The sequence below is a fragment of the Mobula birostris genome, chromosome 3, assembly GCF_030028105.1.
Source record: "Mobula birostris isolate sMobBir1 chromosome 3, sMobBir1.hap1, whole genome shotgun sequence".
Taxonomy (NCBI): Eukaryota; Metazoa; Chordata; class Chondrichthyes; order Myliobatiformes; family Myliobatidae; genus Mobula; species Mobula birostris.
Window position 1 is genome coordinate 71305267 of NC_092372.1, and position 144179 is coordinate 71449445.

A 144179-nucleotide genomic window follows, 5' to 3' on the forward strand; every position below is an offset into this window, starting at 1 on the left:
GTCCATATGTTCAAATTTATGAATGTTTCCAGTGAGAAACACAAGACCATTTTCTAAAGCAGACAAGAGAATTAATTAAACGAGATGATCTGAAATGCACTACCCGAAAACGTGACCAAAACATAATAGTAACATTCAAGATGCAAATAGCAAAAAAAACTATAGTGAAAATATATAAGGCTACGGGAATGGGGTGGTAGATGAGACAGATTCAAAATCCCCACCAAAGAGATACTTCAGGCAATCTGAGCTGAATAGCAATATCTGCGGTTCACTTCTGGTGTCTCCACAGTTCTACTTGTTTCCCTTTTCGTTATTAATGGGCAACTTCCTCCCATTGGGGAATAAAAGGCTTCCACTCCCGCAGTATAGCCTAACTTCACTGGGGTGAAGCCCTGGCTTTCCTTCACCAACTCTGTACGTATTTGTCTTGAAGGCAACCACTGGACCGAGCTGACAAACGCCAATACCGACCCATTGCATTCTCCACACGAGTAATGCACTACCTCCATCACACATCTCCGCCTCCTCATTCCAGCCGCTTGTGGTGTCGTCGTCCTGGCGCTGACGTCACGGCAGGGCGGGCACTGATCGACGGCCGGCGGGCACAAACCGAGCGGTTGGCGAAGTGAGGCGAGGTCTGGCAGCCCGTGCCAGGAATGGAGGCGAACGTCACTCGCGGTGAGTTGGGGGCCAAGTGGGCGTCAGCCGACCCTGCTGGGCATCCGGGGGTCGGGTGTACCGCCGCCCGTTTCTGGACCGCGGGAATGATTTAGGATGACTCTTACTTCACTATCATTCGGTAAAGGAGCACCCGGCTATTAGGGCTACTGCCCGAAGACCCCTTCGCCCTGTGAAGTAGCTCTCCGCGGGGCTGCTCGCCCGTTGGTGTAGGGGAGGAGGGTGGCTGTGGATGCACATACCGGAATGGGATGCAGGCAGACAAACTTTCCTGTCAGTACACGTTCCTGGTTTAGTGGGAGTTGTACTAGTGGGACGACCCTTTCCGACTGTGATATCTTGATACATTGACGTGGTGGATCTGATTGATCGCACTTCGTAGATAGGCTGTTTTCTAGCGCCCTACCAGTAAAAGGTGGCTTTCCGAAGTGCCTTTTAAACAATGAAAGCATGGAAACGCCCGTCAGGTTATCGTTTTTTCTGCTGGTAATTAAAATTTACCTTTTTTTTGCTCTTGGCTCGCAGAACTGTTAAGATTGTTCAGTTTACGAACTAGCAATCTTAGCATTTATGCGATGGTATAACTGTAAGATTTATGAATGGAAATATGATTTGTTGCACGACAGTAAAACTGAACTAGAGATTTATGATTATATTTATTAGAATTTAGCAGGAGGTGTTTACCAGGTTGCCGCCTGGATTAGAGGGCAAGTGCTATAAAGACAGGTTGGATAAACTTGAGTTGTTTTCTCTGGAGCGGCGGAGGCTGGGGGGGGGGGGTGGGGGGAGATGTGATTGAGGTTTATAATATTATGAGAGGCGTAGATATACAGACAGTTATCTTTTTCCCAGGGTTGAAATGGCTATTATCCGGGGGCGTGCATTTATGGTGAGAGGGGCTAAATTCGGAAGAGATGTAACGGGCAAGTTTTGGAACGCCTGGGATAGTGATAGAAGCAGGTACATTGGGGACTTTTAAGAGACTTCTAAATAGGCATATGAATGTGAGGGAAATTGAAGGATATGGACAATGAAGGGACTAGTTTATTTGGCCATTTGATTTAGTTGTGGACCAAAGGGCTGCTCTTGTGTTGTATTGTTCTATGTTCTATCTGCTCTGATAATTAGATTTAACTATCAAAGCTCAGATCATGCTATAATGAGTTGAGGAATTTGTATTCAGTTAATTGAACCTTAATACAATTACTTAATCAAACCCATAGTAGTGGCAATGGAATGGATTGCATATTTTAAAAATATTTAGGCCTTTAGGGAAAGATCTGTGTCATTAACAGAACAAAATGCTGGAAATGCTCAGTGGGTCAGGCAGCATATGTAAAAATAAACAGAACCAATACTTCAGTTCTCAGAATCTATGCCAGAAGTGACAAAGTAAGAAGGCAAGTTTTCAGTTGTTAATGAGATGGTAAAGGGATAGATAGGATAAAGGGAAAATTAAGGCTAGTGTTGCTTAAAAGTTGTGAAAGATGACAGACAAATTTTGGAGCAGAAATGGCTTTTCTGAATTGACAGAGAAAGTGAGTTATTGGAAGTTGAAGAATCCATTAATGGATCTGGAAGGTGTAAATCATGCCCAGACATTTAAGCTACTGTTACTCAATCTTGTGTTGGACCTTGTTTAGGATAGGGGAGAAGTCCATGCATAGATGGGAATTGTGAATTAAACTGGTAGGCAACAGGATTCTTGGGGTTGTTGATGTAGAAGATAGTCACCCAATCTATATTTGGTTTCTCCATTGTAGAGGTGACCATATTCTGAAAATCAAATGTAATACATATTGGAGTGTGGCAGAAGTGCATGTGAATTACTGCTTTACTTGGAAAGAGAACAGTATTTGGGACTCTGGATTGTGGGAAGAGGTAAAAGGACAGAAGTTGCATGGTTGTTGTAGTGGACAGTGGTTAGTAGAGATGGAAGAGGGGAACAGGGAGTCCCAAAAAGTGGTCCCCTTCAGATTGCAAATGTGATTAAAATGTTGATTGATCTTGAGTCATCATGAAAATATTAGCAATTGCGTGGATGCTTTTCAGATCAAACTTAAATATCCAGTGTAGATCAATCAATAGAACAATAGCAATTGTGCTTGACAATGCATTAGTTTCCAAGTGTAAATTGTACATTGCAGAAGTGTGAAAAGATTTCACTTACTTCACAAAACTAAGCATACATTTTGATAAAGAAGGATAAACTAAGCAGATTATTTCAATTTAAACGTAGGAGAAAAATCATTAAGATTGCCAGGAAGCCACCTATTCTGAATGGTTAATTAGGCAGGTTTGAGGTTGACTCCCAAATTAGAATGTGTGATAAATTCATATTCGAGTCATAGAGACATACAGCACAGAAACAGGCCATTCGGCCTATCTAGTCCACGCCAAAACCATTTAAACTGCCTACTCCCGTCGACCTGCACCGGGACCATAGCCCTCCATATCCCTACTATCATGTACCTCTCCAAACTTCTCTAAAATGTTGAAATTGAGCTCGCATGGACCACTTATGCTGGTAGTTCATTCTACATTCTCATGACCCTCTGAGTGAAGAAGTTTCCCCTCATATTTCCTTAAACTTATCACCTTTCACCCTTAAGCCATGACCTCTGGTTGTAGTCCCACTCAGCTTCAGTAGAAAAAGCCTGCTTGCATTTACCCTATCTATACCCCTCATAATTTTGTATACATTGATCAAATCTCTTCTCAATCTTCTATGTTCCAAAGAATATGGTCCTAACCTATTCTCTGTATTCTTTCAACCTTATTTACATCTTTCGTGTAGGTAGGTGACCAAAACTGCCCACAATTCTCCAAATTAGGTCTCACCAACACCTTATACAACTTAGCAAACGTAGCAAGGCACCTTCTCTTTCTCTGTAATCTGTATAGTGTCATGAAGTTGATGCTGTTTTGCCTCACTTCTATAGACTATCCATCTCCAGAATAAATGCAGATGCAAAGAATGCATTTAAGATACTGTATCCCCTATCTGTTTTGGTTCCACACATAGATTACTATTCCGGTCTTCCAGAGGACTAATTTTGTCCCTTGCAATCCTTTTGCTCTTAACATACCTGTAGAATCCCTTAGGATTCTCCTTCATCTTGTCTGCTAGAGCAACTTCATACCTTCTTTTAGCCTTCCTGATTTCTTTCTTAAGTGTCCTCTTGCATTTCTTGTACCCCATAAGCACCTCATTTGTTCCTATTTGCTTATATCTGCTATCCACCTTTTATTTGCTCTTGACCAGGGCCTCAACATCTCATGAAAACCAAGGCTCCCTACACTTGTTAGCTTTACCTTTTACGGGCACATACAAACTTAGTAGTCTCAAAATTTTGTTTTTGATGGCCTCCCACTTTTCAAGTACACCTCTGCCAGAAAACAGCCTGTCCCAATACACACTTGCCCAATCATTTCTGATACCATCAAAATTAGCCTTTTTCCAGTTTAGAATCTCAACCCGCAGGCTAGATCTATCTTTCTGCATATTTACTTTTAAACTAATGTCATTGTGATCACTGGATGAAAAATGCTCTCCTATGCAAACTTCTGTCACCTGCCCTGTCTCATTACCCAGTAGCAGATCCAGTAGCACATACTCTGTCATTGGGACTTCTATGTACTGATGAGGGAAACTTTCCTGAACACGTTTGACAAACTCTGTCCCATCTAGTCCGTTCTACTAGTCCATCTAGTATGGGATTCCCAGTCAATATGTGTAAAGTTAAAATCACCTGCCTTAACAATCTTATGTTTCTTGCAACAGTGTGCAATCTCTTTATAAATTTGTTCCTGTAAAACCCTAGGACTGTTGGGTGGTCTATAATATAACCCCATTAACATGGTAATACCTTTCTTATTTCCCAGTTCCACCCATAACTCACTAGTCGAGTTCTTCAGACTGTCCTCATGGAGCACTGCCATGACATTTCCTCGACTTGTAACAGCACTACTATTCCTTTAATCCTCCACCCTCTGTCACATCTAAAAACAATGGAACCCTGGAATATTGAGCTGCCAGTACTGCCCCTCTTGCATCCAAGTCTCACTAATGGCTACAATGTCATAATTCCAGGTGTTGATCCATGCCCTGAGCTCGTCTGTCTTTTCTGCAATATTTCTTGCATTGAAATACACACAGCTCAGGACAATAGTCTCACCATGTTCAACCTTTTAATTCCTGACTTTGTGATCTTACCAACATCTGCCTCCACAGCTTCTCCACTAACTGTTCTGGCACTCTAGTTTGAACTCTACGTGCAGCATTAGCAAACCTTCCCACTAGGATATTAGTCCCCCTCTAGTTCAGGTGCAAACCATCCCTTCTGAACAGATCCCTCCTTCCCCGGAAGAGAGCCCAATGATCCAATAATCTTATGCTTGCCTTCTTACACCAACTCCTTAGCCACATATTAAACTGTATAATCTTCCTATTTCTGGCCTCACTAGCATGTGGCATGGGTAGCAATCCTGAGATCACAACCCTGGAGGGTCTTGCCCTTTAATTAAGCATCCAGCTTTCTATACAGAACATTGTCACTCGTCTTACCCTTGTCATTGGTACCTACATGGACCACGACCTCTGGCTGTTCACCCTCCCACTTAAAAATGCTGAGGACCTGATGTGAGATGTCCTGGCACCCATTAGGCAACATACCATCTGGGCAAGGTTCTTCTAATTTGTAATGACCAGCATGCACAAAAACCTTGAGTTATGTAATATTTTTACCCAGTGACAACAACATGTGTGCACTGAATCATTTCTTCAATAAAAGCAGTGTAAATAAGCCAGTTCTAAAATCTGCAGACAACTCATTGCAAACTCCACATCGTCAACACCATCCGCATAAGAAACCAGAAAAAGAAATGTGATTGTGTACGATAATGAAATATACTTAACATGCCAACGAGGTAGAGGGTGACAACCTTTTGTGTGCAATTTAAATCCTTTGTGTGCTAGTAGCAAAAGATGTGTATGTGTGGACGTGCACACTTTAGAGGGAACATTGCATCTGGGAATCTCATTCTCACCCACAGAACCTCTTGACTATTCCCCTAACGAACGAATCCCCTATCATCACAGTGTGCCTCTTATTCCCCACCCCCTTCCCTTCTGAGTCAGAGCTAGACTCCGTGCCAAAGATCTGACCACTGTCACTTTCCTCTATTATAAGTTCTCTAAAATTATAATTTAGCATATGTGCTTACTGGAGAGAATTTGAGACAAGGATGGGTTAGAGAAGAGAAATGTTTGACGGAAATATCACACTTTTTTTTTCATTGTTAAATGTACTGTATTTTGTCTGGTAATTCTTATCCAGACATATGATGTAACAGATATTTCTGTTTATGACATAAAACCAAGATGCTGAGAATCTGAATTAAAACGTACTAGAAGTATTTAACTTTGGCTTCATTTGTAGTTACATTGTTTAACCTATATTGGGTTGAGTAACTTTCAGAACTAACAAGATTATTTCTTGTTGACAAATGCTAATTTTGTTTCTGATTCATGTCGTTACTCTTTTTCCAATTTTGAACTTTTGTAAAACACTATCTTGTCAGGATCTTGTTGACAATCAACCAAATTTGTATAGTTTCAATCTGAAATGGTGCTGGACTAGTGAATTTTAAAAGCCTCAGTCTTTTTTTGCTATTTCCATTTAGTTTTGTACTTGTTAATGCATTGTACAACTTCCTGCTTTAATTTATGTAAAATTGTGGAATTTTTGACTTGAAATTTGTTTTCTAAAGTGTTAATTATTTTTTAATCATAGAACGGTATCAAATAGTAGTTAATTTCATAAACCAAGGAGAGGGGGATTGGTGGAGATGGAAACGTACAGCATATTACATTTCTAACTTTGAAATACTGATTGTAGAAATAATTGTAGAAATAAAAAAAAAGGAAGAATTGTACACCCAAAATGAGTTTTGTAGCTACACTGGCCATTCAGCCATTACAAAAAAAAAAGTAGAATAAAGTTTTGTGGAATACTTTTCAAGGCTAAATACGCTTTGGGTTTATTCATGGCCACTTACCCAAAAACTAAGCAGGTTTGCCTATTTCAGACTATGAATGATCATCTTTTAGGCAAAATTTATTACAACAGCTGCAGTGTTGCTTATTAGATTGATTCCTTTTTGATGCACACCTTTAGTTGGCTCCAATTTTACTATTAGCTGAAGTGCAATGAGTTTCAGCTAACTTGATGTTATAAAAAGTTCATAGTATAATCCATTTGACCACTTAATATTTGATCTCTCCATCAAGTGTTGTATGTCCGTTTGCCATATCCAACAGTGGGTGACTTGAATAGTTGGTACAAAGCTGGGTAAAGGGTTCACTTGAAGTATCCTAATAAGTAACATTTACACATGATATTTTGGGAATAAATTCTCAATACTGTACTTTTCAATATCCAGAATTAGATTTTTTGTGTACTGAATTTATCATTTAAAACTTTAACCCAAATTTAAACAATATTTGAGCCATGAAATGCCTCATCTTCATTGCTCATTGACCCCATTACCTTCAAGTTTCTTGGATGGTTTATCACATAATATTGGGAATATGCATCTTGAGATAATGAATCCAGTAACTCACAATTTAAAAAAAAGAGACCAAAGGAATGTTACTTTGCAATTTTATTCCTTTTTCTCATGAAAGTCTTGTTTCTGTCCATGTTTCAGCTTAATTGCCACAAATGCCTTTCTTGAAGCTGTTTCTGATCCCCAATTCTGTGATCAGTAAATAAATACCAGAAAGTAAACTTTCATTAAAGTTGTTGACAATATTCCCTAAATTCCATCCACCTCTCACCACTCTGTGCCTATTATCCATTGAGTGTTTTTGTTAATTGGATCAAGAAATTTTTGGTCTTTCTGCGTTCATGCATAGATATCAAGGTCCGAATCATGTTAGCTATTTGGTAACATAGTTCCCAAATTGGTATCTATCCAGTAATAGATTACATTGCCTGTCGGGTAAAACAAACATAGTCTTATCAAGGTCATTCTTTATCCGCTATCCCGTTATTAGCCTCATTCATCATATTCAAGTAGATCTGATTTTTCCATTTCAGCATTCTAGTCTTTAGACATAAAGTATACCTTTGACAAGATAACAAACATAATAATAACTATATGGGAAGCAGTTCTTACTCATGGGTAAATATGTACTCTACATCTGTATCTCAGTCAGAGCGATCACCCTGCTAATTGGTTTCTTTAATCATTACAAGATCTTGTCCAATTTTTCTGCCTTCTACCATTGGATCCTGTTTAATTGCTTCTTAATCATCCTCCTGTTCCAGAGTAATAACTTAATTTTGATGATTTTTATGGATACTTAATTTCTTCATAATGTCTTTTTTTTAACATTAATCACTTCCCATTTCTGAATATTGACCAACACAGTCTTTAACACTGTTGCTGGTGCTTATGGGTTGAAACAGAAGGTCTTCCATGCGATACGACATACCCAAGCACTATATTGCTTTTATTTTAATAAAGTAATGATGCAATACTCTCCTTCCCCTTACCAGTCTATTCTTGTAATAACACATAGCAGCATTGAAGATTCTAGCTTTCAGTGTACATGTCAGATTTATATCTGTTCTGAACCTACACTTGGCTTATCCATTGTATATGGGATATGGACAAATGATTATGCTGTTTGTATGAATCTACCTTCTCTTTGACACAGAGAAGAATATTCTCATGCTCCATCCATATTCCCTTTTTAATAAAACCTATGTTATTCACCTGAGAGATGCTTAACCCAATTTCATCCTTGGAAACAATCGGGAATGCTAATGTCACTCCCAAAGCATTACTAGTGGCTCCCGTGCAATCTCTCATGAACCAAATTTTGTTACAAAGCTAAGTCTGGTTTTGAAGTTGGCTTGTCAAATTACGTATCTGGGTATTGGGTTAGTTACGTTTTCTAGTTGCTTATTACTAAATCATGAAGAGATTCTCTCTTGGCTTGCTTGCTCAAAGTTCTCTGACAACTGATCTTCAACTGTTCTAGCATTCAATTTCCATAGAGGCCACATAGTGTTGATCCTCTTTGGAATTCCCTTTTATAATTTGGTGAATAGTACCAGCATGACTTTCCAAGAGCCTGTTTGCTGTTATGTCTGCTTCCCATGTAAATCACTTTCTATGTCCAGTCCATTATCTAATTCCTCTAATGTTTGCTTAACATGCCTAGTTAAGGTCCTGAGCTTGCTGTCCGGGTTCATCAGATCAAGGGCCCTGACAGTGCTCATTATTGTTCTGTAGGCCATTCCCAGGTTATTAATTACCTGTTTGTTTTACAAGTTTACCTCAGATTTCACCTTTTGATTGCTTCCTATCACCTGCTCAAGCAATATTTAAATGTGCAATTTTTTGATTTGTAGTGGACACCGTCCTGATAATTGTATGTGGTTATGTTTAAAATCACAGGCATTAGCTCAAGGTTGACATAATCATGCAGGATTTATCTGTTTCTTTTGAGACTAATCCATTCTATTGTTGTTGTAGACCAGGACAAAGTGTGGGAGAAGAATTGGATCAGTGTTATAGCTGTAGGCAGAGAGGGTTACTGATACACAGTACTGTGCAAAAGTCTTAGGCAGATAGCTAGGGTGCTTAAAATCTTTGTGCAGTATTTCCGTAAGTTTGTGTTGTACTATACTGCTGCCACAAAAATAAAACAAATTTAATGGCATATTAAGTGATAATAGATCTGATCTGATACTGGTCTCTATTGTGGACTGAAAGGGAACGGGGCAGGGAGAAGGGAATCATGGTTGGGAAAAGGAGGAGGGAGCAGGAAGCACCAGAGAGACATTCTGTAATGATCAATAAACCAATTGTTTGCAATCAAATTACCTTGTCTAGTGCCTCAGGTTGGTGTATCTGCACTCAACTACCCCCTGCCCCTGACACTCCTGTGCTACCTGTCCCACACCCCACCCATGATATTCCACATTCGCCAATGTCCTTTGTTCCAGCCAGATTTATAAACTCACTCACAGGACTGTGCAAAAGTCTTAGACACCCTAGCTATTGTGTATGTGTGGTCTGTATCGCAATTGAAATAAAAGTCAACAGAATATTTGCTATTGTAATTACTGTTGACCCTGATTGTTTCCTAGCACTAATCCTTGTGGCAATTGACTGGTTGCAGCTGCCCAACCCAAAGGTGAACAGTTTATTCCTGCTATTTTATGTCTGAAAGCTAGTTGTCAATATAGGTAATTTCCAATGAAATTTCAAAATTGAAAAGTCAGGGTGTAATGCATTATGGGCCCCATGTCCAAGAAAGGATGTGTTGGCATTGGAGAAGGTCCAGTGGAGGTTTACAAAAATGATCACAGGAATGAAAGGGTTAACATATGAGGAGTGTTTGATGGCTCTAGGCTTGTAGTCACTGGTGTTTAGTAGAATGCGGAAGGGTCTCATTGAAACATATTGAATATGGAAAGGCCTATATAGAGTAGATGTGGAAAGGATGTTTCCTATAGTGGGGGGAGCCTAGGACTACAGGGCACAGCCTCAGAATAGATGGACATCCTTTTAGAACATAGATACAGAGAAATTTCTTTCTCTAGAGGGTAGTGAATCTGTGAAACTAATTGCCACAGATGGCAATGGAGGCCAAGTCATTTGCTGTTTTAAGTGGAGGTTTATTGGCTCCTGATTAGTAAGAGCATCAAAGGTTGTGGGGAAAGGCAGGAGAATGGGACTGAGGGATAATAAATCAACCATGAATGAATGGTGAGCAGATTTGGACTGAATGGTCTAATACTGCTCCTGTGTCTTATGTTCTTGTACAGTATATTTGTACAAGAGTGGCACGGTCTTAATGGTGAGAAAGAGGTTCATAAATTAAAGACAAAATCTAATCATTTAATGGTGTTATGAAGTATCAAACAAAGATCCTTCATCAATGCTATATGAGAAAGATGAATTAGAAATGGTAAGGAATTATGGACCAGTTAGGCTAACATCTGTTGATAAATGGCTTGAATCAATCATTGTTGACATAGGACAAAAACAGAAAAACTAAACTAGGAACACACAATATATCAGAAACACAAGAAATTCTGCTGATGCTAGGAATCTTGAGTAACATGCACAAAGCGCTGGAAGAACTCAGCTAGTCATATAGCATCTATGGAGGGGAATAAACATTTAATGTTTCACATTGAGACCCGACATCAGGACTGAGAAGGAAGGAGGAAGAAGCCAGGAAACAAAGATGAGGAAGGAAAGGGGTACAACCTGAAAGGTGATAGTAAACCAGGTGAGGGGTGAGGTGGGTGGTGCAGGGGGAGACGATGAGGTAAGAGAAAGGGAAGTGATGGGCAAAAGAGATCAAAGGCTGAAGAAGATATCTGATATGAGGACAATGGACCATGGAAGAAAGGGAAGGAGGGTACTAGAGGGAGGTAATAGGTAGGTGAGGAGAAGTGAAGGAGTGAGAGGGGGACAAGATTGGGGAATGGAAAAAGAGAGGGGGGAAATTACCAGAGGTTATGATGAAACACCTTTTTACTGGGCTTCTATAGCAACTTGGTTCGTGAGCCACTTGCTAACAGCCACTGGACTCAGTGGTGAGAAAGCCACCTTTTTCAAGGGTCTAGGGTCGGTATGACTTGGGTCCAACCAAACCAGAAAATCAGGATGTTTCGGCCAGCCGAATCCCGATCTGACTGAATACTGCCACGTATAATTATCCGTCGGGAAGAAATAATAGGTCGTACACAGCATACAATTATAATGAAGGTTTATTTACAAATGTCAGCTTAATCAAACAGTTGTTAAAAGAGGAAAAAAGGGCCATTATAATTAAATCAGTCAAATGTGCACAAGGTTGAAGCTCATATGTTCCAAAATCTGGATGTGTCCCTTACTCGTGGTGTCTTGAACTTCCCATCTTGTACTGCATCGAATTGCCTATTTCAGTTTGATCAAATCCTAGAGTTCTCTCTATCATCTTCTCTCTCCATCTCCTAGCGAAAAGACTACGATCCCCATCAGTGTTAATTACAAAACCTCTCCGCCCAGCTTTCTCCCAATTTCACCATCCTGGTTGGCTGACACAACATTCCGAAGTTGAATATCACAACCCCTTATCTTTAACTGAAACCCAAACACTATCAGCAGAACACACTGCTTCTACAGAAAACTAGTCAATGAAATACCCTACAGCATTGCAATAAAAATCTTACCTAGGGAGTTGCATTGAAATCGATGTTTACGCTGTCAAGTTGGAGATTCCCTAGATGGAATATGAGGTGTTGATCCTCCAACCTTTGATTGGCTTCATTATGGCAGTAGAGGAGGCCATGGGAATGAGAAGCTGATTTGAAATGAGTGGGTAGTGGGAAATCCTGCCTATTGTGGTGGATGCAGCGAAGGCTTTCAAGGAAGCACTCCTAATTTACGTAGGGTCTTAGCGTTTATGGAAGAGGTTGCATTGAGAGCTCAGGATTCAGTAGATGATCCTGACAGATTTGCAAGTGAAGTGTTGCTTCACCTGGAAGATGAGGGAGGAGGTGTAGCACTTCTTCTACTTTAAGGATAAGTGCCAGATGGGAGATCAGTGGGGAAGTATGGGTGATAAGGAAGTCCTGTAGAGAGTGATCCCCATGGAGAGTGGTGGGGGAAGGAAAGATGTGCTTGATGGTAGGATCTGAATATAGATGGCAAAAGTTATGGAGAATGATATGCTGGACACGGAATGTTGAGGGATATTAGTAAAAGACCAGGGGAACCCTATCCCTATTATGTCCGTGGGAGAATGGGTTGAGGGCAGATGTGTGGAAAATGAATGGGACCCAATGTTTCCTCTAATTGGTTATGACCAGTATGTACAAAAATCTTGTGCTGTGCAATTTTTTGGCTCAGTGACAACATGTGCGCACTGAATAATTCCGTGTTAGAAAATGGGAAAGAAAATGTGATTGTGTACGATTGTGAAATATACTTAATATGCTAACGAGGTAGAGGGTGACAACCTTTTGTGCGCAATTTAAAATCCTTAGTGCGCTAGTAGTAAAAGATGTGTGCATGCGCACACCTCAGAGGGAATATTGATGGGACCCTGTTCTTTGACGAAGGAGGAAATCTCAGGTTCTGAAGTCTTGTATATTTCAGGATATCCTCTAGCTTTAATGGAAAGGCAAACAGTAAAGGTCTTGACTCTGGCCCTTTGTCATGCCTTTTATTGTGTACTGAACCACAATTACAGCTTCAAGTTCCATCTGGTCGTTCTTTAGTTTATTTTTATGTGTGGATTGTTATTCCCTCATAATTCAAAATGCTGCATTTTATTTTAGTGCTTTGTTTTCTTGGTGATTGAGAATTCTTAAATATTGATGGCTATTCAGCTAAATGACACTTCTTCAGCACCAGAAATTCTCTATGCTGGACACGATAGCAAATGACATTGGGGGAAAAATATGACCTTCAACACTTTTCTTCAGTATATTGATGCCAGTGCTAAAATTGGCTTTGTGGGACACACACTTTTCCTTGGATAAATTGAAGAACACAAATGTTGAAGAATTAAGGGCCAGTTGAGATTCTTTTTACATTTCAGCTAGAAGCAAGCAAAATCTCTTGTATCTTTTCTAGAATAGCAAGTAGATTTCAAAAGTACCACCACTGGTCTGCCAAGATTTCTATAATGCTACCTATGCTATCCCAGTTTGAGCAGTGTGCACATGCCTGCACTTGAAGAATTAATTGCAAATACTGTTTGTCTCAGATGTCATTTTATGACATTGTTAGGGTAGATTTAAACTACTTTGGCAGTGCATAGAATCCAAGTAGCAGGAAGGTAAATGGAAGACTGGAAAGTGTTGCAGAAGTCAGTGACAGCAGTTGAATAAACAGGAAATGCAGGAGAATGGTAGAGTGAGGAAAGCCTAGTGAATTAAATTCTAAGGGAAAGATACGCATGCATCTGGCAAGCAATCTGCGTTCAGTGGCGTTCAGGACTGGCAACCCAGAAAAGGACAAGAGGTCCAGGTATGACCTTCAGGTAGCCATCTTGTATACAAAGTGGCAATTCTGGACCAAACTCGAATCACAAAGGAGTGCTTGACAGCTGTAGCAGGGCTTGTATGCCATCATCTCATACAAAGCAAAACAAAGGAACATAAATGACAATAAAGTCTTGCTTCCAGATGAGCTCAATGCCTTTTCTGCTCACTTTGACAGAACATGGAGGTGCTTTCACAAGCTCATACAGCCCTCAACAGCCCTATGATTTCAGTCTCTGAGGCTGATGTGAGAGCATTCTCCAGTGGGTGGTGAACCCAGAGAAGGCATCTGGCCCGACAGTGTACCTGGCCAAGTACTGAAGACCTATGTTAATTAATTGGCTGGAGAGTTTACTGACATCTTCAACCTCTCCTTTGGCAGTCTGATGCACCTTGTACTCTGTCTCAGAGGCTGATGTCAGAACATCTTTTGAGAGGGTGAACCCTTGCAAGGCAACAGGTTCAGATGGTGTAGCTGGTAGGGCACTGAAAACCTGTGCCAACCAACTGGTGGAAGTGTTGAAGTTCATCTTCAATCTCTGACTGTTGCAGTCAGAGGTTCTTGTCTTCTTTGAAAGGGCGACAATCATACTAGTGCCCAGGAAGAACAAGGTGAGCTGTGTCAATCTCTATTGCCCAGTTGCACTCACATCTACTGTGAGGGGGAGGGCTTTAAGAGATTGGTCATGTCCAGAATTAAGTCCTGCCTAGGCAAGGACCTGGATCCACTTGTATTTGCCTTTTACTACAGTAGGTCTACAGCAGATACATTCTCCCTGGTTCTCTACTCAGCCTTGGATCACCGGGGCAAAAGCAATACCTATGTTAGGCTGCCTTTTGCTGATAATAGCTCAGCGTTCAACACCATCATGCCCTCAGTATTAATCAACAAGCTCCAAAACCTGGGCCTCTGTATCTCCAGCTGCAGTTGAATCCTTGACTTCCTCATTGGAAGCCCACAGTCAGTGCAGATTGGGTATAACATTTCCTCCTTGCTGACAATCAACACAGCACACCCCAAGGATGCATGCTAAGCCCACTGCTGTACTGTCTTAGCACCCACAACTGTGTGTCCAAGTGCAGCTGAGACACATTTATAAGTTTGCTAATGACACAACTATTGTTGGCAGAATTTCGGATGGTGATTTGGGGGCATATAGGAGTACAGTAAATCAGCTGCTTCAGTGGTGTTGTAACAGCAACCTTACATTCAAAGTCATTATAACCAAGGAAGGTTGGAAAACCAGGGAGATTTCCGTGATCATTTTGGTAGCAGTTTACATTCCACCACAGGCCAATGTCAATCAGGCTTTAGATGATCTGAGCAATGGGATCAACATGCACAAAACAGCACACCCTAATGCCTTCACCATCATTTTGGGGAATTTTAACCAGGCCAGTCTGAAAAAAATCACCAAACAATTACCATCAACAAATCACTTGCAATACCACAGGAAACAACACACTGGACCATTGCTACACCACCATCAAGAATGCCTACCGTGCTAATCCACGCCCTCACTTCACGAAGTCTGATCACCTGACTGTACTTCTACTCCCTGAGTATAGGCAGAGACTGAAGACTGCAGCACCAGTAGTGAGGACCAAGACGGTATGGACAAGAGAAGCACAGGAGCACTTATAGGACTGCTTTGAATCAGTGACCTGGACCATATTCAGGGATTCATTTTCGAATCTAGATGAGTATTCTGCAGTTGTTACCAACTTCATTAAAACCTGTGTGGATGAGTGTGTGCCTCCAGCGACTTGCTGTACAACCCCAAACCAAAATCCGTGGATGAACCAGGAGGTATATTGTCTGCTGAAAGCTAGATCGGTGGCATTCAAGTCTGATGACCCAGGTCTGTACCAGAAAACCAGGTATGACTTACGGAGGGCTATTTCAAGGGCAAAGAGACAATTTCGAATGGGGTTGTAGGTGACATTGGATGTACAAGAGCTCTGGCAGGGTTTGCAAAACATTAATTCCTACAAAGTGAAACTCAATAGCATGAATGGCAGTGATGTTTCACTACCAGATGGACTTAACGCCTTCAATGCCTGCTTTGAAAGGGAGAATATATAACTGCAGCTCTGAAGATGCCTGCTGCACCCGGTGACCCTGTGATCTCTGTCTCAGAGGCCGATGTTAGGCTGTCCTTAAAGAGGGTGAATCCTTGCAAGGCGGGAGGCCTCAACGGAGTGCCTGGTAAGGCTCTGAAAACTTGTGCCAATCAACTGGTGGGAGTATTCAAGGACATTTTCAACCTCTCACTGCTATGGGCGAAAATTCCCACTTGGTTCAAAAACACAACAATTATACCAGTGCCTGAGAAGAATAATGTGAGCTGCCTTAATGACTATCGGCCAGTAGCACTCACATTGACAGTGATGAAATGCTTTGAGAGGTTGGTCATGACGACTGAACTCCTGCCTCAGCAAGGACCTGGCCCACTGCAATTTGCCCATTGCCACAATAAGTCTACGGCAGATGCAATCCTGATTGATAAGTTACAGACCTGGGCCCCTGTACCTTCCTCTGCAATTGGATCCTCGACTTCCTAACCAGAAGGCCACAATCTATGTGGATTGGTGATAATATCTCCTCCTCGCTGGCTATCAGCACTGGTGCACCTCAGGTATGTGTGCTTAGCCCACTGCTCTACTCTCTCTACACCCATGACTGTGTGGCTAGGCATAGCTCAAATACCATCTATAAATTTGCTGATGATACAATCATTGTTAGTAGAATTTCAGAAGGAGACAAGAGGGCATACAGGAGTGAAGTATACCAACTAGCGGAGTGGTGTTGTTGCAACAACCTGGCACTCAACATCGGTAAGACGAAAGAGCTGACTGTGGACCTCAGGAAGGGTAAGTTGAAGGAATGCATACCAATCCTCAGAGATTAGATTAGATTCAACTTTATTGTCATTGTGCCGAGTACAGATATAAAGCCAATGAAATGCATTTAGCACCTGACCAGAAATGCAAAGAATAGTGTTATTTACAAAATAACTGCGAATAAAAATTAAGTACTACAGCACACAAATATAAAAGTACTGAGGCAGTTCAATACGGATGCAATACTGCTTAGCGCTGTGATGAGAGGTTCAGCAGTGTCACAGCCTCTCTCTTCCTGTGCCTGCTGGTGCGGGAGCGGAGGCTCCTGTAGTGCCTACCGGATGGGAGGAGAGTAAAAAGTCCATGGTTAGGGTGAGATGCATCCCTGATAATGGTTTTTGCCCTGCCCAGGCAGCGTCGATGGTAGATGTTCTCAATGGTGGGCAATTGGATGCTGATAATCCGCTGGGCAGTTTTCACCACACGCTGGAGTGCTTTGCAGTCCGATACGGGACAATTGCCATACCACATTGAGATGCAGTTATTGAGTATGCTCTCAATGGTACAGCGGTAAAAGTCAGTCAGTATCCTGGGACAGAGGTGAGCTTTCTTGATGCACTGCAGGAAATAAAGGCGCTTTTGCGCTTTTTTGATCAGGATGGAGGAGTTCAGGGACCAGGTAAGATCCTCGGAAATGTGGACACCAAGGAATTTGAAGCTTGATACATGTTCCACTACAGTTCCGTTGATGTAGATGGGGACGTGAGTGTGACTCCTGGCATGCCTGAAGTCCACAATGATCTCCTTGGTCTTCTGGGTGTTAAAGGCCAGATTGTTGTTGGCACACCACGCAGCCAGGTGCTGGACCTTGTCCCTGTAGGCCGTTTTGTCATCACCTCTGATCAGACCAACCACCGTGGTGTCATCTGCAAACTTGATTATGGAGTTAGAACCATGTACAGGAATGCAGTCATAGGTGAAAAGGGAGTACAGAAGAGGGCTCAGCACACAGCCTTGAGGCACGCCGGTGTTCAGGGTGAGAGTGGAGGGGGTGAGGTTGTCTAACTTAACTGATTGGGGTCTGTTAGTCAGAAAGTCCAAGGTCCAATTGCAGAGGGATGAGCTGATACCAAGCTGACAAAGTTTGGCGATCAGCTTGGAGGGGATCACAGTATTGAATGCCGAACTAAAGTCAATGAACAGCATTCTGATGTAAGAGTTGGGGCTGTCCATGTGGATCAGGGCAGAGTGAAGTGCCGTGGAGATGGCGTCCTCTGTTGACCTGTTGGTGCAATAGGCAAATTGATGGGGGTCCAGGGTAGTGAGCAGACAGGATTTCAGATGTGATAGAACCAGTCTCTCAAAGCACTTTGCAATGTTGGGGGTGAGTGCAACTGGACGGAAGTCATTCAGGCTCGTGGCAGTGGAATGCTTCGGCACTGGCACGATGGTGGTGATCTTGAAGCTTGTGGGGACAACTGCCTAGGCCAGGGACAGATTAAAAATGTCTGTGAAGACTCCGGCCAACTGCCCTGCACAGACTCTGAGCACACGGCCAGGTATTCCATCCGGACCAGCTGCCTTCCGTACATTCACCTTGCTCAGGGTAGCGTAAACATCGGAGGTGGAAAGTGAGAGAGGCAGTTCACCAGGTGGGAGATCTGCTGTGAGGGTGACCTCCCTGTTCCCTTGGTCAAAGCGAGCGTAGAAGTAATTGAGCTCATCAGGGAGGGAAGCAGAGCTGGAAAGGGGCACAGTACTAGGAGGTTTGAAGTCTGTAATGACCTGTCTAGAGGGATCGGAAGTGGAGAGAGTGAGCAGTTTCAAGTTCCTGGGTGACAAGATCTCTGAGGACCTAACCTGGTCCCAACATATTGATGCAGTTATAAAGAAGGCAAAAGGGCATCTGTACTTCATTAGGAGTTTGAAGAAATTTGGTATGTCAGTAAAAACATTCAAAAACTTCTACAGATGTACTGTTGAAAGCATTTTGACAGGCTGCATCATGTCAGGTGTGGGTGGGGGGGGTGGGTGGTGGGTGTTGTGGTGGTTACTGCACAGGACTGAAAGAAGCTGCAGAGGGTTGTAAATTTAGTCAGCACCATCTTGGGTACTAGCCTACTAAGTACCCAGGACATCTTCAAGGAACGGTGTCTCAGAAAGGCAGTGTCCATCATTACAGACCCCCAGCACCCAGGGCATGCCCTTTTCTCATTGTTACCATCAGGTAGGAGATACAGAAGCCTGAAGGCACACACTCAGCGATTTGGGAACAGCTTCTTCCCCTCTGCCTTCCATTTCCTAAGTGGACATTGAACCCGTGACCACTACCCCACTTTTTAATATAATTATTTTTGTTTTTTTGCACAATCTCGAATCTATTCAATATACATATACTGTAATTGATTTACTTTTTATTTTTTTCTTCTATATTGTGTATTGCATTGAACTGCTGCTGCTAAGTTAATGAATTACACAACACATGCTGGTGATAATAAACCTGATTCTGATTCTGAATTGATTGTGGGCTTCAGCAAGGGGGAATCGAGGGGACACACACCAGCCCTCGTCGATGGATCAGCAGTGGAACGGGTTTAAGTTCCTGGGTGTCAATATCTCTGAAGGTATCCGAGGTCCAACAGATTGATGCAATTACAAAGAAACCATGACTTCAGCTATAATTCATCAGGAGTTTGAGACTTAGTGTGACAACAAAGACTTACAAATTTCTAAAGGTGTGGTGTGGGGAGCTTTCTAACTGTTTGCATCACTATCTGGTATGGACAGGCGACTGCACAGGATCAGAAAAAGCTAAAGAAAGTTGCGAACTTGGCCACCTCTATCACGGGCACTAGCTTCCCTAGCATTGAGGACATCTTCAAAAGGCGATGCCTCAAAAAGGCGGCATCCATCATTAGGGATCTCTGTCACCTAAGTCACACCCTCTTCTCATTGCTACCATCAAGGAGGAATTACAGGAGCCTGAAGACACGCACATGCTTTGGGAATAGCTTCCACTCTGCCATCAGATTTCTGAATGGATAGATTGTCAACCCACATACTCTTTTTGCACTACTTATTTAATGCGTTTTAAAAATATTTTTATCGTAATTTAGTGTTTTTTTTAAATTATAGTAGCTTCCAGTTAATTAGGACAATGAGACCAGTACATTTTGGCCCCATTAAGCAGCTGCCCCAGTTAACTGAAGTTTCATGGAAATAGATAAAAAGGTTTTTTAAAAAAAATTGAACTATCACTTGAGTGTGTAACAAATTATGTATTTAAATGAAATACAGAACAAATTGGAAGACTACCAAAACTACAATTGTACTAGAAAATGGTGTATTGGTTCCTATGTTATTGATTGAGGAATTCATTCAGAGTATGCTGCCATGTTCTTTTGATTGACTGTAAATAAACAAAATTAGCACAGAGACTTAGTGCAGGTAATGGAATTGACTTTATTTCTTACGTCCTTCATATGCATGAGGAGTAAAAATCTTAGTTATGTCTCCCTCTGAATGTGCAATCATAGTAATTTATAATTATAATAAATTGAACAGTCAATGTAACATAGAAATACAGTCATATCAGCGTGAGTTAATCAGTCTGATGGCCTGGTGGAAGAAGCTGTCCCGGAGCTTGTTGGTCCTGTTATGCTGTGGTACTGTTTCATGGATGGTAGCAGCTGGAATAGATTGTGGTTGGGGTGACTCAGGCCCCCAATGATCCTTCGGGCCCTTTTCCCACACCTATCTTTGAAAATGTCCTGAATCATGGGATGTTCACAACTACAGATGCGCTGGCTGTCCGCACCACTCTCTGCAGAATCCTGCGATTAAGAGGGGTACAGTTTCCACAGTGATGCAGCCAGTCAGCATGCTCTGAATTGTGTCCCTGTAGAAAGTTCTTAGGATTGGAGGGCCCATACCAAACTTACTCAACTGTCTGAGGTGAAAGAGGTGCTGTTGTGCCTTTTTCACCATACAGCTGGTGTGTACAAACCACATGAGGTCCTCAGTGATGTGGATGACGAGGAACTTGAAGCTGTTTACCCTTTCAACCCTGGATCCATTGATGTCAATAGGGGTTAGCCTGTCTCCATTCCTCCAGTAATCTACAACCAGCTCCTTTGTTTTTGCAACATTGAGGGAGAGGTTGTTTTATTGACACAAGAGAGATGACTTCTTCCCTGTAGACCAGATCGTTATTGTTTGAGATTAGACCAATCAATGTAGTGTTGTCGGCAAATTTAATTAGCAGATTGGAGCTGTGGGTAGTGACGCAGTCATGGGTATACAGAGAGTAAATGAGAGGGCTTAGGACACAGCCCTGAGGGGCACCTGTGTTGAGAATCAGAGGGTTGGAGGTGAGGGAGCCCACTCTTACCACCTGCTGGTGATTTGCCAGGAAGTCCAGTATCCAGCTGCACAAGGCAGGGTGAAGGCCAAGGTCTCTGAGCTTCCTGTCGAGCCTGGATGGAATTATGGTGTTGAATGCTGAACCGTAGTCCAAGAACAGCATTCTCACATAAGCATCCTTCTTCTCCAGATGTGCAAGGACAGTATGTAGACCAGTGGCTATTGCGTCATCTGTCGACCAGTTGTTTCGGCAGGTGAATTGTAGGGGATCCAGTTTGAGTAGTAGCATGTTGCAGATGTGGTCCTTGACCAGCCTCTCAAAGCATTTGCCTTTCATGCAATGCTTTCAGTGATTGCATCCTCTAAATCTTAATTTTCATTGCAACATTCAAAATGATTGTTGATACCTTAAGTCTTCATAGTTCCTGACTTGTTGAAGTAGTGAAAACATTTCATTTTCACTCCCAGCTGTTTCTGGCATCTGTGAGCCTGAATGTTTGAAACTGCAGTGTCTTGCTTATTTCTGGACCACTATCAGTGACAAAAGTGGCTAATTTTTGAAGACAAACAGATGTAACTGACTTTATTTAAAAACTGTTCACTCGAAGCAGAATAAGCAGATGTAGTATGTAATGGCCACACAAGTAAACATGACTGACCCTAGTTGAAAACTGTTTGGCAACAGTCTCCTATCCGAATTAAGTGGTATAGCATCTAGTGGTCTAGTTGTTTTAGTTCTTTAAGAGTTGCCCTGAATAAGTGGCTGCCCCAATTAACTGATGACTCAGTTAACAAATTCATGGTATTATGTATTGCAATGTACTGATGCTGCAAAACAACAAACTTCACAGTGTATTCCAGTGATATTAATTCTGATTCTGCTTCAAGCAGACTTCAATCATGTCTGTTCCTGAGAAGTATGTGGTAATGTGTCTTAATGACTAGCGTTTAGTGGCATTTATGAACTCTGTGATGAAGTGCTTTGAGAGGTTGGCATATTAATTTCTGCTTGAGAGGTGACTTGGATCTGCTCCAATTTGCCTACAGTCACAACAGGTCAACAGATGCCATCTAGACAATGAGGATACATACATCAGGATGCTCTCCATTGACTACAGCTCAGCATTCAATCACTAGCCTTCAAGACCAAGGCCTTAATACCTCCTTGTGTAACTAGATCCTCTATTTCCTCACTTGCAGACCCAAGACAGTATGGAATCAGTAACATCTGACAGGAGATGGCAGCAAAATTTCTTCCACAATCACGATCATCACAGGCGCAACCCATGGCTGTGTGCGTAGCCCTCTGCTCTATTTGCTTACACCCATGACCTTGTGATCAAGATCAGCTCCAATGCCATATTTAAGTTTGCTGATGACACCACTGTCATTGGCTGTATCAAAGGTGATGATGAATTGGCATATTGGAGGGAGACTGAAAATCTGCTTGAGTGGTCCCACAACAACAACCTCTCATTCAACATCAGCAAAATCGAGGAACTGATTATTGACCATAGGAGGAAGAAACTGGAGATCCATGAGGCAGTCCTCATTAGTGAATCAGAGGTGGAGAGGGTCAGTAACTTCAGATTCCGTGATGTTATCGTTTCACAGGCTCTGTCCTGGGACCAACACGCAAGTACCATTGCAAAGAGGGCACAGCAGTCACGGTAGCAGAGCGAATACCACGAGGCATTGGAATTTGCAGTTTCAATACCAGCATCTTCTGAAAGGCAAATCTACATCCTCCCAGTGAAATGCATGGATTTTTCCGGGTCCTCTGGTTTCTTCCCACAGTCAGCAATGTACTGGGTAGGTTAATTGGTCATTATAAATTGTCCTGTGATTAGGATAGGGTTAAATTGGGGCATTTGGTGGGGTAGTTACTGGGTGGTGTGGCTCGAAGTGACGGAAGGGCCTATTCTGTAATGTATCTCCAAATAGATATTAATTGTTCCTACCATCTGTTGACTCAAATGCTTTTTTTTTGGGCAGACCTTGTCAGGTCTATGTGGTACAGGCTTGTTCCTCCACTTTCAAATTTGGTTGCCATAAGTTCCACAGAATGGAGTTAATGAACAGTTTTACAATTGCATGAATATTTTGCCTAGAGAATTTTGTTGGAAACTGCCAGATATTAGAAAAAGTAAACAGTTGTAAATACTGCAGTTGATTCAGAATTATTTGTATACAATTTTGAATTGGAAGTAGAACTTTTTCTGTATCTTAGTAAAATTTTTTTCATGCACATTCTATCCTTTCTGTAGCTCTTGAGATCTCACCTAGAGCACCCTGAACCCAAGAGTTCAGTAGTTTTAAATGTTGCCGATATAGGACTTAAAAATAAATTCAGATAAATTTATTAGTTATACTTATTCCTTTCTTTAGGTTCTGGTAGTTTTAATAAAGTAAAAATAAATAAACATACAACTTGCCTTTGGGGTGGTTTGTTTCATAAACTAGCTAATTGTGCCTGACACGAGGAAATCTGCAGATGCTGGAATTTCAACCAAAACACATAAGTTGCTGGTGAACACAGCAGGCCAGGTAGCATCTCTAGGAAGAGGTACAGTCGACTTTTCGGGCCGAGACCCTTTGTCCTGGCCTGCTGCGTTCACCAGCAACTTTTATGTGTGCTAATTGTGCCTGAACCTACATTCAATACATTAGTACTCTGAAGAGTTCACTGGCAGAGCTGGAAGTCTGATGTTGATCTCCCGATCACCTGACTTCTGGAACTGGATCCACACACAAGTATGATTTAGCCCAGTGCTTCAGCTGAGTCTTAGTTAGAAGTCATGCAACATGGATACAGGCAATTCAGTCCATCATGTCCATGCTAACCAGTGAGCACCCATCCTTATCCTATTTTCCAGCACTTGGCTGTAGCCTTTAATGCCTAATTCAGATGTTCATCTGGAAGCTCTTCAAGTGCTATTAGTAACTCTGCTTCTACAACCTCCCTGGTAATGGATTCCAGACATTTGCTGTTCTCTGGGTTAAAAGGATCCCACTTGGAATGCCCAACATCTCTTACCCCTATCCTAATATCGTAATTCTATGTCCGCCTGCTTTATTATTCTCTAATGAGAAATGATTCCTTCAATCCATCTAATCTACATCTCTCATCATGTTTTATTAAATTACAATATAACCTTCCTGTCCTTCTCTTCAGTGCACTGACTGGTGAAGGGCAGCATCAGATTTGCCTTTTTAATCATGTATCAACTTGCATTGTCAGCTTCAGGGATCTTCAGATTTGCATACCAAAGTACCTCTTCCTCAGGACTGCTTAAGACCTTTCCATTCATGCTATATATTCCAGCCTCATTAGCACTCCCAAAACACGTTGCCTCACTTTTATCTGGATTAAACTCTATCTTCTATTTCTCAGCCTAAACTGTGCTTCATAAAGATTTTGTCCTTTGTCTTTAAAACCTTATCATGAAATCCAATATCCAACATGTTTTTGAGCTGCATTTAAGAAGCCTACTGCTTGTAAAGGTTTTGGCACTGTATGTGTGTGTGTGTGTGTGTGTGTGTGTGTGTGTGTGTATATATATATATATATGTGTATATAGAAACATAGAAAATAGGTGCAAGAGTAGGCCATTCGGCCCTCCGAGCCTGCACCACCATTTATTATGATCATGGCTGATCATCCAACTCAGAACCCCGCCCCAGCCTTCCCTCCATACCCCCTGATCCCCGTAGCCACAAGGGCCATATCTAACTCCCTCTTAAATATAGCCAATGTACTGGCCTCAACTGCTTCCTGTGGCAGAGAATTCCACAGATTCACCACTCTCTGAGTGAAGAAGTTTTTCCTAATCTCGGTCCTAAAAGGCTTCCCCTTTATCCTCAAACTGTGACCCCTTGTTCTGGACTTCCCCAACATCGGGAACAATCTTCCTGCATCTAGCCTGTCCAATCCCTTTAGGATTTTATACGTTTCAATCAGATCCCCCCTCAATCTTCTAAATTCCAACGAGTACAAGCCCAGTTCATCCAGTTTTTCTTCATATGAAAGTCCTGCCATCCCAGGAATCAATCTGGTGAACCTTCTTTGTACTCCCTCTATGGCAAGGATGTCTTTCCTCAGATTAGGGGACCAAAACTGCACACAATACTCCAGGTGTGGTCTCACCAAGGCCTTGTACAACTGCAGTAGTACCTCCCTGCTCCTGTACTCAAATCCTCTTGCTATAAATGCCAGCATACCATTTGCCTTTTTCACCGCCTGCTGTACCTGCATGCCCACTTTCAATGACTGGTGTATAATGACACCCAGGTCTTGTTGCATCTCCCCTTTTCCTAATCGGCCACCATTCAGATAATAATCTGTTTTCCTATTTTTGCTACCAAAGTGGATAACTTCACATTTATCCACATTAAATTGCATCTGCCATGAATTTGCCCACTCACCCAACCTATCCAAGTCACCCTGCATCCTCTTAGCATCCTCCTCACAGCTAACACTACCACCCAGCTTCGTGTCATCCGCAAACTTGGAGATGCTGCATTTAATTCCCTCATCCAAGTCATTAATATATATTGTAAACAACTGGGGTCCCAGCACTGAGCCTTACGGTACCCCACTAGTCACCGCCTGCCATTCTGAAAAGGTCCCGTTTATTCCCACTCTTTGCTTCCTGTCTGCTAACCAATTCTCCATCCACATCAATACCTTACCCCCAATACCATGTGCTTTAAGTTTGCACACTAATCTCCTGTGTGGGACCTTGTCAAAAGCCTTTTGAAAATCCAAATATACCACATCCACTGTTCTCTCCTATCCACTCTACTAGTTACATCCTCAAAAAATTCAATGAGATTCGTCAGACATGATTTTCCCTTCACAAATACATGTTGGCTTTGTCCGATGATTTCACCGCTTTCCAAATGTGCTGTTATCACATCTTTGATAACTGACTCCAGCAGTTTCCCCACCACCGACGTTAGGCTAACCGGTCTATAATTCCCCGGTTTTTCTCTCCCTCCTTTTTTAAAAAGTGGGGTTACATTAGCCACCCTCCAATCCTCAGAAACTAGTCCAGAATCTAACAAGTTTTGAAAAATTATCACTAATGCATCCACTATTTCTTGGGCTACTTCCTTAAGCACTCTAGGATGCAGACCATCTGGCCCTGGGGATTTATCTGCCTTCAATCCCTTCAATTTACCTAACACCACTTCCCTACTAACAAGTATTTCCCTCAGTTCCTCCATCTCACTGGACCCTCTGTCCCCTACTATTTCTGGAAGATTATTTATGTCCTCCTTAGTGAAGACTGAACCAAAGTAATTATTCAATTGGTCTGCCATGTCCTTGCTCCCCATAATCAATTCACCTGTTTCTGTCTGTAGGGGACCTACATTTGCCTTTACCAGTCTTTTCCTTTTTACATACCTATAAAAGCTTTTACAGTCAGTTTTTATGTTCCCTGCCAGTTTTCTCTCATAATCTTTTTTCCCCTTCCTAATTAAGCCCTTTGTCCTCCTCTGCTGAACTCTGAATTTCTCCCAGTCCTCAGGTGAGCCACTTTCTCTGGCCAATTTGTATGCTGCTTCTTTGGAATTGATACTGTCCCTAATTTCTCCTGTCAGCCACGGGTGCACTACCTTCCTTGATTTATTCTTTTGCCAAACTGGGATGAACAATTGTTGTAGTTCATCCATGCAACCTTTAAATGCTTGCCATTGCATATCCACCGTCAATCCTTTAAGTGTCATTTGCCAGTCTATCTTAGCTAATTCACGTCTCATACCTTCAAAGTTACCCCTCTTTAAGTTCAGAACCTTTGTTTCTGAATTAACTATGTCACTCTCCATCTTAATGAAGAATTCCACCATATTATGGTCACTCTTACCCAAAGGGCCTCTCACAACAAGATTGCTAATTAACCCTTCCTCATTGCTCAAAACCCAGTCCAGAATAGCCTGCTCTCTAGTTGGTTCCTCGACAGGTTGGTTCAAAAAACCATCCTGCATACATTCCAAGAAATCCTCTTCCTCAGCACCTTTACCAATTTGGTTCACCCAATCTACATGTAGATTGAAGTCACCCATTATAACTGCTGTTCCTTTATTGCACACATTTCTAATTTCCTGCTTGATACCATCTCCGACCTCACTACTACTGTTAGATGGCCTGTACACAACTCCCACCAGCGTCTTCTGCCCCTTAGTGTTACGCAGCCCTACCCATATCGATTCCACATCTTCCCGGCTTATGTCCTTCCTTTCTATCGCGTTAGTCTCTTCTTTAACCAGCAACGCCACCCCACCTCCCCTCCCTTCATGTCTATTCCTCCTGAATATTGAATATCCCTGAACGTTGAGCTCCCATCCTTGGTCACCCTGGAGCCATGTCTCTGTGATCCCAACTATATCATAATCATTAATAACAATCTGCACTTTCAATTCATCCACCTTATTACGAATGCTCCTTGCATTGATACACAAAGCCTTCAGGCGCTCTTTTACAACTCTTAGTCCTTATACAATTATGTTGAAAAGTGGCCCTTTTTGATGCTTGCCCTGGATTTGTCGGCCTGCCACTTTTACTCTTCTTCTTAGTACTTTTTGCTTCTACCCTCACTTTACACCCCCCTGTCTCTCTGCACTGGTTCCCATCCCCCTGTTGTGAACTAACCTCCTCATGCCTAGCCTCTTTAATTTGATTTCCACCCCCCAACCATTCTAGTTTAAAGTCACCTCATATATGTATATGTATATATATGTGTGTATGTATATTATATATATATGTATGTATATGTATGTGTGTGTGTGTGTGTGTATATATATATATATATATATATATATATATATGTATGTATATATATGTATAATATTTGCCACTTGCCTTCTCATTTTTCCTAACCTGTTACTCTCTTGTAGTCTCTTCTTATCCTAATTCCCTATATATTAGTATCCAAGTCGTTACATCAGACTTTTAAAATGAAAACAGAAAATGCAAGAAGCAATCCTAGAATCATTCAGCGCAGAATTGGGCCATTTGGCCCATGCCTTGCCCTTTCTCGACCTACCTACGTTGATTTCTATTACCTATTTAGATCTGTAGCTTCTATGCCTTTGGTGATCTAAATATTTGTTTAGATGAAGTGTTGTAAAGGTGTCTGTCTCCAACAGATCAGCAAAATGTATGGGGATTGTGAATCCCATTCAAATCCTCTTTGAACCTTCCACTCTCATCTTAAACTTACACTGTCTTGTCCTTGATCAGGGAAAGAGATTTTTACTATTTACTCTATTGATTTTCCTTGTTCCCTTGCTCCCTTGCTCCCCTTCTCCCCTTCTCCAGTCTCTCATTTTAACTGTGATGCCCCACTTCAGGTAACATCCTGGTGGATCTCCTCTGCATCCTCTTCAGCACAACCTCATCCTTTTTCTAGTGCGGCTACCAGAACTGCATACAATATTCTAGGTATGGTATGACAATATTTTGTAAAGCTGTAACATGATGTACCACTCTTGACTTCACTGGCAACGGAGTCTTGTCATCTTCAGAAGTTTTCTGATGACTCTGCCATAGTTGGATGCATCAGCAAGGGAGATGAGGCTGAGTACAGGGCTACGGTAGGAAGCTTTGTCACATGGTGCGAGCAGAATTATCTGCAGCTTAATGTGAAAAAGACTAAGGAGCTGGTGGTAGACCTGAGGAGAGCTAAGGTACCGGTGATCCCTGTTTCCATCCAGGGGGTCAGTGTGGACATGGTGGAGGATTACAAATACCTGGGGATACGAATTGACAATAAACTGGACTGGTCAAAGAACACTGAGGCTGTCTACAAGAAGGGTCAGAGCCATCTCTATTTCCTGAGGAGACTGAGGTCCTTTAACATCTGCCGGACGATGCTGAGGATGTTCTCCGAGTCTGTGGTGGCCAGTGCGATCATGTTTGTTGTTGTGTGCTGGGGCAGCAGGCTGAGGGTAGCAGACACCAACAGAATCAACAAACTCATTCGTAAGGCCAGTGATGTTGTGGGGATGGAACCGGACTCTCTGATGGTGGTGTCTGAAAAGAGGATGCTGTCTAAGTTGCATGCCATCTTGGTCAATGTCTCCCATCCACTACATAATGTACTGGGTGGGCACAGGAGTACATTCAGCCAGAGACTCATTCCTCCGAGATGCAGCACAGAGCGTCATAGGAAGTCATTCCTGCCTGTGGCCATCAAACTTTACAACTCCTCCCTTGGAGGGGCAGACACCCTGAGCCAATAGGTGGGTCCTGGACTTATTTCCTGGCATAATTTACATATTACTATTTAACTATTTATGGTTTTATTACTATTTATTATTTATGGTGCAACTGTAACGAAAACCAATTTCCCCCGCAATCAATAAAGTACGACTATGACTGTGACTATGACTATAGAATATAAGCATGCTGAGTGCTTTATTCGCCATCTTTTCCATTGGTGCAGCCAGTTTCAAGGAATCTTTGGACTTGAATTCCAATGTCTGTCTGTTCATCAACACTCCCATTGCTCCACTATTTTTTACCATATACATACTATACTTATTTGCCTTCCCAAACACATCACCTTATACTTATCAGGATTAAATTGCATTGCCATTGATTTGCCCAGTTTTCCAGCTAATGCACATTATGCTGCAGCCTTAAATAATCTTTCTTGCTATCTATATCACTATCAATTTTGGGATCATCTGCAAATTGAAATATTAAGCCCTATACATTCACATGCAAGTTGCAACTGTATATTACAAACGTCAAAGGTGTCAGCAAACACAAGGAATTCTGCAGACGCTGGAAATTCAAGCAACACACATCAAAGTTGCTGGTGAACGCAGCAGGCCAGGCAGCATCTCTAGGAAGAGGTACAGTTGACGTTTCGGGCCGAGACCCTTCGTCAGGACTAACTGAAAGAAGAGCTAGTAAGAGATTTGAAAGTGGGAGGGGGAGATCCAAAATGATAGGAGAAGACAGGAGGGGGAGGGATGGAGCCAAGAGCTGGACAGTTGATTGGCAAAAGGGATATGAGAGGATCATGGGACAGGAGGCCCAGGGAGAAAGAAGGGGGGGGGGAAGCCCCTATCATTTTGGATCTCCTCTTCCCCCTCCCACTTTCAAATCTCTTACTAGCTCTTCTTTCAGTTAGTCCTCACGAAGGGTCTCGGCCCAAAACGTCGACTGTACCGCTTCCTAGAGATGCTGCCTGGCCTGCTGCGTTCACGGGCAACTTTGATGTGTGTTGCTTGAAATTCCAGCATGGTTCCCCTTGTCCTCACCTACCACCCCATCAGCCTCCGGGTCCAACGTATTATTCTCCGTAACTTCCGCCACCTCCAATGGGATCCCACCACTAAGCACATCTTGCCCTCCCCACCCGCCCCCGCTTTCCACAGGGATCGCTCCCTACATGACTCCCTTGTCCATTTGCCCCCCCCCCATCTCTCCCCACTGATCTCCCTCCTGGCACTTATCCTTGTAAGTGGAACAAGTGCTACACATGCCCTTACACTTCCTCCCTTACCACCATTCAGGGCCCCAGACAGTCTTTCCAGGTGAGGCGACACTTCACCTATGAGTCGGCTGGGGTGATATACTGCATCCCGATGTGGCTTTCTGTGTATTGGCGAGATCTGATGCAGACTGGGAGATCGTTTTGCTGAACACCTACGCTCTGTCCGCCAGAGAAAGCAGGATCTCCCAGTGGCCACACATTTTAATTCCAAGTCCCATTCCCATTCTGATATGTCTATCCACGACCTCCTCTACTGTAAAGATGAAGCCACACTCAGGTTGGAGGAACAACACCTTATATTCCGTCTGGGTAGCCTCCAGCCTGATGGCATGAACATTGACTGCTCAAACTTCCGCTAATGCCCCACCTCCCCTTGTACCCTATCCGTTATTAATTTATATACACACATTCTTTTTCTCTCTCTCCTTTTTCTCCCTCTGTCCCTCTCACTATACCCCTTGCCCATCCTCTGGGTTCCCCCCCCTTTTCTTTCTCCCTGGGCCTCCTGTCCCATGATCCTCTCATATCCCTTTTGCCAATCACCTGTCCAGCTCTTGGCTCCATCCCTCCCCCTCCTGTCTTCTATTGTTTTGGATCTCCCCCTCCCCCTCCCATTTTCAAATCTCTTACTAGCTCATCTTTCAGTTAGTCCTGACGAAGAGTCTCGGCCCGAAACGTCAACTGTACCTCTTCCTAGAGATGTTGCCTGGCTTGCTCCGTTCACCAGCAACTTTGAAGTGTGTTGATCAAAGGTGACAGTACTGATCCTTGTGATATACCACTGGCCATAGACTTTGAATCAGAGAATTGACTCTCCAGCATTACTGTTGTTTCCCAATGCCAAGTCAATTTTGGATCCAGCTTTGTAGCTGTCTGGAATCCAAGGCTCTAATCTGATATGTGGGATTGTGATAAAGGCCAAATTAAAGTCCATATCGACAACATCTACCACAATTTCCTCATCAATGTGCTTAGATACCATATTGGAAAAAAACTAATTTTTGATGCAGGATTTCCTATTTTTTAAAAATTAAGGTGACTATCCTGAATCAATTTAAACGCAAACAACAGGAATTCTGCAGATGCTGGAAATTCAAGCAACACACATCAAAGTTGCTGGTGAACGCAGCAGGCCAGGCAGCATCCGTAGGAAGAGGTGCAGTCGACGTTTCAGGCCGAGACCCTTCGTCAGGACCTGACGAAGGGTCTCGGTCTGAAACGTCGACTGCACCTCTTCCTACGGATGCTGTCTGGCCTGCTGCGTTCACCAGCAACTTTGATGTGTGTATCCTGAATCAATCCTGTGTTTTCAAGTAAATTCTATCCCTTTTTCTCCCCCAATAGCTTTCTTACTACTGATGTAAAACTCGCCAGTCTATAGTTATGAGGCTTCTCCCTGCTTTCCTCTCTGAATAAAGGAACACATTTTTGCTATCTGTCAGTAATCTGGTAGTTCACCAATGGCTAATGAAGATACACAATTGTTCAATAGAGCCTCAGTAGTCCCCCCACATGCCTCCCATAACCTGTAAACATCTCCTGAGATTTGTCCACTTTTATGCATTCCAAAACCTCTAGCATATTCTTTCTAATGGACTGTTTGTTCCACTCCCATCAGGGAGGAGGCTGTGTAGCATTCACACCAGGGTCACCAGACTCAGAAACAGTTTCTTTCTCCAAGCAGAAGGCTAATCAACATCTCCACCCACTAATTGCACCACTACTTTATTATCTCCTGTCAGTCACCTTATGCACAGCCTAGCATCACATTATGGACATAAAATCAATCAATGTGTATAAGCAATCATATGTATTTATATTTATTGTTTTTATTATCTTTGTGTTCTGTATCTTTTATGTTAATTTTGTGCTGCATCAGAACTGGAGTAACAATAATTCTGTTGTTCTGTATACTTGTGTGCAGGAAATAACATTAAACAATCTTGAATCTTATGTTGAAATGCCCCAGAACTTTGGTGTCCCTTTCCCTGAACATTTACTCCACTGTATTCTTGGTGAATGCAGATGAGAAATATTCTTCTATGACATTTCCCACATCCCTTGACTGCATACATGAAAATCTGGAATGCATTATCTAAGAAGTATAGAATTGAATACAATTAAGAGAACAATTTAAGAGACAGCCAGACAGACACTTAAATAAGCAAGGCAATATATTTCTAAACATGAGGAAATCTGTAGATGGCGATCCAAAGCAACCCACAAAATGCAGGAGGAACTCAGCAGCCAGGCAGCGTCCATGGAAAAGAGTAAACAGTCTACATTTTGGGCTGAGACCCTTCTTCAGGACCGGAAAGGAACGTGAGAAGTCAGAGTAAGAAGGTGGGGGGGAGGGGAGGAAGAAGTACAAGGCACTATATTTGAAATGTCAGGCTTCACTTTAAGCTTGTCTGCCAATGATAATTCATGGGTAAGTCAGGCAGCATCAACAGACGAAGAAGCAGCATTGATGTCTTGGGTTGAACCCTTTATTAGAACAGTAAGATAGAAAATAAATTAATTTTAAGCTGCAGAGAGGGTGCAGGAGAGATGGACAAGAAAGAAAATCTCTAATAGTGTGAGGTTAGGGTCATTGGTGATAAGCCATTGATTAAACCATCTGGTTAATAGATAACTAAGGGAGGCTAGAGAAAATATGCAAAAGAACATGTAAAAGCTGAAATGCTGATTAGGCAGTTTTAATGCCGAGATGAAGGAAGAGTTGATACTACAGATAACCTACAGTAGAACTGGACAATTCCAATACAAGTACAGAGAATGAGTGATGTGAAATTGTTGAATTCCATCGTGGTCTCAAGTCTACAACATGACCAGATGGAAGATGAGGTGCAGCGCCTCAAGCTTGCATCAAGATTTATTAATACAGTGCATGGGAGTATAGACACAGGGACACACACACTTCAAAATGTGAAATGTGTAGAAAACTGAAGTGCCAAGGAACTGGAAAGTCAGGACAAAGCAAAAATGCTCCACAAAGTAATCATTAATCTACATTTGGTTTCTTCAGTACAGAGAGACTGAAGGCATTATGCCAGTGAACTGCTGCTGCAACTGGAAGGACTGTTTGGATTCTAGAACGTTGAGGATGGATGAGTTTATTTTCAGAAGAGCGGGGATTCATCTTCTATGGTTGCATGGAAAGTGCAGAATGAGAAAACAAATTTTCAAGCAACACACATCAAAGTTGCTGGTGAACGCAGCAGGCCAGGCAGCATCTCTGGGAAGAGGTACAGTCGACGTTTCGGGCCGAGACCCTTCGTCAGGACTCATCAGAAGAGCTAGTAAGAGAATTGAGAGGGGGAGGGGGAGATCCAAAATGATAGGAGAAGACCGGAGGGGGAGGGATGGAGCCAAGAGCTGGACAGTTGATTGGCAAAAGGGATATGAGAGGATCATGGGACAGGAGGTCCAGGGAGAAAGAAAAGGGGGAGGGGGGGAACCCAGAGGATGGGCAAGGGGTATAGTGAGAGGGACAGAGGGAGAAAAAGGAGAGAAAGAAAAAGAACGTGTGTGTATATAAATAAGTAATGGATGGAGTACGAGGGAGAGGTGGGGCATTAGCGGAAGTTTGAGAAGTCAATGTTATTTTTTCAGTTGTAAATTAAACTTCTGACAACTTCAAATGCCTCTTACTACTTTATCCTGATCTTTATTCTCTCTGAAGCTTCCCCATTGCCCGGAACTTCTACATGTTGGATGTGCCTTTGCTTCTCAGATTCAACATGACTATCATATCTACCATTTTCCCAATCCTCTGATATTTATCCTATCTAGAAGGAAAAAGAACATTGAGTAAGCCCACTGCAATTTCTTCATCCACTTCTTCCCCAACTTAAGGTGTCCAGGGATGCACTGTTTTAGCAAACTCAGGCTTTCCAACATCCTTAAATTTTACCCCCATCCAATATTTCAACTTCCTATTTTATTGAAGGTTTGTAAAATGTGCAGGTGTGCTAGTGCATATAGATTACTTGTAAATCAGATGTTAGTTCAAAATTAGACAATCAAACAAATGATACCCATTTGTATAATTTCTTAATTTAAGTATTACAGATAAAACATATTTAGGAAGCCCTCAGGAACGCATCCCTATTTTCTCCATTTAAATAATTATTTAATTATGTGTCAACTTCGAGGAACGTATCCCTTGCATATAACGAGGATAGGGTGTATTGCTTTTTAGAGGAAGTCCTGCATCCACTGTTTCGGAACAAAAAATGCATAATACTTTACCACCCTTTTTAATCTTTCACTGCACCATTCTTGAAGATCTATGCTGTTTCTCCCATCATTTGAACATTTTTTTGTTTCTTTCCTGGAGTCTATTTGGTTTTCTGAACCAGCTGAAAAGGGTAAGCAGAATTTTAAAAATATATTGCTGATGAATGTAAATGCCTGAACACCTCCCTCTGCAACTGGATCCCATACTTCCTGATCGGGAGGCCTCAGTCAGTCCAGATCAGGAGCAGCATCTCCAATACCGTCACAATGAGCATGGGGCCCCCCCAGGGCTGTGTGCTCAGTCCACTGCTGTTCACTCTGCTGACTGACGATTGCAGCAACACACAGCTTGAATCACATCATCAAGTTTGCCAATGACACGACCATGGTGGGTCTCATCAGTAAGAACGACGAGTCAGCATACAGAGAGGAGGTGCACCGGCTAACAGACTGGTGCAGAGCAACAACCTGTCTCTGAATGTGAACAAAACAAAAGAGATGGTTGTTGACTTCAGGAGAGCATGGAGCGACCACTCTCCGCTGAACATTGATGGCTGCTCCGTTGAGATTGTTAAGAGCACCAAATTTCTTGGTGTTCACCTGGCAGAGAATCTCACCTGTCCCTCAACACCAGCTCCATAGCAAAGAAAGCCCAGCAGCGTCTCTACTTTCTGCGAAGGCTGAGAGAAGTGCATCTCCCACCCCCCATCCTCATCACATTCTGCAGATGATGTATCGAGAGCATCCTGAGCCACTGCATCACTGCCTGGTTTGGGAATTGCACCGTCTCGGATTGCAAGACCCTGCAGCGGATAGTGAGGTCAGCTGAGAAGATCATCGGAGTCTCTCTTCCTGCCATTACAGACATTTACACCACACACTGCATCCGCAAAGCAAACAGCATTATAAGGACCCCACGCACCCCTCACACAAACTCTTCTCCCTCCTGCCATCTGGCAAAAGGCACCGAAGCATTCGAGCTCTCACAACCAGACTGTGCAACAGTTTCTTTCCCCAAGCCATCAGACTCCTTAATACCCAGAGACTAGACTGACATCTACATCATTTATTATTATATTGTAATTTGTCCTCTACTGTGCCTGTTGTCTTGTTTATTAATTATTGTACTGCCCTGCACTGTTTTGTGTACTTTATGTAGTCCTGTGCAGGTCTATGGTCTGGTGTAATTTTTATGTTGTTTTATGTAATGTAGTATAGCCTTGTGCTGTCTCACATAGTCTAGTGTAGTTTTGTGTTGTTTCATGTAGCACCATGGTCCTGGAGGAATGTTGTTTCGTTTTTACTGTGTATTGTACCAGCAGCTTATGGTCGAAATGACAATAAACTTGACTTGACTTGAAATAATAGTTTTATTAATATAAATAAAATGTTTATTGCAAAAAATAAATTCATGGACATGCTAAACTATTGTGTTTACTGTTTTATCACTGAAAATCCAGTGTTCACTCACAAACAGAAGAAAAAATATAAACAGAGCAAACCCAACTGTTTACTCTCCAAATACTGGTGTGTACACCAGGTCAGAATGTAACATCTAGCAGCATGTGTTCTTGCAACCATCTAGCTGGTGGCAAGTTAGCATTCTCTGTGAAAGCACCTTTCTGTTTATGGGTTGCGAAAAATTGCTCACTGTTTCTTTTAACAGTAAAGATCATCAGTATGTGTCTTTTATATTATGGGTGGTGTTAGAATCAATGGGCAGCACTGCATGCAGCTGCCTGCAAGATTTTTGCATGTGCCATTTTGGGCATGTGTGCCATAGGTTTGCCTTCCCTGCTATTCGCATTCTTTGCATAATTTTCCACTTGCCCTTCTAGTTAGCTCTCTCCAGTCTTTTCTTGCTGATTTTTTAAAAAAATTGATATATCACATCCTTTATTTCATCAAATTCTTTCATTTGTTATACAGGGAGCTTTAGCTTTGATATCTTTTGACCCTTGAGAATGTACCTCTCTTGTATCTGAACTTGTTCAGAGCTGCACACATTAGAATTGCTGCATAATTCTTTGGAAGAATGTTTCTGATATATATGTTAACGTAGGATGTTGGGAAGAACATTTGATAAAACTTCTCATCTTTGAGTAGTTGAGTAATGGAATTTTTAATGCCTGTCTCAATGTAAAGATGAGGACTTGTCTGCAAATAAGATTTCAAACCAAAACCTGCTAGTTGATAACACTACCAAATAATGTATAGTAGTCTTAACTTTAGCTCAGTTTCAGCACTCTCAGCCTATCTGATTTGCAGAGTATAGAACTTCAGGATGGTGGTGAACTTTATATTTAATTTTCTTGTTGCTGTATTATCTTTGTTGTTATTCACAGTTCCTCCTCTTTATACTGTTAAGTAATTTGCTGGTAAATGTGCCATTTTAAACTTTGTCATGCAATAAATTTTGCTGATCTTGAATGGTATTGGAATAAATATTAGCATGAAAACATTTTCACATGCATATAATGGCTGACATGAAGTGGGAAGTAGTCTATAATTATACAACTGTGTCTGTCCATTTGTTCATATTGCACATCTGTAATCCAGAATTATTTTATAGTTGTGGGGAAGGGTTGTACTGACAAGTCCAGCATTTACTGCTCTACATTGAAACCAAGCATAAACAAATTGAAACAGCATGAACAAACATTTAATGTTCCATCATTGACTCTACTAATAATTTTGTAAGAAAACTAATATTACCTAAAAGATTCCTTCCCTTTAACAAATGCTGCAAGCATTAAATACATAAATTATATTGAACATGTATTATCTTGCCTGCTCTACTTATTAATGCTGTCTGTTACACCTTTGAAGCAAATTTCAGCCTGTTGCTATTAGTTGTTACCTTGAGGGGGTAGTGGGGTGCTTTCGTGAATCGTGCCTCTACAAAATCTGTTGTTAGGATAGTTCTTCAGTACTTGACCAACCTGGCCATTAGTTATGAGTACATTCTGTTCTTGTACTACTTCCATTCCAAACATACTCTCTCAGGTCAAACAATGATTCATCAGCTAAGGGAGGATAATTAAAGGCAGCCTCCAGGAAAATTTCTCGCTTGCCCTTGACCCAATGACAAGAGAATACATTGGGTTGAGACTCCATATTGAGAGCCCCTTTGTAATCCTATATGTATTTTAATGTTCAGCCATTTTCAGTTGGTCTGTCTTGATTCTTCTGCAACGGGACAGATTTCCTACTCGAGTAGAGTAGGACAAGGGTAGCCAAACTTGTAGGACCTCAGAGACACTGTGATTTTTACATACAAATTTGAAGAGATTTTCTGAGCAATACGCTAAAGATACCTGTGACATAGTACAGAATCAAGTTTCAACTAGAGTAGCAAAAGAGGAGGAATTAGAGCAAAAGAGGAAGGGTACCGGTCAAATTTAATTTGTGCTTTATTGAGAAATATAACATTTCCTTTTCTTCTCCCCCCCCCCCCCACCCCCGTAGATCCCTGGCCACTTCCTGATCCTCTAGCAAGTAATACTTTCACAGAAGAGAACAACCAAACCAAGATAAATACTGGGCATCCAGAGAACATCGCATTTGTTTTGGTACCTGTTTTCTTTCTTATGGGTCTGTTAGGGCTCTTAATTTGCCAAATTCTAGCTAAGAAAGGCTATCGATGCACAACGGATAGAGAATCGGTCTGTGAAGAGAATGTTCCTGAGGCAGAGATTGGTAAGCGCAATAATAATCAATATGTGACGACTGCACCTATTTGCACTTTGGAAAAAAAAGTTGCTGTGAATATTTAATGGACAATCATTTTGAGATGAGTTTTCTGTATCAAGCTGTCTTGTAAAAGTGTTCATGTAGTCATTATGCATTTTGAAGACTGAAACTTTGGATTTGAAGCTAGATTTGATGTGGAAATAGTCCTTTCTGTAGAACCTTCTGCTCTGGACCAACAGACATTGTGTGAAAATGCAAGTTGAGTGTAATTTTATGAAGTCCTCTGGAATTTTCAAGGTGTTATGTAAATCACTGTCAAAATAATGAAACTGATTTTGCTTTTAAGGGATGTGCATCAATTCCTAAGTAACAATAGATGAGAAAATCTGCAGCCAGGTTAGGAAAAAACTAGTAGGAATAACAAACAAGAGAAAATCCGCAGATGCTGGAAATCCAGGGAACGCACGCAAGTGCTGGAGGAACTCAGCAGGCCAGGCAGCATTTATGGGAAAAGAGTAAACAGTTGATGTTTCGGGCTGAATCCCTTTGTCAGGACTGGAGAGAAAAGATAAATCAGCAAGAGGGCGGGGGGGGGAGGGGAGGAAGAAGTACAAGGTCGTAGGTGATAAGTGAAACTGGGAGAGGGGGAGGTGTGAAGTAGCTGGGAAGTCGATTGGTGAAAGAGATAAAGGGCTGCAGAAGGGGGAATCTGATAGAGCACAGAAGGCTATGGAAGAAAGGGAAGGAGGAGGAGCACCAGAGGGACGTGATGGGCAGGTAAGGTGATGAGGTGAGAGAGGGAAGTGGGAATGGCGAAGGGGGAGAGGCAGTTACTGGAAGTTCGAGAAATCAATGTTCATGCCTTCAGGTTAGAGGCCACCCAGAGGGAATATAAGGTGTTACTTATTCCAAGTAGGATTAACATTTTATCTGCAGCTAGATTAGGAAAAAGACATAGGAATAACGTTTTTGATGTTTTTAAAGTATTGGTTTATTCATTTAAATAAATGGAGGAAAGAGATGAAATTTCTAAAATGATGTTTTTGTTCCACTTGCTTTATGTTAGTAACTCCAGATGGGTGGTGAGTATTTAAACGAATTACTTAGTTAAGCTAATAAGTAATACCTAGCTAACTGTGACCACAATGTCATATTAAGTGTCAATCCAGAAAGAAAAATACCACATTGGATTATAATAGATTTTAGGAGTATATGAGCTATCTTGAATGAACTGAGTAGAGAAAGTAGCATACAGAATGTGAAATAAGCAGGATGAATCTAGAAAAGAGCACAAAAATACAGAAGTCACCACTCTTGTCAGACCACCCATAATTGTAAGACATCATGCTAGCTTGTGGGGTATAATTGTAGGAGCAAATTCTTAGCTGAGATCCATCTGTATCTGCTGACAGATGAGTTCTGTAACTGGTCTGTGCCCAGATACAGGCTGCAATGCAACCTTCAGCTCTGCAAGAGTCCTAGCCCCAGCATATCTATACTGCATAAATGGACTCCTCATCGAATCTAGCTGGCACATGTTGAGAAGTTCCATTAGAATGAATAGAAGAGAGGTAAGCGGAGAACTTTATTTGATTAGTTGTGTGTGTTTTTTTTTAATTAAAAAAAATTTTAACTTAGTGATTTTAGAACATTCACAGACCTCAATAACTGACAATTTTGACATCTGGTAAGCCTGAAGTTGAGCCTTGCTGGCTTTTCTAGTTGACTGCTAAAAGATAGGAGAGGTCGCGTTATTCTGCAATGATGTGCTGGGTGCTGAGCTCCCAGCAGATGATTGTGCCTGGGTCAGGCTGAAAGGAAAAGCACGGTTCAGAGGCAGGCAACCAGTTGGCAGTATTGGGGCAATGGAAGATCTGCTCCATGATGAAGTGATATTATTATGTTACATTTGCAATGTAATGTTTTCTAGATTGACCAAATAGATTTGATTTTTTAAAAATTTTATTCTAGATTTGCATGATGCCAGTGAATGCAATGCTGATACTGTTGGACAAATGGTGCATTATATTATGAAAAATCCTGGTGAGTTATCAGTGTTAAAGTGCAACTAATTAATAGCTTGAAAAAAATGAGCCACATGTCTCACTAATCATTGTGACTATTTCAGATTAATAGCTTAGGTCAATAAAAATATTAAACTTGGGTTTGAAATTAACTGTTGACTTGCAGTTTTATTTTATGGAAACTTTCTAAACTCCTACCACTCTTATATGTAACAATCCTTTCCAATCTCAAGGAAATTGCGTTGTCAATCCTCTGTATTCCAAAGAATACAACACCAGTTTCTATAATTTGCCCCTTTTGTTTAACCTGTGGAGTTTGACTACCAGTCAATGCAGTCCTCCATAGAAGGATATTATGGTCTTTGTAAGATTTGGCATCAAGAGCATGAAATTACATGGTCCTGCTTTTCATCCACTTCCCAGTCTATGCAGGAACTCATCCCTCTTCCTGCTTATGCTCTGCTGATATTTGGTAAGATCCTTGGTATTGGTTTCAGAGAGGAAAGATTTTTATGTCTATAGCTACAGAAACCGTTGTCTGTCATAACTATCAAATCCCCTATCACCTATGGCTCTTTCAGACTTTTTTGTCCCTTCTTCCAGCAGTCCACACTTCAGGCTCTGACTGCATACTTTGAAGAACAATCACACCCAAAAACATCCCAAACGAAAATCTGCTTGAGGGTGAAGTTGTTTCAGAGAACCTTTGCACTCCCTTCCTGTTCCCCTTGAGTTTGTCTGATGATCTCCCATTCCATCTCCATGTATTCTCACAGATGGTGCAGCATGTCCATTTATGATATTCTTGAAGTTGTCTGTCCTGGTCTTGAACTTAATTTTCTTGTCATCTTTAACTCCGGAGATTTGCATTATGTCTCCCTAGTTACTGATCAGTGATTATTGGTGATGTGTATCTATTGTAGGTGCAGCTAGTACTTTCTTCCTCCATTATAATCTATATGTTTCTGACTCCATGCTGTGCTTTACATTTGTGTATTTCATTCAGTGTCAGCTTTAAAATGTATAGCCTTATAATTGGGCGAATACACAGTAGCAACTCAAGACCTGTATAATAGAAATCTACCCTACAATTTATTTACTTATTTTAAATATTGCTCATTTATTTTGTTTTCAGTATTCTATTATTATAGTGCTGCCTTCCCTATGCATCAATTATTTTTAACCTGCAGCATTGGTTTCCATTTGTTAGGAATTGTTTGAATTTGTAAGTCAACTTTGTAATGAAAATTACATCATGAATTAGATTGAGATACAATCAACAGCAAGTGGACTAAACACTAATTGTAATTAAAGGTTTGATTTATAATGGATTTTCAATTTCAAATATTATTCAATTTGGGACTAAATGTAACTTTTATTCTTTTACAGCCAATGCTGAGGCATTGCAAGCTATGTTGGACAGTAATGTAGAAAGGTAATATTACTTTCAAACCATTATTAAAAGTGTTTGTGTCAAAAATGAAATATAAGGTACCTCTAAAATGAGAGGTTACTTGATTATACTACAGTTTTGTTGGGAAAATGCTAATAGAGTGCTTGTTGTGATAAATTGAAATGTTGCGATTATCTGGAAAAGTAGTTACACACAGTGGCCACTTAATTAGGTACAGGACTGGAACCTGGTGTGGTGGTCTGCTGCAGTAGCTCATCTACTTCTAGGTTTGAAGTGTTGTGCATTCAGAGATGCTCTTCTGCACATCACCGTTGTAACATATTATCTGAGTTACTGTGGCATCCTTGTCAGCTTGAATCAGTCTGGCATTGCTGCCTGCTTCAACCATGCCAGATTTCTTAATTCTAAAGTGCATAGTTCCCCCAGGGCTTGGTCAATCCATACATTCACTTCCCATTCACTGGCTGTTCTCACTGACTTAGTACCTTAAAAACACCTTACTTAGTAGCACGATCCATTATTTTTACTTATCCTTTTCTTATCAATGTGTTGAGGCTTGAAGTTTCCATGGGCCTCTCAAAGATTGACTTGATTCTTGATAATACAGCCCTTTTGTCTCATTTCCTTTTGTACATTTGGCCCAATGTCTCAGAATGCCTCTTGATCATTTGCTATGTCCCATATTGAGGAACCATTCAGTGTCCACATGAATGTAATGGTAACTTTCCACAGCCTCTTGAGATGGAGGTCTGCCTGCTATGTGAAAATTTCAGTTTCTAGCGTCAGTTGTTTCATGTGGCTGCTCTATTAACAATGCTCAGTTGATTTCCAATGCCATGCTGTGTATATATTATTAAGAGACTGAATTTCTGTTTTATAGAACTAATGGAAGTAGATTGAAGGCTGGTTCTTGTCTATGAAACACATTATGATATTTTCCTATCGAGGGTGAAGGACCCTGGATTTAATTATAAAATGAATGTATGAAATTAAAGGAGAGTTGACAAATAGTAAAATTGTTCAACTTGCTGAAAGTATCCCTTCCCATCTCTATAATCTCCGGCTACAGCAGTCAAAGTACTCCATTCTTCAAAGAATTTTTTTCATCCCACTCACTTCTGCCACATCTTTAGTGGCCATATATTTATCTGCTTTAAGCTCTCAAGATCATTAGTCTGTTTTAGAGCATTTAGTGGCAATGTATTCAGCTGTGTTTAGGTTCTGCTGTTCCTTTCCTTATTTCTCCTGTACTATCTTAATTTCCTGTTCCTGTAGGGGATCTTGTCTAAAAGTGATCTGAGTTATGGGAGGCAGGAAAGTGGAGTAGCTGGGGAAAACCCATAATCAGAGAGAAGTTGCAACAACAACCCTCAGCCCTGAGATCAGGATCAAGCCTGGGTCACCACCTGTCAGACCACCGTGCCAGCTGAGGATCATGGTGTCCACTGGTGATCCAATCAGTAGTAATGAAGTAGTATAATGTTCAAAAAAGATAGTAGGGATAGTGTGGGTAATTATAGACCAGTGAGCCTTACGTCTGTGGTGGGAAAGCTGTTGGAAAAGATTCTTAGAGATAGGATCGATGGGCACTTAGAGAATCATGATCTGATCAGGGACAGTCAGCATGGCTTTGTGAAGGGCAGATCGTGTCTAACAAGCCTGATAGAGTTCTTTGAGGAGGTGACCAGGCATATAGATGAGGGTAGTGCAGTGGATATGATCTACATGGATTTTAGTAAGGCATTTGACAAGGTTCCACAGGGTAGGCTTATTCAGAAAGTTAGAAGGCATGGGATCCAAGGAAGTTTGGCCAGGTGGATGCAGAATTGGCTTGCCTGCAGAAGGCAGAGAGTGGTGGTGGAGGGAGTACATTCAGATTGGAGGATTGTGACTAGTGGTGTTCCACAAGGATCTGTTCTGGGACCGCTAGGGACCTCTACTTTTCGTGATTTTTATTAACGACCTGGATGTGGGGATAGAAAGGTGGCTTGGCAAGTTTGCAGACGACACAAAGATTGGTGGTGTTGTAGATAGTGTAGAGGATTGTCGAAGATTGCAGAGAGACATTAATAGGATGTAGAAGTGGGCTGAGGAGTGGCAGATGGAGTTCAACCCAGGGAAGTGTGAGGTGGTACACTTTGGAAGGACAAACTCCAAGGCAGAGTACAAAGTAAATGGCAGGATACTTGGTAGTGCGGAGGAGCAGAGGGATCTCGGGGTATATGTCCACAGATCCCTGAAAGTTGCCTCGCAGGTAGATAGGGTAGTTAAGAAAGCTTATGGGGTGTTAGCTTTCGTAAGTGGAGGGATAGAGTTTTAAGAGTCGTGAGGTAATGATGCAGCTCTATAAAACTCTGGTTAGGCCACACTTGGAGTACTGTGTCCAGTTCTGGTCGCCTCACTTTAGGAAGGATGTGGAAGCATTGGAAAGGGTACAGAGGAGATTTACCAGGATGCTGCCTGGTTAAGAGAATATGGATTATGATCAGAGATTAAGGGAGCTAGGGCTTTACTCTTTGGAGAGGAGGAGGATGAGAGGAGACATGATAGAGGTATACAAGATAATAAGAGGAATAGATAGAGTGGATAGCCAGCGCCTCTTCCCCAGGTCACCACTGCTCAATACAAGAGAATGTGGCTTTAAGGTAAGGGGTGGGAAGTTCAAGGATTTTTTTTATTCAGAGTAGTTGGTGCGTGGAATGCACTGCCTGAGTTAATGGTGGAGGCAGATACACTAGTGAAATTTAAGAGACTACTAGACAGGTATATGGAGGAATTTAAGGTGGGGGGTTATATGGGAGGCAGGGTTTAAGGGTCGGCACAACATTGTGGGCCGAACGGCCTGTACTGTGCTGTACTATTGTATGTTTTATAATCTTTTCTGATTAGGGCATGTTGTGTGGAGGTTGAGAATTCCCAAATATGTAGGCTCATATGTCTAAATTTTATTTAACTAACTGTAATAAACTAACTGCTTGTGTTTGTAAATTAATGCTTTGATGCCCTCCAGTGGCAGTTTATCTAAGTTGCAGAAGCACAATTTGAAGCTGTTGCTTGTCACAGCAATTCAGAATATGCAATCCTGTGAGGGTAAACCTATTCCAAGTATAGGCTAATGTTATTGTTACCGGGTTGCAGTAACTGGATAAGTTAACTATTAAGTGATGTGCAACTTTTGGCATTTGAATCCCATAGCTTCACCTTTGTGGAATGGATAAAGCCAGGCATTAATAAAGTAACCCTTTTGTTATGTTGCAGAGGGCAGCCCTGACTTCTGTTAGCACTGTGAATTAGAAGTTTAGCAACAGGTGAGAGGATAAGAGTTTCGATCACTGGCTGGTGAATTTCTGTTGAACAGTGAGTGGAGGGGGAGAAGCACCAGCTTGACACCATTGGGTAGGAGTATCCTTGGGTGTAGCAGCATTGCTTTGTAACCAAGAGGTCTCTGAAAGTACTGGCCCAAAATCTATTACCTTCTGGTTGGCAACTCTTCAAAAAATTGCCAGCAACATCCTCTTTCACTATTGGACTTGTCTCTGAATTTCATGCTCCCACATTGCAAAACTGAAGTCAGATCCTGAGTCCTAGACTAGAGCATGAATATACTGAACTAAGGAAGTTTTGATGCACTTTTATTCAGGGTGATTAGCTTTACCCGAGGGATTGCTTACATAAGAAATGCAGTCCCATTAATTTCAATTATATTGGAAAAAAGGATTGAAGAGAAGCAAGCCTGGACAAGCTTGAGTTCTGATGAAGAGTCTTGGCCCAATGCGTCGACTGTACTCTTCCATAGATGCTGCCTGGCCTGAGTTTTTCTAGCATTTTGTGTGTGAAGTTTGGACAATTGTATTTTTATTTTATCTTTATTTTTAATTTTCTGGTTGTTTAATAGATAATGTAAATCTTTCTTTTAGTAACTTAGATTTGAACTTGATGATTTTGTTTGTACTATCAAGGTGTTAGGGGTAGTCAGTAAGAATCTGTCACCTGAGGCATAGATTCATCTTAGTTGGGACTATAGATCCAAAACTGCTAAGGCTACAAAGCAGCAGCAAACATCAGTAAGTTCATCCATCATTTGTGAAACGAAAGAACCTTTCAATGTTTTGGGACAAAACCTTGCATCTGCACCTGTCCTAACACAGGAATTTGATCTAAAATGTTGACAATTCTGTTCCTCCCACTGATGCTATATAGCCTGCTGGGTCCCACCAGCACATTGTTGCTCCAGATAACAGCGTCTGTGGTCTCTTGTGTCTGCAGTCATCACAACAAGCCAGACTGAGGATAACCCAGACAAAGTAAATTGTGTATTATAAGTGTTTCTTTTGCACTTGTTGCTTTTGCTCTTTGTCCAATTTTCTTTTGTACACACTAAAATTTAAAACTGTTTCTCATAAGTTTGGATAATACTTCAAAGTTTTTGAGGATTGTACTTTATCCTCCAACATTTATCTTCTTTAGAATTTTGTTTTACTGTATTTATGCTTTTAGCTGTCTTAAATGTTATTGATTCAAAATGATAAATTATTATGATTGAGGACACGTAGTCCTCTTTTATTGTCATTTAGTAATGCATGCATTAAGAATGATAAAATGTTTTTCCAGAATGATATCATGAAAACACATGACAAACCGAGTTAAAAACTAAGAAAAACCACTTAATTGCAACATATAGTTACAACAGTGCAAAGCAATACCGTAATTTGATAAGAACAGACCATGGCACAGTAAAAGTCTCAAAGTCTCTTGAAAGTCCCATCATCTCACGCAGACGGTAAACCTCCAGTGTCGCCAACTTGCCGGTGAAGCATTCGACCACAGTCCAACTCAGAGTCCGTCTGAAAAACTCTGACCCTCTGACCACCTCCCGACACTGAACACCATCTCTGCCAAGCGCTTTGACCCTGGCTCCGGCAACAGGCGATACGCAAAGCCAAGGATTTGGGGCCTTTGTCTTCGGAGATTCTGGATCGCACAGTAGCAACGGCAGCAAAGCAGGCATTTCAGAAGTTACTCCAGATGTTCCTCTGCGCTTCTCTCGTCTGTCTCCATCAAATCCGGATTGTGCACGGCCCCTAGTTACACATTATCGATATTCATTCGGAACAGCCGCGCGCGCTGCGTTGCACCGCCATCTTCTCCTCCCTTCTTCAGTCTGGAGCAGTTTAAGTTGCAGAAGAAGAAGAATATATATGCTGGAAATCTGAAATAAAACTGTACAACTCGTAGAGCTGCTTCCATTGATCTCAGTCCTGTCTGTGTGGAGTTTGCACTTTCTGCCTGTGACCATATGGGTATTCTGGTATGTTCCAAGTCCCAAGGAGGTACTGGCTGGTATATTAATTGGCCACTGTAGGTTATTCCTAGTGTGTATGTGAGTGATAGATCTGGGGATTGTTGATAAGAATGCTGGAAGAATTTAGAAATAAATTAGAAGGGATTAAAGTAAAATTAGCATAATTGGATGGTTGGTTGTTGGTGCTGGCTCTGTCCTTTCTATGATTTAATAACTCAAATCTAAATACCGACACGTTTGAGTAACACCGTTTTATTTGGCTGTATTCATGGATTTTCATGCAGGGTTGAATGACAATTAAACTTGAATATTTGAGGAGCATCCATGAAGTAAGAAATATCACTGATCTTTGAAACAGTATCAAAATCAGGTTTGATATCACTGGCATATGTTGTGAAATCTGTTGGTTTGTGGCAGTAGTACATTGCAATATATAATAAAAAAACTATAAATAATTAAATAGTGCAAAAAGAGAGCAAAGAAAAAAAGTAAGGTAGTTTACATTGGTTCATTATCCATTCAGAAATCTGATGGCAGAAGGGAAGAAGCTATTCCTGAAACGTTGAGTGTGTGCCTTCAGGTACTTGTACCTTCTCCACTTGATGGTAGCAATGAGAAGAGGGCACATCCTGGGTGATGGGAGCCCTTAACCATGGGTGCTGCCTTTTTGAGGCATTGCCTTTTGAAGGTGTCCTTGACGCTGGGAGTGCTTGTACCCGTGATGGAGATGGCTGAGTTTACAAATTTATGCAGCTTTCTCCTGTGTGCAGTGGCTCCTCCATACCCGGTGTTGATGCAATCAATTAGAACGCTCTTTACGGTGCATCTATAGAAACTTGCAAGTCTTTGGTGACATACCAAGTCTCCTCAAACTCCTGATGAAATATAGCTACTGTCATGCCTTCTTTATAATTGCATCAGGATAGATCTTCAGAGATGTTGATACCCCTTGTAACAATGATCACTGAGGCACAGAGGGATCTGTATTTAATGACAAGTACCTTTATTGTAAAAACTAACAAATATATGAATTCATACACCAAATACCTTGTGTGCACACCTGCGAAGTATCCCAGACTCTCATGAATAGTCAAAGAATAGCAAAGGTATTACATGAGCAAACGAGTCTGCTCTGGCCAGGCGTTCCTTATAGTCCCAGTTTACTCTCCAGGTGATCCTTGCAGGGTTGCTCTGCTTGTATCTGCGATAGTTATTTTTTTGAAATTACCGCTGCTAGCACACACGAAGCATCCACTTTTATATCCATTTCTTATCAATTCAAATATTGCATTCCAGTGTCATTGGCCAGAGGTTATGTGTTTGACCTTTAACACCTTGTTATTGGCTTTGCTGCAAGATAGCATCCATTTATTGCTCTCTTCCCATCAAGTGACTGTCGGTAATTTATAGCTCTTTGTTCTCAATCAGCAACCAGTTCGAATCACTCCAGGCAGGCACCAACCCCAACATACACAAACCTGCATGCTATATCCAACCAAAGAACAGCTCACAAATAACTTACTTGGAAATTATCTCCAGTTCAGCAGATTAACTGGAGCATCATTGTGCCTTTAAAACATTGATCAAGCCAAGCACTTCAAGCTCACAAAATGGAGAGCAAAGTGGCCCCCTCCATCCCTAAGTACTCAGCAAGAACAAAGACAATTTGCCTGCCTGTCTGCTTCCACTGTCCTCAGTTCATTCAAATTCACTGATTTGTAGACTGTTCTTTCTGGCCAACAAGTGCAAGGTTGTTGTGACTCCACTCAATCACTTGATCTGTCTGACTCCTGTACGTCTCTTCATCACCATCTGAAATTCTGCGAACAATAGTTGTGTCATTGGCAAATTTAGCGATGGTATACGAGCAGGGCCTAGCTGCACAGTCATGGGCGCAGAGATGGTAGAGCAGTGATTTAAGCACACATCCTTGAAGTACGCCAGTGTTGTCAGCAAGGAGGAGATATTATTTCAAATCTGCACCGACTGTGGTGGTTTCCCGTTGATGAAGTCAAAGACAAGGATCCACTTGCAGAGGGAGGTATAGAGGCCCAGATTTGGAGCTTGTTGATTAGAACTGAGGGTGTGATTGTGTTGAATTCTGAGATGTAATCAACAAATAGGAGCCTGACATGGGTATTGCTATTGTCCAGGTGATCAAAGCCAAGTGGAGTGTTTATGAGATTGCATCTGCTGTAGATCTATTGTGGCGACGTCTGAAACTATAGAATCTGGATTCAATAAAGAGAAAATTTTCCTATAAGTCCAGCCAGTCCTTTGGTCAAAGCAAATGATACCTTTCTTGAAAATGTTATAAAACATAATTATATCTATTCCTGGTAATGTTGGGATACAAACTTTCCATTGGTTGCACTACTGCCATGTGGAAAAGCTGAAACAGATGCACTGCATTGGAATTCCTTTGTATACTTCTATAATTGGAAAAGTTGACTGAATGCAAACAAGACATATTGATAAGTACAGGTATTAGTTATTAATACACAAAAAAGAGAAAATCTGCAGATGCTGGAAATCTGAGCAATACATGCAAAATGCTGGAGGAACTCGGCAGGCCAGGCAGCATCTATGGAAAAAAGTACAGGCAGAAACATCAATTGGAACTTTTTTCCATAGATGCTGCCTGGCCTGCTGAGTTCCTCCAGCATTTTGCATGTGTTACTTAGTTATTAATACAACGGGCCTCAGTATAGATTTTGGTAGGAAAATTTTACTCACTTATGGAGTAAGGCAGATAACCTGGCATGTTTTGTGGTGCCAGACTAATAGATTTGCTGGACTATGAGATATTAATTCCCATTTATATTCAGCATATTTTTCATTTGTCATTTTTGATGTGATGCTGTATTACAATAAACTTAGTGAGTTCAGTAAATTTAAAGGGAGTATGGGAAATGACACTCTTCTCAGTTTAAGGAAAGCTTGGGAATGGACCCCAGCAAATCAGAAGTGAGTGCAGGAGCCTGATCACAGTGAATTGGAAGGAAGCTTAGCAAATTTTATCCAGTGATCCAGATGCCAAACCATTGGGACCTTCTCTCAATTCTTCCATCTCTGCCACATCTGACTCTTTTCTCAATTCCTCCGTCTCTGCCACATCTGCTCTCAGGATGAGGCTTTCCATTCTAGAACGAAGGAGATGTCCTCCTTTTTAAAAAGGGACTTCCCTTCCTCCACTATCAGCGCTGCCCTCAACTGCATTTCTTCCATTTCACGCAGTCCCATATTCCTGCTACCCTACCAGGGATAGGATCCCTCTTGTCATCACCTACCACCCCACCGGCCTCTGTATCCAAGTCTGTTGGGGTCATTTACTGTGGTTGATCCTCCCGGTGTGGCCTCCTGTACATTTGTGAGACCTGACTGTTGTAGATTGGGAGACCGTTTCGCCAAGCATCTACGCTACGTTTGCCAGAACGTGGGATCTCCCAGTGGGCACCCATTTTAATTCCACTTCTCATTCCCATTCCGATATGTCCATCCATGGCCTCCTCCACTGTCGTGATGAGGTCACACTTAGGTTGGAGGAAAAAAAAACCTTAAATTCCATTTGGGTAGCCTGCAACCTGATGGCATGAACATTGATTTCCCAAACTTTTGGGAATGACCCCCACCTCCCCTCCCTTCAATGTTTCTCATCCCCTTTTCCCTCTCTCACCTTATCACCTTGCCCACCCACCACCTCCCTCTGGTGCTCTTCCCACCCCCCCCACACACTTTTTCTTTGTTCCATGGCCTTCTGTCTCTTTCATCAATCAACCAATCAACTTCCCAGCTCTTTACTTCATTGCTCCCCCTCCGGGTTTCACCTAGCACCAGGTGTTTCTCTCATCCCTCCCCTCACCTTTTAAATCTATTCCTCAGCTTTTTTTCTCCAGTCCTGCCGAAGGGCTTTGCCCCAAAACATCGACTGTACTTTTTTCCATAGATGCTGCCTGACATCTTTGCCAGCATGAGTTCCTCCAGCATCTTGTGTGTATTGCTTGGTTTTCCAGCATGCAGATTTTCTCTTGTTTGTCGTTGGGACATCTGATGGATGGATAGCAGATTACTGTATTTCTTTCACTGACAATAACTTTAGGAAAATGCTGAACTATATGGGAAGCACAGTGGTACAGCTAGGAGAGCTCCAGCATCATAGCTCCAGTGATCTGGATGCAATCCAGACTTCTGGAGCTGTCCATGGAGAATTTGCTCTTTCTCCTTGTGAATGTGTAGTCTTTTCCCTGGGTGCTTTGGTTTCTGAGCACATCACAAAAGTGTGTTGAAGTTGCCCTAATGTATAACTGAGTAGTAGAATCTTGTGGGTGTGGTGGACTAAATGCTGGGAATGTACTAGATAAATTGAGTAATGGTAAGTTTAGTGTTTAAAAAAAAAAAAGGGTGCTCGATGGTTAGGACAGACTTGTTAGGCCAAAAGGTCTAATTCTGTACTATGTATCTTTACCACTGAGGTCAATTATAGCAGATTCAGTTGGAGATTTTAACTGCCTGTATGTCGTCCCAATAATTCAATCATTCCTTCATTTTATAATGGAAATGCCTTCTGTATCACGTCAAGAAGCAATGTTATTGTTGATCTGAGAGCAGTTCACTGCCACCAATGGGTCTTTGTAAAGCACTAGTTCAGCAGTTTCTGCTTTTACCTTGCAGCTCCAGGATTGTCACTAGTGGGTGTTGTGCATATAGAGGCTGAACATTTCTTCATGACCATCTGGGTTTCTTCCAAGTGTTCCAGAAATTTGCTGGTAGATTAATTGGTTACTGTAATTAATCATATGCGGAGAAGAATCGGATGAATTGATGGATGTGTGAGGGAGGGAAAGCTGAAGGGGTACAGGGAAAACAGACAAAGATAATGGAACCAGTGGATTTGCTCTCCTAGCAGTTGACATGGAACTGTTGCCCTAAATGGCCTTGTGTTATTGTAAGGATAAGACAGTATTTGTTTTATGGTGCTAAACTATTGAAAACTAGATTTAATTCATTGGATAAGACCAGAATAACATGTCTACTTAATTGTTTCCATTACTTCCCTGCGTAAGAACTTGTACTAAGCTTGCTGGTATACCTGACAGCATCTAATGGCACATAATGATACGTGGTTGGATTGTACACATCTTGGAGTTTGTGTGCAATGGAATAACAGGTAGCTGTCACAAGTAAAGGTTTAATCTGCTTTTTTTCCTATGCAATGTACAAACGGTTTGTAGATCGTAGCTTATATTTAACTGCATAAAAAAAGGCAAATGGCAATTATGATAGAAAACAGCCTGTAAAATTGTTACACTCCATAGATGCTTGTTTAGCAATGTTATTATTACAAACAATTTTACTGCACCTTAAAATTCAGTTTCTTTTCTCTCTGTTAGTCCTTCAAGTCCCAATGGTCCTCCTAGTCCAGTTACTCCTGAAAGTCCTGTATCACCGACTGGAAGCCCTGCAAAGAACAATTTTCAGTGGCATCATCTGCATACAATTAGTGGAGCAGCGGGGAAAAGCTCTTGTTCACGTTGCACCCAACGGAAGTCAAAGAGTAGTAGAGAATTCAGGAAGAGTCGTCCTGGAGAGGTCACAGTATTATCCGTGGGAAGGTGAGGAAAAATCAAGTTTCTGTACTTGTTCATGTTTTCACTTCATTTTCTGTATACTACAAGTATGACAAATATGGAAAAAGCTCTCTATTCTATTCTATTCTATTCTGTTCTATTCTCTCTATTCTATTCTGCTGAAGTGAGGTGATGAATCTCTCAAATAGTGACCAGAGTTTTTATCAAATTAGAAACTTGATAAGTAGGAGTAGGTGCTAAGTAATTTAAAGGGATAATAAAAATGCACAGTTTAAATGATTATCTATATACATAGAAGTATATAACATCTTATGAGTAAAAGGCAATTCTTGTGTTATGTTGGTAGAAAAATTAAAAAACTAAATGTGATGCATTTGGTGAAACCAGAATAAAATGCTGACTTGATTGTTTCTATTACTTTTGAGCATATGAGGTATAGCCACACTGAGTTTGCAAGTATGTCTAGTACCATTTACTGGCAGATAGAGATACATTGAAATGCTAATAAACGTATTTTCCCACAATGGAAAACATGTGCCTTGGGATTGAGTCCAGGCTTCAATGTTTGTGTCGTTATTGTAGGTGGGTCTAGAAGTAATGCAGTGATGAGAGCCTGGTGTGGTGGGAGGGAAACGGGGAAACGTTATTGAGAAAGGTGTGACTGAGATTGGAAATCCATATTGACCTTTGGGAAGCAGTTGCAGATAATGGTGGAAATCTGTGCCTCTGCCAGGGACCTTGGACATTATTGAGTCAGAATCTAGGCTTTAGTGGTTGGAGGCTTACGAGTGATCTCAGATCTCTGAGAGGTATGAGGGGAATCTGATCTATGGGTTGCAATTTTGGAATGTGTGAAAATTAACAGGGAAAGTTGTGGATCAAGACATCAGAGGGTCCTTGTTGGGAGGAAGGTCTGGGGGTTATGGGCTATGCTTCAGATATAAAATCAGTGGGGCTTTAGTGCTGGTGTGGCAGTGTGGAATGTTTTCAAAAAATCCGAAGGGTTCCAATCCTGTGGCACTAAAAATGATGTCCCAGAAGAAAAGAATGATACTCTCAGAAAGTGCACTTCTGATGTGAAATTTGTATCAGTTGCACAAGATTGATGTCCACTAAATAGTCTCTGGTCAAATTTAGGAGTGAAGCAAATAACAAGGAAGTTGCTGTTACATAAGTTTAAATTGCATTGCACACTTTTATAAGTGTTATGCAAATGAATTTCTTGACCAATGACTTCCATCACAGGCAAAGCCCTCCCTACCGTCGAGCACATTTTCAAGGAGCACTGTTGCAAAATAACCCCATCCATCATCAAAGACCTCCACCATCCAGGCTGTGCTCTCTTCTCACTGCTGCCATTAGGAAGGAAGTACAGGAGCCTCACATCAACACCACCAGGTTCAGGAACAATTATTACACCTCAGCCATGAGGCTCCTGAACCAGAGGGAATAACTTCACTCACCCCAACGTTGAACTGATTCCACAATTTATCGACACTCTTAAGGACTCTACAATTGGTGTTTTTGATATTTATTATTATTATTTTCTCTTTTTTTGTATTTGCAGTTTGTTGTCTTTTTCACATTGGTTGGTTGTCTTTGTCGTATCTAGTTTTTCATTGATTCTGTTGTTGCTTTGTATCTACTGTGAGTGCCTGGAAGAAAATGAATCTCAATGAGGTATATGGTGACATTTATGTATCTTGATAATAAATTTACTTTGAACTTTCTGTAAAATAATGATACAGAAAAAACATGTTGCCTGCAAGTTCTGTTATGTCCTGAAGAATTATTTTTGTAGCAGTGCTTTCAGTTGTTTCAACTCAGGTTTGGAATTTTTGAGCTTGAGTAGCCTAAGACATCTTTCAAAAAGAAATATTTCTTGGTAAGTAGAATCAAGGATATGGTTACCTGATATCATCAGTAATTTAGGATGATACTAAGTAAATGGCCAGAAGGAGCTTGAGAAGAGAAAGGCAATGCAGGGATCTGCAGAATTTAGGACTAGCAAGCTTTTTAAAAAAATTGAATGACAGAAAAATTTACTATGGAGGGGTATGATTTAGTGAACATCCATGGCGCTGTAGCAATTGAATGCAAGGCAGGTACATCAAAGTAAAAACATGGTCATTTAGTATTCTGTCATCAAGGGATAGATGTTTTGCTTTGTTGCCTTCTTGCAACTAAATTGAAGTATGTTAGTAGGAGGATGTGAGGGTGAAAAGGGGTCAGCCAAAAGACATGATCTATGTGAGAGCCATTAACTTGAAGGAAGATGTTTGAAGTCCAGTGGTTAATACTTTAGGAGCTGAAGAAGAGCAGAATGAAGTAGAATGCAGTGGTCTGACTTAGGACTGTTATTAACCTGAAATTGGGAATGTGAAGTATAATTTACTAGAATTGTAATGTGGTGAGAGATTTGTTATAAGAGGAGGGAGATGATGTGGTTCTTCTTGGAAAGGAAAAGATTAAGATGTACTTGATAGTGGTGCTGGAAACATAAAGGGTAATTCAGGGCAAATAGTTGCTGGTTACAAGCCAGATAGCAGAAGTAAGATGGTTGACAGATTTTTAACCTGAGGGAATACTTACTTTTAATTTGCTTATTGATTAAGACTGACAAACTAAACCAAATGCTACACCTTGTGGTTCAATACTCTGATTCTGTTTTTAGCTACAGTTTTTTTTGAAGTTGCATGATTTAGAGATATTGTACATTATTCAATGGAAGGAGCATAAGCTCTAAAGCAAATAGTAGCACAGTAACACACATCAAAGTTGCTGGTGAACGCAGCAGGCCAGGCAGCATCTGTAGGAAGAGGTGCAGTTGACGTTTCAGGCCGAGACCCTTCGTCAGGACTAACTGAAGGAAGAGTTAGTAAGGGATTTGAAAGTTGGAGGGGGAGGGGGAGATCCAAAATGATAGGAGAAGACAGGAGGGGGAGGGATAGAGCCAAGAGCTGGACAGGTGATAGGCAAAAGGGGATATGAGAGGATCATGGGACTGGTGGTCCGGGAAGAAAGCAAGGGGTGGGGGGGGACCCAGAGGATGGGCAAGAGGTATATTCAGAGGGACAGAGGGAGAAAAAGGAGAGTGAGAGAAAGAATGTGTGCATAAAAATAAGTAACAGATGGGGTACGAGGGGGAGGTGGGGCCTTAGCGGAAGTTAGAGAAGTCGATGTTCATGCCATCAGGTTGGAGGCTACCCAGACGGAATATAAGGTGTTGTTCCTCCAACCTGAGTGTGGCTTCATCTTTACAGTAGAGGAGGCCGTGGATAGACATGTCAGAATGGGAATGGGATGTGGAATTAAAATGTGTGGCCACTGGGAGATCCTGCTTTCTCTGGCGGACAGAGCGTAGATGTTCAGCAAAGCGGTCTCCCGGTCTGCGTCGGGTCTCGCCAATATATAAAAGGCCACACCGGGAGCACCGGACGCAGTATATCACCCCAGTCGACTCACAGGTGAAGTGTTGCCTCACCTGGAAGGACTGTTTGGGGCCCTGAATAGTGGTAAGGGAGGAAGTGTAAGGGCATGTGTAGCACTTGTTCCGCTTACACGGATAAGTGCCAGGAGGGAGATCAGTGGGGAGGGATGGGGGGGACGAATGGACAAGGGAGTTGCGTAGGGAGCGATCCCTGTGGAATGCAGAGAGAGGGGGGGAGGGAAAGATGTGCTTAGTGGTGGGATCCCGTTGGAGGTGGCAGAAGTTACGGAGAATAATATGTTGGACCCGGAGGCTGGTGGGGTGGTAGGTGAGGACCAGGGGAACCCTATTCCTAGTGGGGTGGCAGGAGGATGGAGTGAGAGCAGATGTACGTGAATTGGGGGAGATGCGTTTAAGAGCAGAGTTGATAGTGGAGGAAGGGAAGCCCCTTTCTTTAAAAAAGGAAGACATCTCCCTTGTCCTAGAATGAAAAGCCTCATCCTGAGAGCAGATACGGCGGAGACGGAGGAATTGCGAGAAGGGGATGGCGTTTTTGCATCTGTCCCCCACTTTTCCTTCGCTACATCGACGACTGCATTGGCGCTGCTTCCTGCACACATGCAGAACTCGTTGACTTTATTATCTGTCCCCCACTTTTCCTTCGCTACATCAACGACTGCATTGGCGCTGCTTCCTGCACGCATGCAGAACTCGTTGACTTTATTAACTTTGCCTCCAACTTTCACCCTGCCCTCAAGTTTACTTGGTCCATTTCTGACACCTCCCTCCCCTTTCTAGATCTTTCTGTCTCTGTCTCTGGAGACAGCTTATCCACTGATGTCTACTATAAGCCTACTGACTCTCACAGCTATCTGGACTATTCCTCTTCTCACCCTGTCTCTTGCAAAAACGCCATCCCCTTCTCGAAATTCCTCCATCTCCGCCGCATCTGCTCTCAGGATGAGGCTTTTCATTCTAGGACGAGGGAGGTGTCTTCCTTTTTTAAAGAAAGGGGCTTCCCTTCCTCCACTATCAACTCTGCTCTTAAACGCATCTCCCCCATTTCACGTACATCTGCTCTCACTCCATCCTCCCACCACCCCACTAGGAATAGGGTTCCCCTGGTCCTCACCTACCACCCCACCAGCCTCCGGGTCCAACATATTATTCTCCGTAACTTCCACCATCTCCAATGGGATCCCACCACTAAGCACATCTTTCCCTCCCCCCCCCCCCCCCCGCATTTCGCAGGGATCACTCCCTACGCAACTCCCTTGTCCATTCGTCCCCCCCATCCCTCCCCACTGATCTCCCTCCTGGCACTTATCCGTGTAAACGGAACAAGTGCTACACATGCCCTTACACTTCCTCCCTTACCACCATTCAGGGCCCCAAACAGTCCTTCCAGGTGAGGCAACACTTCACCTGTGAGTCGACTGGGGTGATATACTGCATCTGGTGCTCCCGATGTGGCCTTTTATATATTGGCGAGACCCGACGCCGACTGGGAGACCACTTTGCTGAACATCTACACTCTGTCCGCCAGAGAAAGCAGGATCTCCCAGTGGCCACACATTTTAATTCCACGTCCCATTCCCATTCTGACATGTCTATCCACGGCCTCCTCTACTGTAAAGATGAAGCCACACTCAGGTTGGAGGAACAACACCTTATATTCCGTCTGGGTAGCCTCCAACCTGATGGCATGAACATCGACTTCTCTAACTTCCGCTAAGGCCCCACCTCCCCCTCGTACCCCATCTGTTACTTATTTTTATGCACACATTCTTTCTCTCATTCTCCTTTTTCTCCCTCTGTCCCTCTGAATATACCTCTTGCTTATCCTCTAGGTCCCCCCCCACCCGTCTTTCTTCCCGGACCTCCTGTCCCATGATCCTCTCGTATCCCCTTTTGCCTATCACCTGTCCAGCTCTTGGCTCTATCCCTCCCCCTCCTGTCTTCTCCTATCATTTTGGATCTCCCCCTCCCCCTCCAACTTTCAAATTCCTTACTCACTCTTCCTTCAGTTAGCCCTGACGAAGGGTCTTGGCCTGAAACATCGACTGTACCTCTTCCTAGAGATGCTGCCTGGCCTGCTGCGTTCACCAGCAACTTTGATGTGTGTTGCTTGAATTTCCAGCATCTGCAGAATTCCTGTTGTTTTAGTAGCACAGTATTTGTGTATAATTCATTCCTGTTTTTTTTAAAAAATGTAATCTTGTACAATTGTTTTCTAGATTTCGAGTTACACATGTTGATCCAAAAACACGCTCCAGTAAACAAAAAGAGTTGCCGCTTTCGCCTTCAGAAGATGCTGATACTGAGGGCAGCATTACCCATGTAGGTGTCCAAGAGGTTCCAAATTCATCAGGGAAACTAGATACAAAAGAGGTACGTAAGATATTGAAGAGAAACTAACAAAACAGATGCATGTCTGTCAAATCTTTTGCATACTGTACAGTTCAATAACCAGTGAGTCTGGAATCTTAGTGGAAGTATGGTATTTGAAGTAATGTGTAACTTTGCTTATACAAGTATTTTATGAAACAGTTTTTGCCAATAGTTTTAAATTGGGGAACTTAAGGGAAAATTAATCTAGAGGTAGCAAATCTTTTTAAACTCTGTATAACTGCATTATTGTACTTGGCTCATCAAAATGATTAGTTGTCTGCAGCTATATTTTATTTATGCAAAATTGAAACAAAATTTGGATCTTGTGTTGTAGTCTGGTTGTTCTGTATGCAACCTCCTCCCACTTTCTGTTGTAGTGGGAAGAGTCTGTAATTACAAAGACCTCCTTATCATGCAATTTCTCTTAAGTTTTTGATTTATTTTTTGTTTTCAGGAAGCGGAAGCTGAAGCTGTGCCATAAGTGGTATAATCAGGTAAGACCTTTGTAACCCTTTTGGTAGGGTCAGAATGTCACACAGCAAGGAAAAAGACATTTTTGGCCTGCTGAATACATATCAAGAATATGCTTACATTAATCCTACCTTTTCCTTTTCCTCCTATTCCAATCACCACCCTCCTGATTCTACCAGTAACCTACACATGGTCTAGTTTACTGTAGTCAATCCTATATACCCATATATGTTCAGTGGCCACTTTATTAGGTACACCTGTACACCTCATTAATGCAAATTTCTAATCAGCCAATCATGTGGCAACAACTCAATCCATAAAAACATGCAGACATAATCAAGAGATTCAATTGTTCAGACCAAACATCAGAATGTGGAAGAAATATGATACAAGTGACTTTGACCATGGAAATATTGGTTGTTCCAGCTGGGGTGGTTTGAGAATCTCAGAAACTGCTGATCTCTTTGGATTTTCACACACTAGAGTCTCTAGAGTTTACAGAGAATCATGTTAAAAATATGAAGTTCTGTGGGTGTAAACACCTTGTTAACATGAGAGGTCAGAGGAGAATAGCCGGGCTGGTTCAAGCTGACAGGAAGGTGACAGTAACTCAAATAACCACACATTGTAACAGTGGTGTGCAGAAGGCATATCACGCTGAACCTTGAAGTGGATGGGCTACAGCAGAAGACCACACTGGGTTCCACTCCTGTACCTAATAAATGGCTACAGAGTATTTCTTTGGGATGCAAGGGAAAACCAGGGTTTTTCACAAAGCCCACAGTAAAGGGGAGGATGTGTAAACTCCATACAGTTAGCATCAAACTTTGGTCATGGGAGCAGCTCTGTTAGGGTGATACAGTGGCACAGCTTGAAACTTAACTGATATTGTAATATGGGATATCTCTGTTAGTAATTCATGTTTTATGTACAACAGAGTAAACATCACTTTGTATCAAATAAATGTCTCCATTAAGCTTTTTCCAGAAATTTTTGCAGGCTGTTGTCCATTATTCCATGAGTCTGCTTTTCTCTGTTCAATGAGTGCCAAAAGAGCAGCAGACAATATAAACATATGATTTCATGAGGTACCTTTGATTGCTCATGTCATTTTGCATACATTGCCTGTTCCATAACAGAAATAAATTTCATTCCAGTATTTAGCGTTCAATGTCCAACTGAAGTTGGACCTTGACAACAAGTATGAACAATGCTTTCATTCTGTGTGATTGAATTGAATATTTTCTTTTCACATTCCTTCATGCATTCTGCAGTTCTTTTCAATGGACAGGTTAATTTGTTCTAGTAAGATAAATCCAGGTATGAATTACTAAGCCATTTAATTCTGTAGGCGTCAAGTCAGCGTATTTAAAGTCAGCAAGCTTTTTTTTTCCTGGATTTTCTCCCACCCACGTGTCCTCACCACTACACTTACACAGGTATATACAAAATTTAGTAGGCCATGTATCCATTTATTGTTCTTTGTGTACACTTAAATTGACTGAATATTTTTTTGAATCAATAGGTTTGACAGTTAAATTAATACCATCTTCCCCAGAGCAGACAACTTATCACAAGGTTGGAAAGAAAGCAAATTGTCATTTTGCAGCAGCCAAATGTTAAACAGTTAGCTCATTTTTGTCTCTACTGACTGGTATATAACGAATAATATCTGGTTGAACTCTATCAAAGGGATATGTAAATATTTCTTCTATTATTTTAGTACAAATAAGTAAAGACTACAAATCCTTCCTAAAAGTAAATCAATTTCCTTCCTTGATGGAATAGACAAATGATAAATATATATGCAGTTCATTTTGCAAAATATTCAGAAAGCTGTCACATTTAATTTTTATGTTTTCCTTGCATGGCTTTCATAAGTGCAGCAATATGCCATTGAATGGAGGTGAGAAAATAAACTCTCATGCTAATGGATTATTCTGAAGTAATTAACTTATCGGTTTCAGTTCTCTAAACCACCTGTCACATGTCCAAAAGAGAGTTGAGCAAGATATTAAAATTTTGGAAGTAAGACTCTGAGCTGCAATAAAGTCCACTGTGGAACTTTGGAATCAGAACAAATACTCCAATTAAAACAAATACCTATGTAAGATTCAGAAGTTACAGCTTCATCATCAGCACCAGAGCAATAATTTTACGTCCACTTAGTTGTATGTTGCCTGGTAGTGACCATATTTTGAAATAAGTCATCTGGTTAAATGAGTAGTTTAAGTATCAAGACCTCATTTACTTATGGAGATTTGTACCAGAATTTCACATTTCCATTTGAATCCTTTAACTACAAAGTCCATTTCCTTTGTTATTGCCCCGTTGTTCCCTAGTGAGTTATACTCTTTCCCCGGTTATTCATTTGTCCTTAATAATTTTAGAAAACAACTTTGGATTTATCCTAATACTGTCAGTTGTGATATTTCATGAGCTGCCTTTGACTTTCTAAATTTTTTTTTAAGTGTTTACCTTTTTTAGACTGTCGACTGGCTTCCCCACCTTTCATCCTTTATATCTGCCATATGTTTTTTCTCCTCCTTTATGCAACCCTTTGTACCGTGGCATCCAGGGTCTTCTGTTGTCATTACTCCTGGCTTTCACCTTTACAGGAACATTGGCTCTGAACCTTTACTATTTCTCCTTTGGATGTTTCCTACTGTGCGGATGTAAACTTATCTGCTGTGGTCTCAGTGATCCAGGAACCTAAAGCACCACCCTCCTTCAGTCAATTATTTGTCTGACTTCACTTAGTCTTTGTTCCTATACTCACTAGGTTGTAAGCTCTGGAAGCAGTTCAGTGATTACAATCTTTGAGGTCCTGCTCTTCAAAAGTAGCTCCCTGTTGCATGACTTCAACCCTTCTGCTTATGTTGTCGGCTGTTCTCCCTTCATCTTCAGATTGTTCTGCAGCTGAAGACATCCTTGACCCACGCATTGAGGGAACAACAAACCATTCTGGATTCTGATTAGCAGCCACAGGTGTGCACATCTGCCACCCACCGCCGCCCCCCCCCACACATGTTAAAATCCCCTAACACTATCACTCTTCCAATTTTATTTCTCCTTCTTTGTATATCAAATCTCTGCTCCTGTTTTCCCCTGGAGGCCTTAACCCCCACAAGTAAAGCATTGTACCTGTTTGAGAGGAGAGAGACTATAGGGGACCTTTGCAGTCTCTGGTTGTCAGCTATCTCCTGGATAGCTGCAGTAACCTTCAATGCTCTCACATGGGTCCTTGCCCCTCCTTGTAAAAATTGAGATCTGGGAATGTAAAATATGATTTTAATTTGTAATATCTTTAACTGATACAGAAATTAAACAGTTCAAATGAAATAAAAAAAATAGTTCTGAATAGAATTCTGCTTAGTTGCCACTGATGAATTAAGTTGAACTTTTTCTTGTCTGTTTCTTTAATTTGCGTCTCTGCAATCAAAATCACTTCAAACAAGGGCTGACAAGAGAAGTGTTGCACATTTCTGAATGAAAACCAAAGTATGAAACTGACTCTTGCATCAAACTGCGTACCTGTGGTATTTTAAAATGTTCCCAGTGTTTTTACGATGTGTTGTGTGATTATCTATATGACAAATCTACTATGACCAAAACATGTAATTTAATTTTGTTCTTTGAGAGTCACAAATCCTATGTATTTGTATAGATTGTCAATATAATTGCCAGAAGTCTTTTGTCATAATTTTGAAATCCTTTATGTTGAACTGATTAATGCTTCATACATCTCCTTTCCTAAAACAAACTAATTCTCTAAATGTTTATTTTTTATGTCTCAAAAGTTTAAAAACCAAAACGAACCAAAAATCTGTGCAGATAGAAGTTTACTTAAAAGTTTTTTATTAATTCAAGTAAACAAGTACATCTGTACGTCTGTTGGCTAACATGGATTACCATCTTGGGAAGTGAGGAGTTTATAATGGAAGGTTCAAGTTATTAATATATACTTGGCTTTCAGAGTGTCCTCCTCTCCCCGCTCCCGCCATTTAAACCATTTCTGAACATGTAAAAATAGCAACATTAAACCAAACTTAATTATGTGTTGTAATAGAATACATCCATAAATGAATGACCAATTCTAAGAAATTTTTAATCTTGAAGTATCTCTTCCTGATCAAAAAACTGATACAAATCAGCCTAATATTGAAGTTTAACAATGATAAGAATGTGGAAATGGTGCCCTCCATCAACCCTGTTATTTCCTTTTGCAATGTATAGTACAACTTGCAGAACGATGAGAAGTGTCTTCAATCGTTTTAAATTGAGGGGAACATTTACTTAAAATTGGTCGCTTATCCAGTGAAAAACTTTGTGTGCCTTGAAAAAAATTCTCTATTTCGATGGGTTGAGAATAGTATTAATAAAAATACTTTTTATATTATAGTTAAGAAATAGCATTTCTATTTGCAGTATAAATAGGTCCAGTATAAAGTTTGTGTATCCCACAGAGCTTTGTTTTGCTCTTTAAGTTAGATCATTTCAATTTGAGACGCTGTAGTTGACTGTTGCACAACAGAAAGGGAAAAAAAGTCAACAAGATTATTATTTGTTATCTACTTCAAAATTTTCTGCATTTACAGCCATTTGACTTAAGTTCTGAATGAGAATATTGGAATTGTCTCTATTTCCCTCTGTGTTCCAGAAACATAAACTGTGTTCCTACATTCTGAAAAAGTACTTAATTAAACTACCGAAGAGCATAACAATCTCATGAACTTCCAAGGAGGATTTCAGCAAATTCCAGTAATTTAGGTGGCATGGTAGTAGGAAGGGAATTTAAATGAAATGCAAGGTCTTCCAACACATGTGATGAACTTAAAAAAAATGTGAACCTATAGGTATTTATGCACTTCTGCTTGAATATGTTAATAGTATTTTGGCTTGCTCATTTGAAAATAAGTACAGATGCTTAATTTGTATCTTTACTATTTCTATGCAGAGATTTCTTTCATATCTTTTGAAATAATGTTATAAAACAATAATTGGGTCAGCAGAGCTCTATATGTATATCTTTTAGAATCCAATAATTAGATGAAGTTAAGAGAAAATGTGTACTCTTGTGCTAAGATGTTAAATGTAATTGTTTCACAAGTACTCTTGTGTGAAGATGACTACAAAGTGAAATGTGGGTAGTAAATAGGCAACAAAAAGGATAAGAAATCAATGTGAATAGATGAAAACATTGTTTTTTTTGCTTAAAGTAAAACTGGCCTGTTAATTTATGTATAGCTAACCACTGCAAAATGATAATAGAGCTTAATATTTGTAAGTGCAATGCCTACTTTACAAAAAAGAGTTCTCTTGAAAAAAATCTTGTATATTAAAAATAATACTGTACAATACATCTATGCAATTCTATGCAATTGGGGCACCACGGTAGTGTGGTTAACGTGATGCTATTATAGCTCAAGGTGTCGGAGTTCAATTCTGACATCCTCTGTAAGAAAGTTTGTATGGCCTTCCTGTGATGTGGGTTTCCTCTTGATGCTCCAGTTTTCTCCCACAGTACAAAGACGTACCACTTAGTAGGATAATTGGTCATTGTAAATTGTACCGTGGTAAGACTAGGGTTAAATCTGGGTGACGCGGCCAGATGGACTGGTGCAGCCTGTTCCACGTTATATCTCTTAATAAAGTTTTTAAAAATAAATAAACATTTAAATCAAAACACAGGTACAAGACCTGATCTTGTTACATTTTAGTGTGTTTGACACTTGCACACTAAAATTACCATGATTTCCCTTGAAGTAGTAACTAAAATTCCAATAGCTGGTTTGCTGACTAACAGTCACTGCTTGAAGGTTTGCATATATCTGGATATGAAATGAAAACATCAAGCATGATTCCACTGTTCTTCACATAAAATAGCCTGCTGGTTATTACTGTGCAGAATTGCATGAAGGAAAATGCTAACTGGTCATGTGGCTTGAGGGGGAGAAAAACGATGGGTAAGGTGCAAGGAATGTCAACAATTAAAATCTTGCCATCTTTTAAGGAATAGAATTTTCACTTTTGCTTTGTAAAGATGGTTATCTTACTAGATTCATTGTATGTGGTATACTTAGATTTTCAGGAGGCCTTTTAAGACTCACATAACTAATTTCAAAATTAAGCAAAATTTTGGAAAACGTGTCTGTGCAAAGTTGGTCTCTACCAGCACAGCAACCAACACAATAATTGTTTACTGAACATTATCTAGACACTAAAATAGTACCAAGCTATGTTTATGTAATGTTTACATTATATTTATGTGCAATAAAGTTCCTTTAACATATAGCTCACAACTACTAGCTTTGTACATAAGTAGTTGGTAAAATGGCAGCTTTTATTGGTTTGCCCCATTATATTTTACAACACTTGGTTTTCTGACAGCCTCTCTTGCTTTGCAGAAATGTTATTCAAAGTTTTAAAATCATGCAATTTTTAGTTATTGAAATGGCATCTTGGAAAATTAAACTATTAAGTTTTCAAGTGTGTGATTGTCGTTCATGGGTTCAGAATTTTTTTGCACTAGAGTAATTGAACTGACTGAAAGAACCTCTTGACTTGATGGGTAGTTTACTAGTCTATGATAACTTTTCAGCTAGTAATAAAAGTTGAAGACATATTCTTAAAAGAAAATGTATGGTGTCATGCAACTATTAAAGTTATATATTTTTTGAAATAGCTGTGGCAACATGTTAATGTAACATGAATCATTTAACAATAAGCTATTTTGCCCTTGGTATACTTTGCTGATTTAATGTCAATGATATGGACTCTAGGTAGTTCTCTTGTGCAATATTTTGTTAAAAAATTTCATGTAATGTATTAATTTGACTTTGTATCCATTATTTTGGGGGTTTATTTTGTATTTGATGTTGTTCCTTTGCAGATTTATGTGTTCTGATTTATAACTATCTTCAGCATAGTTTCTGACATTGCAAGTACCACTTTAAGCATTCTACAATACCTTTTGAATAATACTGCAAGTGACAAACTTTGTGGGGTCTTGGGGAGGGTGGGTGCAGAGGTGATGCAGATAGAGGTCGGTTTGTATGCAATATTGTAAATCTGTATTTAAAATTACAATTTAATACTGAAATGTCTATAGTTTATTGCAATATAGGATAAATACCTTGTAGTCTAAAAGGGCATTGGCCTTATGGTTTTCCATATAAATTTACTAATCATTTACTACAAGATGCATAACATTTGAATTATTTTGAATAAAACCTTGAAAACTAACCTGCTTTCAATAGAATGTACTGTAATTGGAAATGAGTAATTGAACAAACTGACCGTGTTACTTTTCTACAATAGAGTCAGAGAAGGACCTACACATTTGGGATGAGACAAATCAGCATGGATTTATGAAAGGGAAATAATGCTTTTAGAGGATGGTTATTTTACTAGATCAAATGTATCTAGTATATTTGGATTTTCAGAAAGCCTTTAAAAACCCACATAAATTAATTTCAAAATCAAGCAATTCAGAATTGGCATAGATTGACAGACTATTTCTGGAAACATGACAGTGCGCTTGGATGCAGTGGCTTCTTCAGGATCAAACAAAGGCATTGTTGTCTTTTTTTAAGCATATTTTTATCACAAGACCTTGCTGGACATAAAGAGATTCAAGTACAGCAGGTCTACCCAATCGGTGAGTTGGAGAAACTAAAGGAGCTGAACCTACTGTGGACCATAAGGCTATAATACTGGAGCAGAATTGGGCCATTCAGCCCATCAAGTCTGCACCACCATTTCATCATGGTTGATCTCGGATCCCACTTAATCTCATACACCTGCCTTCTTGCCATATCTTTTGATGTCCTGACTGATCAGGAAACCATTAACTTCAGCCTTAAATATACCCATGGACTTGGCCTCCACTGCAGTCTGTGGCAGAGCATTCCACAGATTCACTACTCCCTGGCTTAAAAAAAAATTCCTTCTTACTTCTAAAAGGTCGCCCCTCAATGTTGTGCCCTCTAGCTCTGGATACGCCCACCATAGGAAACATCCTCTCCATATCCTTTCAGTATTTGCTAGGTTTCAATGAAATCCCCGTGCATTCTTCTAAATTCCAGTTGGTACAGGCCAAAAGTTGCCAAACACTGGTCAAATGTTAACACGTTTATTCCCAGAATCATCTTAATGAACCTCCACTGGACCCTCTCCAATGACAACACATCCTTTCTGAGATATGGGGCCTAAAACTGTTGACTAGTGTCTTATAAATTTTCTATATTATCTCCTTGCTTTTATATTCTATTCCCCTTGAAATAAATGCCAACATTGCATTTTCTTTCTTTACCACAGACTCAACTTGTAAATTAACCTTCTGGGAGTCTTGCAGGAGGACTCCTAAGTCCCTCTGCACCTCTGATGTTTGAACTTTCTCCCCATTTAGATAATGGTCTGCACTATTGTACCCTTCACCAAAATGAAAAATCATAGATTTCCCGACGCTGTATTCCATCTGCCAGTTTTTTGCCGATTCTTCTGATTTGTCTAAGTTCTGCTGCAATTACATTGCTTCTTTAGGACTACTTACCCCTCAACCTATTTTCATATCATCCACACACTTTGCCACAAAGCCATCAATTCCATAATCGAAATCATCTTCGTGTGTGCCACCTTATCAAATGCCTTCTGAAAGTCCAAGTAAATGACATCCACAGCCTCTCCTTTGTCCACCCTACTCGTTATTTCCTCAAAGAACTTTAACAGATTTGTCAGGCAAGATTTCCCTTCACAGAAACCATGCTGACTTTGACTTATTTTATTACTCTCCAAGTATTTTGAAACCACATCATTAATAATAGACTCAAACTCTTTCCCAACCACTGAGGTTAGGCTAACTGGCCTATAATTTCCTTTCTTTTGCCTTCCTCCCTTCTTAAAGAGTGGAATGACATTTGCAATCTTCCAGTCCTGTGGGACCATGCCAGTATCAAGTGATTCTTGAAAGATCATGACCAATGCATCCATTATCCCTTCAGCAGCCTCTCTCAGGACTCTGGGATGTAGTCCATCTTGTCCAAATGACTTATCCACTTAAGATCTTTGAGCTTGCCTAGCACTTTTTCCTTGGTAATAGCACTCCTGCTCCTTGACACTCTTGGACCTCTGGCACACTGCTAGTGTTACCACAGTGAAGACTGATTAAGTTCATCTGCCATTTCTTTGTCCGTCATTACTACCTTAGCAGCTTAATTTTCCAGTGGTCCAATATCAACTCTCACTTCCCTTTTACTCTTTATACAACTGGAAAAAAATTGCTATCCTGCTTTATATTATTGGCTAGTTCACCCTAATATTTCAACTTTTTTCTTCTTATAGCTTTTTTTTTTTGTTGCCTTTTGTTGGATTTTAAAAGCTTCCCAATCACCCAACTTCTCACAACACACACAAAATGCTGGTGGAACGCAGCAGGCCGGGCAACATCTATAGGAAGAAATACAGTCAATGTTTCGGGCCGAGACCCTTCGTCAGTCTGGAAACTTCGACTGTACTTCCTATAGATGCTGCCTGGCCTGCTACATTCCACCAGTATTTTGTGTGTGTTGCTTGAATTTCCAGCATCTGCAGATTTCCTCATGTTTGCGTTTTTAAACCCAACTTCTCACTCAGCTCTGCTACCTTATATGTCCTTTCCTTGACTTTTGTACAGTCCTTAACTTCCCTTGTCAGCCACTGTTGCCTACTCCTGCCATTTGAGAACAACTTCTTCTGTGGGACATATCTATCCTGCTCCTTGTGAGCTATTCCCAGAAACTTCAGCCATTTCTGTTTTGCTGTCATCCCCACCACTTGGGTAATCTCTGTAATTCCTCTGTAATTCCCTTTATTCCTTTGCAATACTGATATACGTGAGTTATGCTTCTCCCTCTCAAATTGCAGTATGAATTCATAATATAAACACTGATTCCTAATGGTTCCTTTACATTAAGCTCCCCAATAAAATTACTCAACACCCGATCCAAGATGGCCTTTCCCCGAGTAGGCTCAAGCACAAGCTGCTCTATAAAAGCTATTTCGTAGATATTCCCTCTCTTGTGATCCTACACCAACTTGATTTTCCCAATCTCTTGCATATTGAAGTCCTTCATTACAATTGTGACATTACCCTTATTACATGTCTTATCCAGCAAATTTTGCAATCTCAACCATGCATCTTGGCTACTATTTAGAGGCCTACATATGATTCCCATAATGTTTTTTTTAACTCTTGCAGTTTCAACCCCCCCCCCACAAAGATACATTTTCTGACCCAATGTCACCTCTTTCTGAAGACATAATTCCTTCTCTTACCAACAGAGCCACACCACCACCTGTGCCTTCCTGCCTATCCTTTTGATACAAAGTATACCCTTTGATGTTAGGGTCCCAACTATGGCCTTCTTTCAGCCATGACACAATGATGCCCGCAACCTCATACCAACCAATCTCTAATTGTACCACGAGTTCATCCACCTTATTCTGAATGCTATGTCCACTTAAATATGGCACCTTTACTCCTGCATTCTTTGCCCTTTTGAATTTTGCCTCTGTGGTCCAACTTAATTCTTTGGTCTGTCTGTATTTGTACCCAATAACAGGGTTGTCCTTCCTTCCATTCATGTTACATCCAACATCTACTTGTAAACCTGCTGGCTCATCCTCAGCTCCATCATCCTGGTTCCCATCCCCCTGCCATATTAGTTTAAACTACTCCCAACAGCTCTAGTAAACTTGCCCACAAGAATATTGGACCCCTCTGATTCAAGTGGAACCCATCCCTTTTATACAGATCACACCTGCCCCAGATGAGGTCCCAATGAAACAGAAATCTGAATCCCTGCCCCGCTCTACTTCTTATGCCATGCATTTATCTACCATCTCATTCTATTCCTATCCTCACTGTTATGAGACAAAGGCAGCAATCCCGAGATTACTATCCTTGAGGTCCTGCTTCTCAGCTTCCTTCCTAATTCTCAGTATTCTGCTTTCAGGACGTCCTCCCTTTTTCTACCTATGTCATTGGTACCAATACGTACCATAACTTCTGGTTGCTCACCCTCCCTTTTCAGGATATCGTGGATGCATTCAGAAATATCGTGGACCCTGGCACCTGGGATGGGAGGCAAACTACCATGTGTTTCTTTTTTGCATCCAGAGAATCACCTATCTGTCCCCCTGACTATAGAGCCACCTATTACTGCTGCCATCTTCCTCGGTTCCCTACCCTTCAGAGCCACAGGGCCAGACTCAGTGCCAGAGGTATGGCCGCTGTTGCTTCCCCCAGATAGGTTCTCTTCCCCCCCCCCCCCCCACTCAACAGTATTCAAAATGGAGTACTTATTGTTGAGGGGGACGGCCACCGAGATGCTCTCCACTATCTGACATTCTCCCTTCCCTCTCCTGACAGTCACCCGTTCATCTGCCTTCTATAGCTTGGGGTGACTACCTCCCTATAGCTCCTGTCTATCACTGCTTCACTCTCCCTAACAAGCTGAAAGTCACCAAGCTGTAGCTCCAGTTCTTTAACATGTTCTCTAAGGAACTGCATTTCAATGCACCTGGTGCAGATGTGGCCACTGGAAGGCTGGTAGTGTGCTGGAAATCCCACATCTGACTCCCCGAACAGAACACATGCCCTGTACAGCAGGGCCAAGGAGCAAAACATTGCACCAATAATCATACAAAACACAAGGCACACATAGCACATAAAGTATAGCTAGCACATACAAGATTGCAGTAAAATAGTCACACAATAAATATAATCCAAGTCCCTGAGTCCATAAATGTTGCGGAAGTTTGCTTTTGAGCACAATCAAGCTAGTCTTTAAAAACCCTTGTCCATTCATCCCACCCCACTGATCTCCCTCTTGGCACTTATCCTTGCAAGTGGCTATACCTGCCCCTACACCACCTCCCTCACTACCATTCAGGGTCTCAAACAGTCCTTTCAGGTGAGGCGACACTTCACCTGTGAGTCTGTTGGGGTCATATACTGTGTTCGGTACTCTCAGTGTGGTCTCTTGTATATGGGTGAGACCTGACGTAGATTGGGAGACCGCTTCACCAAGCATCTAAGTTCTGTCTGCCAGAAAAAATTAGATCTCCCAGTGGTCACCCATTTTAATTCCACTTCCCATTCCCATTCCGATATGTTCATCCCCGTCCTCCTCCACTGTCGGGATAGTGGAGGAACAACACCTTATGTTCTGTTTGGGTAGCCCCTAACCTGATCGATTTCTCAAACTTCCAGTAACGCTCCCCCCCCCACCATTACCCATCCCCTTGTCCCCCACTCATGTTGTCTCCTTGGCTGCCCATCACCTCCCTTTAGTGCTCCTATCCCCTTTTTTTTCTTTCTTCTATGACTTTCTGTCTCTTTCACCAACTTCCTAGCTCTTTGCTTCATACCTCCCCCTCCAAGTTTCACCTATTGCCTGGCATTTCTCTCTCCCCTCCCCCCACCTTTCAAATCTACTCCTCAGCTTTTTTTCTCTCGTCTTGCAGAAGTGTTTCGGCCCAAAACTTGGACTACACTTTCTTCTATAGATGCTGCCTGGCCTGCTGAGTCCATCTAGCTTTTTGGGTGTTGCTCAGATTTCCAGCATCTGCAGATTTTCTTTTGCCTTTTAAAAGACACTTAGGTAGGTACATGGAGCTTAGATCAATAGAAGATGTGTGGTAGGGTAATTCTAGGCAGTTTCTAGAGTAGTATACATAGCACAACATTGTGGGCCGAAGGGCCTGTAATAGGCTGTAGATTTCTGTGTTCTATGGTAATGTGGTTCTATAGGGAACAGTTCTTTGTACTCAGATGTTGGATATATATATGGATGATTTATAAGAGGAGCCATGGAGTCACAGCATCATGGAGCAATATATCCTGGATATAGGTTCCTTTGGTCCAACGAGTCAATGTTGACCACAATGCTCACCCAGCTAGTTCCAAAAGCTGAAGAGGCATTGGTTTATATGTTGGGGATTTATCTACCTTAATGCATTGCATGGCTGCAAATAACTCCTTCCTGGTATTATTAATGTCCTTAAAAACATCTCCATGTTTCCCTTATCTTTTGAGCAACCATAATAGTCTCCTCAGTAAATATAAAGGAGAAATATTTGTTAAAAATGTCATCATCTTCTGTGGTTTTGCTGATCTCTAACTAAGGGGCCTTGCTCTCTCGCAAGCCACCCTTTTAACATAGCTGTAGATCCTCATGGGATTTTCCTTGACTTTGCCTGCCAGATCCATTTCATACCTTCTCTTAGACTTCCCATATCCCTTTTAAGACCAAATGTAAGATTTCTATGTTTGCTGATGAGGTATCAAATGGGATTGAAAATCTGGAAGAGAATTCAACAAAACCATTTAGGCAAATTGACTGAGTCGGCAAATGTGAAGTTATTCAGTCTGGTGGGAAGCAAAACTCTTATATAATAGGGATAGCTTTGGGAAATGTTGATTTGCAAAAGTACTTGAGTGTCCTTGTACACCAGTTCACTGAATGCAAATATCCAGATAGGGCAAGCAGTAAAGAAGGCAAATGGTTCTTTGGTCTTCACTGAAAGAGGTTTTCAATATAGGAGCAATTTCTTTTTACAGATATACAGAGCCTTTGTGAGATATTACCTGAACCATTGTATTTAGATTTGATATTCCCCATACTTGTCAGAAGGAATGCAGCAAAGAATTGAAGATTCCTGAACTGGCAGAATGTCAAATGAGGAGAGATTGAGTTACCTATGTTTGTCTTCACCAGTTTTTAGTAGAACGAAAGTGGATCTCATTGACACAAGCAAAATTGTGATTGGAGTATATTTCCCCTGATTGGGTATTCTAGAACCAGGCATTGCAGCCTCGGGATACATCGGAAATTTTGTACTTTGAGGAGGATGATGAACATATTATATTGTTTACCAGTGAGGATGTAGGTGGCAAGGTAAAAAATATATGAAGTAGATGTATAGTCATGGCATGAAGAACTACAGAGAAAAGAATGGAAATATGATTTTCAAAGGGAAGATAAGCATAACTATGCAACAGGCTTGAAAGGCTGAATAGTTGCCTACTCCTGCTCCTAGTTTCTGTTGCTGTGAAATAGGTTATTCTGCATTACAGATTGGGGAAAATTCCCAACAAATCTACAGTAGGTAGAATGTGTTCAACGTAGGGATTAGTTATGTATACTAATACTAATTACATTTTCCAGAAACAGGAAAATGTGTTGTTATTTATGTGAGCATGACCTTATCCTGGTATTCTCATATGCACAAACTTCATCTTTTCCATCACAACTTACATCATATAAAAAGCACTTAACTTTCTTGTCATACTTTTTGCATGACAATCTCTTGTTCTCTTTATTCTCCTTGTAAGGTTTAAGTTCTTTTTTATTCCAAGGTGTTGATAATTTACCAAAGGATGTTTCATGATGACAGGAATCTTACACAGTGTGTTGAAAAAGAGTTCAAAGTAAATTTTATTATCAAAGTACATATATTGTATGTCACTATATAAAACCCTGAGATTCATTTTCCTGTGGGCATACTCAGCAAATCTATAGAATAGTAACTGTAACAGGATCAATGAAAGATCAACCAGAGTGCAGAAGACCACAAACTATGCAAATGCAAATATAAATAAATAGCAATAAATAACAAGAACATGAGATAACAGGATAAAGATGCCTTAAAGTGATATCATTGGTTGTGGAAACATCTCAATGGATGGGCAAGTATGTGTAGTTATCTCCTCCTATTCTAGATCCTAATGGTTGAGGGGCGATAAGTGTTCTTGAACCTGGTGGTGCAATTCCTGAGGCTCTTGTACCTTCTACCTGATGGCAGGAACGACAAAAGAGCATGACCTGGGTGGTGGAGATCTCTGATGATGGATGCTGCTTTCCTATGACAGCATTTCGTATAGATGTGCTCAGTGTTTGGGAGCCCAACAACTATTTTCACATTTTACTGTTTCATTTTCTAAACTTGAAAAATATTGAAGTAGGATTTTTTTGAGCTTATCTACAAAACAGTGTGAATCATGTCAAATTGAAAGAAAAGTTTCAAAACCATTCAATTTACTAAAAATTAAAAAAAAACAAAATTGTGATGCTGATAAAGTATATATCCCCTTCATAATTTCTACACTAACTTTCCTCAGATGCAATATAAGGTATTACCTTGTCAACTGACCCAATTTGCTGATGTAGAAAATTAGAAGATCAACTGTTTTTCAATGAATTCATAAGAATAAATGCCCCCTCTGTCAGTAAGGTCCAATAGTATGGTAGATATTCAAAAAGGCCAAATGAAAATGAAGACCTAAGAGCATTCAAAACAAGTCAGGGAAATTATAATAGAGAAGCACTGACCTGGAGAGGGATACAAGACCACTTCAAAGACGTTGAACATACCTCAAAACCACTGCCACACTGCCTGGGACAGACTGCTCCTCTAAACTTTGTTGCCAGAGAAGAATGGCACCTGTAAGAGAGGCTATTGTGAAGTCATGCTAAGTGGGCTGCAGAAGCCAGTGGCTGCAACTGGAGATGATATTCATGGCTCCACAATCTCTATTTATGGAAAAGTGGCAAGGAGAAGCAGTGGCTCTTTTAAAAAAAAAAGTATATTCTTGCCCTTAAAAACTTTGCAAAGCGTCAGTTAGAAGATACTGTAAAGATGTGGGTGAAAGTCTTGTCGTTGGATAAGACTAAAGTGGAGCTTTTTGGCCTCAACAGTAAGTGCATCAGTCAGGTAACACCATCCCTACTGTAACATATGGTGGAGGTAGCATCATGTTATGGGAATGCTTCTCAGCAGTATGGACTGGAAAACTGTTCAGGGTTGATAGGAAGATTTGTGCTTTAACTATGGAGAGATTCTGGATAAAAATCTGCTATCGTCAGCCAGAAAACTTAAAATGTAGAGGAAGTTTGTCTTTTAGCAGGACAACAACCCAAAGCACACCACCAGAGCAAACATGAAGTGCCTCAAATAAAGAAAATTGATGTCCTTGAGTGGCCCAGTCAGAGTCCTGACCCTAGCCCAATCAAGCATCTCTGGCAAGACCTCAAGATTGATGTCCACTGCCACTCCCCAAATTACCTGACACAGCTTGAGCAATTTTGCACGGAGGAATGGGCAAATCTTATTACATCATGTTGTGGAAAGCTAATAGAGAGTTATTCAAAAAGAAAATAAGTGCAAGAGGTGGTTTAACTAACTACTGAGCAAAGCGGGATGAATACTTTTGAACAGCTGAAAATTCAGCTTTTGAATTCTTAGTTTTTCATGCTTTACAATTTTCTCTGTTTTTTGGGCTGTACTGCGAAAAAGGAGCATATGATTCACAAATAAAAATTCTCAGTTAAACTGATCAAAATCCCTAACTGCAATACTCATTTGTGTGAACAAAGGATTGGGGGCCAAATACGTTTTCAAAGCACTGTGCGTTCAGATTGCTGCATGCATCTGTTCCACAGTGATGGGAATTAAAGCTGGTTTCAATAATGTGGGAGAAAACTCAGCATCTTAATGAGAAATATTAAGGTTAATATAGATGATTCAATGTGGAATGAAAATGAAAATTTGTAAGTTTAGTATTTTAGCCTATAACTGAATTAATTTTAACATGTTGCCTGATTTCCATTCTTTCTCATAAATAATGGAATGGCATCTAATCTTCCGTTCTTCCATTTCAGTTGTTAAACTGATATGTGCAATATAACTAATGCATCTTCAAATTAGTCATTAATCTTCAAGTGGAAATCATTGCATGCTGTAGATTTAATATCTTGTGTCTTATTTTGTCACCTTGTATATTCTAATCTGTCATTCAGAAAAATGACTTGTGCTCCCTCCTTTTATTTATAGGTTCCTCCTTTGATTTAAGTAATTTTAATCTTTTCCCTTTGCTTTACTAATTATCTTTGGCTAGAGCTCTTTATTTTAATTCGTTTTTGGTATCCGGGTGTCACTGCAGGCCAGAACCTCTAATTGCCTTTGAGAGAAAGGTTGTGAGCCACCTCAGTAGCAATCCTTCTGGTGCAGGTGCTCCACATAAGATTTTCCATCATTATCAGCTTCTCCTGCTACCCTCAGAAAAAGAAAATTTTGATCTCTGTTCCTATGTTCATTTTAAAGTTCAAGCAACAATCTGCTGGAGGAACTCAGCAAGCTGAGCAGCGTTTGTGGGAAGTCGGTGTTGATATTTTGGGTTTAAATCCTGCAACAATTCTGAGAGAGTACAGTGGCCATCCCAAATTCCCAGTTGCATGCCATTTCAATTCCGTTTCTCATTCCCACACTGCCTTGTCCATTCTTGCCCTTCTCCACTGCCAGGGTGAAGCCCAATGCATGTTGGAGTAACAACATTTGCCTGAGTACTTTACAACCCAATGATATGAATATTGAGTTTTCCAATTTTGTACTAGCTATCTTGTCTCTTCACACTCAGTCCTGATGTAGGGTTTTTACCCGATATGCTAATAACTCCTTTCCTTCTATTGATGCTGCTTGAGCCGTTAAGTTCCTCCAACAGATTGCTCATTGCCTCTCCCTATCTGGCTCGATATGCTCATTATCTCCCTCACCTGGTTCCATCCTCGACCTCACCCTTCCATCTTACCTCTATCCCCAGCTCCTACCTCACCCTTCCACCCTTCCATCTTACCTCTTTATACTTTCTATCTCCCCTCTACACTCTGAGCCCTGAAATATTAATCATCCCTTTGTCTCCTCAGACGGTGTCTGATCCACTGAGTTCCTCTAGTAGATTGTTTTTGTTTTGCTTCTGCTTACAACTTTTGCAGTCTCTTATGTTTCCATAATTGTTACAGCCTGATTTCACCCCTGGTGGGCCCTTATTGTAATGCCTTAATTCCTTATTGTCTGCCAACTTTCTTTAATGGCAACTATTTTGGTATAAACAAGGATGCAATCCACTAATAAGAATATGCCAAATATATAAGAATATTTCATATATTCATGGAAATGTAGGGAGTAATTTGGAATCAAAACTAAACAGCAGTGATGGGCGCCTACATTTTTTGTTGATCCTTTATCGTATCTCCAGAGTGATAGACTATTGACTTAATTTTATGCTTGGAATCTAACAGTACTTGATGTTTACAGTAAATATCTCAGCACTTAGTTAAACTTTTGGAAAATATTACAAAGAAATGCCAAGTATGTTGAAGAGATCATGATGTTCCTATGGGAATCTCCCAAAGTGTATTGTAAGATGTGTTGGTGGATTTGAACTTCCAGAAAATGTTTTATTGCGCGTTAGATTCTTTTAATTTTTAATACTTGATAGTTCGTTTCATGTTTTGTTGTGTAGGTGAATATTTTTCACATTTAACAGAGTTTTAAGTGTAAAAGTGATTAATTTATTTTCTTTGCTGCTACTTGTTAACAAACCCATGCATGCTGCATTTTGAACTTCACATAAAATATTAGTTGTAGAAAAAATTACATATTTCAAACTTCTATTTAAAATATTATTATATAAAATTCTCAGCTGACCGCTTCTGAACTTTTAGTTCAGAATGCTGATTGCCATTTCCTGTGAGAATAATGAGTTTTCATTCACAACTAATACATATATAACATATATATTGCAGTATATACAAAACTTTTCATGACGTCTGGTTCATTAAATAATTATTTGTGGCAGTTTTAATAAGGCAGTCCACATCACTTGCAGTTTAGAACTTGTAGGAGCCAAACATATGACTTAATTGTCCTGCATTGATATCACTTTTAAAGTCCCTGTTTAAATGTTCCATCCATTTTCAGACAGAAATATCCTGGCCTAGACATCAGTTTGCTTCTTATCAAGCTGTGAAATTACTTTGTTACGCTCCTCGTTTGCTTTTATTAACATTCCAGTTGCATGTATTTTTACTATAGGATGCAGTATAAATTTTAATTTTTCATTCTATGATTGCAGTTGTGGACCAACCTATCACGTGCTCTTGGATTTCAGACCTTTCTCTAGCTCAGTGAATTAAGATGCAATATTTATTAAATTTGTTTGACTTTGACTGAAGTTGTTTTACATCTAATAACGGAACAAAGATCTTTGCACATACCAAAGAAATGCATACCTGATATAAGTGGTGGGACCCTATGTTCTCATTTCTACTGCATTAAAGCATACAATCTTTTCATATAGTCAATATCCTTATGGGAAAACGATCAGTATAGTGTATCATATCTAATCCGATCAAAGAAGACAAGACAATTTAAAGGATAATTTTCTGTAAGAAACTCCCTATGCAACACCATTATGGAAGTACCATCATTACTTGGACTGCATCACTTCAAGAAGGCCATTCCCCAATACCTTCTCAAAAAAAAATGCCCTTGCCAACAATGCCCATGTCCTGTGAATAAATAAGGGCCAATCATTCTACCCTACACTTTTGAGAAGGATACCGCCAGCGTTCTCCTGTGTAACTTCTGTTGCATCATCTTTTGAATGCTGTGCTCCCTAATGGGAACCTAAACTGTAACTGAATTAGTGAGATTACTCAATATAAGTGTCCAAGATCTCATTCACAGATACTCCAACTGAACCAGTCATGCTGCAAGATCCTTGCTCTCCCACATTCATTCTACAATGGCAGACCCAAGGATTGTCTGTCTATCTTTTTGAATACTTTTGTGTATTAAAAAAATAACTTTCTAGTATATCAATCAAACTCTTCAGGATCTTGAAGTGCCCTGAAATGTCATTTGAAACCCAACTTTATGTTACAATCATCAGGTCCACTCTGGTTCAATGACACAGATTGCTTAGTCCTCCAGCTCATCATCTTCCCCAGCAGTTGCAGCCTCCAGTGCTGCAAGGGCAGCTGCCACCTCTGCATCCTCAAACTCTAGCCTGAATTTCTCTTCAAGCAAACTCCTGATGAATTCACCATCAATGGCAGAACGAGTGCTTTCTAGATCTTTGTGTCCATTCAAGGCATTAAGATTTTCATTAGAAGATGGGTTGGATAAAACTTTGATTTCATCAAGGTCAGTTTCCAAATTGTTTTGGTACACCTCATCATTTTCTCTGGATGGCAATTTATCATTATTCATGTTGGCAATTTCATGATTGTCTGCTACTTTGTCTTCTTCCAGAGCAACAGCACTAACTTCTGCAGGACAATGTGTAGAGAGTCGATTGACTGTTGGACAATCATTTTCAGTTCCTGAGCCATGGGGATGTACCTGTTCATTTTTATTCATAGCTTTTATATTGTACGAGGAGCAATTATTTGTATCAGTGGGATGTGCAGCAGCTCCACTCGACACTTGATGTACTTGGTTATTATTCAGCATGTTTGTTGCATCATTATTAGCGTTGTCTTTAACATCTTCAGCTATCTTATTTTGTACAGATACTATATTTTTCTTCGATGCATTACTTTCCCTTATTTCTATTTCTGCATCTTGTTCTTCCAAGTTTATTACCTTGTCCAAAGTTGAAGCAACAATATTGTTGGTTTTGTCCTTATTATTGTGAAATGTTGTCTCATGCTTAATGTCGTTGTTTTTACAATTGATTTCATTTCTCACAGTGGATGGTAGTTCTACAATAGCTGGTCCAAAGATGTACCTGAAACAAATACAAACAATATCTGTATTTCTGAAAGGATGAAATATTTAAGTAAATGTTAACAATGTTAATGTAATGGAGTCTATGACTGTATTGTCCTTCACCTTGAGATCAAAATCTCTCCTGGATTTTATTGGAATAATTCATGATACAATGCTTTAGTAGAAGTATTCAGTCCCCACAACTATTTTCACATTTTACTGTCTCACTTTCTAAACTTAAAATATAATGAAGTAGGATTTTTTGAGTGAATCTACAAAATATTGTGCATCATGTCAAATCAAAAGAAAAAATCCAAAACCAGTCAATAATTTACTAAAAATTAAAAACCAAAATTGTGAGACTGAAAAATCCCTTTTGTAATTACTATGCTAACTTTCCTTGTGGAATATTCAGTATTACTTTACCAACTGACCCAATCTATTGATGTAAAAAATTGGAGGATCACCTGTTTTCAATGAATTCAAAAGAATGAATATCCCCTCTGTCTGCAAGGTCCAACAATATGGTAGATTTTCAACAGACCAAACCAAAGGGAGACAAAAGAATATTCAAAACAAGTCAGGGAACTGATAATAGAGAAGTACAAATCTGGGGAAGGGTTCAAGACTGAACATACCTCAGCGTTCAGTGCAGTCCAATGTGCAAAAAATGGAAAAAATATGAAAACACAGCCACACTGCCTAGATTGGGCTGCCCTTCTAAACTTAGTTGATGGAGAAGAATGACAGTTGTAAGAGAAGCTACTGTGAAACCAACAGTCACTCTGAGTGAGCTACATAAGACGGCTGCACCTGGAGATGAAGCTCATGGCTCCACAATCTCTAAGGTTTTGCGCATAAAGGATATTTATGTAAGAGTGGCAAAGAAGGAGCCCTGACTTAAAAATAAAGCATATCCTTCCCCGTAAAGTATTTGCAGAACATCACTTAGAAGATCCTGTAAGGATGTGGAAAAAGGTCGTGTGGTTGGATGAGATTAAAGTAGAACTTTGTGGCCTCAACACTAAGCACTATGTGTAGTATAAATCTAATACTGTGTATCAGCCAGGTCACACCATCCCTACTATAAAGTATGGTGGAGGTAGCTTCATACTATGGGGATGCTTTTCAGCAGTAGGGACTGGAAATCTGGTCAGAATTGATGGGAAGATGAAAGCTGCTAAATACAGAGAGATCCTGGGTAAAAACCTGCTAGCTGCTTCCTGAAAGCTTAAACTGGGGAGGAAGTTCATCTTTCAGCAGGATGATGACTCAAAGCACACTGCCAGAGCAACCATAGGGTGGCTTCAAACGAAGAAAATTGATATCCTTCAGTGGCCCATTCAGAGTCCTGTCCTTAACCTGAATGAACATATCTGGCAAAATCTTAGGATTGCTATCCACCACTACTCCCCAACTAACCTGGCACAGCTTGAGCAATTTTGAAATGAGGAATGGGCAAATCTTACTCCATCACATTGTGCAAAGCTAATAGAGACTTATCCTAAAAGACTACTGGCTGTAAAAGCTGTGAGAGGGGTGGTTCAATTAAGTACTGAGCAAAGGAGGATTAATACTTTTGAGCTTTACAACATTTCAGTTTTTGAATTTTTGTTTTTCATTGTTTTCTATTTTCCCTATTTTGGGGGCTTGACTGGGGGAGAAAAGAGCATGTGATTCACAAATAATAATTCTCAGTTAAGTTGATCAAAATCACTGATTGTAATACTCACTTTGTGAACAAAGAGCTGGGGCTGAAATCTTTCACAAAGCACTGTAGACTCAAGTGCTCTAGACAATGCAGATGGCAGGTTCAGCGCCTGGTTTGTGCTGCATGAACCAGTTGATGGTGAACCATAATTTGTCTTGCACTATCATAATAGAATGGATGGAGAACTTTTGAAAGTCCATTGAAGGGATGAGTTTTATAGAAGCTTTTAAACAGGCAAGAGTTTTAGAAACATAGAAAACCTACAGCACAATACAGGCTCTTCGGCTCACAATGCTGTGCTGAACATATACTTACAGAAATTATCTAAGGTTACCCATAGCCCTCTATTTTTCTAAGCTTCATGTACCTATCCAAGAGTCTCTTAAGAGACACTATTGTATCTGCTTTTACCACCGTCACTGGCAGCCCGTTCCAGGTACTCTCCACTCTCTGTGTAAAGAAAAACACAACGACTTATCCCTGACATCTCCTTTGTACTTACTTCCAAGCACCTTAAAACGGTGCTTTCACGTGTTAGCCATTTCAGCTCTGGGAAAAAGCCTCTGACTATCCACACGATCAATACCTCTCATCATCTTATACACCTCTATCAGGTCACCTCTCATCCTCCATTGCTCCAAGGAGAAAAGGCCAAGTTCACTCAACCTATTCTCATAAGGCATGCTTCCCAATCCAGGCAACATCCTCGTAAGTCTCCTCTACATCGTTTCTATAGTTTCCACATCCTTCCTGTAGTGAGGTTACCAGAACTGAGCACAGTACTCCAAGTGGGGTCTGACCAGGGTCCCATATAGCTGTAACATTACCTCTCAGATCTTGAACTCAGTCCCGCATTTGATGAAGGCCAATGCACCATATGCCTTCTTAACCAGAGTCAACCTGTGCAGCAGCTTTCAGTGTCCAATGGATGTGAACCCCAAGGTCCTCTCTGATCCTCCACACTGCCAAGAGTCTTACCATTAATATATATTCTGCCATCAGATTTGACATACCAAAATGAACCACCTCACACTTACCTGGGTTGAACTCCATCTGCCACATCCAGTCTAGTTTTGCATCCTATCGATGTCCCACTGTAACCTCTGACAGCCCTCCACACTATCCACGACAGCCCCCAACCTTTGTGTCATCAGCAAATTTACTAACCCATCCCTCCACTTCCTCAACCAGGCCATTTATAAACATCACAAAGAGAAGGGCTCCCAGAACAGATCCCTGAGGTACACCACTGGTCACCAGCCTCCATGCAGAATACGACCCGTCTACAACCACTCTTTGCCTTCTGTGGGCAAGCCAATTCTATATCCACAAATCAAGGTCCCCTTGGATCCCATGCCTCCTTAATTTCTCAATAAGCCTTGCATGGGGTACCTTATCAAATGTCTCACTGAAATCCATATACACTACATCTACTGCTCTACCTTCATCAACGTGTTTTGTCATATCCTCAAAAAATTCAATCAGGCTCGTAAGGCATGACCTGCCTTTGTCAAAGCCATGCTGGCTATTCCTAATCATATCATGCCTCTCCAAATATTCATAAATCCTGCCTCTCAGGATCTTCTCCATCAATTTACCAATCACTGAAGTAAGACTCACTGGTCTATAATTTCCTGGGCTATCTCTACTCCCTTTCTTGAAAAAGGGAACAACATCTGCAACCCTCCATTCCTCCGGAACCTCTCCCATCCCCATTGATGATGCAAAGATTTTGTAAAATAGGTTTTGAAGTATGTTTTTGACAGCTAGTTTTATATATTTGTGCTGATATGAATAAACTGAAGCAGAGAGAAGGAAATGTGTTTTAAGGAATAGTAAAGATTACCAGGAAAGACTGGACTAAAGGATTGACTTGTTCGACCTGGATAGACAGCTCAGCTGTCTCTCACATTTGAGGGAATGAGCTTAAAGCGAACTTTATCTGACCTGCTGTACTACAGGTAGAAAAGCAGAGAATCTGGAGCTTTGGACCCACAGACTGACCACTAAGGTTTCAGCAGGTGTGATGATGACTACTCCGGCCTGTACCTCAATGCTCAGACTCATTACTTGTGGTGCTCCCACTAACCTCGGCTAACTTGTTCTGGGTATGAAGAGCTAGCTGAACAGATTTGCTACTCTCAAAGGGCACCTTCCAGGGCAGAGTGAGCTGCGTACTTTGAGAAGACCTTGGGTGCCAGATCCTGGAGTTTTACCCACAGAACACTTTGACTACGTCGACTTAGGCCTACGGGGTTGGCATCGGGCATAGAACACTTTGCTTTTGAAAATTAACCACTGTCAGAGGGCTTTGAATTTGCTTTTAAATGTCTTTGATTGCAGTGGGATTCAAACATTTCCCCCAGTCAATTTAAATAATTAAATAATTAAAACAAATCAACAAAGGCAAAACTGAAAAAATTAACAAAAAATAACATAATGATAATAGGTAATTAAACACATCAACATTCACCTTCCTTTCAGACAAATTAATGCTGTTTTATTTCTCAGTCCAGGGTGTAATATTGAGTGCCCCTCATCAGTCTCTCTGCTCAGCTTGACAATCATGCATCACTGAACTCAATAAAGAGTCCAGGACATAGCAGAAGTTCAGAAACACAGCATGGCACTCTGGAGTAAATCTCAGTCAAGACCGCTTCACTGTAGTGTTGCACCTCACCTCCAGCAAACTTCCTGTGGAACCTGATCTAAGTTTCAGAATTATGGGAATCTGGTCCTGCTTAAATGACAAACCATTCAGAACAAGAAGCTGGCCTTCATACTCAGTATCCCTTTACAAATCTGCCTCTACTGCACCATGCTGCCCTCTGACAATATATAAGCTCCCTGGAAAACATGGACTGTTTCTCATATCTTGAGAAACTCCTCTCAGTGAAGGCAGGCGCTAAAGATAAAATTTTGCATTGCCAGCATAGTCCTTGGCTAGTTGTGGTAAAGGGTTTCTGAAGATTAAAACCTCAGACTTGGCACAGAACTCAAGGTCTTATGGACAGCAGTAATTCTTGTCCTATTCTGATCCAGGATTATCCACAGTAGGTACCAAGGTGGAAGGATAAGCAAACCCATGTCAATACCCTCACCCAAGCCAACGCTTTCATCACTGAGGCCCTAGTCGTATTCAACTTGTTATGTTGATCATATTGTTTGCATCAACAATACCAGATTCTAGAAATAGTTGTTCTATTATAAGTACTTTCAAAGAAAGAGATTACAAGGCAGGTAAAGGAAGTGGTTTAAAGATGTGCTCAAAGCTGCTTGAAAAAGAAATAGAAAACCTACAGCACAATACAGGCCCTTTGGCCCACAATGCTGTGCCGAAAATGTACTTACTTCAGAAATTATCTGGGGTTACCCATAGCCCTCTATTTTTTTAAGCTCTATGAACCTATCCAAAAGTCTCTTAAAAGAGCCTATTGTATCCACCTCCACCACCGTCGCTGGCAGCCCATTCCACGCACTCTCTGCGTTAAAAAAACTTATCCCCGACATCTCTCCTGTACCTGCTTCCAAGCACCTTAAATCTGTGCCCTCTCATGTTAGCCATTTCAGCTCTGGGAAAAAGCCTCTGACTATCCACACGATCAATGCCTCTCATCATCTTATACACCTCTATCAGGTCACCTCTCATCCTCCGTCGCTCCAAGGAGAAAAGGCCAAGTTCACTCAACCTATTCTAATAAGGCATGCTCCCCAATCCAGGCAACATCCTTATAAATCTCCTCTGCACCCTTTCTATAGTTTCCACATCCTTCCTGTAGTGAGGTGACCAGAACTGAGCACTGTACACCAAGAGGGGTCTGGCCAGCCGTAATATTACCTCTCGGCTCTTAAACTCAATCCCACGATTGATGAATGCCAATGCACCATACGCTTTCTTAACCACAGAGTCAACCTGTGCAGCAGCTTTGAGTGTCCAATGGACTCGGACCCCAAGGTCCTTCTGATCCTCCACACTGTCGAGAGTCTTACTATTAATACTATATTCTGCCATCATATTTGACCTACCAAAATGAACCACTTCACATTTATAACCATATAACCACATAACGATTACAGCACGGAAACAGGCCATCTCGGCCCTTCTAGTCCATGCCGAATACTTACTCTCACATAGTCCCACTGACCTGCACTCAGCTCATAACCCTCCATTCCTTTCCTGTCCATATAGCTATCCAATTTTTCCTCAAATGACAATATTGAACCTGCCTCTACCACTTCTGCTGGAAGCTCGTTCCACACAGCTACCACTCTCTGAGTAAAGAAGTTCCCCCTTGTGTTACCCCTAAACTTTTGCCCCCTAACTCTCAACTCCTGTCCTCTTGTTTGAATCTCCCCTACTCTCAATGGAAAAAGCCCATCCACGTCAACTCTATCTATCCCCCTCATAATTTTAAATACCTCTATTAAGTCCCTCCTCAACCTTCTATACTCCAGAAAATAAAGACCCAACTTGTTCAACCTTTCTCTGTAACTTAGGTGCTGAAATCCAGGTAACATTCTAGTAAATCTTCTCTGTACTCCCTCTATTTTGTTGACATCTTTCCCATAATTCAGTGACCAGAACTGTACACAATACTCCAAATTTGGCCTTACCAATGCCTTGCACAATTTTAACATTACATCCCCACTCCTATACGCAATGCTCTGATTTATAAACGCCAGCATACCAAAAGCTTTCTTCACCACCCTATCCACATGAGATTCCACTATGGAATCTATGGGAACTATGCACCAATATTCCTAGATCCCTCTGGAATTCTTCAATGCCCTACCATTTACCATGTATGTCCTATTTTGATTAGTGTTACCAAAATGTAGCACATCACATTTATCAGTATTAAACTCCATCTGCCATCTTTCAGCCCACTCTTCTAACTGGCATAAATCTCTCTGCAAGCTTTGAAAACCTACTTCATTATCCACAACACCACCTATGTTAGTATCATCTGCATACTTACTAATCCAATTTACCACCCTATCATCCAGATCATTAGTGTATATGACAAACAACATTGGACCCAGTACAGATCCCTGAGGCACACCACTAGTCACCGGCCGCCAATCTGACAAACAGTTATCCTACACTATTCTCTGGCATCTCCCATCCAGCCACTGCTGAATCCATTTTACTACTTCAATATTAATACTTAACGACTGAACCTTCCTAACTAACCTTCCGTGTGGAACCTTGTCAAAGGCCTTACTGAAGTCTATATAGACAACATCCACCGCTTTACCCTCGTCAACTTTCCTAGTAACCTCTTCAAAAAATTCAATAAGATTTGTCAAACATGACCTTCCACGCACAAATCCATGTTGACTGTTCCTAATCAGACCTTGTCTATCCAGATGATTATATACACCATCTCTAAGAATACTTTCCATCAATTTACCCACCACTGACGTCAAACTCACAGGCCAATAATTGCTAGGTTTACTCTTAGAACCCTTTTTAAACAATGGAACAACATGAACAATACACCAATCCTCCGGCACCATCCCCACTTCTAATGACGTTTGAAATATTTCTGTCAGAGCCCCTGCTATTTCTACACTAATTTCCCTCAAGGTCCTAGGGAATATCCTGTCAGGACCCGGAGACTTATTCGTTTTTATATTCCTTAAAAGCACCAGTACTTCCTCTTCTTTAATCATCATAGTTTCCATAACTTTCCTACCTGTTTCCCTTACCTGACATAATTCAATATCCTTCTCCTTAGTGAATACCGAAGAGAAGAAATTGTTCAAAATCTCCCCCATCTCTTTTGGTTCCACACATAGCTGTCCATTCTGATTCTCTAAGGGACCAATTTTATCCCTCACTATCCTTTTGCTATTAATATAACTGTAGAAACCCTTTGGATTTATTTTCACCTTACTTGCCAAAGCAACCTCGTATCTTCTTTTAGCTTTTCTAATTTCTTTCTTAAGATTCTTTTTACATTCTTTATATTCCTCGAGTACCACATTTACTCCATGCTGCCTATATTTATTGTAGATATCTATTTTTTTCTGAACCAAGTTTCCAATATCCCTTGAAAACCATGGCTCTCTCAAACTTTTAACCTTTCCCTTCAACCTAACAGGAACATGAAGATTCTGTACCCTCAAAATTTCACCTTTAAATGACCTCCATTTCTGTATTACATCCTTCCCATAAAACAATTTGTCCCAATCCACTCCTTCTAAATCCTTTCACATCTCCTAAAAGTTAGCCTTTCTCCAATCAAAAATCTCAACCCTGGGTCCAGACCTATCCTTCTCCATAATTATATTGAAACTAATGGCATTGTGATCACTGGACCCGAAGTGCTTCCCAACACATACTTCCGTCACCTGACCTATCTCATTCCCTAATAGGAGATCCAACACTGCCCCTTCTCTAGTTGGTACCTCTACGTATTGCTGCAGAAAAACTATCCTGCACACATTTTACAAACTCCAAACCATCCAGCCCTTTTACAGTATGGGCTTCCCAGTCTATGTGTGGAAAATTAAAATCTCCCACAATCACAACCTTGTGCTTACTACAAATATCTGCTATCTCCTTACAAATTTACTCCTCCACTTCTTGTTCCCCATTAGGTGGTCTATAATACACCCCTATAAGTGTTACTACACCTTTCCCATTCCTCAATTCTACCCAAATAGCCTCCCTAGACGAGACCTTTAATCTATCCTTCCAGAGCACCGCTGTGATACTTATCTGGGTTGAGCTCCACCTGCAACTTCTCAGCCCAGTTTTGCATCCTATCGATGTCCCGCTGGAACCTCTGACAGCCCTCCACATTATCCACAACACCCCCAACCTTTGTTTCATCAGCAAATTTACTAACCCATCCTTCCACTTCCTCATCCAGGTCATTTATAATAATCACAAAGAGTAGGGGTCCCAGAACAGATCCCTGAGGCACACTACTTGTCACTGAACTCCATGCAAAATATGACCTGTCTACAACCACTCTTTGCCTTCTGTGGGCAAGCCAGTTCTGGATTCACAAAGCAATGTCCCCTTGGATCCCATGCCTCCTTACTTTCTCAATAAGCCTTGCATGGGGTACCTTATCAAATGCCTTTCTGAAATCCATATGCACTACATCTACTGCTCTACCTTCATCAATGTGTTTTGTCACATCCTCAAAAAATTCAACTGGGCTCGTAAGACACGACCTGTCTTTGACAAAGCCATGCTGACTATTCCTAATCATATTATGCCTCTCCAAATGTTCACAAATCCTGCATCTTAGGATCTTTTCCATCAACTTACCAACCAGTGAAGTAAGACTCACTGGTCTATAATTTTCTGGGCTATCTCTACTCCTTTTCTTAAATAAGGGAACAACATCTGCAACCCTCCAATCCTCCAGAACCTCTCCTATCCCCATTGATGATGCAAAGATCATTGCTAGAGGCTCAGCAATCTCCTCCCTTGCTTCCCACAATAGCCTCGGGTATATCTTGTCCCGTCCCGGTGACTTATCCAACTTGATGCTTTCCAAAAGCTCCAGCACATCCTCTTTCTTAATGTCTATATGTTTCAGCTTTTCAGTCTGCTGTAAATCATCGCTACAAATGCCAAGGCCCTTTTCCATAGTGAATACTGAAGCAAAGTACTCATTAAGTACCTCCGCTACCTCCTCAGGTTCCATACACACTTTTCCACTGTCACACTTGATTGGTCCTATTCTGTCATATCTTATCCTCTTGCTCTTCACATACTTGTAGAATACCTCGGGGCTTTCCTTAATCCTGCTCATCAAAGCCTTCCCATGGCCCCTTCTTGCTCTCCCAATTTCATACTTAAGCTGCTTCCTGCTAGCCTTATAATTTAAAACATCGCGCTGACCTTTTGAAGCATCTGGCTCACTGCTGCTCTCAAGATGGTATTGAGAGCTTGGAGGTTACGTGTCAGGAGAAGCCTTCTATAACTAGCAGAAGGGGGACATCATCTCACATCACGCTGGGTACCTTCTGCCTCATTTGAGGAAGAGCCTATGGTTCTCACAATCGCCTCAACAGTAAGCTTAGGATCCACCAATCTGGATTGGAAACAAGTCATCCTTGATCTTCTAGAAGAATACTGGCCTCCTGTTCAACTCAAGCTTCCACATTTGATGGTCAAGCCATGGATTATATGGTGAAATGTAGGCCACAGTTAGGAGTTAGGTGAAGTAGCAAAAAAAATAAACAGTCATTAAGAGCTCAAGTTTAAACGTAATGCAAATTTGATGCAGAGATCTGCAAACGTTATGAGCAAGCAAATGCATGTGATATCTTTTTAAGTATTTTGACTCCAAAACTCTATTTTACTCACCTTTTTATCATTCTACAGCACCTGCACCCCATCTGAGCAGCAGTGGTCAAATCCTGGGAGGCATATGCTGTTTAAAATATTAAAAAAATGATATAACAACAAGAAATTGCATTTGACCTTAAAAGTTTCAAAAATAGTATGTTCTGTTTACAGTGCCAAAGTGTGTAATATGTGTCCTGCTTCAATCCTGTTAGACATAGCTTAGACACAGGTCCTTTGCACCCAAAGGTCCATGGCAACCAAGAGTCCCATCTAAGCTCGTCGCATTTGCCTGCATTTGGTCCATAAAAACAGTTTTAATATTTTTACGTCAGCCACTCCCTCTGGTACCACTTTCTGTATATGGACAGCCCTCTGTCTTTTTTTAAAAAAAAGTTCTACCCTAGGTTCCTCGTAAACCTCTCCCCTCTCAGCCTAAACCTAAGTGTTCTAGTTGTTAATTCACCAGTCCTGTGAAAGAGACTGTACAAGTTTAGCCTACCTAATCCCCTCACAATTTTGCACACCTCTGTAACACCCTATCTACAATACTCATTGTTCTACGCTTCAATGAATGAAGTCTTAAGCTACTCAACCTCTTCATAGCTCAGTCCCTTGAGTCCCAACAATATGCTCATAAATCTCCTCTGCACTCTTTCCAGCTTAATGACATCTTTGCTTTGCAAAACTGAACACAAGCTTCCAAATATGGCCTTGCTGAAGTATTATACAACTGCAAAATTACAGCCCAACTGCTAGGCTCAGTGCCCTGACTGATGGAGGCCAGGATGCCAATGGGCTTCTTCACCACCTTGACTACCCATGACACCACTTTGTGTTAGCTTGGAAGTCCAATGCATTCATGAACCAATGTGGAAGACCTAAATTACAGAAAAGTGCTGTCCCTGTCATTTTTATTGTGCTCCAACGATGGATTTAAGGACTCCCATGGAGGGGTGCTGTTTTGCAGTGATTATGCTGGGATACCATAAGACCATAAGACCATAAGACCATAGGACCACAAGACAAAGGAGCAGAAGTAGGCCATTTAGCCCATCGAGTCTGCTCCGCCATTTTATCATGAGCTGATCCATTTTCTCCTATTTAGTCCCACTCCCCTGCCTTCTCACTATAACCTTTGATGCCCTGGCTACTCAGATACCTATCAATCTCTGCCTTAAATACACCCAATGACTTGGCCTCCACTGCTGCCCGTGGCAACAAATTCCATAGATTCACCACCCTCTGACTAAAAAAATTTCTTCGCATTTCACTTCTGAAAGGGCGCCCTTCAATCCTGAAGTCATGCCCTCTCATACTAGACTCCCCCATCATGGGAAACAACTTTGCCACATCCACTCTGTCCATGCCTTTTAACATTCGAAATGTTTCTATGAGGTCTCCCCTCATTCTTCTAAGCTCAACATGCCTAAGAAATACAGAAGAAAATAACAAGGAAAAAGGTTAGCTGTACCAATGCGTCATTAATTGAGTTAACTAACATATTCTATTGCTTGTTTATTTAGTCATAGTCATAGTCATACTTTATTGATCCCGGGGGAAATTGATTTTCATTACAGTTGCACCATAAATAATAAATAGTAATAGAACCATGAATAGTTAAATAGTAATATGTAAATTATGCCAGTAAATTATGAAATAAATCCAGGACCAGCCTATCGGCTCAGGGTGTCTGACCCTCCAAGGGAGGAGTTGTAAAATTTGATGGCCACAGGCAAGAATGATTTCCTATGATGCTCTGTGCTGCATCTCGGTGGAATGAGTCTCTGGCTGAATGTACTCCTGTGCCCACCCAGTACATTATGTAGTGGATGGGAGACATTGACCAAGATGGCATGCAACTTAGACAGCATCCCCTTTTCAGACACCACCATCAGAGAGTCCAGTTCCATCCCCACAACATCACTGGGCTTACGAATGAGTTTGTTGATTCTGTTGGTGTCTGCTACCCTCAGCCTGCTGCCCCAGCACACAACAGCAAACATGATAGCACTGGCCACCACAGACTCGGAGAACATCCTCAGCATTGTCCGGCAGATGTTAAAGGACCTCAGTCTCCTCAGGAAATAGAGACGGCTCTGACCCTTCTTGTAGACAGCCTCAGTGTTCTTAGACCAGTCCAGTTTATTGTCAATTCGTATCCCCAGGTATTTGTAATCCTCCACCATGTCCACACTGACCCCCTGGATGGAAACAGGGGTCACCGGTACCTTAGCTCTCCTCAGGTCTACCACCAGCTCCTTAGTCTTTTTCACATTAAGCTGCAGATAATTCTGTTCACACCATGTGACAAAGTTTCCTACCGTAGCCCTGTACTCAACCTCATCTCCCTTGCTGATGCATCCGACTATGGCAGAGTCATCCGAAAACTTCTGAAGATGACAAGACTCTGTGCAGTAGTTGAAGTCCGAGGTGCAAATGGTGAAGAGAAAGGGAGACAGGACAGTCCCCTGTGGAGCCCCAGTGCTGCTGATCACTCTGTCGGACACACAGTGTTGCAAGCACGCGTACAGTGGTCTGCTAGTCAGGTAATCAAGAATCCATGATACCAGGGAAGCATCCACCTGCATCGCTGTCAGCTTCTCCCCCAGCAGAGCAGGGCGGATGGTTTTGAATGCATTGGAGAAGTCAAAAAACATGACCCTCACAGTGCTCGTTGGCTTGTCCAGGTGGGCGTAGACACGGTTCAGCAGGTAGACGATGGCATCCTCAACTCCTAGTCGGGGCTGATAGGCGAACTGGAGGGGATCTAAGTGTAGCCTGACCATAGGCGGAGCAGCTAAGATTTCTGGTAATCTTAGGAAGTTCTGCTTTTGTAATAATTTGGAATAGTAAGATAATTTTAGTTTCCAAGTGTTTGTGAATGTCAGAAATGTTGACAAACAAACAGATAATTTGATAGCTTTGATGACCAGTTAAGTCTAGTGACAGGGATTAACAAGCAGTCAAATCATCCTAATGAGAAGATTTGTTGAGATTAAGCCAGGTAAATCTAGTTACATTTGGTAGGTTTCAGTGGGATTTATTAATCACTGGCTAAATTCAGAACATTCTTAACAGAATGTTAAGAATGTTAACTCTGCAAGTAAGGAATAATAAATGTCAGTGGCTTGTCATGTCCAAGAAAGTTTGTGCTGATACCTACATAAAGTTATCCAAGTCAAATTATCGTAGGTTTAAATAATTGCTGCTTTGTACTGAGGTTGCTGATATCAACCTTAAAATCTATGGTTTAAGGTAGAAAGGGGCGATCATCTGGGTTTTGCTGCTCCTCATAATTTTTCCAGTTGCAAACTATTAATACTAATATTTTAATATACAGTAAATAATTTTAAAAAATCATAATTATTTTATATCAGGCAGCTGTTTTGTCACTGATGTATTGAGAGGATAATCCAATTTTTTTAAAGAGGTCTTAAATATTGATATTTTTCCAGTGATAGAAATTATAATATTATAATGAGTTGACATATAATTCAAACAGGTCTTTTAATTATTGAAAGAATCAGGAAGGGTGTGGCATATAATCTTTTATACTGCAGTATGACAAATTCCTGGCATTTATTGTACTAAGACAGCACTGCAGGGCACAACAGGGTAAAAGAATAGAACATACAGCGAGGAGGAAGCCTATTGGATGTACAAAATGAACAATAGTGAATTAAAGTGAATGAGAAAGCAAGTTAGAAATTGGATGGGGGTCTAAAATGGGCTATTAATTTATGACTTGTTTTTTGGCATCACAACAAACATTTTCTCTCTCATAACCTTGCAGTGTGTTATACTGCAGGTTCAGTGCCTGTGTCTTAGAAGTACTCTACCTCTTAAATCTATGCATCGATCTACCTTATAAAAGCAAACTATGTAATAGCATAAGAATGTAATAAGGACAGGCATTCATCATAAGGTCTCTTGAGCTTTTTCCTCCATTCAAGAAAATCATGTCAATTCTTCTAAACCACCTAACTATCTCAAAAGAAAAAAGATTTTATACATTATATAGCATTTTTCACCTCCCTTTCAGAACATCCCCATATGTTCTATTGTTGCTATTCTAGTCAACCCTGCTGTGCTGCCGTAATACAGTACATGCCAAAAATCTGTTATAAAGCACAAGGCAGAATAGTCTTGATATTGCATCCTCCCTGGATCCTTGTATGATTAAAAGGTTTCTGTGCATACATTCAGTGTTTCATATGTGAGATGCAAAGTAATTTAAAAGTGGGCTATAAAGTAGTCTTTACTCTTCGAACAGATGAGCTATTGACTCAATAATAGTTTTAAGTGCTTGCAAGTTGCTACCATTTTACATTTCTTTTGATGATTGAATTGATTGTATACTTCAGTGTGATTTTATTTTCTCTGTGCATCTTTTCAGTTAGATTTTACTTGTGTCTTAATTTTGCCATGCATTCACTATGATAGATATTTTTGTTACTTGTCTACCCGCTTCATTTCCTTGTCAAACACGAGTCAAAAATCCATTTGATAAGAGGAAGTCCTGATGAAGGGCCTCGGCCTGAAACATCGATTCTTTATTCCTTTCCATAGATGTTGCCTGGCCTGCTGAGTTTCTCCAGCACTTTGTGTGTGTGTGGTACTTTTGATAAGAAAATAAATGTTTGACCCACACTTGCAAGTACAGGAAATACATATAAAATCATGCCAATTATTCTAAGTCTTCTGTATAACTGTGTAATATCCTAGGTCTGATGCTGTTATTGAACAAAAATCTTATTGAAATTTTTATTTTAGAGCATAGTTTGATTTGTATGTTTGTGACTGCAAAAAATAGTTGCAGCACTTCCTTGTTTGCAATGAAACGCAAAATCAGTCGCTTTGGAAACATGAAAGAGGAAGTGGAAAATTTTATTTACAAGATACTAGGAACTTTAGAACTGGAACAGAATTTGAAGGTATGTCTCACTAGATGGTGGTACGACAATTAAAAAATGCCATCTAAAAACCTAATTGAATCTTGGTCTTGCCTGAAACAGGATGGAATATAAAAATGAGACATCTATCACACAAAGTTTTGATCAGACCCCATCCAGAATGTTACACTTAGTTCTGGCACCAGGCCTCAGCAATCATATATTGACCACAGACAAGGTGCAAGGCAGATTGACTGGGATAATATTGGAATTTAAAGGGTTAAATTACAAGAACAGATTCTATAAACCTATTTGTCCTCCCATTAGTTTATAAAAGCCAAGAATGATCCAGTGGAATTGCCTAAGCAGATAACGAATTCCATAAAGTTTAAAGTAAAAATTCCATTTTACAAAGTAAATGGCAGGATACTTGGTAGTGTGGAGGAGCAGAGGGATCTGGGGGTACATGTCCACAGATCCCTGAAAGTTGCCTTACAGGTGGATAGGGTAGTTAAGAAAGCTTATAGGGTGTTAGTTTTCATAAGTCGAGGGATAGAGTTTAAGAGTCGTGAGGTAATGATGCAGCTCCATAAAACTCTGGTTAGGCCACACTTGGAGTACTGTGTCCAGTTCTGGTTGCCTCACTATAGGAAGGATGTGGAAGAATTGGAAAGGGTACAGAAGAGATTTACCAGGATGCTGCCTGGTTTAGAGAGTATGGATTATGATCAGAGATAAAGGGAGCTAGGGCTTTACTCTTTGGAGAGAAGGAGGATGAGAGGAGACATGATAGAGGTGTACAAGATATTAAGAGTAATAAATAGAGTGGATAGCCAGCGCCTCTTCCCCAGGGCACCACTGATCAACACAAGGGGACATGGCTCTAAGGTAAGGGGTGGGAAGTTCAAAGGGGATATTAGAGGAAGGTTTTTTACTCAGAGAGTGGTTGGTGCGTGGAGTACACTGCCTGAGTCAGTGGTGGAGGCAGATACACTAGTGAAATTTAAGAGACTACTAGACAGATATATGGAGGAATTTAAGGTGGGTGGTTATATGGGAGGCAGGGTTTGAGGGTCGGCACAACAATGTGGACCGAAGGGCCTGTACTGTGCTGTACTATTCTATGTTCTATGTTCTATAAGGTAGATACAATGAACCAATATTATTTGTTGAGAGGATTTAAAACAAATGACCATTGTCTTTTGAACAAAACCTTGCAAATTGGGAACAAAATCAGAAAGCACTTCTTTTGTATAAGTGGTGGTGGAAATAAGAAACTCATGCTGAAAATACTGTGGATGCTGGATTGATTAAAATATTAAAAATTGAGTTGAATGGATGTTTGCTTTTGGGGAGATGGAGTGTCCAAGGCTAATGGCTGAAAGGTGAATAAAATGGGTACAGATTAGTAATGAACCAAATAAATGGTGGTATAGATTTATAGAGATGGATGACTTCTCTGTTCTGTGTTATTGGTTACTTTCAGCCAACTTTTAAAATTTCCTATTGAATAATACTTTTGCAAGGTGGCATTTCCCAGAGAGGATGGGTTTATCTCATGGTTTTGATCCAAGTAATGTTTCCTTTCACATCTAATTATCCCTTCGTGAGGAATTGGGAACATTTTGGGCTTCCTACGGGAGGCTGGCCACCTGACCTGTATCGACATGACTGAGTGACGGTGAAAAGAATGTCCTACGTTGTCTATTTTTAACACATTTTTTTTTTGGGTTCAGCTCAGGTCTGATATGAACAATACATTAAGTCCTTGTATTTCATGTCAGATTGGGTGGCTGTTTATAGATAACTGCACAACTTTATAAATGTATTGTTGCATGAGAGTGAGCCTATTTGGGGCTCTACAATGCTTGGTGCTGTGTGCTCTGACTGTGCCTGACTCAGGTCTGGATTTCAGTCTTGTTCTATACTTGAGTCTCATATCTACCTATCTTCCAGTACTACCATAATTTCAGTCATTGCTAAATGTACTTCTTCTATGCTAAATTCTGATTTGTGGCATTCATATTGCTTTTCTCCCAAAAAAGTTACCTGAGCCCTTTGCTTGGTTTTGTATTTGCTTGAACCTGTTTTGTCTCCAGTCAATTCTGTCAGATTCAGTTTGCTTTGAAGATCTAAACTTATGAATTCAATTGTTCAAAATTGTTTGAGGTATTTACTTCCAATCTTTACAATTATTTGGTGGGCTGTTCGAAACTTCAGAGACATCTTTTAGGTCGCAAATATCTGATTCGTTTGCTCAGCATAATCCTTCCTTGCATCTGTCTGTTTACTCGGGCTGCTTTTTTTAATGTAATTTGAGTATTTATGCCAAAAGCTAACAGGTCATCTGTTAGCTTGCATAGATACAGTGCTAGTTCGGAGAGGGGCCACTCGCAGCTCACGGCAACTCGTGCCCCAATAAATTAGGTTGATTATTTATTCGCCCAGAGTTTTTGGTGAGAAATAATTTTGACATTCTCTATTTAAATGGAGGAATTACGACAGCTTTGGCAGCACTGAAGGAGTACACCTTTGCACAGCGAACTGTGGAAATACGGAAATTGCTGCATATGACTCCCTGCTCTGCCACAAGATGTAGTGCTACAGTAACCTGCAGGACTAAATTAACAAATGCAAGTTACAGAGATGAGTAAACTGTAACAGAAAAAGGCACCTGAAAGTGTTATGCCTTTTTGGATGATATGTTACTGAAGTCATGACATCAGTGATGGGGAAATTAGACAGAGTCTGAATAGGGGGAGTCAGCATGGCTATGTCATGCTTGTTGAAGCTTCTAGAGTTTTATGAAGATGTAACCAAAAAGGCGGATGAGGGCAGGGGAGGGGATGCTGTCATTTTGGGTCTTTGGTAAAGTCTTCGACGAAGTCCTAACATTGTAGACTCATTTGGAAGGTCAGGTTCCATGGCAACCAGGGAGAGCTAGTTAAATGGATTCAAAATTAACTCAGCGGTAGGAAGCAGAGTGTTTTTTGAAGGTTGTTTCTCAGAATGGAAGCTGGTGACTAATGGTGTGCTACAGAGGTCTGTGTTGGGACCCTTGTTATTCTTTATTTATGTAAATTGATTTGGATAGAAATGCCCAAGGCTTGATCAGTAAATTTGTTGATGGCACAAAATTAAGATGTGCTGTTGTATAGTGAAGAAGGTTATTGTCGATCACAGGGGGATATTGATCGTTTAGAAAAGTGGGTTGAGGAGTGGTAAATAAATTTCAATATAGTTAAGAGTGAGATGATGCATTTTGGAAAGACAAACTAGATTAAGGCTTAATCTAGGCTGGGCATGAGGTAACGGAACAGAAAATTTAGGAGTACAAGTGTATAGTTAGTTGAAAGCAGTGCTGCAGGTAGACAGGGTGATGAAAAGAGGTGTTTAGCCATGATCAGTCAAGGCATTGAGTACAGCATTTCAGATGTTATGTCGTATTTGTGTGAACCCTTGGTGATAGTGCACTTAGAGTACTGGTTACCCTATTATAGGAAAGACAAGGTTAAACTGGAAAGTATGTGGGCATGATTTACAAGGATGCTTTCAGTATCTGAAGGCTTGAATTATACAGAGAGGTTGCAAGGCTAGGTTTTTATTCCTTGGAAAGTAGGAGGATGAGGGATGATCTTATTATAGAAATGTTTAAAATTATGAGAGACAAAAGACTGATAGTAACAGTATTTTCCCTGGGGTAGATGAGACCAAAATGAGGGATGTAGATTTGGGGTGAGAGTGAAAGGATCTAAAAGGTATCTGATGAGAACTTTTTTCATGCCGAGGGTGTTTAGAGTATAAAATGACCTGAGGAAGTGATTGAAATGGGTAGAATTTTATCGTTTAAGAACCACTTGCATAGGTACATGGAGGGACAATGCTTAGAGGGATATTGGCCGGATAGAGGAAATTGAGACTAGATGGCTGGGCCAGGACTCATTGGGATAAATGCTCTGTGCTATTCTATTCTATCATTCTACGACTCTGCTAGTCCATGGTCACTGCTTTATAATCTCTGCAGCTCAGCTGTGTTGATGTAGAGTCAAACAGCACAGAAATAGACCCTTTGGCTCACTAAGTCTGTGAAGACCATGAAATGGCCATTTATATTAATTCCATTTTTCATTCTTCCTGTATCCCTTTCAACTTCCTGCAATTTATGCTACTCACCTCCACACTAGGGCAATTTACACTCATCAGTTGACCTACCAACACACAGATCTTTGTGATGTGAGAGAAAATCATAACACCAAAAATAAACACATGCAAAGAAGGCATGTAAATTCCACACACACCACAATGGAGGTCAGGATTGAACCCAAGTCACTAGTGTTGTGTGGCAACAGCTCCACTGGCTACTCCACTCAATATCTCATGCTATTGAAAATAATAACCTTTTTTAATGTTAAAAGTCTGTTTGCTGCAAAAGCTTCTACAGTTTCAGTTGCATGTTAACGTTTGAAAAGTTGGCCTTCAAATGTATGTTTTGCTGTAACTGGCCTCAGTTAATTTAATGATGTCGCCATTTCTAGATACCAGAGGTTCCTTACAGCTGGCTGATGCTTGGAGAAATCTGCGCCGGTGAGACTATTAAATTGTTGAAGGCAGCGACAAACCCTGTCCAGAAAACCTGGTTCTTATTCATTCTCCTGCTCTGTGATTATACAGATTTTATCTTTTTTCTAATGTTGAGAGACTAATCCAACAGTTGCAGCAATTGTTAAAAGGCAGAATAAATGTGGTTTTCTTCCAAACAAGAGGAAATCTGCAGATGTTGGAAATCCAAGCAACGCACACTAAATGCTGGAGGAACTCAGCAGGCTGGGCAGCATCTATGGAAAAGTGTACATTTGATGTTTTGGGTCAAGACCCTTCAGCAGGACGAGTCTTCTTTTTGTTTACTTTTTCTTCCTTATAACACTTTCTGGCAAGTTTCCTTGCTAGTCTGCGATCACACATTGATGGTGTGGAATATTGAATTCCTTATTTATGTAATGGACCCTTTGGTAAATTCTGAAAATCTCCAGTGTTTCAAAATATTATTTAACTCCCACCCATTTCATTGATGATCTTCTCTCTTAATGGAATTCGAGAGTTTTTTAAAAAAAAATCCTGTTCTTTGCATATTTTCACTTAACTACTTTGCATATTTTCACTTAAAAGTACTCACCTTGTTCTAACTTTCGGTTATTAGAAGTTCAATTCTTCTCAGGGTCTCGATAATCTCTCAATAAATGCTAACATACCTCTGCAAAAAGGGGTTAAAGTAAACTGGATATCTGGTGACCCAGCTGTTGCTGGGACTTGAAAGACTAAGTTATGGAGAGAATTTGAACAGGTTGGAACTTTTTTCACTGGAGTGTAGAAGAATGAGGTGTGATGTTATAGAGTTATATAAAATCATGAGTGCAAAGCTCCCAGTCTTTTTCCCAGGGTTGGGGATTCAAGAAAGATAGGTCATAGGTATGAGTTGAGAGGGGAGAGATTTCAGAGGAACCAGAGGGGCAAATTTTGTACCCAGAAGGTGGTCAGTAAGAACTGCCAGAGGGAGTGGTTGAGGCAGGTACATTAACAACATTTAGAAGGTAGATGGATAGGAAAGGTTTTAGAGCAGGGGTCCATGGGATAAAAAAGGTTGGGAACCCCTGATTTAAAGGGATACGAGCCAATTGCAGGCAAATGTGACTAGTTTAGATGGGAACCTTGGCCAATGTGAACCAATTGGGTGAAAGGACCTATTTCCATGCTATATGACTCTCTGACCCTCTCAGAGAAGAAATTCTTCCTTATTTCTGTCTGAAACAAATGACTGTGTTCCCTAGTTCCAGACTAGGGGAAACACCCTCTCAGTATCCTCCCTCATAATCTTACATATTCAAATACATCAACCCTCTTTCTTCTACATTCAAGTGAGGTAAAAGTCTAATTTGCTCAAAGTAATATGTCAGTCCCTTCATTAACCTACTGAATGTTCTCTGCACAGTCTCCAATGCAAGTGTACTCTTCTTGAAATATTGACACCAAAACTGTGCAGTGTACTCCAAGCACGGTCTCATACTGCATCAAAACCTGCTTGTAAAATAAAATTGGAAATTGGAAAGCCAATATTCTATTAGCGTTACCATTTATAGGCTTTGTGTGCTATGATCTAGGACCACAGTTTCCATTGTACTGTGATATTTTGTCAGCTCACTCCATTAATACAAAAAAAAGTTTTTCATTCTTTCCATTGTAGATGATCTGATATTTTCCTACATTATGCTTCATTTGAAATCTTGCCTACTACCCTATTTGTATCCACTGGTGGGCTCTTTAATTCTTCTTGACAACTTATTAACCTACCTGTCCATGTATCATTGCTGAATATGACTACAGTATACTCAATCTCTTCATCTGTCATTAATACAATTTTTAAATGGTTCTGCTAGTTCAAATGCCAGTTTGAAAACTACCCGGCTGTTTTCTATTAGTTAGCTGATTCTTTGTCCATGCCAATATTTTACCCAATCCTATCTTCTTCTGTGCAGTAATTTTATGTGGAATTTTAATGGATGTCTACTAGAAATCCACATCTGCTTGTTTTCCTTTATTCATTCTATTCATTACACACTTAAAGAACTAGAGTGAATTTATCAAATGTGATTTTCCTTTTCTTTAAACCAAATTATCTGTACTTGACTACCTTATGATTTTCTAAATTGAGTGGCCATTGCCACCTTAATTTTCGATTCCAGCATCTTCCCAAATGATAATGTTAGTACAACTAATCTGTAGTATCCTGCTTTTTTTCATTACTGAATAGTGATGTTACATTTTCATTTATCAGCCCCAGATCACACCTGATAGCCCTTCAGACTTCTGTGGTGAACATACTTTCTATTTCTAACTGTTATGCTACATTAAAAATTGGTTCATATTTAAGTAGCCTTATCACATTTTAATGGTTATCACAAAATGTTATGGTAAAACTGAATTACTTTTTTTTAATTTGCCAAAGGAGCCAGTCAGTATAAGAGAACAATTAAATAAAAAAACACATAAATAGGCAAAATTATCCTAAGTAATGCATTGCCCCGGTGTTACATCCAGAGCACGCAGACCATGCAGAGTAAAATAGTGAGCATCAGGCACAATGAGCCGGTTTATTGTGTTTGTGCATCATATACCAGGGGCTCCCTGGGTTATTGATGTCCTGATTTAACGGAAATCTGATTCTATGCAAATTCTCTCATATGTCGGTAAATTATTTTTCAGGATCGTAATAATACAGACATCCCACCTCTCCCAGGAGTTCCAGGAGTCTTCCACATATCGATAGTGGCTCACTGATGCCCGCAAATTATATACAATACCCCCGGAAATCGATTTTTTAGAGAGGGAGAGGGAAAAAAAAGAAAGAGAATGAATGAATCCTGCTTTATCTCTCTTTGTGCTAAGTAGACCTATCAGTTTTCTCTGTGGGGGGGTTTTACTGTCGACCTCTCTCTCTCTTCCATATTCCATCAGTTCAGTTCCTGCCCTCTGTAATGACGCTGAAATGATCCGAACAACTGTCGGTGATGAAGCACAAAAGCCTGGCGAAGAAATTCCCAAGGCTGGCGGTGCCAACCTGACTACGCGAGGCTGTCCTATATGGGTGGGGCGCATTGGTGTCTTAAAGGAGATTAGAGCAGGGTTTAAATTGGAGCGAAATTCCAAAATCGTCTGCTAAGACATCTTTAAAAACGCGCACGCAGCAAGCAAATTCTTTGGGGTATTTTTTCCTGAAACACTTCCACTTACAGGTACATTAAAGCCCACGATGGGCTGGGTTTAGGTTTAAGCACAGCCATTTCAGAAGAAAAAACAATTCTAATAAATACCCGGCCCCCACCGAGGTCTCCTCATTATGACAGTGAACTGTTTACCTGTGCTGTGCACTTTATATGCATTTTAAATTACACTTTATTAAATAATATGGTAATATATTGTTTTATGTGGTGTGCATGATATATGTATTGTGGCTACACCGTGGTCCGGACAGAGGTTGTTTCATTTGTGGACAATCAGCCAGACGACAATAAACTTGAACTTGAAGAAACAGAACTTCTAAATCACTCATTTAAAATCCCCCATTTCGATGTAAGAAATTAAGTTCTGATCCCGACTATTGCAGGCAATCTGTGTGTGAGTGTGTGTGACTATGGACGTATATGCGATCGGACGTTGTCCAAATGGATGTTAAGCGGCACACACCTGTAATAAGGATACACCTTATGCTTTTATTTCTTTTAGGAATCACAACCTATTAGGGAGGCTAAGCACAGGGAAGGCTGCTCAAGTATTTCACAGTTCTTTTCAGCAGAAAATCAAAATCTGACAGAGAATGTTACTAGAGCTGAGGTGTACTTTATATCTTCCATCGTTGAGCATAACCTGCCATTCCAGGTGTGTAAGCACACAGGCAAGCTATTCAGGAAAATGTTTCCTGATTCAGAAACAGCAAAAAACCTATGCCTGCTCATCAACCAAGACAGCAGCTATTGTGAACACGGCACATTAAGACAGAATTCAGAAGTCAGCTGTCTCACAAAACACTTGTGATCTGATGTCTTGCAAAATTAACAAATTCATTGACACAGACTGCTATGAGGTTGAGACTTCCAGTTGAGACCTCCCTGAAACAAGTTTTTGCAGGGTGGGATGTCTGATAATACCACAAAACGTTTATTATTCATTAATGATTGGTTACAGTATAGATATCGTTAGTTTAATTGTGGTAGTGTCAGGGTGAATATTCAATGAAATGAATGAATTGTGGTTGCTGTATGTACAGCAATATGATATGGATAGCTATAGGCAAGGAACTTTTCTGACTTGCAGTGAAATTAACTTATGGACATCTCAGTACTGCCTGTATTACCTAAGCGGGTAAACAGAACGCACAGGACCAATACAGGTTGATTGAATTTCCTCAATCAACCCACAGGCCTGATGGAAAGAGAGGGAGAACTTGCCTTATTTTTGGGTGCCATTTTGGCTACAGAAATAGAATGTAAGCAATGTACTGCATACAGTTTGTTGACCTATAAACCTGATGTTTCATATCAACATTAATGTGACTTAATTTTCTTGTTTAAGGCAGCCCAGGAAAACCTGCCATGCTGGTAATTTGATTCCATGCTGTGCCTTAAAGCAAGCAGCATTGTAAACAATATACCTCATAGAATCTCTGGTGCATGGAGATAGGATTTTAAATAAATAAAAGACAAATAATTGCATGTTTTGAAAAATCATTAAATAAGTATTAGATTAATTGGATGCTTGTATTTGCTCTCATTGCTGCTCTGTTTAGCTGCAGATTACAATGTCAAACAACTGTTTTACTGGAGATTGGTTTTAGTTTTGCCTTTCAATTAAGGGTAAACTATTGCTCAGCATACCTACATAACTACACCCTGATTGTATGTTTTAACAACATGACATAGGAATGGTAGGTAGTGGTCACATAAATTACCAACAAAAAAAAACACTCCAATTCTCAGTATTTTCTGAATTTTAAATAAATTACTTCTGTATAAGTAAAGCCTGGAAAGATTTTCCATGCGTCCATATAAAAAGGCAAGTGATTGCATGAAATTCTCCAAGAAATGTTTTTAAAAAAGGAGGGAGCAATTGGCCCGTCTTCTGTACAATATGAAAATTAAGGTGCAAAAACACAACTGACTGCAGATTGCAGACTATCTATCTATTATTCAATAATTATTACCCTAATTATTTCAATAATTCTCATAAAAGCAGTTGCTAGACTTGTTCTGCTTTGTTTCAGAGGTGGAGTTGAAAGTGAAATCCAAACAGAGAGTATCGCAGTCACCTTCTCAATGGTAACTTAATGCTTTTTCTTAAATCTACCAATAAGTGGAGCTGGAGAATAAATGTTTTGTTCAGTAACCATTGCTATTCCATTTTCAATCTATTGTTCCCTTCCTGTTTTCGTCCCCAAATCCCCGATCAGATTGCTAGTCTTGGTTTAAAAAAGCTGATACATCTTCACTCTTATCTTTTAGCCAGAGGGTGGTGAATCTATGGAATTTGTTGCCACTGGCGGCAGTGGAGGCCAAGTCATTGGGTGTATTTAAGGCAGAGATTGATAGGTATCTGAGTAGCCAGGGCATCAAAGGTTATGGTGAGAAGGCAGGGGAGTAGGACTAAATGGAAGAATGGATCAGCTCATGATAAAATGGCGGAGCAGACTCAATGGGCCAAATGGCCGAGTTCTGCTCCTTTGTCTTATGGTTTTATGGTCTTATCAAAGCAATGAACCACCTCAGAATGCCTGACAAGGATCCACATCTCACTTGCAATGTGCTCAAGGCCAAATTGTTTGCGCTCTTCTGCAGCCTGCTTATGAGTTAAAACTGCCCTATGACAAGCTTAAGCCTTTAAATTTCACTGTTATGTATATTTTTTTCCAAAAATCTTGCCGTGTTGCCTTTTTTCTTGCCCATATCTAGTCATAACAATAGAATTTTTTGTAATAGGCATTTAAAGATCATAATGTATAATGAAAGCTATACATCTGCCTTATCAAATTATATAATATCTAAAGTACCTTTCATTTTGCACTGATATCCTTTCTCTCTGGAACCGTAAATTTGATTTTTGTTCCTCTTTTGTTGTTTGTTTTGGATTTCCAACCAGTGTGACCTTTCTGTTTCACATTAATTAATCACACTTTAAAAATACTGCCGACATTTACAGTATGTATCTGTCCTTGCAATTCCACTATGGCACAGAGGAAACTAAGCATTCAAGACCACGTCACAGGCATTTCACATAGAATCTACTCGCCAAAAATCCCACTGATCAGAAAATGTCAGCTACCCATTGGAAACATTTCCATTTGAAATATACATTTTTTTAAGTAATACAGTTCTTATTTCTGCACTCAAACGTAACCAATGTCTCTTTAACCACTAGACACTTTCCATGTCTCCTTATGACGTAGTTGGAGGCCCTTTGGCCCTCTGAGTCTATACTGGCTCTCAGAGTAACGTCATCATTCTCCCATTCCTATTCTCCTATAACCTACTTCCTTACTCGTGCTCAATAATACTGTCTCAGCTTCCCCTCCATCGTCATCCTTCCACCATTTACCTACATAAGGGGTAATTATAGTAGACAATTAACCTAACAACCAGCACATCTTTATGTGAGGAAACTAGTAAACTGGAAATCCATGTGGCAACATAGGGAACTTTAAATGGAGAGTGCATGAGATTGGGATTGAACACGGGACATTGGAGCCCCATTGCTGCCCTAAATTTACAAATTATAATTAAAAATATTGCTAGGTGTTACAGTAACGCAACCTTAACATTGAGACAGTTGCAAATTCAAGAGCAAATTGGATATCTGTCTATGGAGCAAAACATTTATTATTGTGTTGATTTCAATGTAATGAGAATTAGGAGTGTTCTGCAATGATTTGATAATGTGCTTATTGAAACAGATCTTTTGGACCACGGCATCTACACAGATTACTAAGATCCACCTACAATAATCCTGCTTTGCTTTTCACATCCTCATCAGCTTCATTTTCCTCACCCCCGACCACCACCCATCCACATCATGGGTAATTTACAGTAGCTAATTAACTGACCCATCCAGCACCTACAGGGAAGGCAACTGGACCACCCATGGGAAAATGCGTAAACTTCACAGAAGCAGTAGCAGAAGTTAAGATTGAACCGATGTCTTTGGATCTATGAGTTACTACATGTGGCACCATTGTGGTCTGCTAAACCTCCAGTGGAAACTGGCTATTACTATGTATGCCTTCCACAAAATGCATCCACTGACATTTTCTCTGAACTTTCATCTAGTATGAGGGGAGAAATACTTTACTGTATTAACACTACACATTATTCTGCTCTAGTTCCTTACAATTAATGTAAAACTGCATCCTCTGAGCCAAGTTCTGTTTGCACATGATTAATATGAATACAGAATATATTTGTAGAGTGATTTCAAGCCTAAAGCTGCTTTTCCAGATTGGGAAAATCATAGATAAATAGAAGGTAGTTATCAACCCATCTTTTATAATGCTATTCAGATGCCTTGTGATAAAAATATTCTTTTCATGTAAGGGTCATATCAACTCATTGTAAAAAGTGAAATTTCACTAACTAACATTCTACAAAGCCTATTGCAGCAGATGCAAGTTCAAAGTCTGAGCCATTAACGTTTACAGTAATCCTGATATTTGTCAAAGTGTACTTTTGAAGTGAAGTTGCTCGTTAACTCATTAGGGTGTGGCCTCATTTCAAGCCATATGTTTATAATAAACTGTATTCCTTACCCGCACCAAGATGTGTCGTAAAAGTACTCAAAAAACCAAGGGAGAGCGGTGATCGAGCTGTGCAATATTGGAATCTATTTTTTCTTATGGAACTCCCCTTTCTGACTAACCACCTATAGCTTTGTACCTGCTACAGGAGCTTGCTTAAAGATTGAACAATGAAATGTGCAGCAAAATTAAAGTAACATATTGCATTAAAACATACACCTCTCAAATCCACGTACTGTTTCTCACAAAAAGTGAATGCTTGGCTAAAGTCCACAACACAACAGTTTACGAAAAACATGCTGATTGTCGGTCACCACTCTACCTGTCGTACTAAGCTTGCATATTAAGGCTAAGGTGCTACTCACAGGCACTGGAAGCTCAAGGTGTGTAGTAACAGAACAGGTCAGTGATCCGATCCAGTACAAGGGATGAATTTTCCAAAAGACATGCTAAATACGAGCTGAACATTTTCTGAGTATTTCAAAAAAATATGACAATGCTGTTCATCTTGACAACTCGAAGTAATAGGTGTGTCACCTTGGTCAATTTGTCTATTTATTTAAATGTAATGAAACAAGAAACCAGAAATATTGCTGCATCATGTATTAATTATTAAACCAGCCAAAAGTTCCCACTCAATGATTCAAGATAGAAGATTAGTTTCCGTACCTGAGGCTTAGACTCGTTGAGTCAGGAAAGGTGGCTCTGATTATACGTCCTCATGCTTGGTTTCCTGCACACCTTCTACCTTTGAATTTAAGATAGATGTTTGAAGCTGCTTAGTTCTGGATTTGCATGACCTCTCATATTGCTACATTTCGCTAAAGTCATTGGTTATTAAAATACCATGTGACTGGAAATCAAAATAAATACCTGTATTCTCACTCACCAACCTGCAAGTGCTTTAACCCCTTCCTCATCTCTCCCTCTGGGCAATATTTTGCTGAACACAAGCACTAAACCAACAAATAATTTGTAATAATATTTAAGAGGCATAACTCAAATTTTACTCATAATAATGTTAATTTGAATGAAATGTTAGCCTCAAGCAAACCTGCTCATTCTATTGATTGAAACATGGCAAATTTATGTGTGCCGTGAATGGGAATAATGTACAACTGGATTAACCTTGTATTTTCTTGCGATGTTATAATTTTGTGGACAACACAGTTTATTTCCTTGTGTGTTTCATAAAGTTACACATGATATAGCATCAGATCACAATTGTCAAATTGAAATTAATACTAGAGTTTATTTCCTAATGAGAGAACTATGTGGAAGCTAAAGACATATAACAAGTGATGAACTTATTCAATTTATACAGCACTCTATACTCAGGAAAAAAATAGTTCCAGAATTTTTTAATCTTAACCATTTCCATGCAACTGGTTTATAATTGATAATCCCCTATACAATTGCTCTCCCATTTTCTCGTCTTTTAAACCTGTGATATTGAAATAACTAGTCTTGCCCTTTCTGAAGTCCACAATCAACTCTTTGGTCTTACTGATGTTGAGTGTAAGGTTTTTGTTGCAACACCACTCAACTAACTGGTATATCTCACTCCTGTATGCCTCTCGTCTCCATCTGACGTTCTGCCAACAATTGTTGTATCATCAGCAAATTTATTGATGGCATTTGAGCCATGCCTAACCATATATTCATGGTTATACAGAGCAGAGCTGTGGGCTAAGCACATATCCCCGCGGTGCACTATTGTTGATCGTCAGTGAGGAGGAGATATTATTACCGATGCACACAGATTATCCTCTTGCAGTTAGGAAGTTGAGGATCCCATTACAGAGGGAGGTACAGAGGCCCGGTTTGTTGCAAATATTTGTCTTTTCCATATATGCTAATGGAGAAGGTATTGTGCCAGTGAGTGGCATTATTGAGTCTACTCCAGGCCATGAGATCTAAAAGGTTCATACCTCAACCTATCAACCATACGCAAATACCCATGAAGTGGAAAACTGATGGGGACTAAGTATTGCTGGATAATACCCACAGTTTCTACCTTCACATATCCTTGCCAGCTGCATAACAAAACTATTTTGCTGGGCTGTTGAGCTGATTGAATATTGGCTTGGGATTAGGACATGCTTAAATTGATTTAAACCTATTTATTATAATATTTAGCAAGGTGCAGTGAAACATTTTGTTCTGCATGCCATTCATACAGATAATTTAATTACATCAGTGCATTGAGTTAGTGTAAGGGAAAAGCAATAACAGGATGCTGAGTAACAGAGAAAGTGCAGTGCAAGCAGACCATAAGGTGCAAGGCCAAGATGAGATAGATTGTGAGGTCAGGAGTCCATCCTTTTGTACTAGAGGACCATTCCATAGTCTTACAGTAGTGGGCTAGAAACTGTCCTTGATTCTGATGGTGTGTACTTTCATGCTTTTGAATCCTCTGCCCAATAGAAGGGTGGTAAAAAATGAAATAACACCACATGATGTGTAGGAACATCCTGGTGAAGGCTTCTTCGTCACTTTCCCTCCTATGTACTCTACGTGGCATTTCCTTACATTGCAAAGGAAAGCAAGAATTAATTACAATGGATGATCAGACCTGTATCCTGCTGTCGTCTTAATGCTGTAACTTGCTCCATGTGGAGATACTTTACCAACTGTAGATCACCAATCAATTTATTCTGCTGTTCAGCAGAATAGTTATTTTGCTTATTAAATTAAAGGATGTCTTTGCTGCATATTGCATAATGTTCCATTTCAGGAATGGTGTAGTACAGCCTGGTGTTGAATACAGCAAGCCATACACTACTCCAGCATGCTTTAAACCTGAGCTCAAAAGATCAAGCACTTTAGACATTGCTATGGCTAGGTTTTAATTCCATTCTAGCTATTTGTCATTTTGATTTAAATGACAAATTGCAGGTTTTGTTTTGGTGCTGGGCCTATATCTACAAAGAATTTTATTCCATTTTCTTAATAAAAAGCATATCATTGGCAGATACTTCCAACCCATTTATGAAGGTAGAGACATAAGTGACTGCAGATGCTGGAATCTGGAGCAACAAATGATCTGCCAGAACAAAAGGTTGAGCAGCCTCTGTGGGAGGAAAGGGATTGTCAATGTTTCAGGTTGCAATCCCGCTTCTGGATTTATGAAGGCAGATTTGGAATTAGAGAAATCAATGCCAATGACTAATCCATTCTGCCACCTGATTTACTACAGAAGTCTGTGATTTTGTATAAATTGATAAAAATGAAGAGATCCAGTAATAAATCCAATATGGAATGAAAAAAACACTTCTCAGAGAGAAGACAGAATGTGAAACTCTGTTGGATAAAATAGTTGGAAATATGCAGCTGAGGGAGAACATTTGATAAATAAAGGAATAGATATATAGAATATAACATAAAGTCAATATACTGGATATTGATTGGAGGGGAAGACTCATTTTGTAAGGCATAAGCGATTTCAAATAACTTTAATTTTTCATTGCTGTAACATTTGAGTGAATGTGTGATTTATTTTATAATATATTAAGGAGTACCTCTGGTTCTTTTGTAAAGATTTACTTGGTGTCACAGTAACTTCATTAAAGCTCCTGGGGTGTTCTCTTTTTAACAAACAATAGTTTCCTTTTCAAGCCTGCATTGCTGAAAATCTTTCCTTTGGCCCTATTGTCTGTCTGTGAGTAGTGAAGTGAAACCACATGGCAAGGTCTTCAAAGTTTAAGGCATTTTCTCAATAGTAACTGCATTCCTTACAGAGGCAGGTAAACTTTGAAATGTTCACATAACTGGTGTCAAGCTCATGAGAGCTCTTTGCAACTGTTTGGCCACTGCAGGGATGAGACAAAAGCAAATGTTAAGTAAAATGTAATTATTTTGATTATTTGGGTTGTTAAATATAGTTATTAAAAACACAGTTATTCAGGAAACCATTGGATATTCTCAATGAGCTTTTAAAGTTAGTTACCTTTCATCTTTCCCTTGGTCTCTTCCCATTTGGTCATTAAAAGAGTCACCAGAGGTGACAAATCCAATTACCACCAGGAAGTAAGCAAGCTAGTGTCCCGGTGCAATCACAACTGCTTGGACTTGAGTGCCCTCAAACCCTATTGACTTCTGGAGCAATGTATCTCCTCTCCACTCATCACCAACAACTCTACAGTTAGCATTGTTTCAATGCTCAGATTCTTGGGCGTCATTATTTTGCAGGGCACCACGTGGGAGAATCGAATCACCTTCACTAACAAAAGGCTCTGCAAAGGATGTATTTCTTGTGGCAGTTGGTAAAATTCCATTTTCCCCAGAACATGCTGGTGCAATTCCACACTGCCATCGTAGAGAACATCCTTACATCAGCCATTACTGTCTGGTTTGGTGCAGCATCCTCTCACAATATATGAAAACTACAGCAAACTGTCAGGACAGCAGAAAAGATCATTGGCTGTGGTCTATCATCACTGCAGGACAAAGAAGCAGGCAGGAGAAATTGCAAACACCACTCACCATGAAAACTGCCTTTTCTAAAAGCTCCCTTCTGGGAAGTGCTATAAGGCTATTAAAACAAAAAAAAATCACACCATTTAAAAAATTTCTTCCCTGCCCCACCCCAGGAGTTAATCTTATCAATCATTCCAGTTACCTCCCCAACCCCGCTCTATCTGTTACCCCTGTCACTGCACTGCACAGTAATCACTTTAAACCCCATTTTATAATGCTATTTACATTGTAGGTTTGCGCTGCTGTTCATGCTTTATACCATCTCTAACTTTATTTTTTATATAATTCTTTATTCTTTATAATTGTTGAATGTTGATATTTTGTTTCATGTCGCACCCTGACCAACACACTACAGCAAACTCGCAATAAATGTAAATGTATATGGCAATAAAGTTTATCCTTGATCTTCCCAATAGCACATAGTGTGGGGTTGAATTATCTACCTATAGAAAGATTTGGTTACATTTGATGAGAAGCTTCCATTTTCTGACACTTGTTATGTTATGACATTCCATTTGCCAGTATACTGTATAGGGTACAGATTATTTTGAATGGATGACATTGTCCTTAACACGTATATGTTAAAGCCAAATGCAAACAGGAAACATCGGAAACACTTACCAGTACTGGCCAGTGTTGGTGGAAAGAGTGACAGTTAATGTTTCAGGTTGAACATCTTTCTGTTAGGTTTTTGCAGATCCTGGCTGACTTGCTGAGTGTTTCCTGCAATTTCTGTTTCAATTTCAGATTTGTAACAGCCGCAGTTTTTAATTTTCATATTTTAATCCAATTTTTGTCAGCTTTGTTATTGGTTAATTGAGATAGAAAAATTGCTGGCCATTCAGTTGTGACTGTGAACTAAGTCGACCAGATTGCAGCTGAGAGATAGAAAAGATATAAAAGATCTTTATTCAATTTTCTGGAGACATTCTGCAGATGCGGGAAATCTAGAGCAACAGACAAAATGTTGGAGGAATTTAGAAGAACAAGCTTCTGAAGAATCCATTTCTCCGCTCTCCACTCTGTACATTTCTCTTTTCTCTGCAGTGATAGTTTATACTTACACAAAGGCAATAATTAATAATAGCTATAATTACTTACTTAATTTTATGTTTTGAAAGCAGACAGTTACCTTTTACAGAATAACATAACAGGAGCACACCCCATCTCGCAGAACTACTTTGAATATTAAAAACTGGTATCTGTTCCAAAAGCCTCTGAGCACAAAGTCCAGACACTCAGGATACACTGGTTTTACAGCATTGAGAGATGGCTTCATGTATATACAAACAACCAGAGTATTAAGTGAAAAATTAGACCTGTCCTGAACCACACATTATGTGGCAGGGATATGCCTTTAACAATGTTTTAATACATGAGATGGCCACTTAATAGCTCCCCTGATCTCATCACGAAAGTTCAATGAGCACAAATTGAAATGAAAATTCATCTACTGCGTAGTCTCAGTGGTGCAGTGTCAGAATGTCCCACACCCAATGCTTTTTTGCTGGCCTTAAAATATCAATGGAAGCTGAAATATAAATGGTATTTCCTGAATTCCTCATTTGAATTAACGATTACTATATCTATACAATTACATAACTCCTACACAATCTACTGCAAGTTAAACTTATTCTGACAAAAAGAAAATGAACATTTGACCTTTGTCCATTGGAGTGTTCCTGTTTGCTTGCCTTTTAAAAATTATTAACAAGTACAAGCAAATCCCTGTCAAACCCCAACAGACCATATTTACGGGAAGAAGTGTTGCATCCTCTTTTCCAGTTATCAAGGAGTGCAGCCATCTTTTTATCTGAAGGAAGTGTCCAATGAGGCTGCCTTTTGGGCTAAATCAAACTCAAAAGAGAATTTTCTCTGAAGTATAAGAGAGGGTGCTGAAAGTTGTCATCAGCCTTCCAGGGCATGTTGTATGGTTTCAAATTGAAACAAAAGGATTCAAGATTCAAGTACATTTATCATCAAAGAATACATAAATTATACGTTTGCTTGCTTTCAGGTAGCCACAAAGCAAAAAACCCCAAAAGAACCCAATTTAAAGAGAAAATAATAAAAATAAATGACCAACACTCAATGCACAAGAGAAAGAATGAAAATACAAGTCATGCAAACAATTGAAACGAACAACAGTGCTTTTGAATATGAAGATCACAACATATATGAAAGTGTGCACCTGGAACTAATTTACAATAAGCAATGCTGAAACAGAGCAAATTTTCTGGTTTGGTCACTCAGTATTGGTATTATTATTCCTTCAGATGTTGTGGGACGAGCGTAGGCTAGAGTTTCCTCTACCTAATGCCAAAAGAACTTTTTTCCCTTGCAGTAGCAGTACAACAATGTTCTGTGATGTTTTACATTGCAAAATATCTCAGAGTATTTCACAGATGAGCTACCAAACAAAAAAAAATGACACCAACCTATGTACAGAAATACTTGGAAAGCTGAACAAAACACTTGATTGAAGTGGTAGATTTAAAAGCAGTTGCTTGAAGGAAGAAAGAAATCAGAGAGGATTGGAGAGGTTAATTTCAGATCTTAGGGCATTAGCAGATGTCTCAAGGTTATCGTTAGAAGTGCAAAGGAAATAGGATTACACGAAGGATCAGTATTGGCAAGTGCAGAGTTGAAGAGCTGTAAGAAGTTGCAATAAGTGAGAGGCAGTGGGAAATTAGAATATCAATATGCGAACATTAAATTTGCACCATTTCTGTACAGGGATCCCATGTTCATGTGGAGTGCATAGATGAGTAGGGCCCTGCGGCAGCAATTCTTCCTGTGTTTCTACTTGAAATATAAAATTATTTGAGGGACTAGCAAGAGTAGAGGTAGTTTGTTATGGATTGTGGGTTGGAAAGATATTCAGAGATGAAAGGGCATTGAGCCGTTCACCCTGATCTCCTCCTTTATGACAATATTTATGATTAGCTTAATCTGGTTGGCCAGAATCTGTACTTCAAAATACCAAGCATAATTCTAAGCATAATTACGTCCACAGGAAGAAGTCTCCAAAGATTGATTCAATGCCAAAAATAGCCAGGCAATAACGAGCTTTATAGCTCACAGACATTTAGAGGACTGTTCTGCAAGATAATCTTTCTGACATGATTATGTAAATATAAACTACAAACTGTATTTAAAGAATCCTTCAAAAGGAGTTTTGTTACAAACTTAAAATGAATGTACGTACACCACCATGCCAGGATTCAGGTGTACTATGTAAGTGACTTTGCTGTGACTCTTTAATCAGCACTGCAAGAAAAATACAAACAATGGATTGTTAAAATATCTATTAAAATTGACTATGTAAAGGAATTGGAACTCAGATTAAAAACCTTGTTCATTTCAAAGCGATATGATTGACTCTTGTATTTGGAGTGCAGTACTTGATCCAGAAATAAGCCTCAGGTATATGTGTTCTGAATGTAATCAGCAGAAACACTGGTGATAAGAACTTTTGGCGAGAATTTTATCGGATTTGCTTGATTTTCTAGTGCATAGCAATCACAGGCTAATATTAATTCATAAACACAGATTCTGCAGATGCTGGAAATCTTGAGTAGCACATACAAAATGCTGGCAGAACTCAGCATGTCAGGCAGCATTTATAGAAAGGAATAAACAGTTGACATTTCAGGACTGATGAAAGGTCCTGGCCTAAAACATTGGTTATTTATTCCTTTCCATAAACGCTGCCTGACCTGCTGAGTTCCTCCAGTATTTGCATGTGTTACTTAATATTAATTCATCTGTTCATAATGCAAAAATGCATTCTTAACTAGAGGAGCAGGTTTGGCAACACCTGTGAAAAAAAGGTGGATCCTTGTGCCTCTGTTACCAGTGCTCAAGTGCATAAGGGCTTAAGAAATTAGAGCAGGAAGAGAATACTTGGCCCTTCAGGCCTGCTCCATCCTTCACTAAGGTTGTGGCTGATCCTTCACATTTCCACCATTTTCTCTCATTCACCCACACCGCCTGATAATCCAGTGATCTACTAATTTATATTTTGAATGAACAGGCCTGTCTTGAGGTTAGGGTATTGTTTGTGTATGTGGGTGAGTGGAAGAGGGCAATGGGGCTTGTGGGCATATTACATTGGCACCGGAATTTATAACGACACTTGTGGATTGCTCCCAACTCATCTTTAGGTTATGTTGGTTGTTTATACAAACTCTGCATTTCGTCGTATGTTTTGATGTGCGTGCGATAAGTAAACAAATCTGAATCTGAATCTGAGCCTCTATTGCCTTCTGGGATGGAGAGTTCCAGATATTCAGCTCTTTGAGTGAAGGGCGCGATCCTCACCTCATTCCTATATGGCCTATTCTTTATTTGGAGACCACAATTTCATGGCGAAAAACTTAGCCTAGGGAAATTTCCATTTTGCATCAATCTTTTCAAGATCTGTAAAACCTTGTTTCATTCTCCTAACCTTAAGAGAATAGAAGTTGAATTAATCTTTCCTGCATGCCCCTTTAAAAAATAAATGATGAATGGTTCCATTTATTATCAGAGAATGTATACAGTATACAACCTGAATTCCATGAAAAACAGAAGAACCCAAAAATCCACTCTTACCCCCTTCCCCGTACAATCACAAGCAAAGCATCAACCTCCCCTCCCCTCCCCCACCCATTTCAGCATCTACCACCTACCAAGCAACAGAAAAACTCCCAAAGAAAGACCATGATCTGCGGTCATTGTTTACATTATGAAGACACGTAGTCCCCTTTTATTGTCATCTAGTAACGCATGCATTAAGAAATGATACATTATTTCCTCCGGTGTGATATCACAAAACACAGGATAAACCAAGACTGAAAAAACTGACAAAACCACATAATTACACATATAGTTACAACAGTGCACAATACCATAACTTGATGAAGAAAGTCCGTGAGCACAGTAAAGTTCAAAGTTTCTCAAATGTCCCACATCTCACGCAGACGGGAGAGGGAAGGAAAAAAAACTCTCCCTGCCATGCCGACCACAATCCGACTCTGAATCATCCGAAAACTTTGAGCTCTGATCAGCTCTCCGACACCGAGAACTGAGCGCCATCTCTGTCCGAGCGATTCGACCTCTTTCTCGGTTGCCAAAAGCAGGCAAGGCCGGGGATTTTGAGGCCTACCCTCCGAAAGATTCCCAACCCCACACAGTAATGACAGCAGCGGACTGGCGTTTCAGAAATTTCTCCAGATGTTCCTCTGTTTACCCAACAGTTGACATACCACAGGCTCTCTCTCTCTCTCTCTCTCTCTCTCTCTCCCTCTCTCTCTCTCTCTCTCTGTCTCTCTCTCTCTCTCTCTCTCTCTGTCTCTCTCTCTCACTAACGAGGGACAGAGAGATAGAAACATGGAAAGCCTGCAGCACAATACAGGCCCTTCAGCCCACAAAACTGTGCCGAACATATCATAGAACATAGAACATAGAATAGTACAGCACAGTACAGGCCCTTCGGCCCACAATGTTGTGCCGACCCTCAAACCCTGCCTCCCATATAAGCCCCCACCTTAAATTCCTCCATATACCTCTCATGTAGTCTCTTAAACTTCACTAGTGTATCTGCCTCCACCACTGACTCAGGCAGTGCATTCCATGCACCAATCATTCTCTGAGTAAAAAACCTTCCCCTAATATCCCCCTTGAAATTCCCACCCCTTACCTTAAAGCCATGTCCTCTTGTATTGAGCAGCGGTGCCCTGGGGAAGAGGCGCTGGCTATCCACTCTACCTATTCCTCTTATTACTTTGTACTCCTCTATCATGTCTCCTCTCATCCTCCTCCTCTCTAAAGAGTAAAGCCCTAGCTCCCTTAATCTCTGATCATAATGCATACTCTCTAAACCAGGCAGCATCCCAGTAAATCTCCTCTGTACCCTTTCCAATGCTTCCACATCCTTCCTATAGTGAGGTGACCAGAACTGGACACAGTACTCCAAGTGTGGCCTAACCAGAGTTTTATAGAGCTGTATCATTACATCGCGACTCTTAAACTCTATCCCTCGACTTATGAGAGCTAACACCCCATAGATTTCTTAACTACCCTATCCACCTGTGAGGCAACTTTCAGGGATCTGTGGACATGTACCCACAGATCCCTCTGCTCCTCCACACTACCAAGTATCCTGCCATTTACTTTGTACTCTGCCTTGGAGTTTGTCCTTCCAAAGTGTACCACCTCACACTTCTCCGGGTTGAACTCCATCTGCCACTTCTCAGCCCACTCTTGCATCCTATTGATGTCTCTTTGCAATCTTTGACAATTCTCTACACTATCTACAACACCACCAACCTTTGTGTCATCTGCAAACTTGCCAACACACCCTTCTAACCCTACATCCAGGTCGTTAATAAAAATCACGAAAAATAGAGGTCCCAGAGCAGATCCTTGTGGGATATCACTACTCACAGTCCTCCAATCTGAATGTACTCCCTCCGCCATGACCCTCTGCCTTTTGCAGGCAAGCCAATTCTGAATCCACCTGGCCAAACTTCCCTGGATCCCATGCCTTCTGCCTTTCTGTATAAGCCAACTGTGTGGAACCTTGTCAAATGCCTTACTAAAATCCATATAGATCACATCCACTGCACGACCCTCATCTATATGCCTAGTCACCTCCTCAAAGAACTCTATCAGGCTTGCTAGACACCGTCTGCCCTTCACAAAGCCATGCTGACTGTCCCTGATCAGACCATGATTCTCTAAATGCTCAGAGATCCTATCTTTAAGAATCTTTTCCAACAGCTTTCCCACCACAGACGTAAGGTTCACTGGTCTATAACTACCCGGACTATCCCTACTACCTTTTGTGAACAAGGGGACAACATTCGCCTCCCTCCAATCCTGCGGTACCATTCCCATGGGCAATGAGTAAAGATCCTAGCCAGAGGCTCAGCAATCTCTTCCCTCACCTAGTGGAGCAGCCTGGGGAATATTCCGTCAGGCCCCAGGGACTTATCCGTCCTAATGTATTTTAACAACTCCAACACCTCCTCTCCCTTAATATCAACATGCTCCAGAACATCAACCTCACTCATATTGTCCTCACCATCATCAAGTTCCCTCTCATTGGTGAATACCGAAGAGAAGTATTCATTGAGGACCTCGCTCAGTTCCACAGCCTCCAGGCACATCTTCCCACCTTTATCTCTAATTGGTCCTACCTTCACTCCTGTCATCCTTTCTTCTTCACATAATTGAAGAATGCCTTGGGGTTTTCCTTTACCTTACTTGCCAAGGCCTTCTCGTGCCCCCTTCTTGCTCTTCTCAGCCCCTTCTTAAGCTCCTTTCTTGCTTCCCTATATTCCTCAATAGACCCATCTAATCCCTGCTTCTTAAACCTCATGTATGCTGCCATCTTCCACCTGACTAGATTTTCCACCTCAATTTTCACCCATGGTTCCTTCACCCTACCATTCTTTATCTTCCTCACTGGGACAAACTTATCCCTAACATCCTGTAAGAGATCTCTAAACATCGACCACATGTCCATAGTACATTTCCCTGCAAAAACATCATCCCAATTCACACCCGCAAGTTCTAGCCTTGTAGCCTCATAATCTGCCCTTCCCCAATTAAAAATTTTCCTGTCCTCTCTGATTCTATCCTTTTCCATTATAATGCTAAAGGCCAGGGAGTGGTGGTCACTGTCCCCCACATGCTCACCCACTGAGAGATCTGTGACCTGACCCGGTTCATTACCTAGTACTAGATCTAGTATGGCATTCCCTCTAGTTGGCCTGTCCACATACTGTGACAGGAATCTGTCCTGGACACACTTAACAAACTCTGCCCCATCTAAACCCTTAGAACTAATCAGGTGCCAATCAATATTAGGGAAGTTAAAGTCACCTATGATAACAACCCTGTTATTTTTGCACCTTTCCAAAATCCGCCTCCCAATCTATAGAATACCCCCAATAGAGTAACTGCTCCCTTCCTGTTCCTTACTTTCACCCATACTGACTCAAAAGAGGATCCTGCTACATTATCCACCCTTTCTGTAGCTGTAATTGTATCCCTGACCAGTAATGCCACCCATCCTCCCCTTTTTCCACTCTCTCTATCCCTTTTAAAGCACTGAAATCCAGGAATATTGAGAATCCATTCCTGTCCTGGTGCCAGCCAAGTCTCTGTAATGGCCACTACATCATAATTCCATGTACGTATCCAAGCTCTCAGTTCATCACCTTTGTTCCTGATGTTTCTTGCATTGAGGTACACACATTTCAACCCTTCTACCTTACTGCCTTCACACCGTTTATTCTGCTTCTCTTTCCTCAAAGCCTCTCTGTATGTTAGAACTGGCTTTACTCCATGCACTCCTTTCACTGCTCTATCGCTCTGGGTCCCATCCCCCTCGCAAATTAGTTTAAACCCTCCCGAACCATGCCAGCGAACCTACCTGCAAGGATATTGCTCCCCCTCGAGTTCAGGTGCAACCCATCCAATCTGTACAGGTCCCACCTTCCCCAGAAGAGATCCCAATGGTCCAAAAATCTAAAACCTTGCTCCCTGCACCAACTTCTCAGCCACGCATTCAACTGCCATCTCCTCCAATTCTTACCATCACTGTCACGTAGCACTGGCAGCAATTCTGAGAACGTCACCCTTGAGATCCTGTTCTTCAGCCTTCTGCCTAGTTCCTGAAACTCACACTTCAGGACCTCATCCCTCTTCCTGCCTATGTCATTGGTCCCAACATGTATCACAACTTCTGGTTGCTTTCCCTCTTGTATCCTTACGTTACAATTTAGGTAGGGTAACCCATAGCCCTCTATTTTTCTAAGTTCCATGTACCTATCCAGGAGTCTCTCCACCTCCACTACCGTCACTGGCAGCCCATTCCATACACTCACCACTCTCTGCGTAAAAAAACTTAGCCCTGAGCTCTCCTCTGTACCTACTTCCATGCACCTTAAAACTGTGCCCACTCGTGTTAGCCATTTCAGCCCCGGGAAAAAACCTCTGACTATCCACACGATCAATGCCTCTCATTATCTTATACTATCAGGTCACCTCTCATCCTCCGTTGCTCCAAGGAGAAAAGGCCAAGTTCATTCAACCTGTTCTCAGAAGACATGCTCCCCAATCCAGGTAACATCCTTGCAAATCTCCTCTGCACCCTTTCTGTGGTTTGCACATCCTTCCTGTAGTGAGGTGACCAGAATTGAGCACAGTACTCCAAGTGGGGTCTGGCCAGGGTCCTATATAGCTGGAACGTTACCTCCTGGCTCCTAAACTCAATCCAACGATGATTGATGAAGGCCAATGCACCTTATGCCTCCTTAACCGCAGAGTCAACCTGCACAGCAGCTTTGAGTGTCCTATGGACACACACCCCAAGATCCCTCTGATCCTCCACACTGCCAAGAGTCTTACCATTAATACTATATTCTGCCTTCAAATATGACCTACCAAAATGAACCACCTCACACTTATCTGAATTGAACTCCATCTGCCACTTCTCAGCCCAGTTTTGCATCCTATTGATGTCCCTTTGTAACCTCTGACAGCCCTCCACACTATCCACAACACCCCCAACCTTTGTGTCGTCAGCAAATTTACTAACACATCCCTCCACTTCCTCATTCAGGTCATTTACAAAAATCACGAAGAGTAGGGGTCCCAGAACAGATCCCTGAGGCACACCACTGGTCACCAGCCTCCATGCAGAATATGACCCGTCTACAATCACTCTTTGTATTCCGTGGGCAAGCCAGTTCTGGATCCACAAAGCAAGGTTCCTTGGATCCCATGCCTCCTTACTTTCTCAATAAGCCTCGCATGAGGTACCTTATCAAATGCCTTGCTGAAATCCATATACACTACATCTACTGCTCTATCTTCATCAATGTGTTTAGTCACATCCTCAAAAAATTCAATCAGGCTTGTAAGGCATGACCTGCGTTTGACAAAGCCAGGCTGACTATTCCTAATCATATAGTGCCTCTCCAAATGTTCATAAGTCCTGCCTCTCAGTGGATGTTACCTATTTCACAGTGAAAGGGGAGACCAACAACAGTCACTGTTATGATGATCGCCTGCAGCGTTGGTTTTGTTCTGAGATTCTCTGACTCAAGAATTGGCAACACATTTTCCTCACCATCGAAAGATAGAGAGTCATTGCTCGACTACAGAGAACCCACTGCAAAGAAATTCTGATGCTCCTTTTCCCACGATGCCCCAGTCGGAGGCATCGGCCTGGAATTGGTCGTCCACAGGGCTGCAACCTGGCATCTTTCATGCCACGCCTGGAGAATGTGGGAAAGTGGCTGTTTAGTCAGTGAGCTCCAAGAACAGGAACTCATCGCCATGAGAAACCACAGTTTGAATGTTGTTGCAGATCAGGGACCTCAATAGAACCCCAGCCACCTTGAAAAGGAAAAAGAGACATTAAATAGAGGAATTTGAGCTGTTTATCTTTTCTGCATGGCCCAAAGCATATTTCTTTGCCAGTAAGGAGAAAAAAATCTGTACATACATAATACATCAATTCCTGTATCTCCAGTAATCATTTTTATTCCCTTACTCAAATCCAAAGTTCAAAATAAATTTATTATCAAAGTACATATATATTACCATATACAACCCTTGTTTTCTTGTGGACATACTCAATAAATCCGTAATAGGATAATAGTTATAATAGAAAGAGTGCACTAACGTAGGTGTTCAACCAATATCCAAAAGACAACAAACTGTGCAAATATAAAAAGAAAGAAATAATAATAAATAAATAGGCAATAAATATCGAGAACATAAGATGAAGAGTCCTTAAAAGTGAGTCCATAGGTTGTGGGAATGTTTCAATGATGGGGAAAGTAAAGTAAAGCTAACCCCCTTGGTTCAAGAGCCGCATGGTTGAGGAGAAATAACTGTTCCTGAGCCTAGTGGTGTGAGTCCTGAAGCTTCAGTACCTTCTTCCAGATGGCAACAGTGAGAAGAGAGCGTGACCTGAGGGTCCCTGATGATGGATGCTGTTTCCTGCAACAAAATTTCATGTAGATGTGCTCAATGGTGAGGAGGGCTTTACTGTATTGGACTGGGCGGTATCCACTATTTTTTGTAGGATTTTCTGTTCAAAGGCATTGGTGTTTCCATACCAGGCTACAATGCAGCTAGTCGGTATACTCTCTACTACACACTTTGTCAGTTTTAGATGTCATGCTGAATCTTCACAAACTCCTAAGGAAAATGGAAATACAGTGGAATTTTCCAATAATCTATACATAACAGGCATAGACTGACAAACCACCAATGTGCAAAAGAAGACAAAGTAAACAAATAATAATACTGTGAACACCAACTGTATAGAGTCCTTGAAAGTGAGTCTGTAGGTCTTTCATTAAAAAAATCGAAATACAAAATTTGGTTTACTAATTGAGATCAGTGTTTGCAAGTTGGATTTCAGTGAATTTGGTACCGGGACCTCAGGGTCCTTTGTTGTCAGCATTACCTAGTTTCTCTGCTTTTGGGCACCAAAGTGGATGATTCCATATTTTAACCCATTGTATTGCACCATCACTGATCCATGCGGCACCTTGTCTGTCACAAGCTATCAACGTGATATAAATTTGTTGATTTCTATTATTTGCTTTCTCCTTGTTAACCATTTCTCAATTGAGAGGAAGATGCCATTCTGTGGTCTAGGTCTGGTCCCTTATGTACAGTTGACAATAGTTTAGAGGTGGGCTTTGGACATTATGAGTCATCAGGCAACACATAGACAGAGGGAAAGAATAGGTAGTGGTCCTTGTTCTTGGGCAGCAAGCTCACACATCTGTTTTGATCTGGAGGACTCTAATAGGGACTTTAATGAGCAGGCATGTTGAGATTCTTGGGACAAACTGTGGCCTGACTAAAAGCTGATATGAGAGGTCACAGAAGTGTTCAGCTCCAACTTTGTATGGATCTTGCTGTATAAGATTTCCAGCCAGAATTCAGTGGCCAGCTATATGTTACTGCTTGGTGATCTAGCCATTTACACAACACCCACTGTAGAATTGGTAATTAACTTTTGGTAATTGGTTTATTTGTCAATGTTTGTGAGATAAGGTGACAAGCCTCTCCCTGTGTGTCATCTAGACAGGTTGTGCCATACATATATTAAAAAGGAAAACAGAATATAGAAACAAATTAGTCGAACATCACCTCATATTTGGCCTTGGTAGTCTCTACCATGACAGTAGGAAAAGCAATTTCTCTAACTTCCAGTAACACCTCCCCTCTGTCTTCACTTTCCCCCTTATCCCACTGCCCCCCATCACCCCATCTCTTTCTCTTCTCCCTCCCTCTTGATCTCCCCATCATCCATATAGTCTTCCATCCGCTTCTCCTCCTTTCCTCCTTTCCTTTATTTCATGGTCCACTGTTCTCTCCTGTCAGATTCTATTTTCTTCAGTCTTTTGTCACTTCTCCCTATCACCTCCAATTTTCTTACTCCAAACCCACTCTTCACCCTCCCTCCCTCTCCTGCCTTTCATCCCCCTCACCTGGATCCACCGATCACCCACCATCTCTTGCTCCACCTCTTGCCCCACCCTATTTATACCTGCTATCTCCCCTCTTTCTTCCTAGTCCTGAGGAAAGGTCTTAACCAAAAATGTTCTCTGTCCATTTCCTTCCTTGAGTGCTGTCTGACTGCTGAATTCTTCCAGCTCCTTTATGTGTTGCTACAGAATTCCAGCTTCTGCAGTCTTTCATGTCTGCAGAACATAGTGTTATGTTGTGAATACATGTCATTTGGGTGGATTCTCTTTACTACTGTCTTCTTCTATCAGATTCCTGCTTCTTCACCTATCAGCTCCCAGCTTCTTACTTCACCCACCTTCCCCCTCACCTAGTCTCATCTATCATCTGTCAGCTGGCACTCCCCCACCAACTTATTATTCTGATATCCTCCACCTTCCTTTCCGGTCTTGATGATGGTACTCAGTCAAAAATGCCGACTGTTCATTTTCCTCCATAGATGCTGATTGACCTGCTGACTTCCTTCCACACTTTGTTTGTGTGGTCAAGATTTCCAGCATCTGCAGTAGCTTTTGTGCCTCTGGATTCCACCTAGCCTGTGCTTATTGCATCAATATCCATCCCTGCTTTTCCTACGGATACAAACTCAGGCATCCTTCTGAGATAGGAGGAAGTTTCCATGGGTTGCTGTCAAAATGGCACATGCTGCAGGCATTGGGTTCAGTGATTCATAGGTTGGCTTGGTAACGGGCCACTTAGTTCTGAACAGGGTGGAGCATGCTTCAGTCTACTGCAGTCTCCCCTCAGAGAGGGAAGTAGAAAATGGCACACCATTTTCTGCCCAGTAGAAAATTATCCCATTTTACACAGTCAGGGCCCGAGTGCTTCACAATGGCAGACGAGGCCTTTGACATGTTCCTATGGTTATATTAATTGAACAACCGGTTTGGGTAGCTTCCTGAGCAACTGTAATTCGCAGGAAGTTGCTGTTGGGCAAATGAACAATGGTTATGTCCTGAAAGTTCAGAAGAAATGGTGAGACTCCCACTTGGTGCAGATGATGGTCAACAGGCATTGAGGTGGAACCATAGTAACCTCTTAACCTCCAAGTCCATGCAGGGTCAAGGTCTTGTTACATCTGGGCATAGGTTTGCCCAAGGTAAAAGGGATCCTCAAGTGAATCACACTCTGACAGCCCATTGTGCCGCAGTCTTCTTCCTCCTGTACAGCCTAGGCTTCAGCCCTCATAATGGTGAGGTTGTGCACTTCAGCAGATGACAAAGAAGTGGGAGATATGCAGTATGTACCTGAGCAGGCTCGTCAGTGGAATCTCACCGTGAGGACCCCAGTAGCACTTCCCACTGACCTGATGATCTGATCCAGAAGATGAGTGGTTTGGAAGTGGGGTGGGGGGGGGGGGGCGGGGATGGCAGGTAGTGATATTCACCTCCACTGGCAGAAGGGGGTGGATTTCTACATGTTGCCAGAGCTCCACATACAAGGGGCTAAATCTGTCAGTAATTACTGACAAAATTCTGAGACTCTGGATGCAGGACTCTCAGAGAGATGGAGATAGTGGAAGGCCCCTGAAGATATGTGAAATCTCCCCTTGCCAGAATCCTTCTGCTCCCTTCCTTGGACTCCTCTCACAAGTTGTTCCTTCCCTCCAGCACTCTCATCTTGGTTTCCCATCTTGCTGAACGCCCAATGCAGCCAGTACAAAAGCATTGTTAATAAGAAGCCACTGTGACTTCACCATGTGGAATTGAGGGGCCTCTCCTGAAACTGACTGCTAGCAAATCTGCAAGAACTAGATGATCCACTGAAACAGCACAGGTGTGGAACATGTGCTTGCTTCTCTGTGTGTGGTCTAAACTGAGTGTTAATTACACAACTGTGATTCACTCTCCGAGGGGAGTCACCTATCAGCAGTTACTCTTGGATTGATGACAGCATTGTGAGTCAAATGCACAGAAGAGCTCGATTGGGAGTCTCAGGATTCACACAGAGTGCTGTGCATCATTGCTGCCTTTTATGACCAATTTTATGCTAGAAGCCATTTGCATTACCCTTAGAAAACACATATTATGCGATTGAATTTCTAAGCCACTTGTTAAACCTGCACAGAGTCTTGATCAAACCATGCCCAGAGGGGAATGAACCATCAGGTGCAGTTCTGATCATTACAGGAAGGATGTGAAGGCTCTGAAAGAGTGCAGAAGAGGTTGAGCAGGATGCTGCCTGGATTAGAGGGTATGAGCAACAAGGAAAGGTTGGACCGTATTGTATTGTCTTCTCTGAAGTATCAGAGGCTGAGGGGAGATCTGATAGGAGGTATAAAAATATGAGAGGCTTAGATATGGAAGATAGTTAGAATCTTTTTCCTAAGGTAGAAATGGCAAATACTAGAGGACATTCATTTAGATTAGATTAGATTAGATTAGATTCAACTTTATTGTCATTGTGCCAAGTACAGATACAAAACCAATGAAATGCAGTTAGCATCTAACCAGAAATGCAAAGAATAGTGTTATTTACAAAATAACTGCGAATGAAAAGTAAGTGCTACAGTACACAAATATAAAAGTACTGAGACAGTACAATATGGGTGCAATACTGCTTAGCGCTGTGATGTGAGGTTCAGCAGGGTCGCAGCCTCAGGGAAGAAGCTGTTCCTGTGCCTGCTGGTGTGGGAGTGGAGGCTCCTGTAGCACCTACCGGATGGGAGGAGAGTAAGAAGTCCATGGTTAGAGTGAGATGCATCCTTGATAATGCTTTTCACCCTGCCCAGGCAGTGTTTATGGTAGATGTTTTCAATGGTGGGCAATTGGGTGTCGATAATCCGCTGGGCAGTTTTCACCACAGGCTGAAGTGCTTTGCGGTCCAATACGGGACAATTGCCATACCACACTGAGATGCAGTCAGTGAGTATGCTCTCAATGGTACAGCGGTAGAAGTCCGTCAGTATCCTGGGACAGAGGTGAGCTTTCTTGATGCTCCACAGGAAATAAAGGCGCTGTTGCGCCTTTTTGATCAGGATGGAAGCGTTCAGGGACCAGGTGAGATCCTTGGAAATGTGGACACCAAGGAATTTGAAGCTTGATACACGCTCCACCACAGCTCTGTTGATGTAGATGGGACGTGAGTGTGGCTCCTAGCATCCCTGAAGTCCACAATGATCTCCTTGGTCTTCTGGGTGTTAAGGGCCAGGTTATTGTCGACACACCACGCGGCCAGGTGCTGGACCTCGTCCCTGTAGGCCGTCTCGTCATCCCCTCTTATCAGACCAACCACCGTGGTGTCGTCTGCAAACTTGATTATGGAGTTAGAACCATGTACAGGAATGCAGTCATAGGTGAAAAGGGAGTACAGAAGAGGGCTCGGCACACAGCCTTGAGGCACGCCGGTGTTCAGGGTGAGAGTGGAGGAGGAGAGGTTGTCTAACTTAACTGATTGGGGGTCTGTTAGTCACAAAGATGTGAAGGGGGAAGGTTTAAGATGATGTGCAATGCAACTTCTTTACATAGACATTGGTAGGTGCCTGGAATGGGCTGCCAGTGATAGTGGTGGAAGCAGATACAATAGTGGCAATTAGAGGAAGTGTATGGGTAACGCGCAGGCAGAAAGCATTTAGCTTGTTTTTATAAATACTTTATTTTCAAACTTTTCAAAAAAGAACAATGAAATCAACAAAAGCAGAAAGGATTTAGTTTAATTTGGCATTGTGTTTGGTGCAGATATCATGGTCCAAAAGCCTTGCTTTTGTTCTATGTTAGTTCTAGTTCTGAAGAAGACATAAAAGGAATCTATAAAACAGATAGCAGAGCTGAAAGGATGTACATACCTCACAGTCTGGATTGTTTCTGCTGAAAACAGTGGGGTGGGGTGAAAGTATCCTGATAGACCTCTAAGGAACTGGATCAACTGAGATAGAATATCAGCATTTTTTGCTGTGATGTACAAGCAGGGGCTATAAATAGAAGATCATCACAAACAAAATACAATGGGGAGTTCTTCATCCAAAGGGTAATTAAATAACTTTAAAAAATATATATTTGCAGGATGTGGGCAATGCATTTATTGTCCATTCCCAGTCACCTCTGAGCTTATTCTCTTACCGGGCCATTTCAGTCAGCATATTGCTAAGGGCTTGGAGTAATGGAGATGAATTTCTTTTGCTCAGGGACTTCGGAGAACCTGATTGCTTTTTTTTTATGACAGTCTAGTAGTTTCATGACTGCCATTGATGATATCAATTTTATTTTATTTTCATTTGGATTCCCATCTGGTGAGGTGAACTCACTTCTCCAGTCCTCAAGGTACTTGTCCAGCAACTTAATCACAATGCTGGCAGTTAAGTGAAGCAAACTGATGAAGTGATCTTGTCTCCTGGTCCATAACGTTCTGACCCCTGAGACGGCAGTGTTCCCAACAGTTCAAATACTGTAGTCCATGAGCTCTTTAGGAATACTTAAATAAGGATATACTACTTTATAGTCTGTCAGCTCACTGCAGTTGGAGATCACAGTATCACATCAGCCATGGTTCTGAATTTTTGTCACTGTATTCAAAATTTTGTGACAGGATCTGTGTCACATTGAAGTAGTTCTGATGCAGTGTTTCCACCACCAGTCAATACAGTACCTATTACATCTAAAAGGTAATTTGATGTATCCATGGGATTGATCTCTAGTGGTCACTCTGACATATACTCAGTGCAAGAGGCTTCAGTAGTACAAACACGTGAAAGAAACCCTTATTACATATGCAGATCCTTCAACCCTTATTACATATGCAGATCCTAGTTCCACTTACCTTTGACTGTCTCGACATTTTCAAGCAGACCCTTACTTTTAGATCCAGCAGCTTCCTGCTTTTAGTCTCAATTCCAATGTTCTTTTCCATCTAAGTAGTTTGTGCCATATATAGTTAAGTGGGATGTGACCTTCAGTAAGGAAAATGTGTGAATACACCAAGCCATGCTGGGAATGGTGTAAACCGAACTGAGTCACCACCTAACATCCTCACTCCCACCCTCCACCTATAAAATACTTATAGCTAAAACACAGACATTATAATTATCTGCAAGGAGCATTGCTTCATCTAAAGGCTGAAATACACTGAAAAACAGTGCATGAATTTAAAGTTACTGTTTCCCAGAAAATGTGTTTGGTAAGCTTTCCCTATTTGCTTATAAACAAAAACTATAGTGGTACTTGATTACACTGTTTGTATCCATGATCACCTTGTTGGGAATGAACTTGGGCTCTTCCTTGATCAAGAAAGGTTTGCCAGATTCTTATGGCTCTAGGTATGAAATCATGATGAGGTGTTAATGACACTACAAGGGTCTGTGAATACAAGAAAAAAATCCAGTTTTAAGTGACTGACATAAATGACTCTATGACTGTAAATACCAATCTGAGGCTACGTCCACAGTAGACCGGATAATTTTGAAAATGCTGGTTTCACGTAAAAATGACAGGCGTCCACACAAGGTGTTTTTGAAAATACCTCTGTCCACATTAAATTGGATATTTGGGCGAATCTCCTCCTACTGGGCATGCGCAGGACACACAGAAAACAAGCAAAGAGGAAACGGTATAGCGTTTGTCCAGTTACAGACTAGAAAAACTGAAAAGGAAATTGCCAAACAAAAGACTTGGAGCGCGTTTGTCCAGAAACATTTCCTACAGCCATAGTCTCTTCACCGATGAAAGGGACAACAGCTACAATTAGATGTAATAAGGCTAACACGAGGAAATCTGCAGATGCTGGAATTCCAAGCAACGCTCATAAAAGTTGCTGGTGAACGCAGCAGGCCAGGCAGCATCTCTAGGAAGAGTTACAGTCGACATTTCAGGCCGAGACCCTTTGTCAGGGCTAAGGCTTGTAATAAGGCTTGTTACTGGGCAAAAGTGAAATTTGCTGTCACCTCATTTGTTTGCCTTTACTTTTGCCATGTCTTTGTGTATTATTTTGCTGTATTTAACATGTGCAATAAAACGAGTTACTGGGCAAAAGTGACAATTGCATCTATTGAATGTTTGCACAAGCAATACTTTAATAAAGCACCTCCTTAAATGTATAAAACATGTCTGCATCAGTGTTATCTTGTGTTTCCATACAATGTTACATGAGGCTGTTACACATCTATTGTCAGATATTGTTGTGGTGTTGGAGTTTGCGGTCAGGAAAACAATGAAATGCTGCGTTGCCACCACCATTTGTTCCGGCACGTCACGACAGCGTTTTTAAAAATAGCCAGTTACCCCGTACACACTACGCCGGATATTAGGTGTTTTCAGATTTATTCACTCTGGAGAGCGTTTCTGAAAGGCCCTGTTTTCGGGGGAGGAAAATGCCATTTCAATGTGCCAGAGGGTCAAAACAAAGAGAAAAAGCTTCAGTTATGGATTTATCCGGTCTAGTGAGGATGTAGCCTGAGATTAAGGCTGGTAAATAGTAAAGAAATGCATTTTATACATGAAGGATTTTGATATTGTATTTCAGTTTATATTAGTTCAATAGCTAAGGCAAAGAGACCAAGACGTTGATCTGCACCATTAAGTGTTCATTGCACTTGAGCCCATCACTGTAAAACTGACCATTGCCTGTGGCCTGACACTACACATCATAGCCTGCCTGTGCACACTTGCCTCTACAGTTATGAAACCCACAAAGGAAAACACAGCAAGTCCAGAGTGACTGGAGACCAAACAACCCAACCCACTGGCCTAGAGGGTTGGTCATTGGGAGCCCAGTCAGGCCTGCGGAATATGGGTGGGGTCGTGGTGGGTGGGGGAGGGGGTGTGGGGAGGGTGTTGTGTGCCCAGCAAGCAATGTCTTGACAATGACAGCCCGAAGGTAAGGAGGGAGTGATCAGTCAGAAGAGGAGGGAAGAGGGTTGGAGATGTCGATGTTCAGATGTCAGACTTTGAGATGGAGAAGAGTTTCAGAGACTGAGCCCTGGGAGAGGGAGGGCATGAGTCAGGGAAACTATGGCTGCAGGTAGTTGGCTCAGATTGGAACCCGGGGGAGATGCTCAGACTTTGGTGTATGGGAAGTGAGAATTTGGTGTTGAACTCCTAAGAGAAATGTAGTGCTCTGCTGAAATCAACTAAGTTATAGAAGTCAAATGTGACTTTTCTGGGGTATAAGATGACATGTGCATGGTTTTAATCTGATATAAAGACTCTGCTAAGGGAGGAACACTGTAGAAGTAATGACAGCCACGGTTTATAACAATGTAGGCTGAGTTCCAAGCCAATACATCAAATGACCACTGCCTGGTGAGTGATCACATTTTCTGGCCACATGCACCCGGTGCATCTCATGTATAAGGTTGGATCCATGGTCCAAAGTGTTCACGGGATTGGAGAGGTTTGACTTACAAATGATTGCAATTGTCCTCTACTCTGGAAAGAAGCAATTTTCACACGTGGCGGTGTTGAAAATAAAACAACAATACTGCATGTATTCAGATTTCCAGTGCCTAATACTTCAATGTTCCAAAGAGATGTGGGCAGCACAGCAAGTTTATTTGCACTGCGTCTCCATGGCAGCACCTGAGCACTGATCCAGAGGCGGCCGAGACTGCCGAGTCTAGCTGGGTGAATGTGCAGCCCCATTGGTGGGTAAGCAATCAGACCAAGTAGATCTTTCTGCAAAACCACAACATCATGTGCAGCTGCAAAGCTCTGGGGAAGACCTTTCCTTCTACTGTGACATAGAATTTGCTGTAAAGTCCTTGGGTTCTTTGTAACTTTCATAAATTATTGGAGATTCAGGTCAAATCTGAGTGATTTGACCTAGAATTTCTCACATTTGGGTATTGTTGACAGGAAGCGAGGAAAGGGCTATTTCTCCAGCACTAGATTCTATCTGTTTTGCATCTTCCATTGGGGCACTGCTTGTCCTCAGCCGTCTTTCACCCTACCTGTCTGCCCACTTTGAGGCCTCTAGCAAAAGTCAGCTCCTTCCAGCTACATCCAGCCTGCCAGTAAGTGAATCCGCTTCTACTGTATATGAACACTAATAATACTACACATTCAGACTCTGGGGTGCCTGGTGCATCACTGTTTAGAGCCCAAGACTCTAAGTAGACAAAATCAGTGCCCATCTCCGACACCACTTGGCCATGAGTTGGCTCAGAGGCTGCAGCCGTTCTCCTATCCTGATTGCTCTATGATGGGCACTGCCTTGACTACTCAGCCCAGTGGATCAATAGATGGTACAGGACATGGAGTTCAGAAATAGGCCTTGAGCCCAGTGCCCAGTTACACAAATTCCACTTCCCCTCTTGTCATCCTCATCGAGTCTCCCACAGTGATTCCCCTGCCAGCCACCAGTATTAGGAGCAATTTACAGAAGGCAAGTAAATGACCATCCAGTGCACCTTTGGGTTGTCAGAGGAAACACAAAGAAAATGCATTTGGTCACAGGGAGGACAGGCAAGCTCCACACAAACATCACCAGCAGTCAGGATCAGTTGAAACCCCCGTAGCTGTGAGGCCTTGTGCTGCTGCGCTAATACCTTTGATTCCAGCAGCAGAGATTAGGGGCAGCAAGCCTGTAGGAGTCCCAGTCCAATTTCAGTTTATTTTACTCCTCGTATTTTTTTTAAACAAAGAATTAACAAAGGAAATCAAACCATACTGATTAGTGCATTTATGAATCAGAACCTGGCACGGCCTGATCTGAGAATTCATAATTGTTCTCATATCTATAGCTAATACACAGCTCTTGCTGGGTTGGTTGGCTGAGCTTTATCTTGCTGATTGCAATCCAGAGATAAGTCCAAGGAGGTGGAAATGAGGGCAGAAGCAATTAACAACGATTGAGAATTGCAAAGCACATCTTAGACCATGAGACATAGGTACAGAATTAGGCCACTTGTCCCATCGGCTCTGCTATGCCATTTCATCATGGCTGATCCATTTCCCTCTCAACCCCATTCTCCTGCCTTCTCCCCATAACCTTTCATGTCCTGATTAATCAAGAACCTATCAATCTCTGCCATAAATGCACCCAGTGAACTTGCCTCCACAGTTGTCTGTGACACTGAATTCCACAGATTCACCACTCTCTGGCTAAATAAATTCTTCCTCTTATCTGTTCTAAATGGACATCCTTCTCTTTTGAGGCTGTGCCCTCTGGCCCTAGACTCCCCCACCAAAGGAAACATCCTCTTCACATACACTCTATCTGCCCTTTCAACATCTGATAGGTTTCAGTGAGATCTCCCCTCATTCTTCTAAATTCCAGTGAGTACAGGCCCAAAGCCATCATTTGCTGCTCATATGATAAACCTTTTATTCCCGGAATCATTCTCGTGAACCTCTTCTGAACCCTCTCCAAAGTCAGCACATCGGTTCTTAAATAAGGGGCCCAAAACTGCTCACAATACTCTTAGTGAGGCCTCACCAGTGCCTTATACAGCCTCAACATTACATCCTTGTGTTTATACTCTAGTCATTATCACTGATTCAACCTGCAAATTAACTTTTAGGGAATTCTATGTGAGGACTTCCAAATCCCATTGCAACTTGGAGACTTTGACCTATTTTGTCAATGCCTCCAAGTGCCCTGAAGCCTCATTTTTAACAATTGACTCCAACATCATCCTACCCACTGAGTCAAGCTAACTCCTTACTTCTGCTTCCTCCCTTCTTGAATAGTGGAGTGACACTTGCAATTTTCCAGTCCTCTGGAACCATGCCACAATCTATTGATTCCTGTAAGATCATTTCTAATGCCTCCACCATCTACTTCTTTTAGAATCCCGGGATTTTAGAATCCATCAGATTCAGGTGACTTATCTACCCTCAGAACTTTCAGTTTCCAAAGCACTATCTGCTTAGTTATAGCAGCTGCACTCACATCTACCCCTTGACACCCTTGAACTTCTGGTATGTCATTAGTGTCTTCTACAGTGAAGACCGAAGCTAAATACTTATTTGGTTCATCTGCCATTTCCTTGTCCTCCATTATTATCTCTCCAGCATCATTTTCCAGTGGTTCAATATCTACTCTCACCTCTCTTTTGCTCTCCATAATATCTGAACAAATTTTTGGTATCATTAGTGATATTATTAGTTAGCTTGCCTACATATTTCATCTCTTCCCCTGCTTATGGTTTTTTAGTTGCCTTCTGTTGTTTAAAAAAAATTCTCAATCCTCTTCCTCCTAATACACAGTAATTTTTTATTTTAAAACTTTTATGGCTTCTAGTGTTATGCAAGGATATGTACTGGGTTTATAACAATACAAAACATTCAAAATGGCTTAAATAATAGGATAGAATATCTGCTTGGGCACAGCTAAGCATCGTAAACTTGGAAGCAGTGAAGATCAAAGCATTAAAGAATAAAGTGATCTTAATTGATTAGATAAATAGGAAGGAATCTGGTAAATGGATTTTGAAACAAAGAATGCGAAGTCATCCACTTTGGACCTCAATGTGGAGAATAAAAGTAGACTACAATGTCAGATGTGGTGAATAGCTAGAAAGTTCTGGATGTCCTGACACCTAAGAGTACATACAGCAGATAAATAAAATGCCTTGAACTGGTGCAAAAGATAATCAGAAGGATCAAACTGATGTGCAAAAGGGTGGAATTTATCTGACTCCAGTTAGACTGCACTATCTGGCTCTTGAAACAAAGTGGATAACTTCTGTGAACTTTACTTGCTGTATCAATGAAATATTCCCACAACTTATGGACTCACTTTCAAGGACTCTTCATGTCCTGTTCGTATCGTTTATTAATTTATTTATTTTTTTAAAATTTGCACAATTTGTTGTCTTTTGCATACTGGTTGAATGCCTAAGCTGGTGTGGACTTTCATTGATTCTGTTATGGTTATTATTCTATTATGGATTTATTGAGTACGCACACAAGAAAACTAATCTCAGGGTTGTATATGGTGACATACACGTACTTTGATAATAAACTTACCTTGAAATTTGAATTTCTAGAGCTATTTATGGAAGCCACACCTTACAGAGAATGCGCAGGCCTTGAAGGAAGTGCAGACAATAACTGGACCAAAGGTTAAATTCCAGGCAACAGCCACCCAAATTGGGATCATACTTCCTGGAATTTAGAAAAGTAATGGTTGACTTTTATTTCTTTTTTTCAAGTTTCAAGGGTAACTAATAGACTTGTTAGAGGTAAAATAGTGTATTCATGAGTAATCCTAATCCCCAAAGATATTTAAAAATGCAAACACATGGAATTCTGCAGATGCTGGAAATTCAAGCAACACACATCAAAGTTGCTGGCGAACGCAGCAGGCCAGGCAGCATCTCTAGGAAGAGGTACAGTCGACGTTTCAGGCCTGAAACGTCGACTGTACCTCTTCCTAGAGATGCTGCCTGGCCTGCTGCGTTCACCAGCAACTTTGATGTGTGTTCCCCAAAGATATTTTAAGATTTCAAACTATAAGCTTCATTCCTTTCTCATCACATTTAAAAAGTCTTTTGTAAGCGTCCAATAGCATTTTTAGTTTACATAATCTCAGAATAAAGCATCAATGTTGTATCCTTGAACTTTCTCTCAAAATAATGCAGAAGTGCTGCTTCAGGTCTTCAAAAGAGATTGATTGCAAGGACACCTCTCTGCTTTCAATGACAGGGCCATTTGCCTGTGGGTGAGTCCACTGTAACTGGAGACATTCAACACAGGGTTAAGTGCAATCTAGAATGCCGTGGTTTTCACAAATGTGGCTCGACAAGGAGTGCATTTCAGTGCTTTTTACCTTCCTGTAGTTTTAACTGAAGGCATCAAGTTTTGACTTTGGATTGAAGTGCACATCTCAGGCTAATCCACGTTTTAATTAATTCTCCACAAAGGCAATTTGCAGATGCTTCCCAATGTGAAAGCTGATATTCAGCTTGAATTTGTCATCTGTTGAACCATAACATTTAATTTTATTCAAGTTACACAACAAATAACCTCAGAGCTTATTGGAGTCATGAAGCTTCGTATAACTATTGTTTAGTATCCCACTCCCTTAGCTAGCCTTTTCTGTGAGGATTAACAGAGAAGAATTGCTTTACAATTTGTCAATTCTTTGTTCTCACTCAGATATTTAGCCTCACCATATCATAGCGCAAAACATGTGATTAACCGAAGAGCTTCGTCTGCAAATGCAGTCAATATTTATATTGTATAATTTTACAAGCCATCCTTTCAATTTGCTGCTAAAAGCTGTTTACTTATTTCCAGTGTGGCATGACTCCCTTTACCAGTAGAGCTTGATTCAAAGCAGTTAAAAATTAACCTGCTGTGCAAGGTTGTCTGCTTATTCAGATATTTATTCAGGTTGAGCAGGTGTTAGCTAACTCATTTGCAAACACCAGTTTGCCCAGCTGTAAGCAAAAGTGCATCATGAGGAAAAGTCTATTATCCCCCTTTGTATCATCTAAATTAAATTCTGAATTAAGATCAGTCTTGAAAACAAATACATGCCCCCTACAACATGCACAAAATGCTGGAGGAACTCAGCAAATCAGGCAGCTTTTGCCGAGCGAAATAAGCAGTCTACATTTTGGGCCAGCGTCAACATCTCAGCCTGAAACATCGACTGTTTAATGCTCGCCATAGATGCCACCTGGTCTGGCGAGATCCCCTAGCAGCTCAGGATTTCCATCATCTGCTGAAACTGTTGTATTATAGATCTCATGTAAAACCTGGTCACTGATTTTAGTTCCTTCTTTAACATGCAAATCAAAAGATAATAAATTTAGTGCTTTTGTTCAAATCCGAACAGCCATTAGATTCCACAAAATGAACAGTTTCTTTACTCTGTTTGGCTTCCTGCTGTCCTTTCTACTCCTGTAAGTGTGTTTTGTTACTGATTCAGATTATGCTTTCGGGATTTGACCTTCCCAAGGAGGAAGTTGATCTCAGGATTAAATATTGCTGACGTACAAATGGAACTGTGTATGATAGGAGAAGACAGGAGGGGGAGGGATGGAGCCAAGAGCTGGACAGTCCCTCCCCCTCCTGTCTTCTCCTATCATTTTGGATCTCCCCCTCCCCCTCCCACTTTCAAATCTCTTACTAGATCTTCTTTCAGTTAGTCCTGACGAAGGGTCTCGGCCCAAAACGTCGACTGTACCTCTTCCTATAGATGGTGCCTGGCCTGCTGCGTTCACCAGCAACTTTTATGTGTGTTGCTTGAAATTCTAGCATCTGCAGATTTCCTCGTATTTGCGTCAGCTTTTTGGGTTGAGACCCTTTATCAGGAATGGAAATGATAATCTGGTTATAGAGAGAGACAACAAAGGAACAGTCCTTCAGCTCACTGCGTCCTTGCCAAATTATCACTTGCCTGTTCACATTAATCCTACTTTAATCCCTTTTTACGATTTTCTCCACTTTCTCTTTGATATCCCCAAAATTCTATCACTAATATACATGCTATAGGAATTTTACCTCCAACCTGATGGCATGAACATCAATTTCTCCTCTGGTAATTTTTTTCTCTTCTCCCCCATTTCCTCTTCTTCTATTCCCCACTCTGGACTCTTACCTCTTCTCCTCACCTGTATATCACTTCCCCCTGCTGCCCCTCCTCACCTGTATATCACTTCCCCCTGATGCCCCTCCTCACCTGTATATCATTTCCCTCTGGTGCCCCTCCTCACCTGTATATCACTTCCCCCTGGTGCCCCTCCTCACCTGTATATCACTTCCCCCTGATGCCCCTCCTCACCTGTATATCACTTCCCTCTGGTGCCCCTCCTCACCTGTATATCACTTCTCTCTGGTGCCCCTCCTCATCTGTATATCACTTCCCCCTGATGCCCCTCCTCACCTGTATATCGCTTCCCCCTGGTGCCCCTCCTCACCTGTATATCACTTCCCTCTGGTGCCCCTCCTCACCTGTATATCACTTCCCTCTGGTGCCCCTCCTCACCTGTATATCACTTCCCTCTGGTGCCCCTCCTCACCTGTATATCACTTCCCTCTGGTGCCCCACCTCACCTGTATATCACTTCCCTCTGGTGCCCCTCCTCACCTGTATATCACTTCCCCCTGATGCCCCTCCTCACCTGTATATCACTTCCCCCTGATGCCCCTCCTCACCTGTATATCACTTCCCTCTGGTGCCCCTCCTCACCTGTATATCACTTCCCCCTGGTGCCCCTCCTCACCTGTATATCACTTCCCCCTGATGCCCCTCCTCACCTGTATATCACTTCCCTCTGGTGCCCCTCCTCACCTGTATATCACTTCCCTCTGGTGCCCCTCCTCATCTGTATATCACTTCCCCCTGATGCCCCTCCTCACCCGTATATCGCTTCCCCCTGGTGCCCCTCCTCACCTGTATATCATTTCCCTCTGGTGCCCCTCCTCACCTGTATATCACTTCCCTCTGGTGCCCCTCCTCACCTGTATATCACTTCCCTCTGGTGCCCCACCTCACCTGTATATCACTTCCCTCTGGTGCCCCTCCTCACCTGTATATCACTTCCCTCTGTTGCCCCTCCTCACCTGTATATCACTTCCCTCTGGTGCCCCTCCTCACCTGTATATCACTTCCCCCTGATACCACCTGACCTGCTGAGTTCCTCCAGCATTTTGTGTGTGTTGCTTGGAATTTTACTGTGGCCAATTAATTCATCTTTGGAACGTGGGAGGAAGCTGAAGAATTTACATGGACACTGGGAGAACATACAAATCCACACAGACAGCATTGAGGGTCAGAATTGAACTGGAGCTGCTGGAATGTGAGGCATTGGTGCCACAAACTGTGCCACCATGATTCTGATTACTAATATAGGAGGTAATGTGCACTATTTGAGTTATATGTCCCTGTGAAACAATTTATTGAACTCCAGTTATTGATTACTTGAGGCTGTTGTCACAATGATTATTCTAATAAGTTGATTATTGGACCTCCTCTCATATGCAAATGCATGCTCCCCTCAGCACTCTGTCACACTTTACATAGGCCATTGCGCATTGCTTTATAGTTGGCAAATAATTACAGCTACCTCTAAGAATGTTCATTTGTTTTAAGTCATCCTTGACTTCAGGGGTCTACCTAAAATAGAGAGAAAGTGAAGGGGAGGAGAAGCTTTTCTTAAACTTACTCCCAGACTGATGTCTTTAGGCTGTCAAGCTGTATGAAATGTCTGACAAACACTGTTGGGTAGCTAAGCTGTGCTGGTGGATATTTCAGGTGTGCAGTGATAAAGTAAAAGACTGTAAATGCTTTGGAAATCTGGTCACTGCTGTACTGCTCAGTAAGTTCCTTCAAATTACTTTGTGATAATCTTCCTTTTGTACGGAGGAATAAAGTTTGGTTCGGACACTTCATTTGCTTTACCTGCTTTTCTTCTAACATAAAATATCTGCCGTTCATCTGAGAGAACAAACAAGATGGGTTTCCATTTGGACAGACAAATTCCTTCAATATACATAGCACAGAAGTGACAGCCAGGAATTTTGCTTTAGGTCAGTAGAGCAGCATTTAACCCCCAACCTCCTGATTCAGAAAACAAGAGTGCTGTGCAATAGCCCTGCTTATGGCACTGATGTGATGCAGCTAGTGGAGCTCTGCTCCAACAATTCTGGTTCAATCCTGACTTTCTGTGCTTTCTACCTAGAATTTGCACGTTCTTTTTGTGACTGCCAAGGTTTCCCCTCACTCCCAGAAGTGTGTGAGCATGTACATCAGGGATACCCAACATAGGGTCCACAGACCCCTTGGTTAGTGGTAAGGCTCCATGGTTTGGGAACTTCTGCTTTACATTATCCGGAAACATGGATGAGTGATAGTATATAAGGGATTGGGGGAAGAGATGTTGATCTGAATGTTGCAACATAAGAGAAAGGGAGAGAAAGAGATCCATCCTGGATTCCCGCGTTGAAAGATCCTGGTCTAATGCAGAACAAGTGGATGGTGGTGCATCCCTTAATTCCACCAAATGGGAGATGGAGGGTGGAAAAGATTACCTCAGTATGGATCCAAAGGATTACAGGTTAGGCTCCTATTTATATTGTTAAGTACTTAGCACAACAAATTAAATTTCATCTGAGTCATTCTATTCTCAATAGGCATTCGGTATCTCTCTCCCAAGTTAAAATCATTTCCAGTGAAATACGAAACGAGCATTCCAGATGCTTCATCATAACAGAGGAGATGTTTACTGTCAACAGAAATAGCTGCTGTGCAATGTGTGGGTGAAGGTTATTGTATTTTCAATAAAATTACTGTCAGAACTTTTCAAGGTATGGCAAGTTTTACTGTATTTTATTGGTGTTTTTCATGAATCCTGTATTCATTAAACAGATAGATGAACTAATTTAGGACACCCGCTGTCAACATTAACATCAACCATTTTATGGCGAAGTTCCTTTTAATTTTCGTGCTTCAGAACAATTTGCTGGGTGAATCATTGTGAAATGTTTATACTTGCATCAGCTGGCATTCCAACCCTTCTGAGAGAACTTATTAAGTTGTACTGAGTTAGAGCTATTTTTGTCTTTTGGGCTAGTCTCCACCTGGAAATGGAATGGACTACAGGTACTGATTTCATGCAGGACTATCACTTCCAGATTATGACATTCCTGCCTGTTATCTGGAAATGAAGGAAGAATGAGGACAATGTTTCATTTATCTGATTTTGGCAGTGGGAGATTCTGCCACACAGATCTCCTTTTCCTAAAAAAGCAATTGATAGGGTGAGCTGTCGGATGTGATCATGCATAATAAATGTGCAAGATTAATGATAAATATTCAAATTCTCGTTACAACATTCAAGGGTCTGAGAGAAGGTTTTGTTTTGTACCGATTTTTATTAATATAAACAATGCATTCACAAGGCATTTTATTGCTCATCACATGTTTAGTATCCTTTCTAATAAATGCAACTTTGTAACAAAACCTTAAATAAATAGAACATTTATGAAAAATATAAATCTCTGCAAAGCGTAGAGGGTGATTACTCTCAACAGTACAAATTATTACATTAAAAAAACATTCTGTATGTCTAGGGCCACAATCAAAAAAGCTGATCAATATCTGACATATCACCAACGACACCGATATTTGAAATGCAAACACTTCTATAACAATTTTTAATCTTAAATTAATTAGCTTTTTGTAATATTAACTATTAAATAATATGCACAACAAAGCCAATTTATAAAGCATTTGATGAAGAGTGTAATTAAAGATATCTGCAGTGTCCTTACACTTTGATTGTTTTGTTATAACATTGTTTTGCTACAGCACACTTTGGATTAGATATCTGACTTCTTCAACCTACTTTGTGGCTGAAAAAAGATCAACTTTCAGATGTAATGTACTCACCTGATCTGCACCTAAAATTCCAAGTGCTGCCTAAAGTTAGGATTATGAATCCTAACATTTGCTTTAGGTCCTGCTGATGAAGTATTTTGCAGATCAATGAAGTAGAGCCTACTCAGTTTACAATTCTTCATGTATGAAGTGTGGACTAAAGTCCAATTTTGGCTTTCCTTCAGGCATCCAGATTGACAACATGCTGTGACGATGGTACCAGTTCCAAATGGAGACTGCCATGAAATTCTAACCCATTAAAACTCCCTCTTAGTGGACTCAATTCACAATTCTGTCCTAAGGTACTCTTCAGTACTGCACTTGCTCAGATTAATGCACGTTGGCTGAGAAACTGTTCCATTCCAAATAAGACACATTAGAGCAATGCTACACGACATGATAATACATGTTTTGAACATGAGATGTGCTGCAAAATTCCATTGTGCACAAATTTCAAGGCATGTCCACAATAGTTCTTGCATAATTTATGAGCACAAAGGCTTTTTCTGTGTTAAGGCAGAGTATGCAGAGGAATTCAGTTAGTTTTGGGCAGTGGGGAGTTCCAGTACTTCAGTCAGTGATGGTGGAGAGTGGGGTGATTAGAGCCTTGGAATTAATTGTATTGAGGGTGACTTGGGGGTGGGGTTGGCTTTGGGATTCCAACGAGCTGGATTGGGCTGTTGACTGGTGATGGGGGTCTGAAGAAGATTGAAAGTGAGGAGTTAAGTGAGAACATAATGGGGCCTGCCAGCCTCTCTAACAGTGGATTCTGCCTGATCAAGACTGTTTAAGTTTCATTGTACAGTTTTCACATATACCTTGTGAAGGTCCACTTTGATAAGATAGGGCCTGCACTGTCTGCAGTGTTTCTAGGCCCTAGAATTTCATTTACCATAATAGAATTTGCTATTTCTTTAAAATAATACAAACATTTGTAGATCAAAGATTCTGGCTGTTTTCAGATCTTCCATTGAAACAGATTTCATAAACAAATAGGCTAGAACGCCGTGAAATGCAGGTACTGTAGTTTCAAACCGTCATGCTGGCATTTTTCTGTGTAAATGCCACCAAGGTCAAGTTTCCAGCACGAGTACATAAGCTGTGAACTTGCTGTTAGCTTTCTTCTAGGGTTTTCCCTTGGGTGCATTAAATTTGGGCTACTTGTGGAGTCCAACCTCAGAGTACAATTTTACCTCATGAGCACTGGAACGTCAGCCCAATGAAGCTTATCCAGGTTAGTCCTGGCACAGCGCAGCCACCTAAGCCTTCCGGAGATTCACTATTTTGGTTCAGAGTGTCAATTGTCAACAAGTCAACATTAGTAAATTAACAAAGGGTACAGATATATCGACTATGTAGGACAGAGGTAAGTATGATGGCTTGCAACTGGTAGCAACTTTTTGGCGATTGTTCTGTCATGTTTGTTTATGAAATAACTAACAGATCTAAATTCAATAGTTTGCTCAATAATTTCTGGAAGTGAAGACAAACCTCTGCAAAGCTGTCCTATTGCTTTCCAGAGGAAGAAAATGCTCTGTCATGTTGGAAAATGCACATTTCTAAAATAATATTTGTAATTGGAATAGGAGATTTGCTGTTTTACAACCTGGATTGATAGGCTGACAGCAAAGTAAATTAAACTCAGCACTGAATTCAGAGAGTATGTCACACTTTTGTTGTAGAACACTGAATAACAGAAAAATATGTACTGACTACTTGCAACTGCATTGATTGGGGTTGGTGTCCCACTTTTACCAATACAGTGAAGGGGTTACACCATGTACTGTCATTTCTGATCTACAAGGGTATGTGCTTGCATGGTATAATTGTTTCTCAGAACCTGCTGACATGGTATTAATGCTGTATCAAGTAGCACAGCCATGAAACACTACCAGTTCAACTGCAGCCAGGAGAACAGTCATTGTCCTTGTTTGTGTAGTGATTGTATCCTCTATATTCTGACATCGCTTTTATAATTTGACAGACAAACTCCAGCAGAGTGAGAAACAAATGTCTAAATTTTCTTTGGAATTAAAGAGATCTTTTGTGTCCAAAATAAACTTAAAGCCATCCAAATATTTCAAGGACACACAATAGTGGAATGCACCATATGCCATAGTGTAATATTGTAAGATACTTGAAGAGCTTTGATTAAAGATGAATCAGGCCATTTCAGCCTTCCTAGTAAAAGTAACCAGGGTTCCTGTGGTTGACCTCAGCAACCTCAGCTTTGTTGGATGTGAAGTGAGGTCAAACTGTATCAGTATTTTTTGTCCTTTCCTGTCATACCCCGCTAGCATTCACTCTTTTTCAAGATCTGTCATGGGAGGAGATTACTAGGCAGCTGGAGAAAGAGGCTCAAGGGTGTGATCAAATCTTTCTTGAAGAAATGTTACATCTCCATTATCTCCTGGAAATTTCAGTCCCATGGCAAAATATAGTGGAGAAACATCATTTGGGATGATATTGAGTACTTTGGAAGTACGTATTTGGAGCACACAGAAACCTGTGTAGGTGTCAGAGGAAGGACCCCACCTCATGAACTCATGCCCCATTGTATCTATAGAAGATTCTGTAGATCCCATATTGACCTCATCAGTCAACTGAGAACTCACAAAATCAGTATGAAAGGCTTATCCTTGATCTCCAGGTAGTGCCTAAGAAGGAAAAGATTTATTCCAGAGCTTGTGAATAAACAACAAATGATTGCTTCCGGTTATAGCCGAGTCTGAGTCAGTGACTTCAAAACAACTGGACACATAATTTAGAGATGGGTTTAGGCATGGGAATGAAATAGAAAGAAAGGTATTTACCAGAAATTATAATTTCAAATGGGATCATCCAAACACTTACACAGTCTAACTCATGTTTAACATTCCTTATGAGAATAGATTGAGTATACTTGGCCTTTTCTCCTTGGAGCAACGGAGGATGAGAAGTGACCTGATAGATGATGAGGGACATTGATCATGTGGGTAGCCAGAGGCTTTTCCCCAGGGCTGAAATGGCTAACACAAGGGGGCAT

General features: G+C 40.9%; 2 protein-coding genes across 7 annotated transcripts; one reads left to right on the forward strand and one right to left on the reverse strand.

Moving 5' to 3' along the window:
• The first annotated feature begins 398 nt into the window (after window positions 1-398).
• Window positions 399-65964, forward strand: rell1 (RELT like 1). 4 transcript variants are annotated; one of them, XM_072252904.1, is made up of 9 exons: window positions 399-681; window positions 33492-33765; window positions 38174-38404; window positions 40370-40441; window positions 41812-41857; window positions 52529-52750; window positions 58394-58547; window positions 59002-59041; window positions 62477-65962. In XM_072252904.1, the coding sequence occupies exons 2-8, from the start codon at window positions 33513-33515 to the stop codon at window positions 59026-59028; spliced, it is 1005 nt and encodes a 334-aa protein (XP_072109005.1). In that variant the 5' UTR covers window positions 399-681; window positions 33492-33512; the 3' UTR covers window positions 59029-59041; window positions 62477-65962. The 4 variants fall into 4 exon arrangements, with proteins under 4 accessions (XP_072109005.1, XP_072109006.1, XP_072109004.1 ...); XM_072252903.1 differs by lacking the exon at window positions 399-681 and adding an exon at window positions 1101-1167 and having other exon boundaries at window positions 62477-65964; XM_072252905.1 differs by lacking the exon at window positions 33492-33765 and having other exon boundaries at window positions 62477-65959.
• Window positions 65965-76696: 10732 nt separating this feature from the next.
• On the reverse strand, window positions 76697-107606 carry LOC140194620 (uncharacterized). 3 transcript variants are annotated; one of them, XM_072251861.1, is made up of 3 exons: window positions 107534-107606; window positions 89660-89726; window positions 76697-79632 (listed from the first exon to the last, which is right to left on the reverse strand). In XM_072251861.1, exons 2-3 carry the CDS (start codon window positions 89689-89691, stop codon window positions 78822-78824), a joined length of 843 nt encoding a protein of 280 aa, XP_072107962.1. In that variant the 5' UTR covers window positions 89692-89726; window positions 107534-107606; the 3' UTR covers window positions 76697-78821. The 3 variants fall into 3 exon arrangements, with proteins under 3 accessions (XP_072107962.1, XP_072107963.1, XP_072107961.1); XM_072251862.1 differs by lacking the exon at window positions 107534-107606 and adding an exon at window positions 107230-107369; XM_072251860.1 differs by lacking the exon at window positions 107534-107606 and adding an exon at window positions 101816-101855.
• Between the last annotated feature and the right edge of the window lie 36573 nt (window positions 107607-144179).

What these genes read in the sequence shown, in the direction of transcription:
- rell1 (XM_072252903.1), top strand. Translation starts at nt 1,132, where the DNA reads ATGGAAACGCCCGTCAGGTTATCGTTTTTTCTGCTG. An exon ending in GGTTATCGTTTTTTCTGCTG is followed by an intron (nt 1,168 to 33,491) that starts GTAATTAAAATT and finishes TGGTTTCTTCAG; the next exon opens with TACAGAGAGACTGAAGGCAT. An exon ending in ACAGTATTATCCGTGGGAAG is followed by an intron (nt 52,751 to 58,393) that starts GTGAGGAAAAAT and finishes ATTGTTTTCTAG; the next exon opens with ATTTCGAGTTACACATGTTG.
- LOC140194620 (XM_072251860.1), bottom strand. Translation starts at nt 101,846, where the DNA reads ATGTGGAAGACTCCTGGAACTCCTGGGAGAG. An exon ending in TCCTGGAACTCCTGGGAGAG is followed by an intron (nt 89,727 to 101,815) that starts GTGGGATGTCTG and finishes TATTTTAAACAG; the next exon opens with CATATGCCTCCCAGGATTTG. An exon ending in TGCTGTAGAATGATAAAAAG is followed by an intron (nt 79,633 to 89,659) that starts GTGAGTAAAATA and finishes TATTTGTTTCAG; the next exon opens with GTACATCTTTGGACCAGCTA.